Source organism: Rhamphochromis longiceps, linkage group LG16 (genome assembly GCF_057381845.1).
Source record: "Rhamphochromis longiceps isolate RC_006_pf linkage group LG16, R_longiceps_female_GT1.1, whole genome shotgun sequence".
NCBI lineage: Eukaryota > Metazoa > Chordata > Actinopteri > Cichliformes > Cichlidae > Rhamphochromis > Rhamphochromis longiceps.
In genome coordinates, this window is record NC_140572.1 from 16,996,775 (window position 1) to 17,118,670 (window position 121,896).

Sequence of the window (121,896 nt, forward strand, 5' to 3'; positions counted from 1 at the left end):
TTGTGATAAATATGTAAGGAATTTGCATGTACTTACCAAAATAACACCATCTTCTTGAATAAACAGTAACACATAAGGGGAAGAAAATCTGCCAGAAAAGGAAGACAAATAAAAAAAATAAACTTTAGAAAGACAAACAATTACCGTTTCCAAGCCATTAGTGCATTACTTCATGATACTCCCTTGTAACAAAACAAATCTTACTTGTGCCTCTGTGCAAACTACAGATGGCACGATACCACTTTTTTATGTCCGATACCGATATCATAAATTTGATTATCTGCCGATGCCGATATGAATCCGATATAGTGTATTTTATAATAAATAAAACTGTTTTTATAAATATTTTGCTGCATTTTGTATAAGTTCATACTCAGTTTTAAAAACAAAACATTAAAGCTATTCTGTTATACCTGTATGCAAAAAATACACTGCACCCAAAATATTTTATACTTCAGCAATACTGATCAACCTAAAAAACTTACACCATCCTCCTTATTCAGGTATTCTAAACAGTACATAGAAATATTAAACTAACTAATAGGACTGCCAACTCCCAGCAAAAATATTAGGAAACCACCCCGCACCCTTCGCCTGATAATGCTTAATTGATGTAATCTACTTTAATGCACAGAAATCAATTATTTTTCTATAATAATTTGATTCAACATTTTTCTTCAATACAGTTGCAGACAGCGCAGACAGCGTACCTTCCCAAAGGAAAAAGTGCTATATGTACTACTATTACTAGGGCATATATTAGACTTAATATTTACTACATACAATAATGGATCTCTATACATTTAACCAGATCACCACTTTGGTAGTAAGATTTAGAATAATTATTTATTAAAAGCTAGACATTTTAAATGAGAATAAGAAAGAAATTATGTCTTTGTGTCTCCCTTTCCCTGTTAATGCTCTACCTGGCCCCCTGGCAAAACTTTGCTAGATCCGCCCCTGCACAGTTACCAGATGTCAGCTACATAGAAAAGGATCCTGGTGTTATTTGTCTCTCATAAACAGTTCATAACTTCCCTTCAACTCATTCATGTGACCTAAAATGTAAACCTGTTTCTTCATTACCTGTTCAGCTCTAATGATTCAGTAAAAACTTCTCCTGGTTTCACCTTCATGTTTCCTTCTCACCACATATCCAAACTATCATGACCAGCAGCTATTACGGCTGTGGCTCCAGAAAACATAAGCGGATACTAGAAGTAATATTAAAAAAATTCTAGCAACAGCTTATCAAGCTTAAACGTGCTGCTGTTGTTTATCTGCCGTTTTCCTCTTTCTAGCGCAAACTGGGTGACTAACAAATGAGAGAGACTAGCGACAGAAAAGCCGATCACCTGATAATCGATCAGTTTCATGATTGAAGTAGCAACAGGAGAGGGAGGGGGGAGAATGAGGGAAGAAGTTTTAGCTGTTCAGCATGAAGACACCGAATAACTCCAGCTTTGTGTCTTTTTTCATTCTAGCTGAAGTATAAAACAAATCGCTTCCTTTCCCCCTCAATACAAAACTCCGACAGCCAGTCCAGCTGTGGCTCCATACATCGGTTGTTAAGCTCAACATGAAAATACTATGCAAACATAAAGAGATGAACTTACACACTTGCTTTACTTCTCTGTGTTAGTTTTCTCTGAGATTAAATGCAGCGGTTTGGAAGCACGTAGCGAGGCTTTAAATGCTAAACCAGACCGCTGACAGGTCTTGCACTCAACAGCTCTATCAAGTGAAGCAACTTCTTTTCTGAGTTAATTTCAGTTCTGACAAACATCACTCTCAGTGCCTTTTGATCTCACATTTTTGGCAACCACTGAGTTATTCTCCTCCACAGTTTACAACCATTATTTTTTTCTGCACAAAAGACGTTGTGCAATGCCAATCCTACTTATTTCCTACTGCACCCCTGACTGTGCAGGTGCGTTCAGAAGCCCCCTCCCCCGCCCGACTATTCCTTAATGCCAATGTTGTGGCGGGAGGGACGATTTCTCCACTTAAAACTGCAGGCGACTGTACAGTGAACTTTACAGCTAACTACAGAGAAATTGCCTCGTTCCATAATTTGTTAGTACAAAGTGTGCCACAAGAACTAAGCTAAAAACATATGACATTTTAACGCATCAATACAATTACTCTTTTAATAGAGCAGTAGCTAATAGAGCACATAGCTAGCTTAAGTCAAATTCATGACAAAGTTCAGAGGTGTACAACTACTTAGACTTCTTTCTCCATGTGCACACGTCTTAAAGAGTCAACATGCTTTGACTGAGGTAAAAAAATAAAACAAAAACGACCGTAAAAGGTTTACTTACCGAAGCTAGACCACCTTTATATGAAGTTGTGCGATTAACTTGAGCCCGCTTGCAGCACACAGAGAGTCCGCTTCTTCAGTCCGCGTGCAAAATGGTGGCCTGTCCTAACGCATGCGCAAAATGGCCCAGCAGGAGGCTATGAAAAACATACTTAAGCATTTTGAGCTACATTTAATTAACTAAAATTAATTGGATTAAAACGCAGGGAATGTATTCTGGAGTTACTCGAATTATATATGTAGACAGGAATTACTCATTTGAATTGAAAAGATATACCAAAATATAATATGCTATATTTAAAAGGAGACAATATCACTTCTTTCAGTGTAGGTTATATCATCTGAGTGCATCCGGCATGTGCGTTCCTGCCCCATGCTGTTATGTCACACGGCAAAATACAAGGAGGTGAGAATGGTATCGTGTTGAGTAATTTTTGTTGACACCTCTCGGAAACACGTAAAATTAAAGTTATATGAGAGGGGAAAGTGTTATATGATAAGAGACAGAAGTGCTTTCAGTTTACAGGCTAATAAGGATGTAGTTATCATCGCTGATGAAGCCTCCATTCCACTTGAATGAGAGCAGCATGCTCCCCAAGTCTTCTCAAACAGTGCTCCCTGGGTTTAACCCAGAGAAAAGAGAAAAGGTTAATGACACACACTGGGAAATCAACCTCTAAGCATCTCAGATAGCATGAGAGAAAGTGATAGTGAGGTATAGGTGGAAAAGAATTGGTAGAAATCGGCAGTGTGAGATGATAAGCTCCTGAGAGAGAGAGAAAATGAAGACATGAGAAGGCAGAAAGAGACAGTCACAGAAATATAAATGACTGACAAAACAGCTCCAAAACACAGGGTGTTGATTATCTCCTGTTCACATTAGAGCCCACACAGACCATTAGATGTGAGCCCAGCCTGAATCAATTTGAAAATTATCTATTCAAGAAAATCTTGAGTGGCAACCACACAGCACTCAGCCTTTAACCAACACAATGCAGGTTGTTTTCTGTCATCTTCGAGGGAGAAAGCGGGGAGGTGAGGATGTGTGAGAGGGCTGCAGCGTCTTGTTAGGATGGACGGACAGGTGGGAAGACTGGCAGAGATGGGGTCGGGAAATATTCCGAAAGGGTGTGGTGGTGGTGGTGGTGTTGTTTTAGAAACAACGTAGGAGAGAAGGAGAAAGGTCTGGAACAAGGGAGGGAGATGGAGGAAGAGTGAAGCAAGGCTGGCACTAATGACGGGTGCGCCCAGGGCCACACGAGTACAGCTGTCTCCCCTCCCAACTTCAGCGATGTCAGATCGGCATAATAAAAAACCCAGTGTGTGGGTCTGAGCTAGCAGCAACAGCTGGGTGGCTTAGTGTAAGAAAATAACAGCGAGCAAGGGAGAAAAGAACAGCGATAGCAAATCATCTATGTGTTGAACTTGTTGACTTTCTTGAACAATTCCCAGGCAAGCGTAGTTTAGAAAGGCGCTTCTTGTGAACACTTCATTGTTATTGGCAGCCTCTTCTTGGACAACCCTCTCTGCTTTGATTGGGCTTCCAAAGGATGATGTCAGAAAGTGTCCAGAGTGCTCTGAGTCACACATGCGAACACCCTACTCACCACCTCGTCTCTTTGTTTGTGCCCTTTGTGGCCTCGCGAAGAGGATGTTCTTATAAACACAACATGATGTCAGGCACGCTTCTCCATTCCTCGTGTCACACCCAGTCCCTTATCGCTGATGCCGTACGCCCAGGTCTTACAGGGCTTAACCCAGAACACAGGAAGCTCAAGGATCGCCTCTGCAGAACTTGATCCTTGCATATTATCTGCTCTTTTATTTGATGGACCAACATGTAGGAGGATATCTGCCTGTCTGACTCACTCCTTGTCTGTCTGACCACCCCCACCTTCTTGCCTGCCTGCAGTCTCATTGTGTCTCTCGCTGTCTATTTCTCCTCCTCTCTTGCTTGTGTTTGTCTTAATCATTGCTGGGGTGATGTGGGCCAGGCACAGCCACTGGATAATGTGATTAGAATGGGCTCAGGCGCAAAGTCTCTCCTCTTATCATTTCAGTCACCTGGGACTTAAGTCCCATTTGTTGTGTGGAAAAGAGCCCTACTAAAATCTTCAGACGTGTTACTTATGGTACGTGAGCTTCACGTTGTTGTTAGCCTTGTTTTCTAAATGTTTGTGGGTTCAGAGCAACGGCCAAAAGGGAATAAGGGAGTGGGCATGGGCTAGGCCTGCATGTCTGTTGCAGTTTAAAGTGCTCGTATGTGTGTGTGTACATACATATAAATCTGTGATTGCCTTGCGTCCGAGGATGCTGCGTGTGTTTTTCAGGCCACCAGAGGCTCCACAGATGAATGAACCATTGGATCAGGTAAGCCAGGCGTTATTCCCCCAGCATGTGCTGCCAACTGCAGCACATGCTGGGGGAATAACGTAGGGATTTTTTGATAGTGTGTCTACCAGGCCGAGAGAAAGTAAGGAGAGGAAGAGTGGCTCTTGTCAGAAAAAAAGATGAAAAGGGTTTAGATATGACAAGCGTGTCATTAATCGCAAGATTCTCCAGGCAGTATTTGTGTATCTACCTGCACTCAGTGGAAGGAACCAAAGGAATGGAATGGACTAGCCAAGGGAATAAGAGCGTGTGTGTGTGTGTGTGTGTGTGTGTGTTTAGTTCTGTGTTTCTGCTGCAGCTTCATTATTGCCCTATTCACTATTCCGTCTGTCGTTCCTGGCTCTGGCCGGGTACCATCACCTCCTCTGGGGGTACATGACAGGTACAGAGGGAGAGAAAGCACTCTGTATGAAGCAAATCTGTCACAGTGCTAACTAAAACATGTCATTGTGGTAGTGCTGTGTGTCTAGGTGCACTCATGTGCATGCCTGTACAATGTGGATAGCTGATTGGAATTCAGGTTGTTATATGGAAGGGTTTATTTCATAGCTTTAGAGAAGGAAGGAGCTTTCAAAGAGTCGGGACAGCCGGTGTGTCTGCAAAGTGGGGAAATCGGGGGAAAGATGGGGAGAGGAATCAAGGCACAGCTGAACTATGAAACACTGCGAAATGTGTTCACGTCTGTGAGTCTGTGTGTGTTCCTGTTCTCTAGGGAGCCAACTCCTCTCTCTGGACTTGACTGAGCCCACCTGAGTCTCTCTCCCACCCCTCCAGCTGTTTCTCTCCATACCCCCAAAATCTTCCCCCGTCATTCCCAATCTCTATCCTCCAAATTTACTAGTTCCCAGTCTGTATCAACAATTCCTGTGCCACTCAAGCAAGCTTTTTAACAGCACTCCTGCAGTGTTGTAAAGTTTGTTTGTTTTGTATTTTTTTATTTTTTTTTGCCTGACTGTGATTTGAATGGGATATTGATGTGATTTATGGATAACCATGCAGCAAAGTTAAAGTTGAGCTTCAGCATAGATATTTTATGACTGTTCTACTTTGCACCAATGACTCTTGCTCCATGTTTTCTACAGAAACAGCTCCAGCTTTTAGACTGCGCCACAAGCAGAGCAGTAAATTCCCATATAAGGCAGAAGGACCCTTTCTAACCTCCTTCCTCCACCTCCTCCACTCTCTTATACCCCTTCACTCCTTCAATGCATCTAGCTCATACTGTCTTTTCATTTTCACCCCCTTTTCCTGTGATCGTTTTCTACTGCTATTCGAACGCACACTCAAATGTCTTCTAGAGGGCTAGAACAATAGTTCTGTGTCGTATGGTTGTTTTGTTTCGAGTACCAACCACTTGTGATTTTTGCATCAGCCGTACATTGCAATAACTACCTGCCTGAGCATCTGCATTGCTGGATATTTTTTCCCCATAGGCTCTACAGTACAGCAGAAATTACACCAAAGCTGCAGATCAAGCCTCACAAATCCAATGGGAGGGATGAGGAGAGTGGGAAGCAGAGTGGGAGGTAGAGATGGATTGAAGGATGAAGATAGTGAAGACAGAGAGAGAGAGAAAACACAAATAGAGCTGATAAGACCTTCAGCAGAGGAAGTGTCATTCTGGGCCAATCCCCTGTGGACTCCCAGTATCCCTCTCTTCGCCTGCTGCAGGATGTGTCCTCGTGTGGGAATACACAAGGAATGTGGCCCCTTTTGTTTAGTGTGTGATAGGCTCCTGGTTGGCGGTCATTTGTGTGTCTTATGTGTGACAAGCTCCAGGCTTGGCAGAGGCTGATCAGAGCAACACTCCACAGTCCTTTCTGGGTAAGACCCTCCTAGGAAAACAATGACTGGTCCTTGTGGCTGCTATCTTTCAAAGCCCCTCCTTGGCTCATAGAGCACTTGCTCCCTGTGGGTTTTATTCATAAACTACGCATTAGACAAAGAGCTAAGAAGGCGTCTACATCAGTGGTTACCAGCATTTTATCTGTTACATGAACTCCAGTGTCCCATCGCTCCAGTTCCAAACATGTTTATTGGAAGTGATTTGGAACTAGTCTTTCAGAAACATTTCGGCAAACATTTTTATGCTAGTTACGTAAAAATAAAGTCGGAAAACTTAGTACAGCCCATGATTCAGTAGCTTGGAAAATCACATTAAGCAGCAATAACTTGCAGTGTCTCACATCATCGCGGAGGAATTTTGGACGACTCTTCTTTACAACATTGCGTCAGTTCATTGAGGGTTGCTAGCATTTGTTTACGCCCAGCCCTCTTAGGATCACATCACAACATTGTCAAATCAGTGACTGCACGGTGCACTGGTGCTGTGGCTGCAAAACAAGCTCAAGTCATCGCGACTCCACCACCGTGCTTGAGGAGTTTGTGCTGACATGCTGTTTTGTTTTCACAAAACATGGTGCTGTACATCATGGAAAAACATCTCCACTTTGATCTCATCTGCCCGAACATCGTACCAGAAGCCTTGTGGTTTGTTCAGATGCAACTTTGTAAACCTAAGTTGTACTGCCATGTTCTTTATTTCTAAGAGTAGAAATGTTCAAAAGCATTCCAAACAATTGTAATTGTACCATCATGAACTTTAACATTCAACATCAACTGAGGTTTCGAGAATCTCTGATAAAGCTTTGAGCACTGCACAAGGAAAGCATTTATATTCAACTATATTTATAGACCTTCACATTGCTAATAATCGATAAGGGGTATTGATTATAAGCATCTGGCTATGTCTTTCCCTTTTACTTTGTTTTTCAGTTCCATAAAACTGTATTTCATAACACACAGAGGCTTCCCCGAGGCTAATTAGTACACAGACCCATTTCTCCAATTTAAGCCAACATGTTGTAGAGTTGCTAACCTGTACCTGGTTGGTACTCAGTAATTTAAAATAAATGGGTTTAATCAAACCAGCTTAGTATACAAAAGAGATATCTCCAATTCATTCAATGTTCGCCTGCATTAAAAATGTTTCTCATTTCATTCACTACACTATAGCTAATTCAGAAATGCACACTAGGTTGAACGTTTCTTTGCAGGACCACAATTTCAGTGTGGATTGTTCACCCCACTGCAGAACTGTAGTTCTCTTCGCCCAAGGCGTTAACAAAAGAACAACTCCTGAAAGGTCTTTAAATAGATTCTCTAAAACTGTCGAAGCTTACCTTGGCCTTTTACGCAATAATACGTCTACACACAAAGACATTTGGGCTCCAGGCTACATCCTACACTCGGATTGCTAAAGGAACATGATTTCTTTATGAGAGCTTACTGGGCAAGAAAGAGATTCGGACATGAGTAGACAGAAAAAAAGAAGAAAAAAAAAGGCAAGGTGAGGTTTATTGAAGAATTCATGACAGTTTCTTTGCCTCTCGGTAGCCCTCGTGTTGACAGTCTTTTGTTAAAACACAGTGATGCACACATTATTGTAGAAGTCAAGACTCAGCACCTGAACGTGCTTTACATTAGATATCAAAAAGAAGCTTTTATCATAACTCTGAATAAAAGAAACAAAGGCCATCTTTGGCACAAAAAATGAACATGATGGGGAAAAAAATGCACCTTTTTTGTGTTTTTAAATTACCAATATTTGGTAACTGTTGGAGTTCTTGTCATAGTAAAAACCAAAAGATTGCAAACAGATGTCACTTCATTTTGATTGAATGAATTTGCTTTTGGAAAACAATCACATCTTTGGTTCGGTGACCTATTTCTAAGATTCACAAATTCTGTAGTTAAGCAAAACACAGGCAAAAAGAGGCAGGGGAGTGGTGAAGAATGGATGTTTAACAATTTGTTGTTTGATATGTTTTCCTTTCTTAACTATTTAGAAAATCCCTGCTGTAAAGATGTGGCCATTTCTCCATAAAGTATGAAACGTTTGGCCTGAATTTGAACAAAATCGCATCAATTACAAGACAAATTCCCACCCTGACCGAGACGATCGGGCTCGATTCGTCAGCCTTGCGTGGAACAGCTGCTGTGCTCTGGGTAAAGGATCCCTAACATCAACACACTGCATTGTCTGCCACAGAACATGCCCACATGTACTGACATTTAAAAATAAAAAGTGAAACAGACAAATGTGTCATCGCAACTTGTCACCAAGGACGGAAAGAGTGATAGACACTGTTAGTGGGTACTTTTTCCCCCTCCCTTTGATAGACATCACCTTGGTTTAAACGGAAGGGCGTTTTCTCAAAGTGAAGTCAAGCCCAAGACTGCTTTGCTTTCAATCAGAACCAGTGATGGTGAGTCAGACACAGGGGTGGGCTAAAACAAAACTGAAAAGGGAGCCAGGGACACTTGCTGAACTCATAAAACTGTCTGTCCTTACAGCCAGGCAGTTCACATCACAGTGTGTGTTTGTGTGTGCCTATATACTGTATATATTACCCTATATTAGGAGAGACTCCCTACCAGTGAATAGAACACTCAAGTGTCTTCAAGTTTTCTCCTTTACTGCTGCTCTGCTCACCTAAACACTTGAGTTTTAACGCAAACATGCTGACGTGTGACAACCAGCAAAGCAACTGCCACTGTGTGTTAGATCTACAGGACTAGCTACCTGCATTCAACTGTTACACACAAAACAAAAGAGAAAAAAAAATCGCATACAGACTTTTTTCTTCTCTGAGAGAACCATGTGATGTACATTCAGATCACTCCTCCACCTTGGTCTGTTGTTCGGCGCCCGGGGAGTGTGAACTCTGTCTCAGTGTCTGATCTTTGTGCTAAAAGAAGGCGACACCGCGGTCAGTCACACAGGAAACTGAAAAGGCAGACAACCACACATCCTGCCTGAGCTTTGGAAGAAACACTTCCTCCTTAAAAGTAGCAAGTGCAAGTACTAAAGCTCTCTCACGTGAAGGCAGTGAGGCGATGCCAAGAGATAAACATGATACTATATACGTATCCGCAGAAGTTTAAAGCCTAATATGGCAGATGTGTGCTCAGATGTCTCTGTAGGTGGGCGAGGTGGGGAACGACACATTTTCACCGTGATCTTTGGAGAGAAATTACATTCACAAAAATTTCAAGTCAATTAAACAGAAGTAACAAAGCAACATCAATAGCCTGAGGCTGCGCGTCCATCGCAGACACAAGTTTGAAGATATCAAAAACAACGCGATCTTCACTCCAAGATCAAAGACACTGGTAATGGCTATAAGTTGACCCTGAGGTCCAAAAGATTATTTGCCAATAGGCACCTTCTGTTCACTACTTTTGTAGTGTTGCTGAGAATGAAGGTAGTGCTCAAAGAACAAAAAAAACATTGCAGGAGCAGATCCGTTTCTCACTCTCACCAAAAAAATCTCAGAAGTGAAGGATGGTGTGCATCTTGATCTCACCTTCAAACTGGCAGTGAAATGGATGAGACGAACAGTGGCTCCAATGCACTATGGGAACGGTCTGTTTGCTAATACAGATGAAACTCTCCTCCCACTACGCTATTATCTTCTGACGAATGTCACATAGATATTTCCCTATACAGTCTGCGCGTCTCCACTTCAGACAAAACACATTTAGAAAGAAAAAAAAAATAGTGTACAGCTCTTGTACAGCATTACAACAATGCGGTGGAACTCAGCAGCTTTCCACAAAACAGTCTTCATTTGTTCATTTTGGTATCTGCCTGTGCGTCTGGCCCACAGCAGCCGGCACCCTGGTTGCCATCAGGGCTTTTTGGCTGCTGTTTTGGCTTTCCCGTTGGGCCCTGTTTTGATCTGGGTCATCTCTACATCTGTCAAGGCGTCAGGAGGAAGGCACGAGCGCATGCGTTCAATGGTTCTCTGGTAAGCTGCCCTCTCCTGCTCCAGAGAGCGAATCATGTGCTTCATTTTGCTCTCCCGAGAAAGGAAGTTCTCCATGCTCGTCTCCAGAGTCTGAATCTTTTGCCGCGCAGCCTGGAGGACACAAACATTGTATGTTAGAGCACACAGAGTACAATGTATAGACTAACATTTAAACAGGAGGTGAAACTAATACAGGTTACAAAATACAGTTACAAAATCTCAGAACTAAACTAAAAGTCTAAAAAGGAAGAATTTGTAACTTGTAGTCACACGATAGCACGTGACCTTTTTAAAAGTGCAAATCAAATATGATTTTATTTCTTACAGAATCACAAGCACTTGTTAAATGTTGTACGAGCAGATTTCCAACACCATAGGTGTGACTCAGACGAGACAGATGGGACAGTAAATAAATATTTCTTTAACGTGTATTTATATGAAGACCATCAGGTGTGACTTTACTGGTTCTACTTTAAACATTAGTGAAGCGATATCTGCAGAGCATGCAGCATTTAGTCCCTTTGTCTTACAAACACTGGTACTGTGTTTTTAACTTGTGTTTTAGTGCCATCTATAGGTAGTTTTAGGTACTACTACTGGCTTCAAAATTGTCTCCACACAGTGACACTGGGTTAAAATGTTTACCTCAATTATATCATAGTCACGTCAAAATTAAGTAACACCCGGCAGGGGAGTGGGTGGGGCTGGGGTCTCATAGAGGTTTGAACCTTCACTTCCTTACCTGAAGTTTTTCCAGCAGCTCCATATTTTGCTTCTTCAACTGCGCATTTGTCTTCTCCAGCTTGTCAAGCCGCTCAGAGTCATCAGGCAGTGGTCCAGATTCTAACATCTCATCTTGTAGAACGTGGTACTCCACTTCGTATGCTTGCAGCTGCTTTGAGATGTCCATCTCCATTACCTGGCCATCAACAGACAGATAGATGCCACTGAAAGACAGCTCGTTATCGTACAACACTCTGGTACCAAAACATTAAGGTCAATGGAAATGCACCTGCATGGAGTGTTCATCAACAAATAGCCACAAAAAGACCAAAGTGATCTTACAAACAGCTTCAAATCACGTGGGCACCTTTCTGAGGTAAAAGCATATTCTGAAGCTTTACTGACACAGGCCAAGAGACTGGTCATCGACCCCCTGGCAATCACAAGTCGCTAGGGAACAAAGTGCATTCTTCGACACCAACCATGAATTTCAGTTATTTAGTGGTTGATGGATGTTGTAAGGATTTGAGCTTTGAGCTTTCACTAGTATCAAATTTGGGCCAGGATGCACTTCCAAGTGTTACTGTTTGTTTAATAATCTGGCACTGTAAAAAAAAAAAAAAAAAAAAAAAAAAAAAGGGCAGTTTGTGTACCTTAGCAATGGTCTGCTCCATCTGTGTGTGGCTGAGGGCGGGGAGTGTCGTTTTCAGATAGTCCACAATGCTCTCAAAGCTGTCACACTCAACTATCTCCCCCTCATGGCTGCCCAGCAGACAGAGGGCCACTTTAAAAATCACCTCAGACCCCTCGACAAACACAAAATCTGAAAAACAGGCAATACATAAACCAGTAGTGATTTACGATGTTTTTCCTCGAGCTGTAGGGCTTAGCAGACAATTCAATTATCATATCCAATTTTGCATGTGAGCAAACAAACCATTAATCTAAAAAGAAAAAGTAAAAAAGATATGTATATACCAAAGATCCGGGACACAAAGCCGAGTGGGAATTGCGAGGCAAAGAGCGTGAGGAACCACGGCGCGGCGTAGAGGCTCGGGCAGATCTCGTGCTCCTCAAAGTGGTTGTACAGCTCACGGTGATAGTCGTGCAACAGCCTGGTGAGCTGGTACATCTGAATCTGCACACACACATAAACACAGAAGCAGGTCAAAACATGCTGCGTCAAACTGGTATGTCAGGACTTGTTAACAGAATGTCACAGAGCAATCCAGGAATCACAAGCTGGCAAGCCAACTTTTATCCAAACACAGAGCCCTTTAAGTATTATTATTTCATAGACTTGCTCAGACATGCGTCACGGCCAGACATTTGATGATCTGTGCTCTTTAACAGCACGTTAGTCAAAAGTACAACCAATAGAAAAAGGAAGCAGAAGTTAGCTCAGGCTAAAATTAGACAGTTATCAAGTTTTACAATTTCCTGACAGTTAAAAAGAAAGCAAGTAATACCTTTAGCTCCCTCAAACTGAGCCACTGTGCAGAGAAAACAGACGAAACTCCTCCTGACTTTAAAAACTTTGGATTAAAAGTGTAAACCCTGCAGGGAAGAGAGACCTGGCTCAGCAGTTACCTGAAGCGGATTAAATATTACCACGCCTGCTGATGCTGTAACTGCAGCGAGGTCAGATGATGTTTAACAGATACAGAGCAGGAGTGGTTTGACTAAGAGGTGGAGACACTTAACTGCTGTTTGCTCTTGGTAGCTAATAAAACCCACACAAGGGTTCATGCAGCAGTAAGTAACAGCTAAAAGTGAATGTTTACAGCATTATAGCAGTTATGCAGTAACAAGCATTTGTTACTGTATAACTGTTTCGAATAGATTGGAATTTGTTTAAACTGAACGCCACCTTTGGCAATGGACATTTGCATGTGTAATTGTGCACAGCATTGTCTTTAAGGTCAGCGGTGGCACTGGAGCTTAACATTTGCAAATATTCCTGCAATACATAATGAACACAAACACTGGACATTGTGACAGAATAAGTTGTTCATTCCACCCACTGACCTGCAGAGAGACCATGTCGGGTCTGTACTGCCGCCTTATGCCGAGGTCATACATGAGAAACTTCAGCATGTCAAAGGCCTGCTCTTCACCCATGTGGAGGAGCAGAACTCCAGCCACAAAGCTGATACCCTGGCAGTAGCCAACCTGTGCAGCACAAGAATTTTAAAAAAAATGTTTAAAAAGGGGGTTATTGCAAATTTCACAACAATCATTACAGTACAGGCCTTAAAGTGAGCCACTGTGGGGATTACAGTATGTACCTCTGTATCCAGCAGAGAGTAAGCTTTCAGGAGGTTGTAAAGGGAGAGCTGTCCAGCGCCAAGCTGGGCTGAGAAGTACTGGTGGGTGGGGAAGGTCCGGCCTAATCAGAGAGAGATAGTGAGAGTAAATGTGAGAAAAATAACCAGGAATTGTTGTTTTCTGGTTAACACATTAAACTACGAGCAACAATACTGAAGTGACAGCTCTGAAAACAGTCGCCTTTGCTGAAGGACCAGCTGAGGCCATCTTCAGATTTCCGGCCTTCCTCAACATATATAATCATAAACAGATACAGCGTGTGTCATGTGAAAAAGAAAGTTTCTCTGTGAATTCCTGTCGAAAACTAAGCATAACCTTACTGTTCCCATTGGAATTCAGAGGTTCTGTAGCAGCCAGAAGCTAATTAATATATATATCAGATGTTTATATCAGTTTGCTGGTCTGGAGCTTTCAGGTGTGTGTTAACACAATACCACAATCTTCCCAGGAGTGGACGTACCAGCAAATTCACCAAAAGGTCAGACTATATAATGTTCAAAGAAGCTGTAAAACACCTGAGAGCTTAATCTCAAATCTTACAGGCCTCAGTTAGCATGTTAAATGCTCGAGTTCATTACAATCAGAAAAAGAATGAAGTATTGCAGCTTGTTTTGAAAGGTTTCCCAGACTTCTGCAGTCCTTTGTCCTTTGGCCATAATGCACAGCACCACATTTGGCAAAAACCAAACACAGCATATCAGCACAATATGCTGTGAGGGGTGATGATTTGGGATCGTTTTTTAGCCACAGGACCTGGGCACCTTGCAGCCAAACAAAGTATTCTACAGTCAAATGTGAGGTCAAAACTGAGCCATGCAACAGGGCGATGATCACAAGCACACAGTCAAATCTAGATCTTACACCAGATTGTTCATAAACAAATGCCTGAAAACCCCAATGAAGTGAAGCAATGTTGCAAAGAAAAGTAGGCCAAAATACCTCCACCCTAATGTGAAAGACTGACAAACGTATACATGTTAAAGGAGAGTCTACAAACTGAATCATGGGGTGTACTTTCTTTTTCACATAGACACAGAAACCTTTCTACATGCATAGATTGTATCCGTATCTTCGATGAAATTCGTGGGTTTTTGTGGTCCTGTGCACACCTAAATCGACCAGAATGGCATGCTGCTGTGCGGTGAGCTGCTTGAGGAGGTCATGGTAGTGGGTATCCAGGGCTAGCTGACGTGGCGGGAGTCTGTGACGCAGCCGGTGCTGATGGGAAAGAAGCAACCAGACTTCCCCGCGTCTGCTCTTTGGAACTCCTGCACACAAAAAACCACAACAGAAATAAAAGAAACAATGTTAACTTACAATGTTTTTTGTCCTGTGGGGAGTTTCAGATTTATTTATAGCGCTGTTTACATGCCACTGGTGATACGGTTTTCTTTTTTTCTTTTTTTAGTGCCTCTCACCTTGGCAGAGGGCACGATACATTTCTTCCTTGTCTTGTGGGACCGTTGTTCTGCCCGGGGCTGTCAGTTTTCTCTCCCACAAAGCCTGTGCATCTTTGGAGCACTCGCTCACTTCTTGGTAGTTAAGCTTCATCTTGCGGATGTGCAGCTCATCTCGGCTCGCTGCAACAGAATGTATATGAATATATATATAAATATCAGTATAAAAAGCGACCGACTCATATTTAATACATTAAAGTCCATTAAAGACTCAGTTTTCAGAAAGAAACAAAAAATGAGACTAAAGGCCAACAACTTCGAAATAAGCCCCTATAACTTTGGATTTGTAGCAAAGAATAATGACAATTAAAAGATTTCATGTTCCAGAGAAAGCGTGGATACAAAGCATCGTGGCTTCAACCTTTAATCACTGGATAACATGGAAACCCTTTTCACATAAACGCAAGCCACAATGGGCATGGAGAAACTTACAACAGCATAATGGGAGCACAAAAAATAACAGAAATCATAAAGTATGATCACCATGCACGCAAAAAAAAAAGCTGAATCGAATGGTACAATAACCAGCCACCAGACGCATGCAAAAACATCTGCTTTTATTTTTATCCCAAATTCTCCTTTTATGTTGCTTACCTTCTATTAAACAGTTATTCACAGTTAGGTCCTCAGACCAGCATTGATGTCATAGTAGCAAACAAAGGGAAAGAGATGTGTTGGTGTTCAGAATATAAAAGCGACACATAGTACTTCTCCTGTCTGTCACTGGAAGCAACATATTTATTAGGTCCATGGTTTGATCTGGGCATTTACAAAATATTATGATCTTAGGTCTTTTCTTTAGCATTTTAAAGGGTAACTTCATTAATCATTCATTTATAATAAGATAGCTGTTCCCAATCGCCAAAAATAAAGCCCCAAAAGCCCCCAAAATAATCAGAATCAGAATCAGAATCAGAATACTTTATTGATCCCTGGGGGAAATTATTTTTTTGTTACAGTGCTCCATTTTAAACCAACATTAAGACAAGACAGACAATACGCTAACTAAGAATAGTACAATATATACATACATACATACATACATACATACATAAGTCACTTATAAATAAATATTTGGAAAAGAAACATGTGTAGTTGTAGCAGCAAACAGTGTGTTAAGTGGATGCGTTGTACAGGGAGATGGCCACAGGCAGGAATGATTTCCTGTGTCGTTCAGTGGTGCTTTTCGGTAATCTCAGTCTCTCACTGAACGAGCTCCTGTGACTGACCAACAAAATAACCCACTTGATGTCATTTTTTAGCCATTTGTTTCCTTGGGTTTGCAAAGCTGCATCTGGACAATCCACTGTAGCACTACTGGTGCTATTATTTCAGTCTTTTTATAAAGGAAAATTGCAAGACTTCATTGTAAGCTACACTACCGCTTCTACATAAGTTTGTCTATCTGAAAGTGCTGCAAAACCAAAACTAAATGTAGCTTTGCTCAAGTGTCCCAAAACCAGTATGGCGTTACCAGACTTCTGAAAATAAACAAAAAATGAAAGAGCTTAACGAGCTGCTAACCTCAGCTCCTTTATCTCTGTCCATGATCATAAAGCTTCAGTTGGGAATGACAAGACTTTAAAGATTGGAGTACGGGGTAAGGGTTGAGTGTAAAGTTTAGATGACAGGTGAAGTAAAGAGACAGGAGTTTAAATTATTACTGTAATAAATATCTTCCTAGCTTAATATAACTTAACAATGATATCCAAGCTTTCAAGTTATAGATACTAACAGTTACTGAGGGGAAAAAAATACTTATATACACTTTGAAGTCTTTTGCGGTAATATCAATATCAGTCATAGTACCAGGCTCCACTCAAGTTCACTATACTTTGTGTAGAATTAACTAGTTAGACTCACCTTCAAGTCTCTGATTCTCCTTCTCCATACGCAGCAGGAGGATCTGTTGGTGGATAGCTGTCCTCCAGAGAGCCCGGTAGTCAGCTGCCGTCCTCTTTGACTTCCTCTCTGACCCAGGGTCGCCTGCCTGGGGCAGCAGCTGACCCAAAGGGTCCAGAGATGAGGCACGAGGAGAGAGAGGCAACAGCTCCCTGTTTTCGGAGTCGTCTGAAACACAACATCCAACACATGGTAAATATAGAAAATATATTGTTAAGTCAAAACTTTTGGGACAATGAATGCTAGAAAATAAAGATGGGCTTTCTGCAGTGATAGTTCACAGATTGTTAGCACTCAGCTCTGCAGCTGCACACAGGCATTCAGACTGCTCTAGCTTCTGATCTGCTTTGGTTTTACAGTGTATTAACAGTCTCACTGCTCCCATCAATGCAGCAAAAAACACAGCAGGGAGCTCCAATAAACCCAGACCAATTTTAACTGAACAGAAGGACAAAAAAAAACAGAATCACTTCTTAGAGACAGATGTTTGACTGTCAACATTGGAGACAAAACTCAAGAAAGCAGTCAAAAAAATGAAACTGTTTTTTCTGGCTTCAGTCAGAAAATATTCTAACTATATATGACTAAATCAGTCGTAAATAAAAATCATGATACAATTTTGCAATGCTGCTTGGTCAAAAACCTTGTTAGAGACTTATTCATGGGGGAAAACAATGGTACAAAGCTACTTGTTCTCCCTTTTGCTTTTTTTCAACCCTCAGTCTTTGCATATAAGCCTGGAATTTAAAAATCTGTTTGAGGTACTGTCATTTCTTAGAAGAAGATTCGATCTGCCTTCTAGTAGATCTGTGGATTATACAAAGCTTTTACATTGTGTTTCTTGAACTCTTACAAGGATCGAGTTGCCAGACCTGTGCGCGGCATGGATGCAGATGGCTTGTTCATTGGCGATGCGACTCTAAGAAAGATCTTCTGTCTCCAGGAGACCCTGCGTGGGCTCAGAGGGAGACCCCCGCTGAACGAGTCACTGCTACAGCCAGACAGAGTCCTCTTCCTGCCTTCGCCATTGCTACGAGAGAAAACAGCAGCGTCAGTGACACCTGATAAACGAGTCAGGTGTCAGCTTACACAGACTCTCTTTTCAGCACACTTTTACAAATGCAGACACACAAACATAAGCACACATACACACAATGGTGGTAAAATAATACAAGCTCTCTGGACTGATAAAAAAATAGCCAAGATGAAACTTCAACATACTGCGCCAGCCACTAACTCCTTCCCAGTGTAAATGTTAATAAAGTAGCAAAGTCAGCATGTAAAAGAGAAACATCGGCCACAGCTGAGGTGCATGCACGTGTGTTCATCTGCTGAAAAAGAAGTTGGTTTAGTAAGTGGAAATGAAAAATCAGAACTGAAAAACTTCCCCACCTCGTAGCAAATGTTTTCCTTCCAACTCAGGAAATAAATGCCAGTAAAAGCTGACCGTGATGAACATTGTTGCAAGCTTGGCTGGTGCTGCTGAACTGAATACCGAACGTCCCATTTCTCATCCATGTCAACAGAGGTTTTCTACACAAGCGCACAATTACCAGCCTTGCAAGAGCAAAAGTGGGTTGTGAAAATTTAAGCAAATTTAAATTCAGTTCCTTTGAAAGTGCAGATTGCATTCTTTAGTCTGCACAAGAACAGAGCTTTTTCGCTTCTCGCTCAGTGTCGCTTAAACAGCTGGCGAGCTTGTTTAGCACACAAGAGCCCGTCGGATCACGTGGGCAGTGAAAAACAGGAAGTGACCTTGGATTGAAACAAATGGCACTGAGAAAACAATTGTTCTACACATATAACACTGTCTCTTTAACAGATTAAAACTCTTCCCCTGACCTACTACCTCTTGCTATGTTTTCATGCTCGCCAAGTCCCTAAGGGGCAAAGTTGTCATACAGTGCAATCAACAAAGCAAACTAGGCTGCGAGCACGTTGGAGTATTTAGATCAAGTGTCTCCAGTGCTGTGTCATTTAAACTTCTCATTCATCATCATTGTAAGCTGTGCTCAAAAACTTGCTCCTACTGCTGCACCATCAGGTATCAAACACACTATATTTGCTTATTTGTGAAGCTAACCATTAATAGCAACTGCTGAACATAAACGTATCAGGGAATCTTATTAGCATGACGAGTTAGAGTAGCAACTCTTGCACCAGTCAGGAAGGATGAAGGTTAAAGCTGTGAGACACAGTTATTAAAGCAAAAAGCTTGCAATGCACATGCAAATGCAACAAGGGAGGGATGCATCAGCATCCCCTGCTGAGAGAAGCAGGAAGAGGATGGCTCCAGCTGCATACATGGTGTGGAAAAAAATGAAAAAGAATTTTATCCTAAGACAAATTTGCTTTGGATATACAGAAAAAGAGATACAGGGCAATAAAGCTGGGTGTTAAAAAGGTGTTGACAGCCAATGGGAATACTGCTACTGCCAGCAAAGAACAGCCTGTCCCTCCCACCCATCTCATTCCTGATGAAGTCCCCGGTATGGGGTGCATTTCAGTCTAAGCAAGGGGGGTTGCCTGAGCACCCCCCTCTCACCTCTTGAGGCTCCCACTGTCTGGAAGGGAGTTCAGGGAACCCAGTGAGCCCTGGTAAAAGCTTTTCAGGAAAGTGGGAGCAGTGAAGGAGGAGGGGAGGCTGAAGGTGGAGGAGGAGGACTCGCTCTCTGAAACACTGCGTGTTCTTGAAACAGCCACGGGACTGGGCGGGCCAAACATGAAATGCCCACAAATAAAGAAAAACATTACACAAAACAAAGAGCTTTCGGTCCAAGCACAGAAATGAATAAGGGGAAAAAAAAACAAGTGGGGAGCTTATGAGGGATCAAAACAGTGACAGGAAACTTGTGATGCTATTGTTCGAGGACAGCGGGGCAGAAGGTGAAGAGATTATAGACTGATCAAAGTGCTGCAAATAGATTACAATGTCTGTGCACACACACTGTTGACGCGATTAAAAGAAAAGCAACCAGTTCTAATGATTAAGTTAGCATTAGCCATATCTTCAAACAAAACACAAAAGCTCAATCCAGCAAAGGCGGAAAGGGAGGGGATCTGTATAACTGCAAAAAGGAACAAATTATTAACTCCTGCAAATATCACCAAACAGACGCAGAACCCTTCTTTAAAACTGCAGAGGGTGATTAACTGTAAACTAGCTTATATTTACCTGCTTTGCAGCAACTCTGGGTTAACGGATTGCTGCCTGCGAAGCGGAGTCTGTTTGTTCTGTATTGGCAATTGGCCGTCGAAGGAGATGCGTTTTTTCACAGGTGGATGGCTGAAGGTGTGAGCGCGCCGACGAAACTGAAAGCCAGCTTCCGGGTCTTCGTCTGGGAAGGCAGGAGGGGAACCTGGGGGGGAGTGACCAGGAGATTCCTCATCCTGCTGAAGAGGACAGAATGTGTAAGGCGGGAAGCAGTCAGTCATATTTATGACTTCACTGTTTTCCAGTGATGCATATTTAATGACATTTTTTATGAATGGCTTAAATTTCTGAGGATCATACAATCAAACAAAAAGTCAGTGACAGAAGGCAAAAGTCAAAAAGTGAAAAATCAGTCCATGTTTCACTGGAAGTTAAACCACACGACACAGCTCACAGCCAAGTTAAACACTCAATCGCACACTCACCTATTCAACCCACAGCAAGCCTCAGTCCATGGTTCAACTTTATACTCCACGCTATCACTCCGTGCTGCCTCATGTCTGGTGGCACAACTCCCACATCTATTGTATTCTAATGGCCAGTGTCCTGTGACTCACAACATCACACACCATTGGAGGGGAGGACCTCGGTGACACGCAACTGTACACGAAAGCCCTCCTATCTCCTTCCATCATGCTTTTAGAGACCTCCCTATTTAAGATCAGGGTTAGGTCATGCTGCTGCTTTCAATGCGCTCTTTTTTTTTTTAAATGTAGCTGATGACATTAAAAAATTGAGGGCTACAGCTGATGACATTATAGACTGGAAAGAGGTCTGTTTGCAAATCACGCTAGACGATGATGTCATCTAACAACCTGATGCTGTTGTTAATTTTAGGAAAAACTGATGATAGAATTTTACTCAAATCAGAGACTTTTGCAGTAATCTCTCTTACGTCAGGGTCGAGAAGACAAATCCAGGCCACACGTGGCTCAGCAGATGCGTAACTGGACATCCTGAGTGGGATTTCCTTTTCACCAGCTCATCACATCCTGACAGAATCCCCACGAGACTACTTACTCATTTAATCCCAATCAAAGCAACTTTTTCCGGACTTTTTAAAGACATCTCAATGACAGAAACCTTTACTTGAACCTCATAAATTAAAATGATATATGTCACTCCATGATAAATGATCGCTTACATTTGTTAAAACCTGCAATAGCCAGTGTGGCTAATCATAGATAAAAGAAAGAGAAATAATAGCTTAATAAATTCCCAGACACTTGGAGCTGCCATTTGAAGACTGGTATTAATAATCGTCCTTACTTGGCGGTTAGTATTCTCAATAAATCTGATATGACAGTATTAACACATCCGGTGAAAAAAGTCACACATCTGCTACAAGGAGAGAGTATTTCATACTTTTGCGGCCTCAGTAAAACAAGTAACACTTCTTTTCTGTAGTTTTAACCCTTTAAAGTCTGTTTGCAGGTCTCCAGCAGGTTTGTGACTGTAGAGGCCGTTGTAATAATACCAAATTAAAATCATGATACAACGCCAAATATTGCCTTTCAAGCTTATTAGAATTGTACAGTCTCTGTTTTTGCCTTATATGCTGTACTTTCATTGTATGTTTCACTGAATCACTATGGTGATTTCCCATTTTCCTAAAAAAATATGAAAAATGAAGGACGGCTCGAGACATTTGCACAATATTCTACAGCATGTGCTTTATGATGTGTTATATAACAATACAGTGGTTCCTCGTTTATCACGGGAGTTGCGTTCTAAAAATAGCCTGTGATAAGTGAAATCCACAAAGTAGCCAACGTTATTTTTTTTACAATTATTATAGATGTTTTAAGGCTGTAAAACCCCTCACTACACACTTTATACACTTTTCTCAGACAGGCATGAACATTTTCACACTAATCTCTCTTGTTTAAACACTCTCCAAGTTCTAACCTTCGTAGAAAATTAAGTCCAGTATCATAGAATGAAACCAAAGTGCAAAATGTTTTGTCAACATATTTGTGTTTGTTGATCAGAAAACTTACAAACATACAGTGCAGCACTTCAGAGTCACACTGCTAGCGATTGAAGATTTATGTAAATTTGACAAGCTGGACGCATTCTGTACTGTACAGAAGACACGGCACGAGATTGATTGACAATGGTCTATAGCCAATCAGGATGCAGAACACAATGCACGGTAAAAAACAAAAAACAAACAAAACAAAAAAAACCATGCAAAAAATCCAGCATCCCTGTGCTGCATCGGCATTTTAGTTACAAATGCGTTTGCTGCATTTCAAAGAAACCTCTTTAATTAATTCTAAGTATAGAATTATAAAATAATTGCTACACCAGCCACAACTTTATGTTGGGTTTGGTTTAGCCTAACCTAGCCTTTAGATTGTAAATTGGGTGCCTGGCACTCAATTGGTTAATTTGCTTGTTTACTTGTTCATCGTAGCAGCGTACTGCTAAACCCATCATGACTGATGAGGAGTCAGAGGGACCATATCACGCTCTCACTCCACATTTTGCACAGCAGTAACCACAAGGGAGCCAACAACCTTAAACGGCTCACTAGCATCTCTGTACACACGTTCCCTCTTGTACTGTTCTGCCTTTTTGTCAGTGCAAGCTTGATCACAAAACTATGTGGGGAAAAACGCAGCACAAAATCGTTTCTCCTCATGCGAAGAGGACTGTTGGCAGATCCACCTACTGACACTGATGAAAGTGAAAGTATTCTTATCGACCTGCCCCTTTCCCGAGGACACAGTTGGAATATAGCATGCTTTTAGATGCCACGGGGTAAGAGTGAGAAGTCTCAGAGTCCCCCGACTGAAGCTCTGGGAATTCTCATGTTCATCCTCAAGGACACTTACTCTTTCAAAACTGCTCATGCTTCCCATGCTTCCCAAGCGGCCGCGCATTCGACTGGCGCCCTGGTGACAGAGATGATTGTACAAAAGTTATAAAAACACAAGTGGGTAAATTTAAAAAAATAAATGAATAAATTTTAAAAAAGTAAAAACACTCTTTTTTTTCTTTTACACAATTGTTTCTGACAAAAAGAAACAGCGATTAGATTAAGAGTGAAGCAGAAAGAAACAAAGGGAAAACGTTTCCTTGCTGCCTAACAGCATTATTGTTCAGCTAAGTCTAAGGCAGCAGAGTTCTCCTGGACGCCTCTGCTAAGGAATTATTCTGCTGTCTCACTGGCAGATATGGGTCAATCCAAATCCCTGTGATGACAGTGACACAGAAACAGAAACCTAGAAGACTAGTAAGAGGTAAACATCATGGCGGCTCTACTTTCTGTCCGTTGCGGAGACATAAAAGACAGGGATAAACTGGGGGAAATAAGTAAATGGTTATAATAATATAACGGCAGGAAATGGGGAAGATAAGGCAGTGGCAGAAAAGGAAACATGTTTAAAAAGACCCACCCTTGCAAAGATATTCTCCAGAGAGCTAGTGAGGGATGAACGCGCTTTATTCTTAAAAATGTCGAGCTTGAAGCGACTGCCGGTGGCTGTGCCATCTCCTGCTGCTGAGCTGTTTGCTGCATTCTGTTAGACAGCAAAAGAAAAAGATTTAATTAACAAGACTTCAATGAATTTAATTATAAACCAAAACAGGTTCACTGTACGAATACAGTTGCAGATCCTGTGATAAAGCCTGCAAGAAACAGCCAATAGCTGCTAACTGCTTTAAAAGAAGTGGTGCTGCTGCTGGAGACTGCGCTATGATTGATAATATTTAGCATGCAGATCGCTCAGGGTATATCATTCCAAAGCAATTATCCACAATCCTCTCATACTTTAAATGTCGTGTTTCCCCTCTCAGCAACTCACAGAACGTAAACAGCGGTTCATTGTAGGTCTCAGGGAGAGGGACATCTACATCTATACAAAGCAACAAGCTTTACATTTAAGACAGCAGCTAAGGAGTTCTTTTACCATCAATATTTCTACACAATCCCTTTATCAACACAAAGTCCAAAACAAAACCTTAGGATACGGTCTGAGAAATTCAAATTTTATGCCATTTCATGCAAGCGATTTTCAGAACCATCAGGGGTCTGAATTGACGTTTCTCAGATTTCATGTTAAGGACCACTAGAAACATTTTAAGGATCCAGCCTGTCTGTTTGTTTTTGCTTTTCAAAGTGAAATTTAGAGTAAAACCAACAAATCGATCGACAACTGTGATGTCGCCAAGTGTCGATTCTCTATTCAACAGAAACACCACTTTGCTGGAAATTATTTCTGGACCGTAAGCTTTCTCGTGCCCTTACCTTAGGGGCCTCTCCAATGTGGAGGTGGGACTTTTGTTTGGTTTCACAGAGCTGTCTCAGATGAAGAATCACAAGCTCATTCTCCTCCTGGTCTGACGCAGGCTTCAGTCTCTGCAGAAATGAATGCACAAACACTCAAGTGTGAATCAACAGCTGTAAGAAATAATATGTTTGTATCAAAGTGTCACCTCCATTGCCAGACCTGAACTCGCTCAAAAATCTCAGCTTGCTCATTGTCGGTCAGCTGGGAGAGATATTTCTGGATGGATAACTTTGCTCTAGGTGGGTAGAGACCTGGAAACAGAGAAGATGAAATAAGCTGTACTCTTTAACTTGCTTTAACTCAGAGAAAATTCAATATATTCATGAGTCAAAGCCAAGAGAAGTGCCAGATGTCTGATGCAGGTGACATGACCTACCTTCAATCCTCTCGCAGAGCTTGTGCAGGTCATGCATGGGGCAGGCTTCGCATAGCTGGATCTGAGTCTTGTTGCTTTGTAAGGCGGCTGCTGTACTGAAGGCCTGCTTCAGCGTCAGCATCACCTCGTCCACCTGACACGCACAGGCGAATGAACACACACACGCACAAAGAAAGAGATGTTTGCCACATGCACTTAAGAATTTCATTTTATTTACATAATTCCTGTGACTCACCAGGGATTCACTGGCACACTGGAAAATGTAGCACACGTACTGACTGGGACCAGACTCTGAGTGGTGCCGACAGATGAATCCAAAATGGTCAGTATGTTTGATACCCTGGGGATGGGAGCAAAAGACAAACTAGCCTCAGAGGCCTGGGATAGCTGTGGAACTTTATAGCACATCACCATAATGATGATTTAATTATATCATATTTAATTACTAAACAACCAACAAAGGTGAAAAGAAGTGTATTCTTACATTACTGACAAAGATCTGCCACTAAATTAAGGAATAAACACTAAAGGTCTGCTCTTGTGTAAAGATGAGCAAAGGCTCTCTGTGATTAGATTCCAGTTGCTAGGGCTGCAGCAGAGACACAAGAGAGACCTTTTCAGTAAACATTACAAGTAAATATACACCAACCTGACAGCACGATGAGATATCCTTGAAGTTCTTCTCCAGGACCACAGTTTTACTGTCAGGACTTATAAGGTTTACTTCAAAACGTCCAACCTATGAAACACGAGAGACCACGGTCACACAGAGTGAAGTAAAAACATGTAATAGATGCATGAAAAGTTCTCACAAAACAACACGGATGGGAGAGCATGTGTGTAAACACACTGGGATCTCCTGTGATGTTAAGCATTTTATGACTAGGACTATAATTATTCCGGGACCCGATTGGCAATAGAGATAAAAGACGCTCACGTGCGCTTTAAAATCAGGGTCAGCGAGTCTCCGCTAATGATTTTTCCTCATAATTGACTGCTACGTACAGTATCACATCGAGCGTTGTGCTCTAGTTTTTAAAATTAGCTTCATGACGAAACAGGCATGGTGCGTGAGGAATGGCAGCTGGCTCACAGTGCGGCGCACATGTTTCTCATGAAGCAGCGACCGTGTGTTATCACAGGAGCAGTGGTGAAGTCAGTTTTTTTTTTTTTTTTTTTATACCACAGGAGTTACGGCCTTATTAACTGGAACAGTTACACCAGGCCAAGCTGGTCTACACATTATAGCTGCCAGCCACGTGCACATAAAAATGATTTGCGGTGGTGTGAACCTCAGCAGTGAGAGTCTATGCAAAGGAGGCCTCCGTGACAAACAGCGCTGAGGCCAGCGACCATTTGGTTTTCTGGTGTAACAGATGGAATCAAGTTTTACAACACAAATTATGGTTTGGCATGAGGAGCTTAAAAAAATCCATCCATATTATTGAAAAGGGTATGTTTAGAGTGGAGTAAATCCAAAACAATGCAAAATAAGACACCCGGCCAGCCCAACTGTACACTGCGTGCACATACACGTAAGGTGGACATCCCTTTAAGCTCACTGCAAATTATTTATTAAGATATAAATGATGCCTTCAGGGCCCAGGTCAGTCACTTCTCTCCATACTAGACAAAGATTTTCATGTGAGAACACTGTTATTTTGAGAAGTGTTCTGCATCGAACCGAAGGAAAGAACTTGAACAGTCATTTGGACAAAGAGAAGAGAAGCGCTCTCACTGTGACACCAACACATTAGCAGCAGTACAGCACAGCCCTTTACTCCGTTCAACTTCTCCTACCTGAAAGAGCATAGTGCGGTTTTTGTCTGCATCCGAAGGCTGAACGTGATTTGGTGCGCTAGCGTGACGACGGCGTGTGGAAACCATGACGATGCCTTCTCCCGGCTTCCTCTGCAGACTCCCCACCATGCTGCTGCAGCGTGTCCGAAACTCCTGGGGCTCCTCGAATCCCGAGTCCTCCTGGATGGACTCGGGGAACGCTCCTCGTAGGTTGCTCTGACTGCCGCTGCTGAGAATACCTTTACCTGGATCAGACACATCAAACATGAACTCACACCTAAGTTTAGAAAATTACATCACTAGAACCTTTAGTCGCTATTGATCTAATGGATATACTCCAGTGCTGTTCTACCAAGTACACAGGATTACCCAGTTTGACTGAATCATTAAATTAACCTAGATTTTTCTACTGACCTCTTGTTTTTAGTAAATGGTTTACTTGCCTCCTGATGAACATAAAGTGATAATAACAGAGTTATTATAATTGTGTATTTTTTACTTAGTTTTTATTTTAATTTCATTTTCATCTTGTTTGTAATTCAGTTTAGTTTCACTTGATTTTCTTGGTTCAGCTTAGTTTTTGTTAGTTTCAGTTTTAGTTTTAGTCTTTTTAGGAAACTCAGCGACCGCATATATTACCATAAAAACACAGAAATTTTTGAAAGCATACATTTAGAGTTCCAATAAACACATCCATCAATGTCTCGGTTATAATCATGTTTTTACCAAACTAACAGATACTAAACCCAAGGATATTTCCTATAAATATTTTATCTTTATTACAGTTTTTTTAAGTCTAGTTCCTATTTTTGCTTGTATAGCCAGCAACTTGATAATTACATAAATGTGGATGGCTGCCACATTTTGTGAAAAGTAAGCGTGCAACTTGCTGTTTTCCATTTGGAACACTAGCCTGTCAACATAACAGCGAACACAGTGTAATACAAGGAGGTGCACAAACAGAATAATCCACACTGAGTCAAAGTGAGCACTGTAAACCAACCAATAGAAGAAACATTATAATCATTATTTGGCTGAAGCTAAATTATGCAAGCAAATGTTGTCATTTTGGGTGCAGAACAGACACGTCTGTAAAGTCGCTCTTTGTCTCCTTGTGTTTAAACTTGATTTTGAGTTGCAAATCAGCTTTTGTGTCCTTGCAAAACTGACAGTAGCAGCATTTACTTACAACAATGTGGGACATGTGAACCTGACCAGCCTTCAAGTTACTTGTTGCTGTGCACACACACATCATTTCAATAAAACTTTTCCTCATCATAAATTTGTTTGAAGCGTTCGTCCCCACCTGAGGTCACGTCCTCCCCTCCAGGACCTCTGGGGTCTTCCATAGTCTCATTCAGAGCAGAGGAGAGCGGGTCTCCTTCGCCTCCCATGAGAAACTCCACAGGGGGGCTCTCCGTGGATCCTCGTTGACCGTTGAGGAGTCGAACGCGTTTGCGCTCAATCTCGTGCTGGCGAAACTTGTCGATGCAATCATCGACGAGCGTGGATGGAGCCTTCTTGTATCCGACCGTCACCTGGGATTTTTGCAACACCAACAGCATTCATTGAAGCCCTTTTTTATCTTAAAAACACTCCATTCTAAAGCCATATGCACCGATTCCTACCTTGCCACAGTAAAGCACTTCAAACTTCTGGGAGTTGTAGAAGGCCTCGTCGGTTTCCTGTTTGGGTTTGGAATCTTCCTTAAGCGCTGTTTTGGACACTTGGCGAATGTTACTAATCACCTCAGGGACCTGTAAGCGAGGCAAGTGGAATGAAAGGATGTGATGAACAGGAAGACAGGAACAAAGAAAAACCATGACAAAAAGACTAAGGGAGGTCGAGGGGAACACCAGCTTCGCAGACATTGAAAGAGCACGAGTATAACATCACCCTAAAATCTAAGACAACGCAATTTCTAACTTTTCGTCAGGTTCTGTAAAATATGAACATGAATAATGCTTCATGTCATTCTCAAAATGACAAATAAAAACTAAGAAGAAGTAAGAAATTAACAGTAAAAAAATTACGTGGAATCATATCAATACTGTTGTTTTGGTTATGCATGTTAAGACATAAATAAAATAAAACCATATTTAGACTTGAAATTTAAATAACTTGAAAAGAGCAAAAGATTTGAACAAAAACTATAACAATAGACGGACCAAAAGCTACAGTGGTGTCAGAGGTAGGCGTGCAGCCATGGGGAACACCCACTCTCTACAGCAATGAACAGAAAACAGAAGGCTGGGGGAAACTCGAGACTTGAAGGTCGATAAGCCTATTGCTGCTACACTGTGGCACTTAAACATTAGCAGGCAGCTAGTGTGTTAGTGTCATCAAAGCTTGATAACAGCTTGCTTTGATAACAAGTCAAAGATTTAAAAATTAAAAAAAAACAGGCAAAAGACAAGACAAAAAAAAACCCACCATAATTTAGGCTTTGAATACTTTTACAATGGGGACCGAACAATAGCAGTGGAGTCAGAGAGCAATGAATCACCGCTGCACTAAAATTTTGGCAGCAAACAACTGACTGAAAGCCTCGACGCTAAAGCTCCCTAAAAGAAGCAGAGTGCCTGGAACTAATGCTGCAGCCAAGGTCAGCCAAATACTGTGTTTAAGACAACAGTGAGGGCTAGAACAAACAGCAGCTCCACAGACTGCACACATCAGATCAGATAAGAGCTGGATACAGGCGGTTGAACAAATATATTTCTAATGTGGACTGGAGAGGGAAGTTGTATAGCAAAGTACATGGCGCTTACTTCAGAGGTGTGACCAGAACAACAGAGCGCAGAGAGGGGAGGGCAGGCAAACAGGAAAAGAAAAGCTGTGAATGAACTCAAACATCCTGACAAAGCCCGTGTCTGATTTTTATAAAAGGCAATGAGATCAAATGCACGTCTGCTACTGGGGCTATTTTAAAGTCCCACTTTCTAAGCGCCTGCTTTCCCACCTCCCCCCTCAAGGCCTTGCGCTTTTCCTGGCTGGTGACAGAGCGTTGCCTTGAGATGAGGAAAAGTGGAAGTGGCTGGGGTGGGGGTGATGCTCAGTCCTAATCCCACACTCCAGAAACTGTGAATGATTTTCAAACTGTTGGCTGACTTATTTCCAGGATAAAATAATATCGCGGTGATCATTTTAAGCTTCAGAAACAAATATCTGCGCTCTCTGTAAACGCGGGTTGCGAATAAATGAAAACGTGCTGTAATAACTTACAAGGGATGAAAAATAAACCACACATGGGATCTTGATGGCTACATTTTGTGTGAAAGTGCATTCTTCATTGGAAAAGACAGTGTTGACACTACGAGGTCGAGGTAAGCAAAAGGTCTTGTTGGCTGAGAACTACAGCTGGCCACCACAACACTTTGTCACAAAGGGAGGGGGGAAAAAAGAGACAGATTTGTCTAAACATTAAAAGGAGCTGCTTTATTATACATGAGTAAGATGATGCCGAAGCGTGCGATCAATTATTCCTTATCTACCCAATACAGAGTCGGCAAAGGTGCTCGCCTCTTGAAGGGAGACATGCACAGACAGGCAGGCAGAAAAGCTGTTGAGGAACTAAAGGAAAGCCAGCGTCCTCTTCCCACTAAAGCGGTTCTTTAAACTAGCGTAACATTCAGTGATCATAGGCTGGCTTCATTAAACGATATAAGCGACGGCGGTTGTGAAGCAATGCTTCTCTATAAACACCAGTAGCAGAGCAGAGCTTTAGAGCTTAGGTGAAAACAAACACGGGAATAGTGCCCTCTGAGCTGCTAGAGTCCTGAGTACTCTCAGTGCATAGCTCCCATCATGTCCAAGCGCTCTTCAAAAGCCCCTAATAACATCAGATCTTACAGTAGATGGCACATTGCTCTGCTGCTATTATCGGCAGCAATAAGCCAGACCGCTGAGAAGTTGTGGAGTCTCACGTTCGGCCACAATATCTGTGATTAGGCCTAATTAGGCTCTTTTGGAGGTGCACAGGTTATCACTGTGTCAATAAAAAGATAAGAATGGAAACAGAAAGCAAGCGAGAGATGAAACGTAATACCCCACGTCAGACCAGAAGCAATCAAAGATCGCATGCTTTTAAGTTAAAAGCATGCGATGCAAGTTCTTAGAAAGTTGCCCAAATTGAATAGAAAGACGGAAAAAACAAACTGTAGCTTATTAACGTCATAACCATAAACTTCGATTTATGGAGTTGCTTTAAGGCCAAATATCCGTCTTTGTGTGGCTCTGGCTCTGCAAGGATTTGTTCTGATGCCACTTGACATTTAAAGTTTGACCTCACTGTAGCCTGTGCTTTTCCATGTGGCTGAGGACAAATGTAAGTTGAACAAAATTCATATTTGACCACAACAACAAGCAAGCAAACAAACAAAAATTCCTTATGATATCTTTACTGCCACAGTGACAAGATGTCACAACTGGAAATTGTAATGCGTCAGTAAAACGTCTATTTTTTTTTTTTTGCCAATACAAGTGTATATGTAAACATAGATCCTGGTAATTAAACAGCTATGGAGAGACTGTTTTTCACTTTGTTAGTGCTCTGATTTTACTGAAACTTAGGAGGGAACTCACAGCCATGTGCAAAAGAAACTTTTCATAGAGTTTTACGCAGCCCTGTGAAAAACTAAGTACACACTATCATTTTCGCAGCAACAACTTGAAGTAATAATTTTCTGTCTTGTATGACTTTATCAGTCTTTTGCATGACTGCAGAGGAATTTTGGCTTGCCATCTAAAACTTTGCTTCAGTTCAATGAGGTTTGCAGGCATTTATTTATGCACAGCTCTCTAAACATCCATGCCACAGAATTTCAATCAACCTGAGGTCTGGACTTTGGGTCATTGCAACACCTTTATTCTTGTTTTTCAGCTATTCTGTTATAGATTCGCTGCTGTGGTTGGGATCATTGTCTTGTTGCATGACCCAATTTTCAGCCAAGCTTTAGCTGTCAGACAGATGGCCTCACATTTCACTCCATAATACTTTGGTATAGAGAGGAGTTCATTGTGACTGCAAGGCGCCCAGGGCCTTTAGCTGCAAAGCGAGCCCAGATCATCACCCCTCCACCACCATGCGTGACAGTTGGTAAGAGGTGTCCATATTCTTCCAAATCAGCCATACTTGTTCAGTATTTTCTCTAATTACAGTCTCATATGTAGATCTTGGGTTTTTCTGCATTCTCTCTGAGCGTTGCATGGGGTGACCTTGGGGTGAGTTTGGTGGGGTCCCCACTGTGCACCTGGCTGCCTGTCCTGTCAAAACTCACTTTTTCACATGACTGTATTTGATCCGGTGACTTATCTGTCACACCAAATTACCAGACAAGCAGCTTGCTAATAATATACATTTTTATAAAGTTAATCCAAGAACTCAAGTATTCAAAGCTGCTTGCTATGCTTATCTGACATGTAACAACATATCAGTGACTGCAGACAGTTTCCCTTTCATTGTGAACTGTGCACAGAATATCATGATAACCGGTTACAAATATGTGGCCTCAGAAATCTGGTCACATTAACAGACAGACACTGGGCCACTTTTCCTTCTCTGGGCAACAGGTGCACGTAATATAAGAAAAAAAGCTTTTCAATTCCTGTCTTTGGCACAAAAGGGAAAGGCACTTGATATAATAGATGAAAAAACAAGCTCTGCACGGTTTGTAAAGCTGAATGGTAGACAATGACTTTTCCTATTTTAGTTTAACAGTGTGTGCCACTGTGACTGAAAATGAACATCACCCACAGCAGAGACAACAGGTTACCCAGTGAGTGATTCCACAGTGGTACTGTTCCAAGTCAGAGCAGAGGTTAAAAAAAAATGATGCAGGGGTCTGTGGTTTATGCTGTGCAGGCCTTGAGTGTGTGTTGCTGGCTTGATAATAGCACAGTGGTGTTGACTGGAGACTGTGCTGAATGTGTGCCTATCAGTCTCACAGACAAGTCAAGTAAACATCTCCCACTTCAACTGAAAAAAAAAAGTTTCACTTGTGTCCAAATCTTCCCTTTGATGCTTTAGCAAAATATTATCCATGGCATGTTAATGTTAGTCTTGTTAACCCTAACAGTGAACGCGTGAGGACCGAGGCTGCATTTCAAGTCCAGGAGGTCAAACCTGATTTTTAGCACGATGACATTTGAAACACATACATGAGAGATGTCACGTTTGTAGGCAAACTGCATATTCAGGGCTATTCCTTTACCGTTTTATTTCTTAAATCCAAAAGGATCTAATAAGTTGCAGTGCTCTTGAAGACATCAAGAGTGTCTTTTCATTATAACCTTTCTCATCATTTTGATAGATGCCAAATCTCCTTACACAAGGAAGGCCTGTCATTTCTACAACTAAAAAATAGATGTGAAACCATTCCTGCCAACCAAAAATAAAGCAATATTTTTTGTGTCTTCAAAGTCAGTTTGGAAAAAAGAGAAAACGCACAACGTGGTAGTAAGAATGCTCGCAATAAATGCTGTTTATGTATGGAAAATGGGACAAACAGACTGCTAGCAGTTGCCGCAACAGGGTGTTGTACATGGCAACAGAGTACTGGTAGAATTAGCCATGCATTCCACATGGTCCACCTTGCACACGTTGCTTGGGCTTGCTGGTTGCCAAACCAGTTCTCGTTGCGTAATAGTGATGAATGAGGTACGTCCAAGATACTTTTCTCACTGCTGCACACACATTCGGGCATTAGCAGAGAGGCCAGAGACCTCGAAAGTGTGCACGCCTTAAGCTTGCTGGCGCTTCTGCTCCTCAGTTTTCACTAACACACAAACATTGTGCTCAGCCCCCTGCACAGGAAACACGATACGGCACGGGCACACTTGAGATCAATGCAAAATGTGAGTATAACTAGATATGTGTTTGTGAACATTACTGGTGCACATTTCCTGAGTCAGTGGGAAAACAGGATTAGCATGAGTAGGGATGTTAGACTTCAGAATGGGTTGCATGGAATTAGGAATTGAGGTGGCACCAAGATTAAACTGCGTTTGTTTAAGAATCTTGTATAAATAACATTCTCTACCACCAAATCAGAGAAAAGATAACTCAGATAAACACTAGGGTAGGCTACTGAGTGCAGCAACTTCCTAAAAAAATATGCTATGAACTGCTTTTCAGAAAAGAGCAGAAAGGATTACTACCAATATATATTTAATCACAGACTCCCACGTTCCTGATTTCTGGCTGTTTATTTCAGTTATTACTCAAGAGTGTTATGCTGATCGGCAAGTGAATGTGCTGACTCAATATTGTATTCAGTTGTTGTCACACCACAGACACCAGACACATGTCAGATCTACAGCAGCCCCAAGAGCGCCGAGCGCTGCAACTTCAGGAAACACAGTCCCATCTTCTCCAGTCTGACACATGATGCTGCAAAAGGGATAAACCGACACAAAGACAGAAAATGCCACTCTATAATGGGAGCTTTCAGCTATCATTTTCCCTTCGTGGTGCAAAATTGGTGAAACCATATGTCTTTTCTTAAGCTCTGGTGCACTGAGCTTCAGGGCCACTGTACTTAAGATCAGGGAAAGGCCAGGGATAGATTAACTTTGACCAAAAAAACAACAACAACAACACAGTACTGGGTTTGTCATGCCCACCATCTAGTGGCCTAAATACTTAATCCCAAAACAAACACATTTTGACCAACGACTGATCAAATATTGTGCGAGGTTGAGATTAAATTATACAGCTTTCACCTTGGAGACATTTCACTTCAGGCTTAGTTGGACATCTCATTGTTTTTCAGTTTACAACTAATGACAGGATCAGTCCACCCTTAAAAAAATAGTTTGCCTCACCATGACATCATATTTAATTTAGTCACATATACTCAGGACGTTTGATTTGGATACTTGCTTCAGGTCTTCTTAGGTGTAAAAAAAATATTATTTAAAGCTTTTTTATAAGTGTGTTCCTAATGGATCACCGCGTTACTTTTTTTGGCCTGAGTTTTGGTCCATTCATGCTCATGGTATTGAAAACTGTGCTGTGCAGAGAGGAGCAGGCCTACCTGGTTGGGGTCGCAGGCCTTAAAGACGTGACAGGACATCTCGGACTCGGGGTTGTCGGGCTGGCCCCGCAGGAGATAGGCAAAATAGGTGAGGTCATTGCTGTTGTGAATGAAGCGAGATATGAGCTGTGCTTTGTGCTCGAATATGAACACTGAGGAGTTGTTGCTGGTGGTGGGGACACATCGGATGAAGGGGGGGCAGAGGACCAGATGAACTTCCCTGGGCTGGATCACAGGGCCGCAGTCGCCTTTCTCGCACCGCCTGCGGATCTCGGCCACCAGCCACGGCAGCATGGGTAGGGTGGTCCGCCTGTCCAGCAGGGACCAGCCGATGTAAGTGAGGGCGAACCTGTTGTCCGACTTCTCCTTCTCGTCGTGACTCTCCATGTTGACCCAGCAGACTTTTCGCCCGAAACTCGATGACAACAACACAGAGCAAATCCTACTTCCAAAAAAACAACAACCCCAAAACAAAAATAAAACACTATCAATATATCTTTCCCTCTTGCCACCGAGGCTAGCTGTAGTTGTGTTTAGTTTGCAACACTTTCCATGTCCACATCCATACACAAAGTTTACGCAGCGCTCAAACAAACCTCCAACATGTGCTCGCCCTTTCGATCAGCTGCAGCTCTCCATGATGTTCAGTTTTTCCCTCAAGGATTAAAAAAAAAAAGAACTTCGAGTGCTGTCTATTCGCTGTTTTACTCCCTGCTCCGCTCCACCGTTTGCTTAGGCGGAGAACCAAGCGCTAAACACCCCTGTACTATACTGTCCCAACCAAGATAGCTTGCCAAAAACGTGGCTTTGGTTGACTCCCGTGTAAACACAAGTCACCCAGAGAAATCTGATTTCTTTGACGCGTTGGACGTTGTCTCCGAATGCGCACGCAGGGCGGCGCATTTCCAACGTCCCGGTCCTGAAATCCTAGTGCACAAACGCTTCTTTGCCACCGTTGCGATTTCTCTCTGCAGATGAACAATAAAATACAGACACTGATGCTTGTTTATCGTCTTGCGGCGCAGTCTCCCGTCAGTGATCCTTCCTTCCACAACGCCTCGGAGGCGGAGCGGCTGCGCGCCTATGACGAACCGCCCATCCATCCCATGTGCTGGAGGAGTGGGCAGCGCAGAGCCGCTGTGCGAAACGTGACAGGACGAGGCTCCGCCTTTCTCCACAGTACATTAAGTTTTACCTGGAAATGTTCTTTCTTCGTGGCACCGTGAGATGTGTTTTCAGCCCCCCGTGGCACAAGTGCCCTTGGTTCCAGCTCCCGTTGGTTGTAATTCTACCTGCCAACCGCCTCCATCAGGTTGAACCAGGGGTTGTAAAAACAAGCCCTTTGCAAAATATTATGTTTCGATAACATGTGCAATTTTTTTTCTTGCTAAGCAAAGTGAGTCCCGGCTGTTCACAAGTAGGTTAATCTCAGTCCCACCACTACTCGACATTCATAATCATATGTGGTGCTTTATGCACGGAAAGACTTCCCCTCAACTTAACGCTATAATATCCAAGCAGTCCGCCTATCCCCAAAATAGTACCTTAGCCATATTTAAACTCACCAATGAAGCGGTAGCCAGGAGCTCTACAACCAAACAACCCCCGCGCTGATGGTGTGTACCTACTTTAAATGTAGATGCGTGCAGAATAGATACACAGCTGATCTCGGATCCTCACTGAATACCATTGTCAGTTGGTATAAAGTTAAAGTTGTACTTTAATTGGATTCGATTGCAAATAACATTCAGAATCCATAGACTGCAGTGCGTCACAGTTAAATTATCTTGAAATATCTTGAAATCTAAGGACTGCATAATCATTTTATAGTATCTTTGAAGGCCCAGGGATCAAACGTTACTTCTAAAACTACTACTTTACCATAAAAGCATACCAAAATGTAAGTTTTATTTCTTTTTTGTGAGTTCTTGAACCAGTTTGTAGGATTTCATTGTCTACTAATAAGAAGTGTGTAATGGCTCACTTGTAAAAGTTGAAATATTCATTCAAATAACAGTTAATTCTTAACTCCAATTATTACTTACTGCACCACTGCAATGGTGGGTGTTCATACTGACTGAAGCAGCAGTCTAAAATGCTTAATTATTCAAAATAGTTTTTTAAAAATGTAAAAGTTCTCACTCTCTACAAACGTTATCAGAAGCTGTTCGATTGTTTATGCCCACCCATCGGTCCACAAATAGCTGGTCCAGGCTTGGTAGTTGCTAGATATTTTAGTCTAGTGGTTCCCAAAGTAGGGGTCGAACTCCCTCCACAGGGTCACCTGAAGAATCTCATGGGTCATGAGATTATTAGGAGGGATGGAAGATGAAGCTGCTATGCACGTTCACAATTTTCAAGGTACACCTGTTCATCTGCTTGTTAATACAAATATCTAATCAAACAGACGGCAACAAAATAGGCACGTAGACATGGTCAAGATGGCCTGCTGAATTTCAAACTGAGCGTCGGAATGGAGGAAAACAGGGATTTAAGTGACTTTTACTGTGGCATGCTTGTTGGTGCCAGACAGGCTGGTCTGACTGGTCTTTCAGAAATTGCTGATATACAGGGATTTTCCAACACAACTGTTTCTAAGGTTTCCAGAGAATGATCTGAAACAGAGAAAACATCTAATGAGCAGCTGTTGTATTTGGGGGGGGGGGGGGACCAAGCTTGATAGGAAGGCAACAGTTACTTAAATAACAACTCATTACAACCCAGGTATGTAGAAGAAAAACTCTGAGCAGAAGACCACACCAGGTGCCACTCTTGTCAGCTAAGATCAGGAAACTGAGCCTACAATTCACATGGATTTCTGCTTTTACATTGAGATGGTGGGGTCAGAATTTGGGATAAACAACATGAAGGTATGGATTCATCCTACTTTGTATCACGGATTCAAGTTGGTGTTGCAATGATGTGGGTAATATTTTTTTGTATACTTGAGGCCCTTTATTACCAACTGAATATCATTTAAGCACCTTAACCAACCCGAGTATTGTACTGTAACCATGTCCATCCCTTTATGACAACAGTGTATGCCTCTTCTGATGGCTGATTCCAGCAAGATAACGTGACATGTCATTAAGTTCAAACCATCTCAAACTGGTTTCTTGAACATGTCAGTGGGTTCACTGCACTCAAATGGCCTCCACAAGTCACCAGATCACAATCTAATAAAGCACCCTTGGAATGTGGTGGACAGGAAGTTGGCCTCATGGATACACAGCTGGCAAATCTGCAGCAACTGTGTGATGCTAACATGGACCGAAATCACTAGGGAATATTTCCAGCACCTTGTTGAATCCATGCCATGAGGAATGGATTCAACATTCCTAAGGGAAAAGGTGGTCTAACCAGTGGTCTAACCAGTACTAAAAAGGTGTAACTAATAACCAGTAATGATGTGTTCATTTTAAGAGCATCTATTTGATCTTGATTTGCTATGGTTTGCATAAATTTACTTTTGTAAAATGTATTAAATTGTTGTCTTTTGCAGGCTTCCAAAAACAGGTAAAATATTAGTGAGAAAATTAACCACTGAATCTATTTTTAAAAGCCTTGGTTAAAGACATTATTTCCCTTTGAGCTGTAGAGTCAAAGTAAAGTAGTGGCAAAAATGTGTTATGGACTTCTAAGACAACCGCAACAATTAAAAAGTTGGACCACTTTACATCACATGCTCTACAAAAAGACAAATCAATATTACATGTAATATTATTTGAATATATATTAGTATGTAATTTGCTGTATAGTGCGCTACTACAGTCTCCTACCCCTGACAAAAATATAACAGATTAGGTCACTGTATTGTTTTCATTTCTGGGGTGGGGGGTAGTTTAGTGTAAACATACACACTCACAGGCAAACTGAAATTTATTACAGACTGAATCACATCACACACATTTGGCAACACATATATTAGTCAGATTTTGCTGGCTTAGCATTTTAAATATATAATGCATAACTCTAAGCTAACCCAAGGCTAGACATCCTAAAAGTATTATCAAGTGGGAGGTTGCGCAATCTGTGGAAAAATACAAGCACAAAACTGAGAGTTGGTGTTTTGAGACAACCAGCAAATAAACACTTATGTCAAAGTTTCTTCCGTTAGTTGCACATAAACCTGGTATAACTGTAACAAGCACTTAGGTGTGCTAACAATCATACAGTCTCCATAACAGCTGCCATCTCCTTGAACTGTTTGTAGAAGTTCTGCAGAAAGAAGAAGTAGGAGAGGGATAAAATATCATGAATAAATAACACCAACAACACTACATTCACATGAAAAAAAAAAAATACAAAACCTGGAACTGTGGGATGGTCATCTCAAAAGACCTCTGACAGATTTGTCCTGAAGGCTCAACAATCTTCAGCAGCAGACACACAAATGGGGAGTTGAGAGATCGACAGGTGTCTGAGCTCACTGCCATGCCAAGCTTCCACTGCATGTCCACCAACTAAGGCAAAACAAAGTTCCATCAGTTTTGAAAGAGAAGAGGAGAAAACGAGAAGTTATATGTTCAGGGGGGGCAGAATATATATACTTTATTTCATTAAACTTGGACAAACCTGACCGATGCTGAGCATGGCCTGGGCCTCTTGTTGAGTGTGGACTGACACACCATGTTCACTCCACAACTTATGCAAGACCTGAAGGGAAGCTTTGGTCCACTTGGTAGAGCCTTCTTCCAGCTTTGACACAAGTTCATCCCCAGAGATGTTGCTCTTTCCAGCTGACCTAGCAAAAAAAACCACTACTATCACAGCCTATAGTAGGACAACATCCTACTTTATGTATAATTTGGCCTTTTTAAGTGTGCTATGTAAGAAACAAATGTATGGAACATGGAAGGCACAGTTATCAAATTCAGAAACTACATACTTTATAAAAAATTTAAAAGAAATGTGGGGGAAAATACCGGAATGTTAGCAAGAGAAATCTGATCATGTCCTGCAGAGCTTCATGATCAAGCCTCACTTCAGCTCTCTGAAATCTCTGCCCACAAAAAAAACAAACAAAAAAAAAAACCCAGAAAAGGTCTCAAAAGAGGAATTTGGGAGGATAGGTTATTATAAGTCAAATGTATTCTAAAGAAAGGGTGACTCACATCAGAAATTTCAGCTGAATCTACTCCTCTCTTCTGCCCTTGAAGATAAGTCAGTACGTGCTGACACTGTGGAGATTATTGAAGATTAGCTATCAGAACTGCAGCATAGCCTCCACAGCTACACCACATCCTATGGTACTTGTGCACAGTGGTTGCTAATAGCCCTGAAATGAGCGCTATTTTGGTCAACAATAACATCCTCCAGTAGCGAGTTATAAAGGCAGTGTTTTGAAGTTGCACAACTGTTTAAGTTATCGGAGTTTCATAATACAGTCTGAGCCTGTGGCAGTGAAACTAATGAAACAGCCCCAAAACAATTTAAATAAAAGACTTATATTTACAAGTAGCTGTACGTGATGCTCAAGTAATGGGAAAGACCCAGAACGGAAATGGGGAGAGTTGCAGAAGGAGGGTTGTCTGCAGCTGTCACTGTAAATACTATTTAAGTCTACTCTGTTTTCCTAGCTGCCACTTTTTTCCACCCGTATAGTAACATACACAACCAAGGACAGATACACTCACCACATCTGCTAACAGATCTGGAGAAATCCTGCATATGTTGTCCACAACTTTGTTGACGCCTTGAATACAGAAGTGAAACAATTTATTTATCACAAGGTTTTCCATACTTCTTTTTAATGCAGTCACAGGCATCATGGGAGTCTAATGATAGTACTTGTGTCTTCTTAATGCTTTTTGTGTTCTTTCTTCCCCAAGAGCAGGCAATCACAACTGCAATAGCATGATGATATAAATTATGTAACCCGGAAATAAATATAGTAAATAAGATAGTATATAGTATAGGCCTTACCTGAAGAACCTTGCATAGTGATTTGTCAAATAACAGTGGGTAAACAAGGATAAAAAAATAATAATAATACATGTAATAACTAATACAAGAGGGCAAGGTTCATTTAGCTTTTAAAACATCTTATTTTGGCTTTATTATTGAGCTGTAAACATTTGTGTATTTCTGCATGTATGTTAAAGTAGCATTCATTAAAAAGGGGTTAAGGGCTTTTAAGCATTAGGAGTCAGATGCTGGAGTCAAATATAAGTGGGGGAAAGACAGCGACAGGAAGTCTCTGTGGTTACAACGGTGTTAAGTTAATGCTATGCAGTGGCTAAATTAGCACATATTTCCTGGGTGAAAGCCTAATCTATTCTTCTTAATTGCCATTTAAACAACATTCTACTGAAGTGGAGTAATGCGAACCCACCATATGACTCCTCTGCTGCTGGCATCCTCTCTGTCAGGCTCTGGGTTTGACCACGGTATTAGCGCAGCCAAATTAGCGACTTTCTCGCTAAATTTGACCACCGAACAGATTGCCTTGGAAATTTCAGAAAACGTTTAACGTAATTATTGTATTATTTACAAAAAATAGTAGTTATGAATAAATCGGCTTCTTAGATCAACTAACCATCTATTCTACGTCAATTCTGTTCATTAATGCTCCTTCCTTAAAAAAAAAAAAAAAAAAGTCTTCTTCTTTGGTTTTATTAGCTTATAGAAAATCACTGTAAACGGTGTATAGCGCCATCTGCTGTAGCAGATATTTATTGTTCTAGTCTTTTGCAGAGTCAGCCGGAGAGGTGGCTCATTGACTCTAAATGGTCAGGATTTTATTTGGGGAAATGACCAATCAATATTATTTCTAGTCCTCAATCACTGATTTCAAGAGAACTAGATAAGTGGTAAAAAAAAAAAAATCTGTCAAAGTGGCTGGTCTAATTTAAAGCTCTGCTAGGTTAAATCTCTGATTTATCGTCAATATAGTTGTATATCTGCGACAGATTTCTGTCCTCCTCTCCCCCCCTGCACAATAGCCTATTAAAAACATGTTTGCTCATTTTTTTAACTGAACACCCTAATAAATATCCAGTTGTCTTCAGTACTATTCTACTGAAGTTTATCCATTAAGAATTCATTCATTCATTTGAGTACAAAAGTTAAAATGAACTTATTTCAATGAACTCATGAGAAAAGTCTTTGAAGTTTTGAACAGCTATGCACAATTCTACCACATCTGAAATTCAATATTTGGTATAATCACTTCTGTTACATGCATTTTCTTGTCATTTCTTAAAGTAGTCTGTAGGAATAGTTCTTTAGGCTTTGCATGTTGCCAAGGTGTACCTACACTGCTTCAATAATGTTGAGGTCTGGGCGCTACAGGGGCTAGTCTATGACTGATAGTGGTATTTGTATGTTTTTCTATCCAGGTACACTTTTACTGCAATGGCAGTGTATTCAGGATCATGGTCATGCAAAACAATTAAGCTGGTGGCAGTCAGATGCTTTCCAGAGTGTAATGTAAAATCTGATGGTACTTTTCTGTGTTCATAATTTCATCGATTTTGACAATATTCCCATCACCAGTTGATGAAAGGCAGGCCCAAACTATAATGTTTTAACCTCACAGTGTGGGTATTGATGCCTCTCTCTTGACCTCATCCATACATAACGACAAAGATTTGAACACAGCAGTTCAAATTTGGATTCATCACCTTATAAGACCTGTTGCCACTCTGTGCCGTTCTTGTGTAGTTTGGTATCCCTCTGTCTTTTCTCTCTGATTCTCTTTCTTATAAATTGTTTTTGACAGCCACTCTTTCTCTGAGATCATTTCTCATGAGGGATCTGCAAAGAGTAGATGGATCAACTGAAGGGCCAAATGCATCTCCCAGGTCCTATGTCAAGTCTTCTCTGGATTTTTTTTCCTATTTATTAAGGACATGACTTTCAGATATTGTTCATCTGGTGGTGGATAGAATAGTGCTTTATTGTCATTGTGTATGTACAACAACAACAAATGAATCTGTTTAAGTGGCTTAACAAACCATCACTCCTCTGAAAATGGTCAGTGTACAAGGACTGGACTGAAAATAATTCATAAAGCAGCCCATGTCCAAAAAAAGCCTGGAGAACTATGGCTCAAAAGCACTTAAAAATTACACCAAAGTCTGGCTCATTGGAAGCAAAATATGAAAAAGTAAGTGGTGGCTCAAGGCTTTTTTGCAGAGTATTGTATTTCTTAGTACAATATCAATAAATCAAACTAAAGGGTTGAAAGCTTCAACAAACCGAAGTCTTACACACTCACCAGTTTAATCATGATGTCTTGATGACTTGCTGCCTAGGTCTCTGATTTATTGATCCCCTTAAGTTCAATAAGCCTCTTCAGCACTCTCGAGGTTGATGAACAGCTGTTTTGAATCCCTGCCAAATAGTTCAGATGAGGGACTAGGAGAAAGTATAGGGTCAGAGAAAAACAAAAATACATCATCAGACCACTAAGCTTATAACACACAGTCATTACCATGTAATTACAGTCAGTTAAACACTTTAGCAAAAGATTACTGAATAAAATACTACTAATAAAAACAATAATACAACAATAATATACATTAATAAAAACTTACTACCTACTTAAAAAAAATCTAGAAATACATCCAACAAACAATTGTTTTCCTCACATGATGGTTTCAGTTTTGGCATAATTCACAAAAAATAAGACGATGAAGGTATACCACCAAAGTGTTATGAATCAATATTGAAAGGTATGTTATGAAACCTTGTTGACTAACTATAACCACATAAAGAAAAATATTTTTGTTCTTTCTGTTTTGTTGTCGTTTTCTTTAGCGATTGAATTTATGGCCAACAACGCCCCCTACTGGTAAAAATAACACTTAGATTAATAATTTAAAAATGAAATAATTTAATTGAGTGTGGTTCTTGTTGTTCATTATTTTTATTAATATTATTATGGTGGTTAGATCATTAAGAAAAACAATGACCAGTGTCATATTATGTCAGTTAGATGGTATATCGGGGAATATACTTAAACATCGTCCATCCCTGAGCGCAAAAATGCCTTTATCTAAGCTCCGCCCATAGCCCTGGAATAGTCCACCGAGGCTGAAGATGGTGGGATTACCATACTTTAATGTTCATTTTGTGTATACAGAATCATATTTAAACGATTTATAATAAACATGTTAATGCATCCATATATGTCGCATGCCTTATCGAGTCTTTTGGGCATTTTCTTTGGGTAGTTATGGTTTATTGATAAAGTCAAGTCACCCCCGCGGATCACACAACGTGCGCCCTCCAGACGCGGAAGCGAATCGCAGCTGTCAAACAGATTTGATTGTAAATCGGACTCAGTCAGCACTACTCTAACGGGAAAACATCACTTAGCTGTGCTTCACAATGGATTCCCCACGTTGGCTGCCTCTTGAGTCAAATCCAGAAGTATGTTTTCCTGGTTTCCTTCAGAACATGTTGTTTTATCGAAGTTATTCATTCTCAAACATGTGAGAGGCAGCTAACTTGAAGCTATCAGAGAGAACAAAAGCTAAAGCCGTTGTCGCCGCTTTGCTAACCCAACAACATTTTCATTAACGTTTTCCATTTGTGTCTTCTCATTTCAGGTCATGACTAAAGTAAGTGTTTTCTTTTTATATTTTCCGTAAAACACGATAGAGTAGTCAAAGCAAATAACCAAACCGGTTCGGAGAGATGCAAGGCCTACTCAGCAGCGGTGTTGCACCTAATGTTATTGTTAAAAGGTTCATATTACATAATATGATGTAATAATGTCATGTAAACAGACTGACAGGAAACAAGAGTGAAGAAATCTGATAAATTTAAAGTTTTGTCAACTTGCCCTGCTTCTAATTTTAAGACGTTCAGTCATTTTCCTCATACTTTTCATCCAACTTTCCAGCTGTTTCAGTCTGCAGATAGTGCGGTGTGTTTGATGTCATTCGCAGGACGCACACTAGATGATTACGTTACACTTTATTGCACAGGTTCCTACAGCTAAGAGTATTATGTAACATAAATTAAATGGTGTTTTATTGATACAGATTAATTAATGTCGTTCAAGTGTGTAACTACTCAAAAGTGGGCGTGAATATGAAAATAAATCAAATTTTGGGCGCATAGACGCAGATGATATAGTAATGGATTACCGGTTTGTAGTCGAGATTTTGAGTGAACTCTGATATTGTAGGATACTGTAGTTTGTTTGTTTGTTTGGGGGGGGTAACCAAAAAACTATTTTTAAATTGTTCTTAACACTTGTTTAATACAAACATCAAACAGAATCGCAACTGCATCCTCCAAGCACGAATCATCATCCTTCTAAATAATTTTTCACCAAATATTAAACATTATACACTTCATGAAGGCAACTCTTTTTTTTATTTATCACTTTTTTAGTTTTTTGCTGATAGACTGACTGTTTTAGCTGCAGAAGGTGTCATTTAGCAATTGAGTGTTTGGTTGAAATAAATAATGAAGGAAATTTGTATTTTCTCCACAAAGTGTCAAAAATACTTTCCTGAAAACGGTGTTACTGTAAAAAGTGCTTCTTATTATGTTGCTATTCTATTAACAGTTTTAGTTTTCAAGTTTAAATTCCTGACATACAATGGCATAATGTTTAATTCTATACCAGTTAAATTACATTGAATTGTCAAAAGTCGAATGTTACAGAAACATATCCTTTTAGGTAGAAATCTAATTTTCAGATGGTAATTAGGAGCCAGCTATTGTATTTATTTTAGATTTAAAATGTCTAAGTTTATTTTGATCTGCATGAATTTGCACTCCGCTTGTGTGTAGTTTGTTAGCTGTCTGGGTATGAAGCCAACCTGGCAGTTTGGGGATGTGTATGGATTGGATCCGGAGCTTCTCAGCATGGTACCAAGACCAGTGTGTGCGGTGCTACTCCTCTTTCCAGTGACAGAGAAGGTACCTGTTATAAGTCACGTATTTTCATTATCCATATGTCAACTTTACATCTGGTTAGGAAACACTGTTAAACTGATTTTCTCTCATCTGTCATGTCTGTCTAGTATGAGGCATTTAAACAAGAAGAGGAGGAGAAGCTCAAAGATCAGCCTCAGGTTTCTCCAGACATCTACTTCATTAAGCAAACTATTGGAAACGCTTGTGGAACAATAGGATTAATTCACGCTGTGGCAAACAACCAGGCACATCTGGAATTTGGTGAGTTTTCATTATATTTTTTTATTGAGGTTACTTTAATGATCATTTAGCTTTATTTAGACAGTTTTTTTTTTTCTGTAGCCATCTATCTTGTTTGGTTTTTGATGAACTAATGTGCAAGACCCTATGCGTGTATATCAGTGAAGTTGGTGTTGCTAGGTGCCTGTTACATGCATAAGAGCGGCAGAATATTAGAAACACCATCAACACTATCCAGCGTGCCCAAATAATAAACCAAATGACCTTGGTGCAAAACCTATAACAACTTATACACCTGTATGTCAGTGTCAAAATCCATTCAGCAGCTACTTATTAGGTATCTTGCTAGTGCCAGATTGGATCCATTTTGCCTTTGGAAATGACTTAATTCTTTATAGCACAGATTCAAAAAGTTGCTGGAAACATTCCTCAGCTATTTTGATCCACGTTGATGTGATGGCATCAAACAGTTGCTGCACATTTGTCAATGGTATGTCCATTAAACCAGTCTCCTGTTCTAAATGTTCACTATCGGATTGAGACCTGGTGACTGTGATGTCACTGTCATTGATGTCATTTGAGTACAGTTAATTCATTGACATGTTTGATGATTTGAGCCTCGTGACACGGTCTGTTATCCTGCTGAAAGCAGCAATCAGAAGATGGGCACATTGTAGTCATTAAGGGATGGGCATGGTTAGCAACAATACTCAGGTAGCTGTGGTGTTTAAATGATACATAGTTGGTACAAAGGGGCCCAAAGAGTGCCAAGGTTATATCACCCACACCATTACATCACCAGCTTGGATGGATCCATTCTCTTATGTTGTTTACAACAAATTCTGACCTTACCATGTGATCTCTGTAAACCCTAGAGATGTTTTTCTTTGAAAATCCTAATAGATCAGCAGTCTGTGAAAACCTCAACAGCAGCCATGTCACATTTGTTCTGATGCGTTGTTTGAACTTCAGCAGGTTGTCCTGACCATGGCCCTGTGCTTCGTACGTCGCTTACTACATCCAAGATCAAATGAAACATCCAAGACCAAATCATCGCGCTAACTCTGAGCTCGCTATTCCGGTTCCCCGAACACACCTGTTGTTGACGATTAGTATAGCTGGATGAAGTAATGTGAGATCACTGGGTGGCCCAACAGGGGCTACGCATCGATAGTAGAAACATTGATCGGCAACCCTTTGATTGGTCGGCGAAAATGTCGAAGGAGCGCGCTCGGTATTTTTCGGCAGCAGAGCAAGAACTCTTGAGTGAGGGATTTCAGGAGTTTCAGAGTTTAATTAAAACGCAAGGGAACACTGCAAAGGCTGCAAAAGCAAGGAGAGAGGGCTGGCAGAAAGTTGCTGACAAATCAAACTCGTAAGTAATTCAATAATAACAATAATAATGGAGTGGATTTATATAGCGCTTTTCAAGGCACCCAAAGCGCTTTACAATGCCACTATTCATTCACTCTCACATTCACACACTGGTGGAGGCAGCTACGGTTGTAGCCACAGCTGCCCTGGGGCAGACTGACAGAAGCCAGGCTGCCATATTGCGCCATCGGCCCCTCTGGCCAACACCAGTAGGCGGTAGGGTAGATTTATCATATCACACCATATTATCCAATATTATATTACATTATATTATAATATGTTATATTATATCCCCTTTCACATTAGAGCCACAACAGGACCCACTAGAACATGGGAACAAGTAAAAGTGAAATATAAGAATATGCTACAGAATGGTAATATTTATCACTTATATTGCTTGTCGTCTCTTGGAAAGAGACCCTGGAATACTCTGTTTGTTTGTTCATAACAGCAACCAAGAAAAGGGCAGAGCAAAAAAAAAGACAGGTGGTGGTCCTGCACCCCCTCGTCAACAAGTTGGTTAAGTAAATAATACCCTCACGGGAAAATCGATATCTCTCTATGAGCACACTGTCGCGCTGAGCTAAAGGATCCTGTCTGTCCCGCAATATACGCTGAATTCTGAGGACTCTCCTTATCAATCTTGCACCTTCCGCAATGGGTGGCTCGCGTAAACGGACAGGATATGACTGCGACAGACTTCCCAAATCCACCTTCGCTTTTATAGCCGTGGTCTCTCATCTTGATTACACGAAGTAATTTACAATTACTACTCTGAAATATGAATTACATCTGTAATAATCACATACATGTAATAGAATGTTAATAGTACATTTCCCTTTTTTAGGGAATGACCTGTATGTATCTGTGTGACATCAATAAAAGGATCAAGTGCTGCATTATCTTTGGTTACAGTGATGTTATTTATTTATGGTGAAACAGTGGTGGAATATCGCTGTTGCTTTCGTATGAATGACGCGGGCATACCTGCGTGGCCGCGATCTAATCCTGTTTACATAAAGTAAACCTGCTCCCCAGCAGGTTTACGCTTACGGCTCTGTTGCTATGACAGCAAGTCCCGGATGGGCTTCGGGGAACCGAACGATCCAGGATCACGCGAAATCGTCAACAATCTAATCCAGCTAACTCACTTAGCGCGGTACGAAGCACAGGCCCCATGTCTGATGCACTGAGTTGCTGCTTAAATATTTGTGTTAATGAGCAATTGAACAGCCGTGCGTATCAGAGTGGTTGTTGAGTTTATGGGCATGTTGAAGTTGACTTCTCTCATTATCTCATTTCACTCCATTATACAGGTGTACCTAATAAAGACGTCACTGAGTATAAATCTAATTTTGTGTTTGCTTTAAGTCAGTTTTTTTAGGTTCTATTAAGTGTTTTTCTTTCTTTCAGAACCTGATTCTCCTCTTAAGAAATTTCTTGAACAAACATCTAAAATGACCCCGGAGGAAAGGGCAACCTTCCTGGAAAAAGACGAGGTTGGAAAAGTATCTTTATTAAGAACAGGGTGACAAAGTTTTCATCACGTGTGAAGGACAGTACTAAGAATTGTGTAACCAACTTGTCACAAGAGGGCATTGTCATACTTGTGCTTGCTACCGCTTTTGCAATGTAATAGTACAAAGTCATAAAAAATTATTTCACAAACCAGGAAAAAGGAAACCATAACAAGATCAATGCAAAAATGTGCATCATTCAAATGACCCTGAAATATACAACAGAGGAAACATTCAGCCTGTTTTCCTGTTTTCTCTTCCAGAGTATACGTGTTACACATGAATCCAGTGCGCAGGAAGGACAGACTGAGGTGTCTTTTTGATTTTTAACTCTGTTATCTCAAGTTTTTTTTTGCATGCTTTGTGTTGAACTTAATGCACTTTAACATTTGCTTCTTGTCTGTTGTAGGCCCCAAGTTTAGACGAGAAAGTGAATCTGCATTTTATAGCTTTTGTGAATGTTGGAGGGCACTTATATGAACTGGGTGAGTTAGCCGCAAAGCAAAAGTGCGCTTATAGAAAATATTTGGTAGAATTTGTCACATTGTTGATGGTCATTACAATCATTACAACATTTAGTACTAGAAGACTGGAAGCACATTTTTGTTAAACCTACATGATTAACTTTTTCTTCCAATACCTAGATGGCCGTAAGCCTTTCCCTATTGCCCATGGAAAAACCTCAGAGGATACTTTCCTTGAGGTGAGACAACCAAATAAAACTGAGATGGTCTTAATAATACTGCCATAAGCTTGCCTACATTCAATCATTGTCTTCCTTTTTCTAGGATGCTATAGAGGTTTGCAAAGTCTTTATGGCTCGCGACCCTCAGGAGGTTCGTTTCACCATCATTGCCCTCTCCAAAGATTCATACTGAGGAAACTACTCTGTTTTTCTCTGACCCTAGAAAACAAAGACAACATTACTGCCAAACATTCTGAAGTGCTGACTTTATTTAATTTTTCTTTCAAAATGCTATAGCAAGTCGATGTGTGAAGAAAATAAAATGTCAGGGATATCCTTGTAAAGTAATTTCCCCTTGTGTTCTACATAGTTGTTAAATTAATTCTAAAGCAAACAGAGTGCTGCTTGTCAATAAAGGTATTTCTCACTGAGATCTGAATTTTCCAGCTCGCCTCTGCTGACATCTCTAAATGTCATACAGGTATTAGCTGTATGGTCTCGACATTGCACTACGGTTTGTTTACTTAATTTTTGGCCTTTTAGTGAAGAAGGAAATGTTAAAAATTTCTACATCACTGAGGAAAGTTAACTTTTTTTACTCAGACTTCAATGACACATACTGTATGTAGTGATTTGTTTTAAATGAGATGTCTAATCACATGCTCAACACAAGCTGAAGAAACACATTTGCAAGCTATTTCATTCATAGCTTTGAGGGGGGGAAATAGGCCTAATGTTGTTGGATGCAGTAATAATGTTGAAGTGAGGCTCACTAAACACGCAGACTATACAGCTGGAAATCTGTGTGGAAGATGCCTAGATTTTTGTAATAAGAAATATGTCAAATAAATGAAAAATTTATTAAGCTCTTCTTTTGTGGATACTTTTTCCTGTTGCAAAACCATTAGCTTTTTACCTTCATCCTGAAAAAAGGAGTTTTTACAGGACTCCATAAAGTCCATTGAAAAGCAAAGTAACCACTTAAAACTTCCATAGGGGTCATAGCAGCCAGGTGCTGCTAATCAAATGCACTTATTCATTTATTATTAGAAAGAGTGAGTGTCTTTATAAATGCAGAAGTTTTGGCAGTTTGCTGGTCTGGAGAATTTAGGTATGTGTTAACACAATACCACAATCTTCCCAGAAGTGGACATCCCAGCAAATTCACCTCAAGGTTAGGCTGTGCAATGCTTAGAGAAAATGCAATAAACCCCCTATATGTTTAACTGTGACAGTATGATTAAAAAAAGACTGAACAAATATTGGTTGCTTGAAAGGGTTTCCAGGAGATAAGGATGTCTCATATCTCTAAAATGAGCATGGCAGAATGATTTACACCTGAACAAAACACAAGACTTGGAACAGTGTTTTTTGGACATATGAGACCAAAATAACCCGATATTTCTTGAAAACCAAACAGCACATCAGCAGATGCCTCATACAAACTGTCAGCACGGTGATGGAGGACTTGTTTTGCTATAGGACCTGGTATTTTCCAAGTCATTGAATTGACCATGAAATTTCTTTTATACCAAATATTCTACATGGTTGTAAAGGAGAGTGGGGAAAACTCCAATGAATTATACAGAAACTGATCACATCAAATTATTGCTACTAAAGGTGGTTCTACAAGCTACTGACTCATGCTTCATTTTTCACAGAACTGCAGATAATGTTGTAGCACATAGCCTCTTCCCTACAAGTTCCAAAAACAAAAAAGCCCAGTTGATTGAAATGTAATCAGTAAGTTGTTCTAAAAGTTGCAAACCAAATCCCACTCATTTTAATGGATCGGCATGCTGTTGTTTCGCAATGAAGTTTGAAACCCTCGAGTAAAGCATGTGCTCAGGTCTTGGAATACCCCTTAATCACCGCTTGGCGGTGGTGCAGGAAAAGAACGTTATTTTAAAGGTAGCGCCGAACTCCTGCAATTACATAAGTTTTATCCATAGACTCAAAGGTTTTTTTTCCCGCAACATTTTTGTGTTTGGAGACCAGACGTCAACCGACCTCACATTTTCTTTCAGGATATTTGTAGTCCGACAGAATTTAATGGCTTACCTCAGTATACACTTACACTAACGTGCATCTGGCCCAAACCAGGAGTCCAAATACCTTTCTTGGGGGGGCTAACAGCGAATTCAACCGTGTGTTTCAACTGGAATCCGCTCAAGGACCTGTGGGTGGTCCCCGGACCCGGGTTTGGAGACACTCCCGCTGCAGACTCTAACTCATGCAGCTCTAAAACTTGAGGTGAAAAACTGTCTTTCGTGTGAGTGCTGCAAGAGGTGAGCTCAGCGCGTCTTCAAACACTCAATCGCTGAGTAAAAAAGGTGGAGTGTGTAAACCCGCTGCCAAAAGGACACAAAGCACAGGTGTGTCGGATGAAAGAAAAGGTAAGCAGTCGCAAGATGATGCACACTGTTACACCTTGCATTCATTTACGAATGAGCAGGTGGGAAAGAACAATAGGAGGCATATTTGATGAATGACTGAGAGTTCACCTGTGTGCACTTTTATGTAGGTTGATCGAGTTTGCTTGCTTCAGCTGGCTCACATTTATGTGGACCTTTTATATGCGGGCTGCTAGGACTTTACCCGCCGGTGAAGCTCGGATAATAAGTTCTTATGATGGAGTGGCGTGAGCAGTCTTCAGTCAGCTGCGAGGAAGCCTACTCGGAGGCGCAGAGATGGATTGAGGTGAGTAAAAACACACACACACACACACACACACACACACACACACACACACACACACACATATATATATATATATATATATATATATATATATTTCAGAACTTTCTTTACTTCTTTTCTTTGCTGTCCTCAGTAGAATTAACAGGTAAGGCAGTCTATAAGTAAAAGTTAAGGACTGTCAGTTGCTAGTGAAAAAGATCTGTTATTTGTATATCTTTTTAATTTTATAGTTATGTTTTTGGCAGAGTTTGACCTTCCAATACATACATGCTTGAGAAATTCTTTATGACTGTGAACTGCTTTAACCGCCAGCACCCAAGTTCCAAATGATAATAGCCCTGACTCAAAGATCCATACAGGCATGTGTCACCTTTTGACCTCACGTCTCAAGTTACCCAGCCATCAATCTTCTCTTTTGAAAGATGAATCACACAATTCTTAGCACTTATCTCTTTTCTCTTCACAGAACAGGTAGGTGGGTCTGACCCCAGTCATCACTGTTGCTGGCTGATACTTCTGATGTCAGATCTTGCCTAGACCTGTTTTTTTTTTTTTCTTTCATTTACCTTTGCCTTCGAGGCTTCAGTTGCTGCAGGTAGAGAGGAAAACCCAAAAGAGCAATTAGGAAAATCTTCTATGACTGATCCAAGCTATTATGTAACTGTGGATTAACTCCGATTCATAACAAATGACTGAGATTTTGGGTTTATGGTGCTTATACAAAATTACATGTTAGCAATGAATCCAAGCATTCGTATTTTGTGCTGCATATTATGATTATGACCAATTCTGAAAGTGAGCAATATACAATAGAGGTTTTGACAAGAGGGTTCTTTTCTGAAGCTGAAAAAGTGTTTTACAGTAATTTCCCCCTCTCTTGTGGTAGCCTTCAAATTTTAAAATAGCTGCCAACAGAAAAAAAAACTCCAGCTGTTCCATTTCATTCCTAAAATGTCATATTCTCTAAAGTTTCCACTCCAACTCGCGCCAGACTGGCGCTTTTTTTCCCTATTCTCATAACAAGCGGGTGAAATTATGTGTCCTCATCTTGCAAATTCTCTTCCCAGCAGGGCTGCATGAAACTGCTGCATGGCCCTAACTAAACAAATATTGTTCTTATTTCATGAGGGTGAATCTGAATGCTTTCAATGTGACATCAGTGTCTCTCACACTTGCACACTGGCCCATTGTAGTGGCTTTGCTCATGGAGTGAGGTGGGGGCATGATGGTCTGCAGGGAGGGACTTTAGGGAGGGTGAGCAGAAAGCTGAACAAATGGGTGAAGGCAATGGGGGTAATATTTTTGAAAGAATAAGACTAAGAACTATTCTGCAATACAAGAACAATCAGCTACTTAGTACCATCAGAGAGGAAAGGTTTCTCTTCAAAGAGATCCCCCCCTCACTTCTTGGATTCAGCCACTGAATGATTAACAAGCTGCTTGGCTTCACAGCACTTTAAACAGAGGCATGTGTGCGTGGCGAGGTTGGTGGTGTTGTTAAAAACTAGACTAAATGGTCTGGAGCCTGTCACATGGACACATTCCTGCATTAGCTTCCATGGCTGTGAACATAGCCCCCTCGAAGCTGGCAGGCTGTCAGCGCAGGGCGATGCGTCCTACAACCACAGGGCCCAGTGGAATAATGGAGGTCCTCTTTAATTAAATAGAAAGGCTTCAAGTGTGATTGGTGGGACAATTGAGAAGAAGTGGCTGTGTTTATATTTACAGGTCAGAAGATCATGTATATGGCTGGTCCGACAATAAACAATCCGCTATGAATAATAACTTGGCAATTAGTAATATAATAAAATCATTAAGTCTTAGATCTGTGTTTCACTAACGGTGCCGAAGCAAGCAAAGATGTCAGACACATGGCAGCATCTTTTCCGCCACCTCTTTTGTTTACGTTGTCATTAATAAGACTGAATTTTTCAAAGAGCCTGCTCTCAGAACAGTTCTAGGTGGGGTTTCCCAGTAGCTATTGGTCCATGTGAAGCTCATGTTAACATCGCACTCTTTATTCTGTATAACATTTCAACTCTCAATGCTGTGTGTTTGTGTGTGTGTGTGGTTAGTATAAAAAATGCTGCATTGTGTTTCTCAAAAAAACAAAGTGGAACAAAGCAAAAGGTCAAAGGTAACATAATACTGCAGATATTGTGAAGTTTTGTTACTTATCTGGTTACAGTTGTGTAATACTGAACCAAAACTAAGCCCTTTATAGTTTCTTGTCCCATCTACCATAGTAACATGTGTAAGCAATGTAACTTAATTCTACTTTTCTGGAGATTTTCCACATGCACTCACTGGCCACTTTGTTAGGTACACCTGTTCAACTGCTTGTTAGTTCAAACCTCTAATCAGCCACATGGCAGCAACTTAGTGCATTGTTTTTCTTGCAGATATGATAAGCATCAGAATGGGGGAGGAAGGTGATTTAAGTGACTTTGAGTGTGGCATGGTTGCTGGTGCCAGAAGGGCTGGAATATTTTAGAAAATGATAATAAACTGGGATCTTCCTGCACAACCATCTCTAGGGTTACAGAGAATGGTCCAAAAGAAAGAAAGGATCCAGGAAGAGGCAGGAGGATATGGCAAGACCGCTTCAAGCTGATAGGAAGCCAACAGGAACTCAAATAGCCAGTTGTTACAACCAGGCGACGCAGAAGTGCACGACACATAGAGCCTTTAAACACACGAGCTGCAACAGCAGCAGATCACACCAGGTGCCACTTCTCTCATTGAAGAACAGAAAGCTGAAGCTACAGTTTACACAGACTCACCAAAATTGGAAGACAAGTGAAGACTGGAAAACCGTTGCCTGGTCTGATGATTCTCAACTTCCTCAGCAACATTTAGTTTGGAGGATCAGAATTTGTTGTAAACAATATGAAAACATAACCCTGCCTCATATCAACAGTTCAAGCTGGTGATGGTGTTAGTATACTGGGAAGCTCATCTTGTAACCGGAAGGTTGCCGGTTCGATCCAAAGCTCTGTCTGTCTCAGTCATTGTGTCCTTGGGCAAGACACTTTACCTACCGCCTACTGGTGATGGCCAGAGGGGCCGATGGCGCAATATGGCAGCCTCGCTTCTGTCAGTCTGCCCCAGGGCAGCTGTGGCTACAACCGTAGCTTGCCTCCACCAGTGTGTGAATGCGAGAGTGAATGAATAGTGGAATTGTAAAGCGCATTGAGGGTCTCGAAAAGCGCTATATAAAAATGCAATCCATTATTATTTTCTTGTCACACCTTGGGCCTTTAGTACCAACTGTGGCCTGCAACCACATTGCAGCAGTTCTGAAGCCAAAGAGGTTCAACCAAGAATTAGCAAGGTGTACCTAGCAGCGTCTGGTGAGTGTAGGAGGGATTTGATTGTTATTTACCTTTTAATCACCTGTTTATTTTCTGTAAATGTTTTTGTTAAGTGCAGCAAAAGTTTGAAAAATCTCTCTTATAGTAGAGCAAGTTGTCCAAGTTGAGGTCATTGGGGTGTGGGTTTTGTTAGCCAGCTAAATATAATATTGCAAAATGTTACAATTATAAATGCAATGGATAAAAAAGGACACATTTTTGGAAAAGAAGTATCTATTCAAATACTTTCCTCAATTATTTCATACAAAGACTGATTTGGAAAGAATTTCACAATTAACAAATCCAGAAAGGAATATTATTAGATATGCTTTTATTCCATGTGGGGTTTGAGACATTTTGCAGCCATCCACATAAAATAAGTAAAATAAGAAGGTTATGAAATGCTATCTGATACCAGCTAATCCACACAACATGCTACGACAGATTTTCCTTGACTTTTTGTGTGCAAACTTTTCCTTATATAAGTGTTATGTAGGGTCATTACCTTTTCTACAAATTTTTTTTTTTTCAATGTTGCCAAGTTTGAATGAATCCCCCCTCCCCGTGACCTATGCTGCTGTGTTGTTTTTCATACCAAAAGCTGTGTTGATTAGTCACTTCGCTGTAGCCTCACTCGGGGTTTTGACTGTTTTGACAGAAACCAATTAGAAACGAGGCCGCATGCTTTCAGACGTACTCATGTGAGACCAGCCCTCAAACAAGACAACATTCCCTTGCAGTTACATGTTGATGTACTCCTATTATTCCAGGATGCTGATGGTGTTATTACTAAGTGCTTCCACAGTAGTGTCTTTCCCTTGAGTCCAAACCTTGAAATATTTGGATATGGTCCCAGTTTCCCTCTGATGACCCATACCTCAATGTGCTGCAGAAGAAACAAAGAATTTCAGGAACAATTAGTGGCCAGAGGGGCTGCATCCGCACAAACCTTGAATACAGAGTTGCCTCAGTGCCCTGCATGAATAAACAATAACTGCGGTCATGGATGCAGAGTCTCTGAATATTTGGCCTCTACCACAGATAATGGTTCACTCCAATAATAATAATGAATTTCACAGGACCCTTCCACAGCCCAGAGTAAACTTTGGTCACATTTTGGTGGAAGCTGGAAGGTGAAGGTGGGTGCGCATGAAGGCAAGCTGTTTTTGAAATGCCTGCTCCGGCTTAAACCTCCCTGTTAAATCAGAGCGGCAGTATGTTGGTGCAGATTAGAGTTTTCATCCCACATGGCAGGTTGGACAGGAGAGGGAGGGCACAGCAGGACTGGATCTAAGTGCAGTTAATACCTCTAATGATGACTGTAGAGGATAGAATTATGCCAATGCTTCCAGCTTTGTGTTAATTCCAGGTCGGCTCCCATTTTTAGCCTTGAAGTTATTATTGGAATCATTTTGTTGGTTGATTAGCCGATAGAACTCTGAAAAGAACGTTTAATGAAAAATAAATAAAGGGACACTTTTAGGAAAGACCCAAATTAGATGGAATCATACTTCCGATAATGTTCCCACATGTAGTGTTTGTTTGTTTGCATGCATGCAAATCCCAGCTGTGTGTATAGAACAGTAGGGGTCAGGATTTCATATGCCAACTGCAGCAGCTGGCTGACTGCTCTCTGTCTGCTGCAGGGGTTGTTTGCTCTCCGTGTGATTTTGTGTTTGTGTCTACATGTCTGTAGCTTTGCATATCTGCGTGCTGGTTTCGTGTTCTCAGTGTCTGGTTCTGATTGTATTTTGGTCAATGAAAGAGGAGCAGGCCAAGATCTCAGTGTATTATGTAAACAAAACATGTATTTCCCAAACAGCAGCACAATCACATATGCAGAATGGCTTCCTCCTACTAGTGTGAGAACCTTAATCTTTATTCATCTATTACACCATGGTCTAATACTTTTGGAATGATGGGTATTTGAGGCTTTGGGCATCTCAGCTTACCTAGGGTGTGTTTTGGGGTGTAGCACAATCTGTTGGCAAGGAATAATAGTGGCATCCAGCCAGTCTCTATAATTGTTTCTGTTTCTCCTGTCATCCTAAAAATGTTTGCCTGTACTTAACTATAGTAGTAATTGTCCCAGCTTTTGTTCCTTTCTGTGGGACAAAGGAAGTCAGACAAAAGGCTTGGAACAAGGAACATCTGATCAATCAGTCAGCGAGACTCGTCCAACGTGTTTTTGCTTTCTGTGAGAGTGCGTGCATTTATGTTTTGGCTCATGCCAGCTGCACCCACCAGTATTATTCTTGTAGTTCAATGTGTCAGCTCACCCTCCCTCTTGGTGATTTAAGTTACAGTAATGTGCAAAGGTCTTGAATCAGCCTCCGTTTCTTTATATTTTGCTGGAAAAATGTAAATAGCTGTAGCAATTTATCAAAGCACGTCCAAACATACATGGAAATACCGTATATAAGGCAAAAACAGACTTGGTTTAATTCTATTTTACAATTTGGCTTCTTGAACTTTGGCCTTCCATTGAAACCAGTTCTGATGAGGATTCAGTGAAAAGTAGATGGATCATCTGAAGGGTCAGATGTGTTTCTCAGGTTATTTTAGAAAGCCTGGAAACTATTGCTCAAGACCTCTTAAAAAAAGTGTTTTACAGTGTGCATGCTCCCACAGTAAAAAAAAAAAAAATACTATGAGGTTGCCATTGTAGTCATAACCTCTGCCAGAGAGGATAGCACTGCTTTTTGTTTCAACTCTTCAGGGATTGCTTAAAAACTGAGCACAATGTGTGGGAACGTTAGGCCACTGGCAAAGAAACACTTAATTTAAAAAGTCCTTTCTGCTTTGGAAAATAGAGGAGGATATTTTTGTCCAGTTGTTTTTACTTGTCCTGCAGTGCACTTACCACATTGCAAAAGTTCTATGAATACATGTATAATTGTCTAATGTGTTTTGATGTACATGCAAATTAAAAAAAAAAAAAATTCCACAATCCTGATACCAGAAAGGTTGGGATGCTGTGCAAAAAGTAAATAGAAACAGAAACCTTACAATGGTAAACTGCATACTACATCTATTACAGCAGTATGGCTTCATAGTAGAAGAGTCCAGGTGCTGCACTGGCCTGCCTACAGTGCAGACGTTTCACCAACTGAAAACATTTAGAGCACCAGATCCAGGAAGATCCAGGGCTCTTGAACGGCTAGAATCCTGTGTCAGACAATAATGGGACAACATTCCTCTCCCAAAAGTTCAGCATCTGGTTTCCTCGGTTCCCAGATGTTTACAGACTGTTGATAAAAGAAAAGCGGATGCTACATAGTGGTAAACGTGGCCCTGTCCTAACTTTTTTTTAAGACATGTTGCTGCCATTCAATTTAAAATGAGTTAGTATTTCTCTTAAAATGGTACATCTCCGTTAAAAATATTTGACATGTTGTTGTGAATAAAATGTGATTTTATTAAAATGGCATTCATTGCATTCTGTTTTTATTTACATTTTACACAGCAAATAAACCATGTGGAATTGGGGTTATAACATATTGACTGTAAAGGATTGTGCAGAGCTGCTCTGCTTTCAAAGATAACTGGATACAGGAGCCGGATACAATCACAGGTACTGACTGGTGTGTTAGTCTGACAAACTTAGACTGGTTAGTAACATAAAAAAGCTATTATTGGAAGTTCAGAATGCATTAATGAAAAGCTACAACAAGCAGATACAAAATATAATTAGTGTTATGTTTAAAATCAAGGATGCAAATGTGCATGAGTTTAAATGCATAAGGCTGCACGACATGCGTGCGGTGTGTTTGTCTGCGTAATGGCTCTTGGTGTTCCTGCAGCGGTGGTTTTAGATCATGGGAAAGGCATGAGGCTATAACAAAGTGCTGTGTTCCTCCCGTACTCCAGATGCTGCCATAGCTTTGTGGTTCAGGCAGTCTGACTCCAGCACAGTTTTAGCACAGCTCTCCGGTTTACCAGCAGCTTTTGGCATTAAAGTGAGAAGACATGAGGTACTTGTGAGCTCCTGAGGAATACCTGAAGAACTGTGCACGGCTCTCTCCCCGCAGAGACAGCGTAGGAACTCGAGAGGAAATACCTCTGACTTCCTCTGCTACTGTTCTCAACATCCTACCTTTCTTCTCCAGGCTCTCCACCCTATTTCACACATATAACACCACACCCCCCCTCACCTCCCGCCTCCTCTCCTCATCCAACCCTGATTGCTCTGTTATGTTTTTTTGTTTTTGTTTTTTTTGTATCACTTTTTTTCCTCTTTTTTTTCCCCCAGGCAGTAACGAAGAAAAAATTTGGGAGCAAGGACTTCCGATCTGCGCTGGAGAATGGCGTTCTTCTGTGTGAGTAAGTACTCTGCTTTTCCCAGGCACCTCTCGTAAGCCACTCATTCATAAGGAATCCCTCCGCTCTCCTTCAGGTCTGCGCACCGACGTAAGTGTTACTGATGTTTCCCAGGCAGACCCCCTGCTGGGTCACTGTTTGTTTGTTAGTCACATGAAGTGAGCCTGTGTTTTGAGACAGCACAATAGTGACTCTATTATGTAGTTATTTGATGTTTTCTTTGTCAGCTCTTTCCCCTGTGGTCTTGTTTGAGAATATGAAATGTGATCTATTTCAATAGGAGCTGTGTTGTGTGTTTGACAGATGTTACAGATCTGTGGATCGGGCAGAGCGCCATCGTTACTTTAATGAGAGCTGTGTGAGAAGCTGTGTAGTGAATGGAAAGAGCTCCAGCTGAAACCGCACTGGAGAATCAGGGCACCCCGCTTTCTCATTAGCATGGGTACATCGACGGGTACATACATTTTTGATGAGTTGGAGGAACAAATTTATCTGTCCGGGACTGGCTTGTGTGTTCATTCACTAACTGCTCTTCTTAGAGTTGTGGGTTTGTGGCTTTTTCTCAGATTAGGGCTCTGTGTGTGAGGGCTAGCCTCATGTCCCTTCATGTGTCTGCTTGTGGGCAGCACTGCTAAATGGGCACATCACTGATGTGATTTGCTCGGATCAGCAGGAAGCCGTAATTACCAGCAGGCCATGCAGAATCTTCCACACTCTATTGGCATTGGTTCAGAGAAGAAGCCGTTCATTCTGCTGATTTGATCCTGACTCGTCTGTTTGCCTGATGTCAGAGAACTACACGGACACTCTCACTCACGGGCTGTCTGTGTTTTCTCAACACAAGGAAGAGGAAGACAGATTAAAATCGCTTTCACCTAGCAACGCTGCCTCCCTTCCCATTGTGTTTTGGTTATCGGAGTTTCTCGCTTGGAAAAGAATGTTTTGCGTGGATCGCAGACATGTTTATATCCTACTTCACTTAAAGTGTGTGTTATCTCGTAACGTTCCATTGTTTCATGCTAAATGAGTAATGTGAACCCAAATGGCCCTTTGCATTCTTTCTTTACATCTATTGTGAGCCCATGCTAAGCCTTATACCAGTCCATCCGCTCCCAGCCCGCAGAGTAAACAAATTATTTTGCCTCATGTTGAGCTTTTAATGTGTTATTTTTCTTTAATCAAGCAGTGGGGGTTGTAGTCACACCTTTTTATTGCTTTGGATTACATTTTATAGGGATTTTTATTAATCAGTCATGCAGAATAATAAAACCAACTGCACAGTATTGCATAGTTTCATGCTTACCCCCACATGGATTATCTGTGGGTGTCTCTTACTCTCTGGCACTGGGATGTTTGCTAATAATTCAAATGAACAGTCAGCTTGGAAGTTTGGAGATCTGGTAAACACCCTTTGCTCTTGGTAGAGGTTCTCAGCAGTTTGTGCAGCATGGTTATAACAGAGCTGGGGGAGACCACTTCCTTTGAGGAGTGCACCTGTCAAAGTAACATCCATATAAATTGCAAGGTTTTCTAGCTGAAAACTGAATTTAAGCTAGATGCTCAGTATTCCTCAGTTGACCTGTCAGTCATGTTAATGTAGCTCCCTGGTATATAAAGCATATGATCTTTATATTAAGTAGTAATGAATATAGGATTTAGTTGCAGTCTGCAGTCCTTGTACTTTGAGTATATTTGATTGCAAAATATTCTATAATTTAAACCGTGAAAGGAAGACTTTTTAAACGGGAAGCATGACTTGTAAATACCTCTAACAGAATAATTTTACTGTGTGGTAGTTCTTTTTTTTCCGACCAGATCTCTGAGGCACAATAAACTATGGTCATCTTATGAAGCCTTTAGTCCAGTTGGTCAAGCTGTTTGTTTTTTTTCTGCCTTGGGTGTTTGGTTAACACCAGAAATCCACCATCTATCTTACTTACTGTTTTCTGAGGCTGATTCAAGGTTTGTTTGGGGTTGTTTCAGTGTTGGAGGGTATATTTTAGGAGCAGTGTGCCTGGTGTGTTTACATCACGGTTGCAGCAGTGGCGATTTGCTAAACTGAAGCCAGGTGGCTACCATTAAACAAAGTCGTAAACACACAACACTAAGACTTTGCAACACATTTTATTCGTTCCCTCGCACTTAAAGCAGGCTAGCCAATAACCAACTCCTTTCACTCACCGTCTCCCTTCCCCTCGTCCTCTCCCTCTCTTTTGCTCACAGACTGATTAACAAGATCAAGCCTGGTGTTGTCAAGAGGGTTAACAGACTGCCTACTCCTATTGCTGGACTGGTAAGTTTTTCCCCCTTATTGTTTAGTCTCAATCTTATTGTATTTAAAAGCTGTACTCAGACATATCCTTTAAATACAATAAGAGCTCATTTTTATTTTGATCATAGTTTTGTCTCTCGTTATTGCATTTTTTGGGGGGGGATAATTTCTATTGTAGAAATAGTAGTGGGTGTCTTAGATTGGGTGGAGCAGTGTGAGGTGTAGCAGGCAGCAGCAGAGTTTTTGCTCAGTGACTTGTCGCTCCACGTATCCTTCCACGCTATTAAGTTCAATGAACGTGAAGCTGGTTGAAATGCCGCCGGTTCATTTGGTTGCATCATAAATACGGGGACGGCCGTGCTGAAGGCTGTGTTCAATCAAAACCATTACAGACAAAAGGTCTTTGTGTTGGCATGATGATTACAGTTTTGATTGAGTGATAGAATGTTAGACGGGGCCAGATTTGGGGTTTAAAACCAAGCGGCAACCTGCAGAGCAGAAAAACTGAACGCTGAAGTTCAAGAAGCTCCTTTAACGGCCATGTGACGCTGGCTCCAAGAGTCAGTCAATCCCCACAAACCCTCAAGTTTAAAGTTGCAACAGAAATAAACATGTCTTTAGAGTGGTGCAAAAACATCTGTTGTCTCTATGGCTAATTTCGTCCCTCGTGACGACACGACAGAGGATACATTTTTAGAAAACTCATCTGTTTCAGTTGCATTAAGCTGTAAATTCAATCTTTGCATCAAATTTAGTATTAAGGAGAAATATGGACGTCCCTTAAAAACCAAATTGACATTAGCATTAAGTATTGGCGTTTTGTCCAGATATACCTGCACTATAAAGTAGGATTTGGGCTTATCCAGGTGATTTCAAGGTTCAAAATAGATCATAGGTGTCAAACTCTGGCCCGCGGGCCAGATTTGGCCCACGGGCCAGATTTGGCCCGCAGCCTAATTACATTTGGCCCACGAATTACTATTACTATTAGAGCGGGCCTACTGGTATTATACAGCTAATATATATATTATTTAGTATTAAGCTTTGCTTGTTCCATATTCAGTTTTTCAGCAAAACGTGTTTTAGTCCATAAGAAAAGATTCATTCTTATATCTGGAGGAATAAATATATTTCAATAAATATTAATGTTAGCCCGCGACTTTGTTCCAGTTTTGAATTTTGGCCCACTGTGTATTTGAGTTTGACACCCCTGAAATAGATTGTTAGTAGAATGAAGATGACTGACCTCTTACCGGGGTGCACCAACATCGCAAGTTATCCTTCGGGCCTTACCTGCTCTGCAGCAGGTTATGTTCGAGATCAGAGATCAGCAGGTATAAAATCTCCACCTACTGACCAAAATGACATCACCATTCCTGGAAGAAAGCTCGGAAAGAAGTGTGATCACTTAGCTTCATTGCTGATCTTACGGTAAGTGAGGCCAGATCATGGAAAGATATCCTGGGTTTGTTTAACTTGCTTTGTAGTACAGGGCCCAGGTCCATTTTCAAAGACAAAAACAGTAAGCCAGTGGCTTGTGTCTTTGGTTATACCAATCTTTGGTACAGTCTATGCTAAATACCTGTTTTTGAATCAGTCGGCCTGGTACTGTTGTCACATTTCAGCTGAGATCTTTTGGGCCTGGCTGGTTTAGCTAACATGGATGTTTTGGGAGCGTCTGCAAACAACTTCTAGGGTAGGTTTAAAAACCTACCTTAAACCCATCCCTCAGCATCTCTCTGTTGTGGGAGTAATTGGGACCAGCTGTCTAGTGGAATTATAGAGAATCCCAACCCTAGCTGAAGCAGAGGGAGTTCATGTGTGTCTATGGGCTCTGCTGACAAGACAGTGACAAGTTAGCAGTGAAATAAGCAGTCTGTAAACAACAAACATGCGCCATCATATAGGCATTTTGACGTAAATCAAATTTCCTGCCAGTTTGTTTTGGACTACTACTGACAGAGCTGGCCGGGCACCTGCTGAGGTAATAAGTTTCTCCTCCATCTGAAGCATTTGTGTGGTATTTCCGAGACCTGGACATAAACCTGAAACCACCTGATCATAAATTCTCTCGCAAATGTGAAGGCTTCTGGTTGGCTCGAGGCTATCAGTGACTGCCAACCACATGGAGAAAAGTGGAAAGTTCTCCAGACGAACATTACTCAGTCTCACTGATGCGAGAATATATTTCCTCTCCAAGTACTCTCACTTTTTCCCCCTATCTCGCGTCTCTTTTAATAGCAATAAGTGTGGTCTTTGGTGGTGTTGTTGTTGTTGGTGGTGGTGGAGGGAGGTGGTTTTTTTAGTTGGAAGTTTGCTATTTTCTGAACATTTCTGTGTTTGCCCATTCATCTTCTGTTACACAACTTAGAAATATAGATCTGGAAGAAAAGCCAGAAGCAGTGGACAAAGAGCAAGAGTAACACTATTTTTCTTTTGTTTCTTTTTTCATTTTGCAGAGTAGATACAGCATGATTTGAATCATTTTGTTCCTTGCAAACGTGCCTCATTACCACTCAAATATGAGTATTTTCAACTTTTAGACTTATAAGTGGGGTTTGAGATTTGCTATCTGTGGGATTGTCAGTACTCTAAATCAATACCAGCCTCAAGTTTGGGCAGAGCAAAAAAGACCAAAGAAGGAACGAAGGAGAGAGAGAAAAACAGTAAATCTCCAGTTTTGCAGAATATTTAGCAACATTGGCTCCAGTCTCTGGCCTATTCTTTGCTTTCACTTGTGTCCAGGGGAATGTTTCTCATGTCAGCAAACTCCTCTGACTGTTGCTGAGTGAGATGTGGGTTTGGGCCATGGAAGCCCGGTTCAAGCCTGGTTCTGCTTTTACCAGTGCTTAGCAGGAAGGCGGCAGTTGTGTGGTTGGGCAGCGAACTGCACGAATGTGGGCCTGGATCTGAGGCCCACTGGGGCAAAGCCAGAGGGAGGGAGTTAAGGATGACTCCATCTGCCCACTAAAGTGCAGACCATAAATACACCGTAATTGGCATGTCAGTGGCTGCTCCAGCACACACCAACTCCTTGGTGAGTTGAGGTAGTTGGGGGAGGATGGAGAGGATAAACAGTTTCAGTGGCCTTTAGGGTGTCTTTACTCATCTAAATGTGTAATTGTCTGTGCAATGAACGGTATTTGACCATGTTTTGTTACTGTGTTTGCGTTGTATGCGTGCATGTTATGACTGGATCCGACTTTTGAGACGTGTGGGCCCTTTATTGAGCCCGTTTGAGGAGAGACGGTATTTCAAGTATTCAATCTCCTCTTGGTTTATTGTCACAGGTTTTGAAACTGTGTAGCCTGATATTTTAATCATAACTTTCCTTGTTCTTTAAAGCACTGGAAGGGGTCAGTTGAGGGGAATTATTGTAGACAAAGAGAGCAGTGAAAGAAATGGCGTGGCCATAATGTGACCAGAAGAGATGAAGAAGCTTTCCGTTTCTTGGAGCGAAGTGCTTAAATCAGGATCCTCGAGTTTGCATGAGAGGATTAGAGGCTGCTGGATGGGTACAGCATATTTAGCAGGATTATATGCAGGCACAAGTCAGCATAAAATTCCTTCAACATCATTATCTCTGCATGTTCTGGGACTGATCTATTGGGGGGGCGGGGGCTTTTAGTTTGTTCATAATGCTCTTTGTAGTTAATTAACATACCAAAAGATATAGAACTAGAATTTTATTTGCCTTAATCCCATTTTCTGGGATTGAGTGGGATATATGTTATGAGATCTGCACGTTAACAGTTTAGCATATAAAGTACTGAATAACATTACCAGTTAACTTATTATAACAAATATAGTCACTATTTAGATAATGGACACAGATTACAAACTCAGTTCCTTCTATAGTTAGTTTTGGATGCCACTTTAGTTAATTAAGGCTAAGTAAAGGGATCATGCTAACAGACTCAGTTATCGCTGAATAATTTCTCTAAAGAGATTTTACATATGAATATGTTCATATATGGAACAAAATTGTTGTTTGCACAAATATTCTGGTTTCCATCTGTAGTCTGTTCGTAGGCTTAGTTTTATTGTCCAGTCACTTTTTAGGAGGCTTTGGATGGGCTGATGGGTTACCAGGTTGTATGATGAATAAAGCTGTGTTTCATAATTCATGCCACTGCAGATATTTGCTGCATTTGAAAAAACACCATGATACTTCTCAAACTTTAACCGAATTAGACATTTTCCTGGGAAACAAATAAAATATTAACAATTCCTCACTTCACTGTTGAAAACATGATCTGGGCTGTGTTACACTTCCTTTAAACCATATTTATTGTCTTGTCTTTAAACATAATTTGTAATGCAAGTTTTTAAAATTCCAATCTAACATTCAGAGTGCCTGTACTTGAAAGCTGTCTTGTTGTTTGCCTCACCCTAGTGAGGCAAATTAAAGCAGCTAAAAGTATGCTTTGTTTTTTCTGAAAGGTACATGTTGTACCAATCAGTAACACAAAATGACATGACATTCAACAAGGCCTGTGCATTTTTTTTCTTCTTGAAAACAGACATTGCTGCAGAGTTTTCAAAAAATAGTTTTTGGCCCTATGAGTGGTCCAAGGCAAGCGCCATCTGATTGCATTATATTCAACAGAAAGACGACATCACAATAGCTTAAATCTCAAGTAGTGATCAACTCACACTTAATCAATGTAGATGGAAGATAAAAAGCACCAAAGGCCCTATCTGTCCCTTTAAGCAGCCAGAATCAGTGTTATCTCCTGAGTTACTCAGTCGTATTCGTCACGATATCTCAGTCTGGGAGATTGTGCTATTCTGTACCTCTTGCATACAGTAGGTGAAGTGCTGATGTATGACTTGTAATGGTTGTAGCCTATAAAGCCCATCAAAGTACTGCAGAGGGACAGGCAAAACTGTTAGCTCACATCCACTGGGAGGCGAACTCTCTTCCTCCATTTGCTAATAAGCATGTTTGCCATTTAAATATAGAACTAGCTACCCCTTAATTATTTCAGCCCATGTTGAAACCATGTATGATTACATGAAAGCCCTCATAAGCAGTGCTGTCCCAATGGGAAGTGCAGCCTTACAAACAGGACAGTTGGGATTACAACTGGAAAAGTCACGAGACCGGAAAAGAATGGTGCTTGTGTGGTTGATTTGCTTGAAATGTCTGAGTTGTGTGTATATGTTTGGAGCAAAATGTATTTTTGCTTTCCTGCATCATGCCCACACACCTGTCCAAATCGTGTACGTACACGCAAACCGTAAAGTGATTGACACAATGTACGGGGGAAACAAAAAAAAAAGCAGTCCTTCCACTCCCATGTCCTCTGAAGAATCGCTTCAGGGAAATATTTATCCGTTTCTGTCACCCGACTTAAGGTTTCATAGCAACCTAATGTCTCAAAAATACACCACCACCCCACAGATTCCACAGGTATTCTCGAATAAAGGGCTTGGCACAGAGGGGAGGGGACAGTTTCAGGGTGTGAGAAAAGAGTGCAACAGGCAGCGTGCTGCCGCGTGCGTCACTTTTGCTCTCCAGCTCCTGGCTGGGTGGGACTTGTGCAAACCTCTGATGTCATTCTTCCTGGTTTGGCTGTTTTCCCTACCCTAACGCAACCCACAGGTGGCTCTGCTGCTGTCACTCAGCTCTTGTCAGGCTGCCTCCTCCCCCCACCCACTGCATGTGTGTTTGTGTCCTGCCATGGGTCACTTCTTATTTGCTACGCACATGCTCCTCCCAATCCACTTCTGCTCTGTGACATGAACTTTGGAAGCAATCACTTGTAGGTTGTGTCCCTGCCACTGAATTCCTGAGTGATTATTCTTTGCCTCTAAAGGTGGACAGACCTCATCCCTGCTTTGTTCTTTACCCAGGACAACCTTAACGTCTTCCTCAAGGCCTGCGGGAAGCTTGGACTAAAGGAAGCGCAGCTCTTTCACCCCGGAGATCTTCAAGACTTGTCCTCAAGAGTCACAGTCAAGTAAGTTTTAAGCTTTCAGAGCATTGGCACAAACACTTTGATGCCTGTACTCATCATTCACAGACCTGTGATGCAATCATGCAAGAGACAAAAGCCGAGACCCACTCGTGTTTTTGCTTCTTCCTTGATTGAATCAACTTAATCTCCCACAGAGAGGCTGAATGATTCATTGTAGCTTTCACAGATACTGTAAGGGACATGGGTTCTCATGTGAGCCACGATTCAAGCTGCTGTTAAAAAAAGGTCAACTCTATTTTCAGTACATATTTTCTCCTGCTGTTATACACCTGCCGAGGTACATGAGTTTCTTTAAAGTGTGGGAGATCCAACTGTTGATAAAAAAAAAAAAAACACAGTAGTAAGAATGTGTAATCTGATTGTAAAGTATCAGGTCAAATTAATTTCCATTCAATACAAATGTCATGATTCCGGTTGCAAAATCCTAGTCGTGACAGTAACTGAGCACTTACTGGTGCAGGGTATAGATTTTAAAGACTCGTCGTTGCGATTGTTAATTAAAGAGAAGCCTCGCGCATTATCAGTACCCTGCTGCTGTGTTTATTAGTTTTTTCACACAGTTGCTTTTGTGTCAGTTGAATGCCCCGCCAGAGAAGCGCGCGGTATGTTGAACAACCTGTTCATCTTTCGCACAGGTGTGCCTTCAGGGGGAAGCGAAGCAGGGCTCGGCGTACTGTCCATCCTCTGTGGCACCCTCTCTGTGCTGCGCAAGCATTTAAAAAAAGTGCTTTAACAGCAATACCTGCAGGTCGTTAAGCTTGACGCGGATAAGCCCTTATTAGCAAATACATCACTTTGGGTGACAAAATAATCCATGGTGAAGGTGTAAAAATGCAGCATGTATATTCAGAGGGGCTTCACCTCTTTGTGTTTCACTTAATGTAAACACAAAGTAGCCCTTAATTTGGGGTGTTCCTTCGAGATGTTGCATTTTTCCCATAATTCACCTAAGCGGTTTTTCGCCACCGCTGACAGCTATTGTCGAAACCACGTAAATCAAAAAGGCATACATGCAGACAGGTGTACTGTAAAGTGGTATATGGGCTTTAAACAAACAAATCTGCCTACCTTTTATGAAGACACACCCTCACCTCTACACCAGAGAACAAGCTGCCTTAAGATATCTTTGCCTGTCACTCTCATAAAGATAATTCTGTGATACGTCTTACACCATGCTCTCAGTCACTTCCTTCATTACATAACTTTTCCCATGATGCTAGTGGTAAATTTCGTGCGACAGTAACAAGCTGGAGAAACGATACTCATGCAGTGATAGCTGACTAAAAGTCACTCTAGCATATTAGCAGCTGACTCTGTCACGCAGACATATAATAAAAAGTATACTTCTTAGAGTATACTTGAGCTCAGCTCTTTGCCGCCTTGTCCATCTGCGTGCTGGGGTTTTGTAAGACTGTTCTCGCTATCCTATTTTTAGCATCTGGGGTCACTTTGAGAAGCAGGACTGATTGGAATGGTATCAGGACACCAGTAAAGGAGCTTTTTATAGTTTGCAGCCTCCCCTTGCTTGTGGTCTTCATAGTACACCTGCGTGTGTTTGTGTTTGTATATATTCAGTTACACATTCTTGAGTGCACGAGTCATTCCTGCTCTTAAATTCAGCAGGTTTTAATTATGCCCAGAATTCTTTTTATGCAAGAAGGAATAAAATTTGGCCTGCTGGGTAAAAATTTCGCTTGCAGCATTTCTGACTTACAAAGAGAGAGAGCGCGCACCAGCAGTAACATGAGGATATCTTCCCAAACAAGGCTGCATACAAGCAGCCAATGGTTTTATGGTGCTGGTGCTTATCAGAGGCTAAGCAAATGAGGCACTGAGAGCTCACACACACACACAGAGCGAGGGAGAGAAAGTTGTCTCTATCAGCTGTCTTTACCCCTGGTGTTTGTCCAACCTCCACTCCCTTAAACCCAGTCTGACAGGTGCTTCGCTCAGCTTCACTGTTTTTTGCTGTTCAGCAGCAATTAGGTTGTTATTCTGTCTCTTGGTTGCTCTGTGTTGCTTTCACTTGCAGATAAACCGGACGTTTATTTTTAAATTTTTTTGCCATTTAGATTTAAACTTTCCCATTTTGCATTAGTTACCTGAAATGTTTTGCAGCAGAAAGATGAAGCAGAATGAACTGACTGATATATAAAACGAAACTGAAATGACAAATCGAGTTTTCTATTTGTTAGCAGACCAAGAAATTCTCTGCAACGTGTTTTTGCTGATCAGTCGTCTAGGCTGAAATGTCCTCGCCATCCAGTTTGACAAATAGATGTAAGGTGCTTAAAATACAGTTATTAACAAGGCACAGTGACAGTTTGCATGACGCCGCACACAAGGAAGGCTTTATTTAATTCGTGCCCGCCCGCATTACGATCACCATAAAAACATATTGGATGTTTGGCCTGACCTTTGAGCTTTGCAATTGTAGTACTGGTTCTAGCACGTTCAGTGCTGTATTGCATTGTGTTATGAAACCTTTTTTATGATAATGACTTTTATCAGTCACAAACACAATGTCAAAAAGTGTTAATAGGCATCACAAACTGTTGTGATACAGATACTGAAAGATAAGAGGGGACAGTGTCCTGCCTCGTATCGTCCACGTGTTAAACCGAAGCCAAGTTACTGTTTCTTAAGCACGTAGTACCAGACTGAATCTGATTCATGATCGCAAACTGTGATTCACATCTATTTATGACCAGCTATCAACTGTCCACAGGATGAGGCTGAGGATTAATCATTCCCTCCAAAAGCGCACTATTCAAAATTAGCTACATCCTGTGGACTATTAGATCCGATATAGAAATTCAGCAGCATTGCTACGACGCGGTTGTGTACATGTCCCAAACATAACCAGCAGAAAATAACTTGCTTCAAATATATAAGCTTGGCTTAGAGGGGTTTTTTTCACTCAAAAGTTAGGATTTTTTAAAATAAGAAAAAAGTTGTTTGTTGATTTTTGTTTAAATTGAACTTAAAATGAAAATTTATTTAAATCCGTTTTATAAGGCCCTAAGGATTTAGAGATTGTTCAATGAGTTTCAGCCCGTCCATAAACCATAGTTTATAGCCTTTGCTAGCCTACATGTATTTAAGTGCTTTCTGAATGCACAACGTTTATAGTGGAATTTGCAAATTGCTCTCGCTGTTGTGATCGCTTTGCTCTGTGACTTCCAGTAACTGACAGAACAAGTCCCCCACAGAGAGGGGTCCAAAGTCTCATTTGTTTTCCACTGTTTGATTAAGCAAATTATTGACTGCTCTGCAACCCAAAAAAAGAGAGAAAACAACTGCACAAGATTGACAGGTGCATTGTCCTCTGAGGAATGTTAATAGCTTCTTCTAAATAATCAATAAGCATTGTGACCTCTGTGTGTATTTTCTTATGCAATGGCATAAGAAACCACATATTTGAAGGAAAGTGTTGTTTCCCAGAGAAATGTGTACAGATTACATAGCTTGTTATCAGAATTTCTTCACCACCAGTGTGTATTGTACCCCATTCTGTGTGTACTGTGGTAGTACTTTGAAGCTCACTGTGAAAATCTGAATGTTTGGAACTCGGGGCAAAGGAGTCAGACGCAGTGCCCGGTGTGTTGTTGTTTCGGGTGTGGTTCAGCGAGCTGGAACTGCACCTTCTGGTTCCATAGTATAATATATGGCAATGCCATCACTGTTTGGGATTGGGAAACCAAACGAGCGATGATGCTGAGAGGCCAATAAAGTTTCTACACCACTGACACAGCCCTGGCTGTAAAAGGGCAACACAAGGGTTATATTTGTGCCCTGTAGTTAACTTGGAGAGAGAAATACCAGCCTCACCCTGTTTCCTCGCTCACAAAGGCTGCAGTGTGCCTGATAAGTACGACACAATGATGTCTGACACTGTTTCACCCACAGCTGATTCCTCTATTTTAACTCTCCTTGTGTCTGTCTTTTTTTCTTTTTTGGGGGGGTACTGCTGGGGATTGTCTGGGTCTGTATTTAAATCTCAAAGAACATAGATGAATGCTGTTACATGTGGATTTATGGATTGCGGCTGAGCAAGTAATCTTCATTGCAGAGGTATGCTCTCTGATTGCGCTTTCACACCCACTAATTTAGCTTTGGTGTTTGGTTTGAGAGGTCGAGCTGGTTTGATGTCGTTATTGGCTGTAAACAGACTGATACTAGAGACAGATACAGGTTGGAATACATTTATCTGTAGATTTTATTATTATCTACTTAGTCTATCGTTCTGCCTCTGTTATAACACAGGGAAGTGATTGAATTAGATAATTTCCTTTGCTCTCTCTTAGAAAGTTATTTGTGTAACATTTGAATATTTGTGTTTCTTCAGTTTATCTGACTTCTTTCTGCCCTTTTGTCTCCTTTTTCTCAATTTTGGCAGCATTTACTATTCGACTCCTTTAGGTCAAATTAAAGTAGCTGATAGTAATAGCTGAAACTGTGCCATGTAAATAAAAACATCTTGTTGGGGAAAAACTAATTTTGATTTGGTTGTAGAGGTAGAGGCTTGTGTTTATCTTTCCAATGGCTGTGTAGTAGACGTTGCTGACTTGCCTACGTGTTGTCTTGGGTACTTGTGTGCGGCGCAAGTTTAAAGAACGCCGTCTGAAGTGATGAGGGATTGGTCGTTACGTGTTCTTTGCCTTGGCCAAAAGTGTGGTGGTGCAAAAGTCTGTGTAAACATGTAGCAAATAACACTTGTGAATGATAAGACTGTCTTATAATTTTGTCAAGCTTGATGGTTTCCTGTCAGAGCTTTGTTTGCTCACTGTATAGCATGTATAGTTTTTCATAGGACCATAAACCAATCCTATATGACTTCCTGAATAACCTCTTTTTACCTCTTTTGACACACAAGAAGACACTTGCATATATTTTAGCAGCCACGATACATATAAAAAAAGAAGCATAAAACACAAATGTTTGTTTTTTTCCCCCCCTTGAAACCTAATAAATCACAATAAACTGATTATACTACTTTAGAGTATCTTTTTCCTAGCTTGTACTTTCTGTTTAGAACTGGTGTGCATCAGACTCCAGCAGTGTCTGTGCTCAATCATATGAGTACTCAGCTGATTCTAACAAGCTACAGCAAAGTCCCGAGGCTCCAGAGAACTAGAAATAGCCCCATTTTATCTTCTCTGCTCGTGTATAAATGGGCATTACGAGAAATGCTGGTAGTTTTGGTATACAACGCCCACTTTTTTGGACCTGGCTGCCGCTGCTATAATCTTAGACTTTGTGCCCATGTTCCAAGCCACACAAGGGCATTTTTTTTATCCATCTCTTTTACTGGGGCCATAAATATTTCTCAGTGTTCCAAACTGGTAAATGTCCATTTCAGTTTGCAGTGTTGGCAAATCAGCATTTTGGAAACCCCTGGTGTGAGATGACGCTTGCTAGTGGGAAAGTTGATCAGCTTCCCATCCAGCTGTTTGTGGTGAAAGAAGTGTTAGAACCTTTAGATAGGTAAAAGTACCGGCGGCAGTGGAAAAATACTCGAGCAGAAGTACAGAAGCATTGTCAGCAACATACTGTTTATCATAATAAATACAGAGTTTTACACCATATGCCATTCCTGACATAAACTAGGGAGTGTGAGGAGTATACCAGCTTGTGACTTCAGGAAACTTTCTCCTCCTAGTCTTGCTCATATGCATGTAAGGCAAGTGGGTTAACTACTGCACTAGCCACAAGCTACAACTCAAGAAGGTAAAGCACGTCATCTACTAATCAGATCATCAGTGGTTTAATTGCTGACACGTGGGAACACTGAAGTGATCCCTATCCATAAACTGGAGTGTGAGTGGGTGCATGAATGTTAGACAAAGTGCATAAAGGGGATTTTTTTTCCTTTCCACTGTTGCCAAATGCTTGCTCATAGGCATCGTGTAATTGTGAGAGTTTCTTTCTAATATTATAGAGTCTAATATTCTAATATTCTAGTCTTTACCTTACAATATAAAGGCGACTATTGATGAGAATTGGTGCTATATAAGTAAAACTGAATTGAATGGAATTAAATAGCCGTTAAATAAAAAGGTGTTTGTAGAGCACAAGCGGAGCTACTTCTTCCACATGCAGTGTGGTACTATAGTTCATGGGTCTCTTTCAGAGGAAGAAATTGAAAGTTTATGATGATGAACTTGACAGAAAGTGGGTTTTTTTTTTTTTTTAGTAATTTCATAAGTTACTGGGTATGTACTCTTGAACAGTTCATTCAATATATCTGATTCCATGAAAAGGGGGAGGTCACTCAGATGAATATGCAACATCTGACATTGGCTTGTTTGGAAACTACCTGTTTAAGTCCTACATGGTGCTTTTGTTGTAAAAAAAATGTTTTCAATGTAAAATCTTAAGAATAACCAAATATATTAAATACATTCAGAGTACAATAATAAAAAGTACAGTATTTTCTCTCAGTATCTCTGTACTCTGCAGTGTACTTCAGAACAGCATTTACATGTTTATTTTTAGCGCTTATTTCTCTACTGAGCAATTCAGTTGTTCCTTTCTGTCCTTTGGCCTGAAAAATATGGATTCAAATATCCGTCCTTGCTTTGTTTCCTTTATCTGAACCCAGCAAACCCATAGAAGCCTAAACATTTCTGGTTTTAGGTACTGATGTACAGCATCATCATTGTCTTGGCAGGTTTATTGGTTACATTGCATGCATGGAAAAAGTCTCGCTGTAACCCAAGTTCTCATTGTTAGACAGAGGTGTGTTTGCCTGTGGTATTACAAAGATGCAGAAATGTGCAACGTGAACAGGAGATGTAAAGCAGACTGTAAATCTTCTCGTGAAATCATTATGGTTACTGTTTATGATGCATTTCTGTTTGCCAACATCTCAAGACAGACATTAAGGTCATGATAGGTGACAAGTACACAGACTACCAAGGGTAATAGACTGCAGCTTGAGACTGTGAGTTTTGTTTGGTTTCACAGGAGCTTCCAGTTTCCTGGGAAAGTTGGCTTACTGACACAGTTTGACTCTGAATCCCCAGAAATATGAGTGAAATATTAAACAGAGCCTTGTTTGGTGATAAATTAGCAGCTGCTGGGCTTATCTTTATTCCACATCGTGACCAAGAACCCATTTATGTCCCTAAAGTTTAACTAAATGATAGCGCAATTGCTCAGATGTTGCGATTAGCTTGAAATTAGGTGCTCAGATGTGACACGGATTGTTAAGCCTCAACATTTTACTTCATGGCTTTTCCCCCCACAAATATGTGTTTGTTTTTCTCACCGCCTTTTGTGTGAGAGCGAGGCTGGCAATAGTCTGGATTGTGCTCTCAGTTTCCAGCTCTTTCACTACCCGACACATAAACTCAACAACGATGCTCTGTGTTTTTTTTGTTTTGTTTTGTTTTTTACTTTCATCTTCTCTCATACACATGAACCTTCTGTTTTTCTCCCAGGGATCAAGAGACCAGCAGGAGGCTGAAAAATGTGAGTGTTTTTTTTTATTTTTTTTTTTTTATATATTTTATTCATTTTCAGATATTTTACAACTGGCTTATAGAATCCCATAATAGTTTGTCATTATAAATATTTATTCCAATGCAAAGATAATGCCACATAGAGCTTTATTGCTCATATTTTTGGAAGGTTAGACAAAGGAGGAAGAAACTGAGAGACTCGCGTGATAATGCTTCACAGATTCACAATTTGAATGTATTGATTAGACATTTAAAGTCTTAACTCCACAGGTCACAAGAATGCCATAACCTCCTACACTTAACCTCCTTTAATGAGGGTCATGCAAGGAGATAGGTAAACCTCTCCTCCTTATTTTATTTAGGTGCAATGCCGAAAAACAGCTACTGCAATTTATTTGCATCTACAGAATAAATTGAGGAAAAAAATGACAAATGATCACCTCATAACTTTAAAATTTTAAATTCATTAAGAATGTATACATGTTCACTAGAGGATGTTTGCCCCTTTTTATGTAAAAAAAAAAAAAGTCAACACCAACCGTGATAACTTTCTGACATAAAAAACCAAAGCGCTGACACGCCACTTTAAACGGTATCATGTGTAATGGGGTTATAGCTTTGTTGGTTTACTGTTTGCCTTAGTGCACCAGTCTCCTGTCCAGCATATAAATGCACAGCCAAACAACAACAGAGTATTCTGGATGAGCCTGGAAATTAGAGCATGGCTCTAGGTGATCTGACCCTCATCAAAGCAGGGCTGCAACTATCATAACAATCGACTGCTTTAGCACTGCACAGCACATTGATCCCTGACATTTGTACAGGTAAAGCTGTAGTGATAACCTGATGTATAGATATAGGTTTCTCATAAAAATAATGAAGGTATAATCTCTTTTGTTTTCTCTTTCCAGGTATTGATCACCATTTACTGGTTAGGTAGAAGAGCTCAGTGTGACTGCTTCTATGATGGACCTTACTTGAACTTCAAGGCATTTGAGGGTTTATTGGGCACAGCACTATACAAGGTAAATTCCCAGAAGTGTGTTCTCTCTATCTCATTCATGAAACACGAGCTGAATTTCCTTGTGGACAGCAGAAATGGCAGGACTAGAAATCCTCTTCTATAGCCGCTGTCTTGTTACTGTATCCTCCCTGGTATGAAGACTATGAGGCAGAAGAATGACAGCAATAGGCCGAGGGGGACGCAGTGTGCTAGCCACGAAAACCAAAGCTACGTAGAGTCATAAAAGACCCGATCCCTTGACTCAACTATTTTAATGTTGTTTACAACATGCTGTTCGCATAGTTTTGCAAGTGAAAATAGCCACGTCTTTTCTTGAAGAAGCCTCGTTTTCGCCCGTGCCTGTGCCAGTGTTGAATTTGGCGCTTTGCTTTCACATAGATTTATAGGTTGGTGTGCAAGACCTCTCCACCGATTTTCAGTAATAGCAGTGGGATGCAGCGTATTTTGTACGTTTAGCCACGATAATCCAAGTTCAGTGGCGCAGGGTTAGGCTGAGTTTGCTTTGCGGACTCGCATTGTCTGGTAGGATTTGGCAGATTACAGATGTGAAAATCATTTTCTCTTTAAAGTGGTTGACAAGTTTTTGCTCGTCTGGGGCTTGCTTATGCGTTTATGTGCGATGACATTCTTTTCACGCAGTAAACACAGTCGTCGAGGGCGTGCGAATCGTGACACTGTTTATTTTGACAAAGATGGGAGAGAAGAGAAAACAGTGAAGTTATCCCATTTAAATGGCACTCCTTTATATATGGTATGGAAGCGTATGCTTATAGTAACTTTGTCTGCGAGAATGAGAGGCCAGACAAAACAGACCACTCACTCTCTACCTGGGAGATCTCACCACACACAGTGGAGATAAATATTGTAATTGGCACCCTATTATCTGAATGTTTTTGTGTGTGTGTGAAAGGCTCTGCAGGATTCTTCCAGTCAGAAAAGCAGCAACGTCCGAGACAGCGGTTTTGGAGACAATTGGTACTCTGAGCGAGAGGAGCTCTCCCATCTGAGAGGAGGAGGAGGAGGTGGTGGTGGTAGACACAGGAGGGACGACTCCCTGGACAGCTTGGATTCGTTGGGTTCCCGACCCCACAGCATCTCATCTGACACCACTCTTAAAGGCAGCAGCGAGGGTAGGAGACATCATTTCATTTCCATCCACATCTTGGTGACAAATTTCGTCTTTCTTTTTATCTTCCTAAAGCTGATTATTTGTCAGGACACAGCGTGACATTAGAGAGTGGTTCTCACGCTTTTCGCTTGTTTGTTCTCAAATTGTCTCTCTGCTTGAATATTTATAATCCAGCTCATCTGTGTAGAAACTCAAATATTTGTGAACAGGGAAGACACACTGCCTCAGAACCACAGAGTTGACACCCATTTGTGAAAACAAATGCCTATTGCCACCTAGTGGTATGCTTTTGAAAGTGAATACCAACATGTGATGATATTGACTTAAAGAAGGGGAAACTGCTGGCAGATGATCTCAGAGCAGTTCCTCCATGCACAGTGGAGGTCAGTGAGACATTCCACAGCCGTCCACACCGGCCTGTAAATGAGGAGGCCTCTGTCCCCACACCCTGCACCCCTCTGTTACTCATCCAAAGTCACGCCAAAACACACAATATACTCCTCTCGCTCTTTTCTCTGTTCTCCCACTTTCTTCCCTAATCCTTACACCTGTTTTTCCTCTTTCATGGTCCAGGTTGTTGTAGCGATACCGAGGCAGACTCTGTCTTCAAGATGACCGAGAACAAGGACAATCTCAGCTACCGCCGGTCGGCAGTCGTCGCACCGAAAACCACCACGCAGTTTAACCAGTTCCTGCCCACTAAAGACAAAGCTTCTGGCTACGTGCCTGCTCCACTAAGGAAGAAACGGGCCGAACGTAATGAGGACAACCGGCGCAGCTGGGCCAGCAGCAGTTTCGCAGAGGATGAAAGCTCTCTCACCAGGTAGCACAACAATCCATGCACATTGTTCTGTTTGAAGGTGCTCTTTCTCATCTGAGCTGTTTTTTATTCCTCTTACCTTTTGGTTATTATAACAAAAGATATCTTGACTCCATGTTCGTGCTTCAAAGGCTTGAAGTTTACTCGGTAGCTCTTTGTTTCTCCTTTCTCATCGCTGTGTTGTCTATGAATGGCCGACGGTGTTGTCTCTCATTTTTGTTGTGGAATGACTGCCTTGGTGAAATAAGGCTGTCCCCTGGCTGCTACGGAGACAGTCAAGTATCCCAGAGTGCCTTCTCTGACGCGCATCTCCAGTGGGCCCGCGAGTATGAAAGTGGCAGTGACTCGGACACAGACCGACCGGACCCCGATCTCGTTCTGGATGACCTGGCCAGTAGGCGCTTCCACAGCCCCTCCCCTGCTCCTCCCACCAACTTCGCCTTACCCATCAGTCCTCAGGTTGGGGGACGGGTGGCTGGAGGCAGGGGGGACACCTTGCCCAAGGTCACTATAACTCCCACTGTTGTCCCTCAACAAAACGTGGCCTGCCTCAGGTCAGAGAACATGAAGCAACGGCGTGACTTTGATGTGCCTGCTTGATAAAAGCAAACAAGAATGCTTTTCTTACCCTCAGTTTGCATGGTTAGTTGTAACCATGAGCAGTGGCTTTTTGTCATAGTGTGCTGCCTCTAACAATTTTGCAGTCTTCAGTTTGGTGCTTTTGTTCAAAGAGCTTTGCGTTTTTAAAGATTTAGCATGCCCTCATTTGCTTCTTTTCAGCTTGGAGGAGTGATTTGAGTTGGCAGGACAAGTCCACAAATCAATTTTTGCCTCCCAGCTTGACGTTGAGCTTGCATTGGTTTGATATTCCTTGCGTCATTTCATTTGCGGTTGTTGTGATGGACAAATATATATATCCTTTTTTTTTTTTTTTTTTTTTTTTTTTTTTTTTGGTGTGACCTGTGTGCCAAAAAATAAGGTTTTGACACTTGTGGTTGGCTGTCTCTCTTGAGCAGCAGCAGCATCAGCAGAGGGGAAATGCAACCCCCCCGGCACGGTTCAGTGAGGGTGGACCACCGCCGAGGCGTGTCCACTGACAGCTTGTTCAGGGAGGTATATGACGACTCTGAGGATGAGGATGATGAGGTGGGCTATGCTGACCCTGTCCAAGATGATCTCTATGCCCGTAAGATGGGTATCAAACCTCTGCCTACAAGTAGTGTATCTTATGACAAGTTCTTACCCAAATTCTGGACACCAGAAGAAGACATTCACATTCAGAAGATCAAACTGGGCTCTCAGAGGAGACCCTGGTACAAGAAGATACAAGGCTTCAGGTGTGTGAGGGCATACATTTATACTCATATATACACAATCCTTTCTTTCTTCCTATCTATAGCTTGATTTTGCTGACCTTAAATAACTGCATGCCAATCTAACCTTTCAGATTAGAAATCTGTGATTCTGTGGTTCACTGTTTTCCAGATTCCAGCCTATATTTCCTTTAACTTTTCCTACCGTTGTTTCTTCTCTAATTTCATCCACCTTTTGTCTTCCTCTGTCCTTTCTTCTTTCGTCGGCTGTAGCCATAAGAAGTCAGGCTCTTCATCAGATGACTCAGACTGTGACATCAGCCCCTGGCTCTCCTCCGCCCCCTCTCCCTCTGGCCCATCTCCCTCTCATACCCGCACACACGAGGCTTCAGCTCACACCACCCTTGTTGTGGGGAAAAGGTCGATACAGCTGCATGATTGTGATGATGCTGGAATATTTTAAAGCATCCAGATTTTTATAAGAAAATATAACTGACTCCTGTTGGGGCTCTGTTTCTGACGAGCTCCTGGAAAATAATACTAATGATAAAATGTATCCTCAGGCGACGGGAGCAGCCCTAACATGCTTTATAATGTAGTTTGCTTCCTTTGACCTTAGTGGAAATAGGCTGTGTCAATATTAATCTATTTATATTACAGCCTATTCAAGCCTACACTTTTTCCTTTTTCTTTTTTCCTTTTTTTTTTTTTGTAGAAAGCAGCATTGCAGTTTGATTTCCTAACAGTGTGACTGTAAAATCCACATTTGATCAACTTCTGTTTGAATCAAATGTCACCACTGTGGCTGCTTGTTGTATCTTTTCCTCCTTTTTTTGCTCTTTGATCTGGTTCACACGCATGCACTCACCACCTCTCTGTCCTTTTCTCTCCTTCTGCCTACTCTGCAGTCCTCATGTTCAACCACACACTCCTCCACAGCATCCCAAGTCCCCTCTCTTAGAGACCCCCCCACTGGTGTTTGCCCCTGTGGACCCCACCTCAGGTCCCAGACTGGTGAAAGGGGAGAAGTGGATGCTCCTGGGGCGCCAAGACCCCCGGGAGCCCCCGGACCCCATTGATTATGAAAGTATTTGCCCGGACTTGGAGAATGATGACATGTTTGCCAGGCGAACCCTTGCCTTCCAGTCCAACACAAACTTGGCTAAACTGAAGACTCTGCTGACTTGCAGACATCGCCGCTGCACCTCTGAGCCGCAGCTCAACATTGTCACCCAGAAACCCGTTCGTGGAGGCGCCGAGGAAACTGAGTTCCCAGACATTGAGCAGGACGATGTGGTGTTTCGTAGGGAGAAAACCCAGCAGGCACAGCAACAGCGACCACTCTCAGGAGCACCTGACAACTATGCCCCGATGCCCATCCCAGAGCCTTGGGCACTGCCTCCTGACCTCAAGTCCAGACTCCTCTGCCCCCCATGTCCCCTGACTCATAAAGCAGCAATACCGAACCTGAATGAAGTTGATAAGGAGACCCGTCCTGAAACGGATGACATGCTAATTCGAAAGTTCAGAATCTGTTCTGATCAGAGCCAGAGCTCCGCTTCATCAGCCAGTCAGAAAACCCCTTCAGTGCCTTCTTCCTGTAGCAAAGAGGACCTGCAGAAGTGGCAGGCAATCAGGGAAGCTAGTCAGTTAAGACATAAGAAAAGGCTTTTGGTGGAAAGGCTAGCTGCTCTGAAGCTGTAAAGGAAAAAAAAGATTGACGTAAGAGTGGCTGTAGACTTTTTTCCTGCATGTTTGTCTTGTTGTTTCTGTGCCATTTCAGACTTTCAGTAATTTTTGTTTGATACTGAATTGTTCTGTTCTGGCTGAGATTTGATTTAAAGTCCTTCACAGTCAGCGAGGCGAGTTTTACACAGTTAAATGCTTGTTTCTTGATCAGACATGGGTATTTCAAAGTAAGAGTGAAGAAAATGTGGTGAAATTAACCACAACAGCAGCTTAGAACTTGTTCTAAATGTTTGTTGTTCCCTCAGAGTTGAGTGCTTGATGTGGTCAATTTTACTTCTCAAACTCATGGCGTGTAAAGACTGAGACATTACCTGCACAATAAACCAACCAAGATTGTGTATTTTGAGTTGTGATGCATTGATTTTTTTAAAAACCATAATGATTTGGTGTATCATTTGCGAAACAGCCCTGAAAAGAAATCTGCCTTTCATCTTTTCTTATCTGACAGTTTACCTACATATGGGAATTAAAACATTCATGCTTAATAAAAGGAAAAAGCAACTTGTGAGTAACTGCGCTGATTCTTTTTTTAAACCCGCGAGTGCTCAAGCAGAGTAGAAAAGTGCAATATGGGAATTTAAAGTCCAACCTGACCTGAGCATAGTGTTGCTTTTACTCAGCACAAGGAACTTTATACAGGTCCGTGAAACTCAGAGAGCAGCAGAAAGGGTGGAAAGGTTGAATGCTGAGAAGTATCCAAACATAACATCCCCAACACTCTAACTGCACCAGTCCAACAAATTAAATATAGTCGTGTCTGTTGCGCCAACAAGAAGCACTATAGAAATTCCTCACAGCTCTGAAAGACGATGTGACTCATGCCCATAGTAACTTGAACACAAATCTTCACTGTACTGTTTGCACATGAGCGGACACACAAAAGCACACACACAGCAACCGTTTAACCTGAATTAAGCCCATTTGGATGGATGGATTTGGGGTCTGCAGAAAGCAGCCTTGTTTAGGGAAAGGTACACGTCTACACGCTTCCTCAGCCTAGTGTAACTTTAATCCTCTTGATATTAACAACAAAAACAAGCAGAGTCATGTCCTAGCTGGCCCTCTATACATTTGAAGCCCTCTTAGCTGTGAACGAGCTGGTGTGTAATAGCTTCTAATTGGTCTCAAGCTCTTGACCAAAGCACTCACTGACTCACTGTCAAACTGCAGTCGGTATAAATGTGACTTTGTTGTCTGTGGCTTTTTTTTCTGGTTTCCTAGAGAGCGCCAAGAGGGTACAGACGGGTGAGTTTCTAAAAACAAAACAAAAAAAGTGGCACGTTTGCATTTGCTCTGCCCTCTTATGGTCGCACGCTGCTGCCTCCTGCTTTTTGTGCTGCTGTTCTCACTCTCTAGCTGCTAAACGCTGACACACAACATTGACTGTTTCACGGCTCAGAGCCAAGTTCAGGGTGAGGTGAGGGGAGGTGGGCTTTGCTCCACAAAGCTCTTTTGACACAGCTTACATATAATAGTAGTGGGTCCATGCCTAAACTGCAGTGTGTCCCAGTGAGAGTTATGACACACTGTATGTAAAACTTTACAGGTAGGTGAAGTTATTTAAGTTATTTCTCCATAAGGTGGGGCTTTAAAGACTTTTGCATGATGGGAAAGACTGTTACTAACCTGAGCTTATATCACCCTCAAGGTTTGGTGGTCAGCTGGTGTGCTGGGTTTGAATACTAACAAGTTACTGCAGATACCAAAAATATTAATGGCAGGTACCCAGTGGAACTGCAGTGTCTTCGTTATGTGTTTGTATTTACAGCTTATTTAACAGGATGGAAATACACAGGACTGTGCATGCATATCTGGAGTGGATTTCCACCTGTCAGCTAAACTTCTGATGCCTTTTGATCTTTGAAAAAAAAAAAAAGTCTGCTTGATCTGCTTTTTTCCCCCCGCAGGAGTAAATCAACAAGTGATGTGCACGTCGACCCCGCGGTCATCCGGCAGGTTCGCTACGAAGAGCTGCAGAAGTATCGTGAGAAGGTTAAACAGAGCGAGGATAAGTGGCAGGATGTGAGTACAATGTGCACTGATATTTGAGGATATCTGTCAGCTGCCCACTCTTCTTGCTATATGATTCAAGACATGCCTGCTTGGGCAGAAAGAAGTTTGGTTGCAGTGCAGATGAGGCGAAAGATGAGTCACACAGATCTGTGAGATCCATATGTGCTACTAGGCGAACAGGGGAGCAGGTGCTTTGGTGTGTTGGATAGCTGCAGGGTGGAAAAAAGAACAGTTTGGATTGAAATTGTAGGTGTTCAGATGTTAACTAGAGCAGCACTGCCCTCTGGCCATGGATCTGCATCATTAAAAATTGTCGCAAGAATCACTACATGCACGAAAAAAGTAGAAATAATGTGAAATGAAGGAATGATGTAAGGAAGACTTAGTCGATTAACTCTGAAATTAACTCTCAAGTTACAGTGAAAATGGAAAGTAAGCTCCAAATGGCAGTGCTGCAGTAAATTTAAACACTGCTGATCCATTGTGCATGTTCATTCTTAGCAATAAAAAGTTAATAGTAATAAAAAGTTATACACATATACACTACAGGACTGGGCTAGTGTGGTGTCATAGCAAAATAATGGAGTCTTAAAGCAGCATTTGGGTCACACAGCCCCCAATACACAGGGGAAGTGAGCCGGGAGGAGCCTAAAGCACACAAATAGAACACCTTCAAATGGAGCCCTTTCTCTTTTTTCACATCTTTTTCTCCCTCCTTCTCAACTTCACTGTCCTCAGTTGTACACTTAGCTCTGCGCACACAATCAGTCTGCTTTATCTGCAGTACTTATAAATTGACTTTTTGAGATATGTTGCATGAGGTGATGAGGGCTTCTTCTTTGCACTGCAGGCCCTGAGCGACTGGAAGAGCCGACGTCGCAGTGTCAACTCTGATATAGTAAAGAAGAAGGAGGAAAGGGAGAAGATAGAGCAGATTACTTACGGCGGTGAGAAAAGGTCTAAGACCTTCAAGGAGATGCAAGAGGAGAGGTGAGGAAAAACACACAGGTCCAACAGACTTACTGCTGTAGTTGTTTTTCTGCTTTTAATTTCTGGTGATTCTGGTTTTCCTCAAAAAGGAACACTCACTACATTTATTCCTCTTTTAAACCCTTTCACCATCAGAGGGGAACCATTTGCTAAGGTAACCACATGAAAAAGTGTCTGTAATTAAGAGAGACTATGTGATTATTTGGGCAAGAGTGAATGAGGAGACCGTAATTGTGCACTGATTCACTGTGAAGGTGTTATTCAATCATGGCTTAGAACGTGCCGGTCATTTTATTTAAGTGCACATCGTTCTTGCCCTCTTATTTCTGCCCGTGCTCCGCTTTCTGCTGTCCTCGTTAACACTCCATGCCCCCACATTCATCGTTAACTTTATTCATCTAGTCCAATTTGTACCTATTTGCCTCTCATGTCCTCCCACCTTCTCTTCGTCTGTTCGCTCCACAGAGAAGGTAAAAGAAAGAGCAGCGTTGGCAGCCGTCTTGGATCTCTCTCTTTTTTAGACGACGACGACGACAACGTATTTGAAAAACCCGTCATTGCCCCACGTACCCGAGCTCTTCCTAGCCGAAGCTACACAATTGACACTTCCCAATTTTCCTATGAACCCCCCAAGCCCTCTGTGAATGACAAAGAACCTCCCATCGCTTCCCCAGCTACCGGCAGGGCTGCTTCCCCTCCCACTTCACTTGAAGTCGTGGACAGTCCCGCACTAAGCAGCTCCATCACGAACACCATCACTCCAAACAACTACAGCTCATTCAACCGCTCCCCGTCTCCAGAAGCTGTACCTTTGCAGAGGAGTACAGACTCAGAGCGCGCCAGCACAGCCAAGAAGCAGGAGGCCCCAACTGTTGTCTCCTCTTCTAGCTCCCTACCAAAGGTGCCTGAGCCAAGCCCTGCATTGTCTGGCACACAGACTGAGGTGAAGCCCCTCTCTTCTGGTCCTTTGCACACACAAGCACAGCCCAGCTCAATGGAACCCAAGCCTCCCGCGGTGTCTCGGGTTTCTTCCTCCCTGCCCAAGACCTACCAGAGATCGGATAGCGCACGTCTAACTTCAGTTGTCACACCAAGGCCCTTTGGGAGCCAGCCCTCACGCATCACATCTCTTCCCCGAGGCTTTACCGTGAGTACTAGATAGTTTTACAAGTAAACTACCAGCACAGCACAAGAACATCAAGAGGGAAGGATGTGTTTGTTTGGAAGTAAGAAATGTTTGGCAGGTAATTTGTTTTCACTACATCAGTATTGCCCAGGAGTCATATCTGATTACAGTGTGAATAATGGATGAAGCTGGTGGTTTTATTATGCTAACTCCACTACCAGAGCTGCTATTTTCAGACTATTCCACATTCATTACTAGTTACTCGTCAGGAAACTGTTTAACACATGTTTTAAAAAATAGCTGGTAACATAATTACCAGCTTGTTTAGAGTAAATTCTATCATTTTCTAATCAGCAGCCCTTTGCTGTTAAAGTTCATTTTACACTTTGTTGTAATTGAGCCTTAACGGCTGTGTTCTTTGCCACTCTACATGCAGCCCGCACAGACAGACGACTCACACAAGCGCGTCAATGGCAACGTCGATGTTTCTAAGAAGTCATCAGTGCCGAGTCGGTACCATCAGTTCATGACCTCTGAGGACGAAGCTCAGTCTAGCTCAGCACACAGCAGTGAAGAGGAGGAGGAAGAGGCGACTACGGGGAATAGCGTCAACTCTGCTCAGAGCGTCACACCTGTACCTCCACAGGTCAAGAGTGAACCTCCTGCTCCAGCCAAAGAAACCAGCCAGGTACTCGAATCTCCTCCTGCTGACAAAGCAGTAAAGCTTTTTTTGTTTTCTGTTGGTTACAATGAAAAAAACTGAACACGTTTCTTTTAGTGAATTTTTTAAATTTTCAGCATTATTAGTGTATCTTTAGCTTTGTGGTAAGTAGTCAGTAAAACTTAATGCATGAGCTCATTAGGAGTAGTGTAGTAGCTAAAGTATAGTAACAGGTTGGCATTTATTCAACAGCCATAAATGACTAATGGAAGGCTTCCCTGCCAAAGCAGGCCAACCCTGACAAGCATCTCCAGAGCAAATGGAAGTCAGCCCACATTTGTACTCTTAAAGTTCACCTCTACTCACCTATGTCGTCTGGTTTCTAGGAGAACTACTGTGAGATGCGGATCAGCCTGAACCAGAAGCCCAACAGCAGCAGAGATTTCGGTTTCCAGGCAGCCTGGGACTCAACAGGAGCTTGTGTCACATCTATCCAGCCAGGTAGCACTTCACAGGAATACTTTTTTTAAGGATTTGTATTACATAAGTAATATGTTTTTTTTCCACCATCCAACATAATGTGTGAAAGTCAGCCAAACTGACAGCATTCGCAGTAAATAGGCCCCGAAGAAAATAGATCAGACACACAATGCAAGTTTTTCACTCTCACTAGAACTGACTGATCTGTTCACAGATACAGTACAGTGGTAATATTGACAACCAGCGCTCCGCTCTGTTACAGTTATCTGTCAGCCTCGGTCGGTTAGTTGTCAGCAGGTTTTTGAGTCCATTGCAGTGGCGATGCCTGACTCACTGTATGTAGGGCAGCTTCTATCTGGGTCAGATCTGCTGGGTCTGAGCCTCTCCTTCTACTGAGATTCCCCACCTGCACATCACAGCATGCCAAATAAATTAGTAAAGTAATACAAACAGCCCAAAGCAATACACGAATATAGCCTTGTCATACCTGCTTACAGCTTATTTCACTGTATCTGCAGACTCTGTATGGCGTAGCGCTTGATCTTTCATTTTATTCTTATTACCGCTTACACTTGTAAATGTGCCAGTGTTAGCATGCTGACACTGGCATGCTGATAAAGTAAGACGTTTATTAAAAAAATGCAGTTCAAACACTCCATAAAACACTTTTAACTAAAATTTGACATTATGATCTTCATGAAGCTGGAATGTGTCTCCAGGACTTCTACTGAAAATACAGGCATGTTTTATATGGCGTGAAGAGTAAGTATGACTCTGTAGCTTTTATCTGTTAGACAAAATAGATAGTGTGTACCTACATTTACATGTTACATGTTAACTGGGAAGAATAATGCTCATATAACATTGAATTGTTTAACTGTGAGCTTTTTTTGTAGGGGGATAAAACAGGTGGGATGAAATCTTGTCTTCCAAAAGTCAGTTTTAGTGACATTACATTCCCAGTTTTATATAAGAAACACAAGTGGGAATTATGATGGTCAAAACAAGTGTGGAATCAAGTAAAATTTCAGCTTATGACTCTGACCTGTGCCCACTGTAGGCAGCCCGGCTGAGATGTGCCAGCTTCAGACTGGAGACAAGGTGCTGACGGTGAACGGGCACAAGGTGGCAGACATGAGCTACACCGAGTGGAAGTCCCACATGGATGAGGCTCTACAGGAGGGCAGTCTGGTCATGGATATAAGGCGTCATGGGCAGAACAGTGAGTAGTCTGAACCCTGCCTGTTTTTGCTTGCGTGACAGCCAGAGAAGGAAAGTGAAAAGTTTTTGAGGGCTGCATTCCCGGACTGGGAGCACTGCTTATGCTGCTTGGGTTGCTAAACAGTTTTGACACTCTAAATTGGTCTGTAGCCTGTTGTGAATTCATCCATAAATGAGCTCATGACAGGCTAAATGATGAAGGACTTGTGAGTTATCTTTGCTCATCTGGTGAAGAAAGACTGTTATTGTTTTGATTTCTGTGGGATTTTTTTTGTTTAATTGCTTCCCTCTTCCCCCCTTATGTAGTTATTTCTTCTTTCTGCTCGCTATTCCACCCCAGTGTTTTTCCTTCTAGAGAACTAACCCAGCTCAGATCTACAGGCCTATAAGTGTGTGGTGTTTTCAGTGTTACTGTTACAGGTTTACTTTATTTTGGACTATCAGTGTCACATTAGTTCACACAGTATTGCTAACTTTAACTAACTCACAATATTAGTTAATTACAGGTGTCCAGTGCTTGTGAGCCTATTAGAAACGGTGTTTGGGTTAATGGGGGCTTTAATGGGCTGCATGGCTGGGGAAGGGGGTTACTCTGTCTCCCCCTGCTGCACTCTATAATAACAACATAACAGCGCGCTTATCCCCTTGCTTTATAGCTTTCTTTATGCAGACGTTGTATATGTTCACATATATAGAAGCCTGGCAACAAGAAAAAAACCAAAAAAACCCGCACAAAACACATGGCTTATGTGCAAACACATCATATTTTTATGCTGTTACATTGTCTGCGCGCAGACTGGGACAGAGTTCAACCTTCCCTGCCATTTAAAAGCCATAAGACCATCAATCTGACCAGTACGGATCATCCAATGCTTGTAGGTTCCCAAGAAAAAAGCACAATCAGCTCCAGCCTGGATTTTACTTCAAACACTCCAGCAGAAACGCTGACGTTCAAAGAGACCCCGGCTCATCCCGTTAGCGTAAGTGACTCAGAATCACCTTGACTGACTCAGACTTGATTAGCCTTTATTTCTGTATTGTTCCCCAGCCTGGTGGCTTTTTAATGAGTGTGCACCCCACGATGTCTCCCTGCAGGAAGTGGCTTCAAACGGAGTTAATGGAGGTTTCCGAGAGGAGCCGGTGACCATGAGGAAAAAAGGTAAAGAGCAGAGCGCACAGTCAGAAAGGTTATGAAATTGATCTTGATTATTTCTGGACTGAATACAAAAATACATCAGTAGGAGTTGCTGGTTTGACTTTGTCTTGTTTTTCACGTTACTTTGTACAGCTCCAAAAGAGTTGACATGCTGTGTAAAATGTGAAAAAACACACTGGAATGAGTTGCTAGTCTCATAAAACCGTATTTTATTCACAGTACAACACAGGAAGTATATCAAATGTTTTAACTGAGAAAATATCCCATTTTAAGAAAAAAGATAGTAGATCTTAAATTTGATGATAACAACACATCTCAGAAGTTTGGAGGGGGAAATGTAAGTGGTACAAAAGAAACAACTTGAGGAAAATTTTTAAGCTAACCCGATTTTACAGCAACAGATTAGTGACCTGACAGGGTATGGAAAGAGGATCTTAGAGAGGCAGAGCTTCTCGGCAGTAAAGATGAAAAACTGTCTACAAATTGTGGAACGATTTCATGTAAGTTTGTTTAAAATGGACTGATGCAAAGTGGAAAACTTTCCCCTGGTCAGGCAAATCGAACTTTGAAATTCCTGTTGGAAAACATGGATGCTGTGTCGTTGAGTTTAAAGAGAAGAAGGACCACGTGGCTTGGTATCAGCGCTCAGTTCTGATGGTGTGGGAGTGGATTATTGCTTATGGAACTGGTAGCTTGTACATCTGCCAAAAAGTATATCCAGGTTTTAGAGCAACAGCTTAAGAGTCAGACAATGGATTTTTCAGGGAAAGCCTTGCATAATTCTACAAAAAAGATGCTAACCCACATATTTGCAGCTAGTACAACAGTGTGGTTTTATAGTAGAAGAGTCCGGCCCTCAGCTGGCCTGCAGTTCAGACCTTTCACCACTGAAGACATTTGGAGCATCATGAAAATGAAAAACACAACAACAAAAAGACCCAGGACTGTTGAGCAGCTAGAGAAGTCCAACAACCTGTCTCCTCAGTTCCCAAATATTTATATGGCCATGTCCTGACTTTTTAAGATGTGTTGCTTCCATCATACTCAAAATGAGCCTTTTTTAAAAGTGTCAATTTTCTTAGTTTAAACATTTTGATATGTTTTCCATTATGAATGCATTCTGTCTTTATTTACATTTTACATAGTGTCCCAACTTTTTTGGTTGTAATAGACTTTATCAGAATGACATGATCAGTATGTGCTGTTAGGTCAGGTTTAACTTATTTCTAATGTTTTTGTTGCATTCTGTTTTCCATCTCTCATGTAGAGTCAGAACCCATATCTTTGAAAAACTTAAAGCGGAGGTCAGAGTTCTTTGAACAAGGTAAAAAAAACAAAAAAACAAGGAAGGTTGAGCGAAGAGATGTAGGACAGTTCTTCGTATTTATTATGCTTTCTGTGTAACCTGGTGGCTGGATTCTCTATGCTTTTGTCTCTCTGAATTCCTCAGATTATTCGAGGACTTTTTGCATGTTTTCGTATCAATGGCAGCCTCGTGACTTTGATTTTTCGATGGCTCTGTTGTCTCATGTTCTCTCGTCTGGTGCCAGAGCTTAACCTTTATGCTGTGCCCCCTCCCTCCTTCAGGTGGCTCAGGGTCCAGTGTCAGTGCGCTGGTCTACCTCTGTGGTAAACAGGGCTGTGTGTGCATTGACCTCCTCACATTCACTTGGTACAGCCCGGGACCCTGACATGCTGCTCAAACCCAGAAAGATTGATGTTATTTTTAAGGAGGTTCTACTCAAAGACCTCCTGCAGATGAAATAAAAATAATCTGTGACATGACGCATTTCCCCTTAAGTTTGACAGCATTTCAGACACGGTTCCAGCACACCAACCACAAACACAAACCTTTGAATCCTGCTGTGCTTTGTGGTATTTTGGGATGGTGTCCAGGCTTAACACATGGTTACACTTTTCACTTTGCTGCAAGTTAAAAGCACTCTTGGCATGCATATTTCGAAGCATCTGTTGGCCTTTGAGACAGACCCCTCTCTGCTTGTGTGCATGCTGCTGGTTTCTTTGTGTTTCTTTTTTCTGGTTTGATCTTTTTTGTCATCACAATCAGTTTATTGGTTTTCCCATTCAGAACTATTGGGCCTGCATCCAATCCAAATGTTAACAAGTGGGTGAGCTTGAATTGAGAGAATCAATAAGCCTTAGTGGGTGAATGTTGACCGTTGCTGCTGGGGGGCTTTTTCTGAAAACGTCAATTGTCATTTGCTTTGATTGACTGCTACCTGACTAAAAGATCAAGTTGAAACTTAAATAAGCCCGTCAACTTGGCGCTGTTGTGTTACATGTCTTGAGGGCTCGCTTGTGTATTTTTACATTATGTTTCACTGCTCTGCCTGTGCCTGCCTGGAGATATCGACTGAATGATTGTCTTTCTTGTTCTAGGAGGAGGATCAGAGCCTGCAGTGCCAGATGTGAGTAGTGTCAGTGCATAAAGGCTGGTTTTTGTCTCTTATGTTTGCTCTTCTAGTATGACAACATCTTTGAAAGCAGATACTGCAGTAATTACAAAGCCCAGAGCCGCTGTTAAGCCTCTCACATTGACTGCATTTGTAGTTCACTTTAGAGCCAGGTTCACACATCTTTTTCAGTCTTTTAGCATTTTAGTGACTCAACAGTGATTATAGGGAACCTTTTTTAGTGTAGCTTTGAAACCAGATAAGAAAATACAATAAATAAAGTACAGACGGTGCAGTGCAAGTGCATATTTGCAGTTTCATCTCACCTTCAGGAGCATGTAGAAATGTTGTGAAACAAGAGCAGATAAGTACTGGGTGTTTAAGAGATTATTATTTAAGTATCATCACATCTATATGGCACAAGCAGGCGGACTTCAAAGCAACAAAGTTCAGCGATAGTTTTGTACAACTGCGAGGTAAATTTGCTATGTGTGGTTTCCTTTTTTGCCTTCAGATACCGGTTCCCGTAATCACTCCCTCCAGTCGCTGGTCTTTTGACCCAGAAGAGGAGCGGAAAAGACAAGAGAAGTGGCAGAAGGAACAAGAGCGCCTCCTACAGGTATGTGAAGGTGTACTCTTGTATATTTAGTAATGTTGAGTTCAAGCACACAACACTGTCAGTTTATTTCTTCAGACTACAACAGCCTAGATCCCCCATAAAGATGACATTTGAAAACCTCCCCTTTACCCTTATTGATGAGTTTTTGCACCTCAGTATGTATCAAAAAAGACTAGTATGTACAGGCAGAAATCACTGTCATTAACTTCTGATTCACAGCCAGTCATTTTGGTCTGGAAGCCAGCCTGACATATCAAAGAAATCACTAATTTCGTAAAAGAGAAAGCAGGGTTACTCCTAGTAGGCGTCCAAAGGTGTAAAAGAGAAACGAATAAGAAAATTTCCCTCACACAGAGCAGTAAAGCATGGGTTACTGCATGAGGTGCAGCAGGAGGTGGAGGAGGAGTTGATGATAAGATTCTCATTGAGAGTGACCAGGAGGGACAGGATTAGAAGTGAGAGGGACAGCTGAGGCTGAGCGGTTTGGTGACAAAATTAGAGCGGCAAGGCTGAGATGATTTGGACATGTGCAGAGGAGGGATAGTGGATATATTGGGCAAAAGATGTTGAATATAGAGCTGCTAGGCAGGAAAGGAAAAAAAGAAGAGGAAGGACACAGAAGTTTTATGGATGCAATGAAGGAGGACATGCAGGTTGGTGTGACAGAGGAGGATGGAGGAGCATGAGCTGCTGTAGCAAACTTTAAAGGGAGCAACTGAAAGAAGATAATGATTTCATATCTTTCTTATCTTGCACTGTGAGAAACAGCACTGCAGTGAAAGTGTTTTTTTTCTTACAGTCTACTCAAATGCACCCCCTAATGGCTAAGGGCTAATTTCAGGACCTCACAGGCACTGATATGTACCTTTTTGATGCCACTCCATTTCTTAATCTGAATAAATAATATTAAAAACATATAAAGTAAGCCAATAAACACCTGCATCATTACATGAAGGTACAAAACTGTCCCCAGATGTTTAAAACTGGCTTCCATAAGGTAAAACCCCCCGTCAGAGGTTACAACCCAAGTGACAAACTATCATGTGTCCACAACACATTACGAGTTGAACTACACTCACTGTAATTACAGATGGGGTGGGGATATCCACTTATCCAGTTGAGGGTTAGTGGGGGGGGGGAAGAAACCTTAATTTAAAAAGACAATTAGAAGTTACTGACATGCTAGGAAATCCTCAATTACGTCTGCTCTTAACAGGCTCAGAACAGAAGGAGACAGCACTCGAGCTTCTAAGTGTGCGCCGAGTATCCAACTTTAGTGTAGGAGAATCATGTCAAAACATTTTTCTGGGGGCCTATTTCTGGATGGAGATCAAAGGTGGTTATGCAGAGTGCCGTTGCAGCCGGGAAGGATTTTTAATGCTGGCAGGCTTGTTCCCTGTTGGTTAAGCAGCCTGATTTCATGATCTTCCAGCAGGACTTCCTGCTCTGGGCAGGTTTCCCTAGAATGTGTAGAATAGTTAGATAGCACGTAAGTGAGCTGAGAAATCATCTGAACAATATAACAGCCACAATACCTAATTATTCTGTTTTAAAATTACATATGGAATCTATAATGAATAGAAGTTTCATGTGTTGTTTTAGAAAGAGCTTTGTATGTCTGACTGGATTAAATGAGATGACCTTTGACCTCACCTTCTTTTTTTTTTTTTTTTTTTAGGAGAAATATAAGCGTGATCAGGAAAAGCTGCAGGAAGAGTGGCTCAAGGCTCAGCAGGCAATTTCTACAAGCACGGTCCCCAAACAGGTAACAAAAGTGTTTTGTTTTGTATTAATTATGAGCTGATAAATCAGCTGGAGAGTATTTAATGGTGGCAGTAAGTTGTGACTCATGGCACTAATTTATCTAAATGTATCCAAAGAGCTTTGATCTAAAATTGCTATAATTATGCATGGAGTATGTGGGCACGCTCTCTTGTATGTGACCCTTTAGAAATGGAAATGGAGAGCAGAGCAGTGTCTAGTCATGTGAATGCTCACATAGTACATATATTTACTGCAGTGGCTGAAATCTTTCCAACTAATAGGTTTGCAACAAAAACTCCCCTCTACAATATAATTTCTAAAACCTCGCCACCTCGGGGGATGTGAGGAGTTTCTCCATCGTTGTCGCAGTTCCTCCTGGATGCTAATTAAGATTAAATTACTTGGTGCTCAAAAAGCTTCCTCTTCTCGTCCCTTTTCGTCTCTTGTCTCTGGTAGCTTGGGAGCCTGGAGGTGAACAACCACAGCAACAGCAGCACCGGCCCACACTCACCACTATCTCCCGTCAACCAGCCCACATCTCTACTGTGGGAAGAAGAAGAGCGAAAGAGGAAGGAGGAGCAGGAGCGCCAAAGGCAGGCAGAGGAGAAGAGGAAGAGGGAAGAGGAGGAGCGAGAACTGCTGCGTCTCCAGGAGCAGAGGATGAGGAAGGAAAGGCAGGAGCAGGAGGAAAGGAAGAGAAGGGAGGATGAGAGGAGGTTGCTGGAGGCAGAAGAGCTGCAGCGCAGAGAGAAGGAGAGAGCCTTTGAGCAGCAGCAGCAGTGGTCAGTAGAGCCACTCCTAATCCTGTGCTGCCCTGAATACTCAAACTCACATGTCTTTTGTATTCCTTGACTCACCATCATGCTGATAATAACACATTTAACCAGCTTTACTGTCTGTGCATTAACATGTGCAACTAATGTGTTTGCATGTGCTTTATCCCTCCTTTGTGTGGTACTCATCATCCCACCTCTCTGCACACAATGCCTTTCACCAAAGGGCCACTAGCTCCCACGGCTTTCCTTATGCCCAGCCTTCACTCACCTATGCAGACAGGTTAGTACGAGAGAGCGAGAGCAGCTGGACCTCTTCCTGTTTATAACCTGTTAACCATGCTTTCTCTGCAACATGCTTTTGACATCATTGCTCTACAATAACTGCAGTTTGATGTGTTGAATACTTAGTTGACTATCCTTATTTAGCATGCATGAGATGCATACACACATAATTAATTAAGACAGATTATATTGGATTGGATTTAACAACAGTCTGTGGAACTCATGAGCGTAACCCCCCATTATAATTTGGTATAAGCTATACCAAATTATAATGAAACATGCCTATAAATATACAAATAGAATAAACATACAATAAAGTATGTACATATTTATGCAGTTTTATATGCACAAAACAAATGCTTCTTCTTACAACAACAATATAGTTTGATTAGAAACCTTTACAAAGTAGATTATTTACAGTTGTCATTATTGGGTAATTAGCCCCAAATCATTTTCAGCTCTAGATTTTTACATTGTTAGACCAGCAAACATTTTGTCCTTTCCGAAACAGTACGGAAAGATGATATGGAGAAAGTAATCAAACCGCTACATTTATAACAAAATTAAATCCATAAAATTAGAAGAGGTTCAGTCCTTTTAAATGATTGACAGACTTTTAGTGGCTAGTGTTGTGTGATCCTTCTGAGGCCTTTATTTAAAAAAAGAAAATGGGTGCCTTTGAGAGTTTATCTTCAAATTAACCAAACAGTTAAAATATTTTAAAGAAAATATTTACAACTGGTGCTCGTATTAAACTTGTATCAGAGATATGAGAGGAAAAAAACTTTGCTGTGCAGAAAGGAAATTGGTACAAAATTCACAGTTTCCCAGTGAACAGCTAAATGTTGCACTGCAGAGACAAATCAAAGGCAGAGTTGTGTAGCCACAGTCATATTAGAGTGGTTGAAGATAATGTGAGGGCATATGTCCCTAAAACTGAAGCTGAACCTGAGTGGGGACATTCAAACAGGATAGTGATCCTAAGAACAAATGTAAATCCACCAGGATTCTTACCAAGGATGGAATAAACTAGGCATTAAGGACCAGGAATAAAAACAAGCACAGATTTGACCTCGTGGGGGATTTGAAGTCAAGCAGTGCATGCAACAAAATCAAACATCTAGCAACTAAAGAAAGAATCTATATAATCTGTAATCTGTGAACTCATTTGTTAAATCATTTGCAATGTGTCTGTTCTGCTTCTCATAAAGCGAGAACTGTAATCCTGCATTCCTGAACGCCCACACAAATGGAACCATTTAATTATTTATACTGTATTTATTATTATAGGATTTGTGGGAAGCGGGAAAGAAGGTCAAAGGGGATACAAGGTAGAGGGGAGGCAGAGAGTGCAGGAGTCGGAGGGAAAAAGGAAAAATACACAAAGTTTTAAGATGAATGCTACATTACCAGCTGACATGCTGTGACACTTATCGCCTTCTATATTATACCATCTGACATATAACTATGATCCATACAAAAAGACATGAATTCCCTCACACTTGTACACAAAAGTGAAACATCTGCTAGAACTGAAAAGTAGTGTTGTTCATGTATGTTTTGAATGTTGTTCGACAGGACAAAATCCAAATCATCCCCTCAGCTCGACGAAGAGGACAGACCTCAGAGAAAAGGTCAGCCTTCTTAATTCATTAGGGGCTTTGTGTGTGTGTGTTGTGGTGGTTGTGGAGGTGGGAGAGGGTGTTTTAAATGACTCCACGTACACATTTTGTTGCACAGATGTATACCTGTGTGGGTTGTACCCTGCTGTCGGTGTGCATGTACCCCCGGGGGGCATGGCTCAGCGGCTGCTGGAAGAGCAGCTGAAGAAGGCACATGACAGAGTTTACCAAAGTCAGAAGGCTGCATCTGAGCTGGAGCTGGAGCGCAGGAACATCCTCCATGCCATGAGATACAGAGAGCCGGAGAGAGGTGGATTTTAGCCCCCTAAAGCGCCGTTTCTCGTCGTTTTAATGTGAAACTCCCGTTACGATCAGCCGATCAGTCAATCGAGACATTTCGTTAACTCTAACTCTAAACCTACAGATGTTTGATTTGCAGCTGACCAGACAAATGACGAACCAATCAGCCATGTGGCCAGAAAATGACATGCAGCAAAAGCAATTTAACTTATTGATTACAGCATGTTTTCTTTCAGATCAATGACTTTTTCATCCATAATTTAGTCATATCTTGTCTCATCAAGCCAGACTGTGGAAAACAGATACTTATATCATCCTCATCTAATTCTGTCTGCCCCACGACTATTCATTTTGTTCCTCCGCCGATCACCAGTCATGATTTTTTTTTTTTTCCATCGATAATGTTTCCTCTGTCTGTCCTCCCACCTGGCAGTGACCTCAAGCGGAGCCGCTGAGAAGAAGGACCAGCAGCCTGCATCTCAGGCTGAGCTGGAGCGGCAGCAGATCCTCAATGAGATGAAAAAGAAGACGTCATTGCTGACGGACAACAGCTGGATCCGCCAGCGTTCTCCCGACACTTCCACCAACAAGGAGAGGGACCTGCCACCTATGCGCAGGTACAGTAATACCTCATTAACACTTAGACCCCCGGAGAGCAGTCATTTTGGTTTTCTACCTTAGACCCCCGCGGAGTCATCATTTTGCGTTTCTACCTTTAAAAGCCGGAGAGCAGTCAGTCAAATGCTGGAGTCATTCATATGTATATTGGGTCGTTACCTAGGAATTCTGGAGGGAGGGGAGTGGGGGTGAGTGATTGAGGGGGTGGGGGAGCTGCTAAAAGCTGTGCACTTCCTTTTGTGTTTCATCTTGATGCATTCTCAATCATCCAGGGAAACAAATCTCCAAAAGTCACCAACTTGGAGTGTTTCAGTTTGCCATCTTGGGGAGAAATCAACACACATGGGTGTATGTCCTTTGTTGCTGACATTTATTGATAAAAACAGTACAAAAAACCAACCATTTGTACACATATTTACAAATAATTCAACATTGTCAGCAATCACTCACAATCCTGGCACTGCCATGGTACCTGTAGTCTGCATTTACCACATGTGTACCTGTAGCAGTGAACACATCGCACAGTGGCCTGATTTATCTTGCATTTGTGTTTGACCTGACACGTGGCTCTTTTTCCAGGGCTCGGTGTGGAGGGTTCTGCCCGAAGCAACTGATCTTTTCTTGCCTTCTTCGCAGCTACATGAGAGTGAGCCAACTCTGTTGCAAGCGCCACCAGGAAGTCCACCCGTCTTTCCTTCGTCCCGGTGCATGCTTGATACAGCACATGTGCATTCAGTGCTGCCATGTCAATCATGTTATAAAACACGGCGACTGGCCAGCGCCGTGTTCCTTTGCGGACAGTGTACTCCAGAACCATCTGGTCAATCACATCCACGCCACACTTTGTTTTGTTGTAAAGGGTGACAGTGTTTGGTGAACCACGCTGTGCATGCTGCTAAGAATATAGACTGTCTTCTTCCGTTTGGCCGCATACGCCGTCAGCGTGGCAGCAGAGGTTGAAAACACCTAAGAAATAAGATAAATTGTTATTTTCATAGCCCTTTTACACACAATGAAACACATAAACATAGAACCACAAAAGACCTGCAACATACCTGAGTGGTGAATTCATTGCGATCTGTTGCGATCTGCAGCAAACTTGTCAGTCTTTGCTCGATCACAGCGGGTGGACTTGTCATCAAAGCGTAGGTGTTGCATGATGTTTTGGAAGCGGTTTCGTGCCATAGTTCCAATTATCTGTGGGTTTCCCAGGTTTGCTGACCAGCAGTCATTTACCGATGGAAGCCTGCAAACCCCCCGCAAGATCACAATTGCAATAAATGCCATTAGTTCAGGGAGGTCCATGAACCAATGAACATGCTCCGTTTGCTGTGCATGTTGAATAGTCCATTCTTGAATGCTACGAAGCATGTCAAGAGTGACGAAACACAGGAAGCTCTGAAGGCGACTCGAGATACTTCTCCTGGCCTTAGCCGTTGGCTCTCCATCTGCAGCGTACGCTTCTATTGGGGTGAAAGGGAGACAGGTCCCCACCTGTTCTTCACGCCACACTGTGCCATCTTTCGCTGTCTCAGTCCCCAAACAAGGTCTCTTTTTCGGTGGAGAAGCAGTCTCCTCATCTGCAGTGTGAACAAATTCAAATTGTGAGCAAAATGGGAAGGTCAAACAAAATCACAAATGCATGCATAGATACTAATTATAATTCCAGTATCTCCTCCTCTGTATCAGAATAATGTCTGAAATATCTTACTTACTAACTACATCCACTTACTTGTTTGAAATGAAAAAGGAAATAACATGAAATGAAACTAACCGGAAGACTGATCAGACAGCTCTGAGTCCGAATCCGGCTGAACTGCTAGGTCTTCTCCATCCGAGTCACAAGGGTCGACTTCCGTCAGGATCATTTCCAAGGCCTGCTGAGTGGTGAGTCTTCTCTGCATTTTCTTTCCTTGGAGAGGAGGTCCGTACACCAGAGGCAGTGCCAGGATTGTGAGTGATTGCTGACAATGTTGAATTATTTGTAAATATGTGTACAAATGGTTGGTTTTTTGTACTGTTTTTATCAATAAATGTCAGCAACAAAGGACCTACACCCATGTGTGTTGATTTCTCCCCAAGATGGCAAACTGAAACACTCCAAGTTGGTGACTTTTGGAGATTTGTTTCCCTGGATGATTGAGAATGCATCAAGATGAAACACAAAAGGAAGCTCACCGCTTTTAGCAGCTCCCCCACCCCCTCAATCACTCACCCCCACTCCCCTCCCTCCAGAATTCCTAGGTAACGACCCAATATACTTATGAATGACTAGCCAATTTAGCTTCCACTTCCACCATTTGACTGCTCTCGGGTTTTATAGGTAGAAAGGTAGAAGCCTGGGGATGCTAGTGTTAACTTTGGTGCGATGGTGGCGGTTGGCTCTTTTCTGTTACTACTGTCCTGTTTTTTTGAGTTGGGTGTAAAAGTTAAGTTGTCAGTCAGAAGGTTCGACTGCTTTTTCTAACTGGCTAACATGGGGTGTGGCTTGGGTTGGCTTTGCAGAGGCGATTCTCTTGACAACTTGGACACCTCATACAACTCCTGGCGTTCGTCATCGAAACCCCGAAGCGGTTCTTTTGCCCAAAACTACTTTCGGCCTCACTCTGCCCTTTCTGGCAGCACATCCTTTTATAGTGGGGGGCCGCGGGCTCAGCGGTATGGTTCCACTTCCACTCTGCCTTCTTCCTATTCCATGGGCTCACTCCGAAGTGGGGCAGGATCCCATTTGGTCCCTTGGTCCAGGCAGTCGCCTTCCCCTTCACCTTCACCCTCTTCTCCTTCACCCATCAACTCTCCAGAACCCACGGCTGAGGCAGACGCTCCTCAGCAGCACAGCAGGTAAAACCAGAAATGAAGCTTTGCTTAATGCTGCCTCTAACAACTCACTGGTACATCTGGGTTGCGGTATTTAAGGCGTTGCTACTCAGCCGTGCAAAAGTGGTGGCAAAGGGTATTTCTCTTTTTCCTTTATGTCACTCCTTTTATGATGTAATGTTTCTTTTGATGTGCTTTTTTATAGATCACACAGTAGCATAATTCACTTTAACTTATGTGTGGAATACAGCAGATGCTAGTTTAAGTTTAGCCATGTTTTTGTGGATTACACGAAAGTTTGTCAGTGATCATGTCCAAACACCTGAGAGACAAAGAAAGTCCAAAGGTTGCCTGAAGGTTATCTTAAAGAAGCTTGTTCACTTCCTAACACCCGAGTTTCCCAACCTTTATGAAAATTCACAAGTGTTTCCCTCGTGTCATTTTTGTTGCCATAAACAGTATTTTGCGTGTGACACTAAATGACACTGTTTTAATGAGCCTTTGTCATTTCAGCAGTGCTGTTTCAACAGGTTAACATTTGCCAGCTTGCCAAAGTGTCCGTCTGTCTAACCCTGGTTTGAACCAGTGTTGGCGTGTGTTTTGTATGTGTGTATGTGCATATATGTGTGCATTCATACATGTGTCATGTATGTGTGCTTGGCTCTGAAATGACAGCTGTGCGTTCTGTAATTCAGGTCAGTGAGTGGAAAGAAAATCTGTACGTTCTGTGAAACCCCGCTGGGAAAGGGAGCAGCCATGATCATCGAGTCCCTTGGGCTCTGTTATCATTTGGGTTGCTTTAAGGTGAGAGCTGGACTCCGGTCAGCCGCGGAGCACATCGGCCGCCGATCCTCAAAAACTAACTTGATCGCCTCAGGCTCTTTAGTTTGTTTTACTAACCTGGTGAATCCTGGTGAATGTCAATCCCCTGATCCCTTTATTGAGAAAAAGAAACTAAATCCTGCAAGATCAACTATTCCCTTTGCTTTTTTTTTTTTATCAGCAGTCTAATCTAGTTGTTGTTGTTTCTTCTGGGAGCTGCGGTGACCTTTATCTGAAAGTTAATCCACTGTGTCAGCCTTCATCTCTTGATTCTCATCCTTCTCCTTTAATACACAGAATCACGGTCTAGATTTGTCTGTCCTCATCACTCCTCCTTTGGTCACGTTTACTGATTCATTCCTCAATTCTTCTCCTTCCCAAACTTCCTCAGTGCATCGACTGTAAGTCTGACCTTGGAGGATCAGAAGCCGGGGCTGAAGTCAGAATACGAAACAAGCAGCTCTACTGTAACTCCTGCTACATGCGAGTCAAAAGTGAGTACTTTCTCGAGCTGATCATCAGTGGGTGGTGTTGTTCTCGCCTTCCTCCCATAATCGGTCGCTTTTTTCCCCTCTTCTTTTAGCTGGTCAACCAACATCTATGTGACGTGACTGTACTCCAGCAGATTGATGAAGAGACTACTTCCGACAACAACCCTTGAATTTTAAAGTGAACATTGAAGCCATTGCAATTAACCGGGACACTTGGTTGGGACGTATCGCTGTTTATGATTCTGTTAAAACCCCAGGCGATACCTTGATGAGAATCATATTTGTTTTTACAGTGTGTGATTAAGGGAGGGACGCTTGCAAAGTAGTTATCAGCTTTTGTGTTTATATCCTATTAAGCAGCACAATTGTACAGAGTGTAAGGGTTCTGCATGCGCCGGAGTTTTTAAACGTTTTAGCCACAAAACTAGTCGAGCTATTAACTGTCTACCAGATTCCAGATGAAAGTCCTTTTTGTTTCTAAACTTTGCTTAGATACTGAGAGAAAATCCTGCAGGATCATCCTCCTCATTTTCACGCTTCTTTTCCCACCAACTATTGTGTTATAAAAATCTGTGTCAGCCAAGGTATTGGTATCATGTCTATGTGCCTTGTTATTTGTAATTAAGATTACTAAAATACTGCAAAATGTCATTTGCATTTGTCTCAAGTTTTCAGTGATGGAGTATTGCACACATAAGCAGGTTTCTATGTAAAGAATATGCGTCACACTGATTAGGCAAACATAACAATGTAAATAAAAATAACTAAATGCTCCCCACGTGTTACGTCGTTCTTTTTTTTTTTTTTTTTTTTTTTTTGTTCTCCATCTGTTAAATTGCATAATACTGTGTAATGATATTCCTGGGTACAGTGGGATGCAAGGACTCTTCTGCCTCTATAATCAGAAATCATTATACTCATCTTTCTCTGTCTGTCCCTCTCATTTTCTGTTTCGCTGTAGCTCCACGGTCATAATGAAAGGAATTTCAATGAGCTTTTGTGCTAAGGTTCAGAGGACCTGCCTGCTCTGTGTTCTCCAAAGCCAATTTGTCATGCATATTTTATTCAGTGCATGCATTACATTTGATTATACTTTGATTGTCTATTTTCTCAATGTATTCTGTCATTTTATCTCTACTGCATAAATATACAAGGAATATTCATACAAGAAGGAGCTTCCAAATGTATTTAATCTGCAGGGGAAGAAATTGTCCTCACCCACCCTACACCCCGCCCGCGACCAAATGGAAATAAGCCCAATTCAAGCAATATACTGTATGGAAATAAGCTGGACTGAGCATAAATTGGCTCTGTCTTCTTGAGGTGAAGCACAAACAGCCCCCGGAGGTGCACATCTCAAATTCTTAGATTCCCTTTTTAGATTTTTCTTGGCGCTCTTCTGGGAGAGAGATTTTAATCCTAATGCTTAGAAAACAAACACAGCCTGAATGGCGCCGAGTGCCTGAGAAATCTGAAACCCTGAATAATATGTATCCCCGTCTTTTTCCTCCAAAGCAACAGCCACAACCTGTGGTTTGGGAAGGTTTTGACATGGAGAATCATATAACTGTGTGTGTGCGTGTGTTTGTGTGCACGCACTGAGGCTCACAAATAAAAGGAACGCTTGACTGCTCAGAAAAAATGAGGTCTGTAAAGAGACGGAAAGGCCTCTTCTACCTTCCTTTAAAAAGCTATTCCTAACTACAGGAATGGCTTTTTTCAGGATTTTTCAGGATTTCTAGGGAAGAACATGTGATGAATTTTTTTTCTCTCTCTCTTTTGTTTTCTTTTCCAGCCTTGGTGTCACAACGGGAGAGATTTAGTCATTCTTTCTGATTGGGTGCAATTTGCCCCCTTCAGTACCTGAAGGGGGCACTGTGCTATAAGAGTTTTCACCAAGAAGGACTAAATTCTCTTTCATCTGCAGCTGCTGTTGCTTGCACTGCTGAGTATGATATCCAGAATCAGAGAGGAAGTGATGCTGCCACAATCATTTAAAAGCAGAACTCTATTTGCAATGTGCTTTAAATTTTGGAGCTTCATTTCTAAATAAATGACCCTCAATGTTTTGGTTGACGCTGTGTAAAGACAGCTTTGGCGAGCAGCACCTGTTGCAATTTGCCATTTTAAAGCAAAATGCTTTTCGCACATTTTAGAGAAGCCATCAAGCACTAATTCACCTGCAGCTTGAACTGATGCTATAATTAGTCACGTAATTGCAGACACTGTCTCACCAGACCATGGCTTGCAGGCACCATGTGTAAAGAGCAAAGTGCTGTCACGCTTTCAATTAACCACAGGGATTAAAGAAAATGCACTTCAGGTAAATCTATAAGTTCCCAGCACATCAGTATGGACCCGTGAGGCTGCTCCTCATTCATAATAGCACGGCTTTTTAAGAAGCAGTGGAGAATCTTTAAGCAGAAAAGGTGTAGCAATTTAGTAAATCAGTAAAAAGTCAACAGCGTTTATGCAGGCTGTGATTACGTTATGATTACAGCTCTGCGGGCTACATAAATGATGACTGTGCTGGATTGGTTTAATTGCAGCACATGTCTGTGGTGGTGGAAATGATTAGAAAATGTTACTAGATTAAACTGAATGTGGTGCATGTAACTCTCATTCATAGTAAGTATCTGTAAAGGCCACAGCAGCCGTTGAGACGTGTATAGGTTTCATCCATATACAGTCATCCAAAAAAAGAAATGCATTCTTTTTTCAGTCCTGAGGTTTTATAAATCATCTGGTTTTTATCATGGCCTAACATCACTTAACTACAACGTCAGATGAACAATTACACATACATGATGAAATTATTTATTTAACACAAATGAAACCTAACTGCAGAAGCAGCGTGTGGAAATACTAAGTGCACCCTGTGATTCAGTAGCTTGCCTTTAGCAGCAATAATTTGATTGTTTACTGTATGACTCCGTCTCTCACATGTTGTGGAGGAATTTTGTCCCAGTCTTCTTTAAAACATTGCATCAGTTCATGGAGGTTCAGGAGCAGTTGTTCATTGAGCATTGGCAGTGACCCATTGAAACATCTGGATTCTTATCTTTTTCAGACATTCAGCTGTAGATTTGCTGCTGCGCTGGAGATCACTGTCCTGAAGTAGCTCTGCACATTATGATCAAACATCTTCACTTCTTGTCTGTCATACATCCAAAGACAGAAGTCTGGTTGTTTTGTTCAGACACAATTTTACCAGGCCTAACCCGTGTTGCCATGTTCTTTTTGGAAAGAAGAAGCTTTCTCCTGGTAGTCCTTCCAAACCAGCCATATTTGTTCAGCTTTAATCTAATTGCACTATCATGAATTGTAACAGTCTGAAATGCATCTCTTGGGTTTTTTGCAGTTTCTTTGAGCATTGCATGGTCTCACCATGGGGTGAATTTGCTGGGACCTCCACTCCTGGGAAGATTGGCAGCTATTTTAAATATTTTCCAATTGTAAAAAGTCTTCCACACTGCAGAAAGATGAACATCATATTTGTTTAGAAATGGCCTTTTAAACCTTCCCATATTGATGCACACAACAGTTTCTTCTGTAAGATCAATGCTGATGCACACCTGAATGCTTCAGACCAGCAAACTATCAAAACTCCTACTATAATAGAGACACTCACACTCGCTGCTGATCAGTTAATCAACGTACCCTCTTAAACCAGGTGGAGGCAGTAAGGATCTACTTAGTTTTTCACATTGATTCTGCAATTTGGTGTAATTTTGCTAATATTTTATGCCCTGATTTGTAGAAGCTTAGAATTTAAAATGGGTGTACTTTCTTTTCCCCAAGTGTACAGTACATGTACACATTATATTCACACATGGCGTTTCCCATTTTTTAATGGGTTTCCAATTACCTTATCTTTCAGTCATTGGACTATTACGAGTGTGTAAAATTGGTACTTTAGCATACACAGTCTGGGAAAGCATGACCAGGTTCAGTAGTTGCAGCCTTGTTAATGTCACCTGCAGTAACTGTGTTAAATAAAAATCTATTGAAGGAGTAACAAACCATACCAGCACTTCCTCTGTTCATTATGCAAAGCACAGCTGGCTGTTTTGTTGACTGACAACAGCTTATCACCTCGCTTCTGCAGACATGAAGTCATTTTTTCAACTAGATCCCTACTCGTCTTCATTGCTCTAATCCCTGACTCACAAAGGGCAATGTTGATTCAAAAGCGACTCAGCTTTATAGGCAAAGGTCTTTTTTCCCTCTCCCCCACCTTTTTATTCAATAAGACAAGATTCCCATGGATGTCTAAAGTAGTGTGAGGTAAATATGACACATTGCCCAGAGCAGGTTAGTTTTCTTTATATGATGAACATGACTCACTGTGAGCAGTGCTCTCCCACTCGTATTTAAGGTTTCACAAAGAAGAACGTTTTTCTTCTTTTATTAAAGAGCAGTATCTTTGCTAGGAAAAAGACTACCGACTGAAAAACGTAATTATCCAAGACATGAAAACAATAAAAAGCAAAGTATTTCTTCTCATCTTCCAATCAGGACCACGAACATCCGTGATTTCGCTCGATGTCCTTAAAGAACACTGATTGATTTTTGTTTCCTCTGGATAGTGGATGAGAAAGGAAAGCTACCACTGGTGACAAGATGCATTTGAATTGCTTTTCCAGTTGGCAGGGAAAAGAAAAGGAGTGCAGAAAGTGTTACACGTCTCTAAAATGATAAGACTACATGGTCACAGCTGGGGCACCCTGATATGCTTGAGACCGCAATATGCCGGAGGTGACAAGGGACCAAGTTTTCTGTCCTCATATTAATTCATCGTGCCTCTGCCTTAAATCTGAGCGTGAGTTGGAATACAGATTTTCAGTTAAGCATTTTCTACTCTTTATGTGGTGTTTTTGTGTGTATGTTTTGAGCAGCAGAAGAAGAACGGAGGAGCACAGTCATTTGCCAAGACTGAATTTGATCAAATCCACATGCGAGGGGTTATGCTCTACTCACATTTTCTATTTGGAGTCTGCCGGATGCTGCTGCACTATTCATCAAAGTAGCACTACCTCTCGGTCTGCTGTATATGCTCAAGAATTGTCCTGACAGGAGGACAGATGTATGCAGCAGTACATGTGAGTGCATGTCACCTTTCCATAAATTGCCAAGTCTCTGTTCCCTTCGCTTTGTGCTTACTTGTCGCCCAGGATTGAAGTTAATTAGGATTTTAGCAGAAGAAAACTTAAAAGAAAGGATAGCACTCTCTCAGAGCTGCCCTTTTATTTGATGTCAGGAGATTCATTTTCACGTTTGGACTGCACACACTGCTACAGAGGCAGACAGTGTTGCACAGAGATTGTGTTTGCACTGTCCACCCACAGCATCCAGCCCACTGCTACTCTAGCTGAGGCAAAAATGTCTTTTACCACCTAAAGGTCATTACCATTTTGCCTGTTTACACCAGGTACATTTGAAATATCATAAGCGACACAACCTGTAAACATCACCCCTTTTCACCTTCACGCCACTTCTATTCTCCATACCTACAGATACAAAATACTTTTTTTTTACAGTTCTGAAAAGACCTGCTGATAAAATAGATGGATAAATGGATGGATAGAGAAAGTGTCAGTTCCTCAAATGGCAAGTTGAGGGTGGATCTCAAAAGTGACAGAATCCTTATTGAGGTTTAGCAGTCATGTGACTACTACCATATTGGCTCAAAATGTTACAAGGGAAAAATGTGTATTCTCCAACCAAATGGTGAGCGATTGGCAAAGGCTGATGGCAGAAATCAATTTGCGAATGCCCCAATCAAACAGGCCTAGAGACAGTCAGCAAGCGTCATCCCTCACTAGGAAAAGATGTGCATTCCCTGATTGGTGGGCAATAACCTCTATGTGATTGCTTCGGTTGCTAGCAGATTGCCATGGTTTGCATGGAACATGCTGACTTGTCTGTTGGCCTTCAAAGCAAAAGCTATGTTTTCAATAAATTGTCGGTTACAGCGCTGAGGCAGAGCTTTTACTTTGAAGGTGAATGTTTTCAGTTTTCAGCCTGCATCTGACTTTTTCAACTTTTACTACCGTTGACATTATCCTGCAGCTTTTAGCAAGCTTAGTTTAGAAGCTGCGTTCAGCCTATAATTTTGTTGGCCCAAGCAAGTCTACAATGAAATAACATAGAATGAAATAACTGTAGGCAGACGCTGTTTGAGTTCTTCAGTTGTTGCACAAACTATCAGAGTGGAAAGTTACACTTAATGACTTTGTTTAGGTCCAATTTAAGTCATACTACAGATGTAAGTCAAACGTATAGTATTCTTATTAAGATGTGGTTAAAGTGATAGTGAGGCAATATATGCTTATATTGGGCAATGGTTGAAATTTCATATTAGGTCGAAATGAGAGTAGTTTTTATTATATTATATTATATTATATTATATTATATTATATTATATTATATTATATTATATCAAACAGTTATGGCAGTGTGATTCTGCACAGGCCGGAGGGAGTTGAGTAGAGAGTGTTAGTGGATGTGCATGGTTTCTGCTCATTCACAGCTGGCAATGCCAGCATCCACTTTTGTTCCTCTCTCTCTTTCTCTGAATAGCCATATGGGCAACTCAATAATCCTCTGGATAACCCGAAGCCAACCTTAGGCTGAAACAGCCTGATTAAAGCCACACTGACAAGAAAACATTTGCAGTCTTTGCTTTAAATGATCGTGTAACACACACGAGTGAATCATGACTGTATATGTAATATTTTGCTGTTGTAGACTGCAGTTTCAGTGATTTTAAAAACACAAAAGAAAAGCAGGTGAATGTCTGAATTGGTTTGAACAGCCTCACTCTAATCCTTGCTTTTATTTGGCTTTAAATAGGATCCTTTTGTGGAACTCCAACTACTCTAGACAGATCAGTCTGTTGTGTAGATTATGCAACTCTATGTTGAGCTTGGTATAACAGACAATTTGGCTCCATGGTTTTAACCACCCAGATGCAGGAGGTCATGTTACAGAGGACTGATTACCAAAACCTCCTTATGTAAAATAAAAAGCTGAATAAAGATGCATAGACAGGATTTGGATTATTTCTTTAAGTCACAATATTTCAAATGTCACTATAAAAATTATGTAAAATGAATTATTAACATATATTTGTTTGTTTATTCATTTGCTGTCATAGCACCATCCTGTGCTGTAGAGGCAGCTGTTTACAGTGAAAAGTACCAACAACCCCCCCCTGCACACTACCTTCTTATCACCAAACAACTGACAGGCGCTGTTGGGTGACACAGTGCAGCATTTAGCATCTAAACAGTCAGATGTTTCCTGACCAAGAATGGAGCTAGAGGAGCAGAACTGCTTTACATTCATCACTCTCCGGGAACAAGACTCCAGAAAAGATGCTAATTATGCTCTGCAGCTGTGCCATGGATAAATAAACAATTGTTTGCAAACTAAATTTAAAGCACGGTAATTTCCATCTTGTGCACACAGTTATTTTCAGCTCTCCCAAAGGCGCCATTCTCTCATAGTAGAAAGTAGAAAGAACAGTCACCTTGAAGCTACTGACAATGTGATTTTGCGCTATATAAATTGAATTGAACTGAAAATTATTTGTTTAGTACCAAAGCACAACAACAGTTGCCTCTAGGCACTTTATATTATATTTATATATATATAGCCTATTTAGACCCGCTTGTGAACCCATGCCTGCAGCTGTGCTCGATGAAAGGTAATCCAGCAGGATGTGTAACTTTGGTTTGCTTTTAAAGCAGGTCAGTCCACATTTCTCCCTTCTTCCGCTCTATAAAGCTCTCCAACAGGAAGAATATAGTTTGGTCAAGTAGCTCCATGTCAGAATCTAAATGCAGCAGGGGGGTTTCAGGTTTCGAGTTAGTGCGGAACATTTCTTTGAATGTGTGCAAAGACTAGACTGGTGACACACCAGTTTGAAGCATATTTTTAACAGCACATCTTTTCAGAGCTGCACACTTCCACAAAACAACACTTTCAGTGCCTGACTGTGACTCTGCTGCCTGACGTGGATGAGCTGTCTGTGTACGCTTTTAGACACCAATATAAATTTGGCTTATCTACGCTACACTAGGATGCAGCACGCTGTGTCCTGTTCTGCCTTTGGTTGATGTCAGCCTCGTGTTCTCTCCTCTCAGACATTAGTAGCACCTATAGATGTTCTCAGAGTGTATATTATGTCTAAAGATGTGTCATCTTTCTGTTTTCTTGCCCTGTCAAAACAGTTTTTTCTCGCGGTTGTGCTGCGTGTCCTGTAAAAGAATCTAACTTTATCTTTACTGCGTGTTTAGTCATAAAGACCCACTGAGACAGGCTTATGTGCCATGGAGCCACAGTTGTTGAATTTAGGAAAGCTATCACTGTCTGTGTAGATAAAAGCAAAGGTTCTTTCTCATCCATGGTTTAATTCTCCACTAGAAGTTTAGTCTCTTGACTTGACTGAATATACCTGTTGTTGCTCTGACTTTGAAGAAACGCAGGACTGTTGGGTGAATAGATTCCTGAAAAAGAAGCAGGCTAATCGAAATGGGACTTTATTGTTACCGCTGCAGCAAGCGGGAAATATTTCATCTGAAAAGCACCACTAGAACGTGAAGCTGTCAGTCCTGTCTTTTGTTTGTGGCCCATTCAGCATCATTATCTCCCTTGCACTGCTGTAATTACTGTATGGTGAATAGCTTTCCAGAACTCATCATTTCCTGCACTGTAAGCTTCTTGTTTTGTTCAGGCTACAGCAGAGGAGCAGAGCTATTGTCAGTATATTGATATTAACAATTTTCATGATGGCAACACAGGAGGAGGGTTTGCGCATATGCTCTGTGTACACAAAGAAAGAAAATGGACATCGAGGAGAAATTGGAGGATGAAATAGCGCCGAGAGTCTCTGAAACATCAAAGAATTGACCTCAGCTGTGCTCTTTGTGAAGAAGAAACCACAGAGGAGCACGATAGCGTGGGGCCTGATGCAGGCATTAACGCTTGATTTGTATGAAAGAACTCCTCTAATTTCTTTACAGTCAGACTTTCAGTAATTTAATTTAGACTTAAAGGTTGCAAATGGGTTAGTTCAACTTTCTAGGCCTTATGTCCCGAAGTCCCAAGCGTACGGGTCGTTGATACGCCAGCTGCTATCTTCTTCATACTTGACTGCAGACCCGCGGGGAATGAGGCTGAAGCTGCGGCGGGAACAGGACGCCCCTTAGGGATTCCTCCAGAGCCGTGGCTCCTAAATCACTGTTTGACAATTTGTTTGTGTTGGATGAACACTCATCATTCATATTCACATTCTGAAGGCTGTCTGTAAAGATAGGAAATTAAATTCCAATAACGTTCTTTCTCATATCCTTAGATGTTCAGCATAACTACAAAACCTGTGTCATTGCTCCAGTGCACACAAGGCTAAATGAAAGACTTTCCACCTTGGGGGGCAAAGGTAAATCCTGTGCTGTCTTGTGTATTTTATTAGCCGCTCTCACAATTATCTCAATTAAATTCTGACTTTGCATATGAAAACTATACTCCCTGAAGATCATGCTGACATGATTAAATACTGGCGCAGACTTTAATTAATGTAAATATCCCTCTGCTAGGCTCCCTCGGTATGCCTTTTTCTCTGATTGACTACACCACAAATTCCACAGTTGGAAAACAAAGTTTGTGTACTCAGGAAGAGGAGGTTGTATCCTCCTCTTCCTTTATTGTCTGTTTGCAGTTTAGCCATTACCTCTGTTCATCATTAAACCCTGTGAGTGCTCCGGAGTCATACACAAAGCAAAGAGAAAAGCTGAGCTTATTAGAGTGTTTGGCTTGTTAACTTGCTAATGGCCTGGGTGTTTGCTCTAGGTTATCATGAAAACTTCACTTATGTCCATTTATCTCTAAACTCAATTTCATGCTCTCCTGAGCTGATACTTTATGTCCTCAGGAGGAGGAGATATGAGGGTTTGAGCGGAGTGGATCATCCTTGTGCCACGCATGCTACATGTGGATGTAGTGTTTGTAGAAAAACACTTTCAGGAACGACCAAGAAAAGGTAAAGTCTTCAGACCCACAAGAGTGCCGCTGCGTTGCTGAGACTTTTTTTTTTTTAGTTCTTCTACTTGTGTTCTTAATAGTGAGAACTATTTAAAAATGGGAACAACTCAAAGGTATTACAAAGTATTATGATTGTTGCATCCATCCATCCATCCATCCATCCATCCATCCATCGATCCATCCATCCATCCATCCTGCTGTCTTAGAGGCAGGGTACACCCAGGACATTGCAGGATTGTTGTATTTATTAATAATTACTGCAGTGATTATGATAACTACATATGCAATATACTGTATATTATTATGTTATTATGAATTTCCTCTTACTTAGTGGACTGGATGATATGCTTTCCTGCTCATCAGTGTGTATGTACTCTTTAAGACGTCAACCCTCAACACATCATTATAGCCCCCATAGCCTCCTTGTAGTTGCTATGGTTTCCATAGATGAATTGTTTCGGCCTTTGAAGGGCCTTTGATTTTCCATCTATAGTACTATATACAGTTTTCTTTTCTACCTGTGAGATCTCAGCTGTGTGGCAGTCAGCAAGTAGCAACAAAACATCTTCCAGCTACAAGTGAATTCTCTTCCTGTGATATTAGTTTCTGTAGTTCGACAGTCCTGCAGCTCCGTTCATATCATTTTGGAGAATAATCCCTTTACCTAATTAACAACAGCCACGAAGGCGGGCAATTTTTGATAAACAGCCGCTTCTCATTGTGATGCCAGCCACTTGAGGATGTTACACTGAGCATTTTTCTCCAAACTACTGATTGATTTCCAAGGCTTTGGCTCTTTACGGCTTCACATGAATCATACAGGCTATTTCGAGCTCTCGGATCTCAAAGGGAGTGGACATAATTTGAGTTATATATCCATCAAGCACACTTCATTTGTATTTTAAAACACTAAAAGCCTAAACACTTATTTGTAAAAAGCATGAATTTGTCTTCTTTAGTTTAAAGGGATTTGGGTTGCTTTAAAGGATTTAAACAATTAGCCTGGCTAAGCCCTGCCCAAATCGGCATCAATAAAGATAATAAATATACATGCTGTTTCGTGGTAAATCCATAATAAAATATGGTGTAAAAGCATCGATTTATGGATTTATGGAGTGGTTATGTGCTGGACTGCTTCTTAGTTGTTTCTTAGTTAGTGAAAACATCTTGAAGCCTTGACTTGAGCATTTTGCGCGTCACCATTTTGGTGTTTTGAAATTGGAAATGACAGGTGAGAGGTAGATCAGAATTTATGCTCGTGATGTAGGCTGCAAAGCATTCCCTGCATGACTGGCTTTTAGACTGACAAAACAAACTCATCAGAGAAATGTGAGGTCATGTATCAAATGAGTTGAAGGGTTCTTTTCTTACAGACTTCCATATAGTCTGAGACAAGAGGAGTAGCTTTTTGAGTAGAGTAGTGATTTAAGGCACTTAAATCACCACCAATATCGGATTTTTAAGACCAACATTTGTCTAACATTTTTCTTTAGTCTTAGCGCAAAGTTAAAGCGGGCTGCATCCTCACACTAAACTTCTGTGCTATGAGTGGAATGAGTCTTCTTGTCGAGCTCCCAAAAAGAAGGGATTTCCCAAAAATGTTTAACAATTTTATTATATGTTTAAAACTTAAGTGATGTGATTTTAATGATATTAAAAGTAGACCCACATAACCTTTTCTTTATTAAAATGTGTGGATGCTTTGAAGCAGAGACCGAAAACGCTGTTTGTTTGTTGTAGCTCCTCGTTTTTTGTGCTCATTAATCCTCCCGTGCCCTTTAGTAATCTCCACCAACCAGCCTGATTTCCTAACTGAGAAGTGGCAGCTGTTGACCTCTTCTGTAGAGACAGATTTAACTCTAACTGATTTGAGCAGGTTGATTTATTATACTTTTTTCCAATTGTAGATCTTGCCAAAAAAAAAAAAATATCAGCTTATTCACCAGCTGGATCGCAGCTGCTGTAGGCTGTATTTCCTACAAAACACCACCCTCTGTCTTCCTGACAAACCCTCTTCAATCTAATATGTAATCAATACCACTAATTTGCTGTCCCATCAGGCTTCATCCTGTCTACTGAATGCGTTGCACCGGGTCAATGGCTACCCAGGTGGGGGAGAGATTAGCCAGCTAAGCGAACAGGATGAAGCAGAAGATTCACCCTGGGTGAAGTTGGTTGCTTACTTCAGTTCTGTAACGGCTGGTGGGAGGCTGATGGGAAAACCTGCTATCCTTGGAGATCAGGGCACAGCTGGGTCGTGAGGGTGCAAACACACCTGCTTTCTGGTAAGAGTGAAAAAGAAGGAACAGCACAGAACAGATAAATAGGCAGTTTTTAAGCCGGCAGATGTTGTTGTTGTTTTATTAGTTTTTCTTGTCTCTTGCATCAATAAAATTTCATCTGTTGAAATCATGTGTAAAGTAGGCAAATCAATATACAGTATTCAATATGTACCAACCTGTTATAAGGCGATGATGAGAGTGTCAATTACTTTACTCATTTCCTGGCATTACCATTAGGCCATTACATAATTTCTTTATTATATAATTGTTCTTGTTCATTAATGGCGTTACGGGAGAGGGAGCCAAGTACCAGTCAGCTGTGATTATACCTGTAACTCTAATAAGCATAAATAGCCCGTCATAAGCCAATGAAAAGGTCGGCTACAAAGCACACCATATCACATAGCACGTTGCTGACAATCATGTCGCTGCACCAAGATTTAGTCGTGGATGAGTCACTGAATTTCAGCCCACCTCTGCATTTCAGCATCATATCTTATACTTATCACCTCACACTTCCTAATCCATATTTCATTGCAGACTGTATGAAGGATTAAGTCTTTCTCCAGTTGAAACAATTCCTTGTTAGAAGAAGAAGAAGACAAGAAGGATTTTTCCTATCTGTTACACAAAGGTTTTTGCACTAGAAATTTGCTGAGTTTCAGAAGATCCCTTTGAAATTCTCTTCCCACTTCATAAGAGGAAAAACCTGGCTGTGAATGTAGCTGCTTTGCTAACAAAATGTGGCTGGTAGAAATCTTTTCAGATGTTCCACGTCAGCAATATGAGCTGAATGTGGTCGACTAAAGAAGAAAAACGGGAAATGAGACAATATGATTGCCTACAACACTCTGAGAGTATTGGAGTAGGAAACCGAGGCCGGTAATTAGGTCTCTGTAAATTCAATTGACTTCCTCACCGATTCGAGCAAGCATTTATTGTGAGGGTTGAACTGTGGTTCAGTCTGTTACAAGTAGATATTCATTTAAGTCAAATCGCCAGCTGTCTCCTTGAATTGAACTGATAAGTTACGCATATTTAAACTCGAGCTTCATACACATACCCCACAGCCGGGCTCTCATTCCCAGGATCCCACCGCCAAGCATGCAACAACAAAGGAGGCTGACCAGTGAGGGCTCAACATCAAAGCAGTTTGGGCTTGGTGCACCCCGCTCCTGCAGCACAAATACAGCGAATCATGCATACAGAGGAAATTCAGTGGATATCATAACTTGATGAAAGTGTACACAAAAAATGATCACATGGAAACACTTTCACGTGTTTCACTGTTTAGCCAATCACACAACCACACACTGACAGAAGTGATTAAAATTTTGTTTGTCACACTCAGAGCTTCAAAAAGAAACATAACAAGAAAACTAGATGCCACCCTGGCATCATGTGACCTTTACACCTCCTGAAAAATCTTCCTCAGCGGTGGTGTTGCTTAAATGTCAGCTGCCTCAGCGCGATCCTTGTTTCAGAGTGAAAAAGAAATGCACTGAGTGCAACTCCTCAGGCCACCTGTCCTACTGCCGTCATCAGCCACAATATGATGCCTCGTTGTACGGCAAAATATTTACAGCTTGGCTGCGTCTTCAACAGTCACTTACACAGTATCATGTTGAACCGCAGTTCTAGTTAATCACTGCGCTGAGCAAAGTAAACAAGCGCATTAATAATTAAAAGAATTTAGCATGGCAGTAGGCGCCCCAGCCTTTAGATAAAGAGTGAAATCCAAGCTGGCAACGTTTTCTCAGTGCTCTTAAATCTTTTTCCTTCCCACCATCTCATCTAATCCGGCACTTGGGTTTGATCCAGTTGAAATGATGAAGGAGACGCTGCCTTATCGCACTCAACCCCCTAAACCCACTTCCATTTCTACTAAGGTATTTTTCTTTGCAGCAATCTCATGTAAGATACCCTACCTGCTCCCACTTTAAACACAGAGGAGAGATTAAAGTTGTGACACTACATCTTCGACTGCTGGTGTAATACAGCGTTGCATTAGTGTTTACTACTGCAGGGTTCAGATCAATGATTATGACAGCACTTTATCATAGTCAGGCAGTTCACTGGTTTTCCCAGCAGCTCTTCGAGTGTCTGACTGAGCCAAGCGTCTTTCCGGGTGCGCTGTGGGAGATCCAACTGAGGGACTGTTGCAAAGAGGAGAAAATACAGTTTTTGAGTCAATACAAAAGTGGCTTTTTGATTGCGGCCTGCTGAGCTCAGTGTGATAATGGCCAAGATTGACACACAATTAAAAGTTTCTCTGTGAGAGTTGGGTCAGTGCCGTAAGAATAATGAGCGCCATGATGTCTCCTGGGTGACTCATAAAACAGTCTGAAATCTTGACTAGCCTTGAATTCTTACAGTAAAAGTGGAACTTTCAATTTAATTATGCTTGAAATATAGTGACTTTCATTAGGTGTAATTACCATCAGTATGGAAAAGGCTCATATCTAAGGAAAAGGCTCATATCAGTGTTATTTAGTGTCCTCTATTACAAAAAATCAAGGGTCCCTTTTTTCTTCATCTATTTATTATTGAACATTTACAGAGAATACAACTTTTAGGTGACGAATGAAACATCACATTTTTGTCATAAACCTGGAAGCCCACTAAACTAAAGGGCTTTGTTCATATGGCAACAACTTTTCAATACTTTCTGCAAATCTCCTGTTCCACCACATCCCAAAGGTGTTCGACTACATTATGAGCTGGTGACTGTGGAGCTATCGGAGTACAGTGAACTTATTGTCATGTTCAAGAAACCAGTTTGAGAGGATTTTAGCTTTCTGGCATGGTGTTTTATCCTCCTAGAATCAGGAATCAGATGATGGGTACACGGTGAACGAATGATGCTTAAGGGTCCTTAAGTGTGCAAGAAAAAAAATCCCATGATTTTTTTCTTACACCCCATGATATAAAAGCAGGATGGATCCATGCTTTCAAGTTGTTTACAGCAAGTTCTGATCCAACCACCTGGATCAATAATCAGAAATCAAGACTCATCAAACCACACAACATTTTTCCAATCTTGTATTGTCCAATTTAGGTGAGCCTATGAGAACTGTAGTTTCCTGTACTTAAGTGGCAGGAGTGGCATGTGGTGTGGTCTTCTGCTGCTGTAGCCCATCTACCACAAGCTTTGACGTGTTGCTTGGCCACAGATGCTCTTCTGCATAACGAGTGGTTATTATAGTTGCTGTTGCCGTCTTGATACTCGTGTCTGACTATTCTCCCCTGACCTCTAACACCAACAGGGTATTTTGACCCAGAAACCTGCATATTTTCTTTTTTTCAGACTATTCCCTCTAAACCCCGCAGATGGTTGTGTGGGAGAATCCCAATAGATCAGCAGTTTCTCAAATACACAGACCAGCCCATCTGACTCCAACTAACCTAAAATATTCCATCTTTGACATACCACCAAATAAAAATAAATAAAATCAAAAAGTCTTACAGGATCAATTATCATTTTCAATGCTAGAGTCCACACATGTAGAAAAATGTGCACTTGCCACACATCGATGAAATCTGTTCACAGTGAACACACAGAAAGATTTGAGAATTTTCCATTTCATTATGCGCTCGTTTCAAATGCATCTTTTTTTTTCTTTAATATTGTGATACTGATACAGCATCTCTCCTTAATTACTGCACTTAGTGGATGGAAATATTGCATAGCCTATCCAATCACAGTGTTAATTTACAGGCATTCGCAAGTCGGTTGTGTCTCTCACTTTGCTTTATCCCTCAACCAATGAGTTTGAAGGTTGTGAGAAGAGAGAGAGAGATTTACTGAATCTTCATATAGGAACTGATGTACATGCCCACATGCCTTTGAAGGATTGTGGCAGCAGTTACATTCCTTTTTTTTTAAATAAAATCTCTGGTGTGATGTTTTTCTAACATTAAAATAACTCCATTGATGCTTGCCAGAACAGACATTCTAAGCTTTGCCTCAAGGAAGAAGCAGAACATTTGATTGGGAATTTCTGTCAAACAGAGATGCATCTCTGTGCATGTCTACCAAACAGCGCTGGTAACGTTAAACAGTTTTTACGGTCGTGTCTCTGCTTAAGCGAAACTTTGCTAAATTTTAAGCACCAACATTTCATCAGCATCCTCAGCAACAGATGCAAAGTCATGTATATGTTAACCAGTATCTGCATGTATGAATGCACTTGAAAATTCGAGGTTGTCTCAGGAAAAGGAGCCTAGGTCGACCTAGTTATCTAATCAAGCTGTAACCTGTAAACAAGTTCTGCAGAAGAGGCAGACATCTGTCAGAAAAGAGTCAAGCAGATGTTGGATTTTTTTTTTCACCACTTTCTAAGGAAGTATTTCTATAGCACTCCACTCTCCATCACCACTTAACTGTGCTTGGTTCTGAACATGGAAGCAGTCACTGCTGTGATCACATATATAACACCACAGACTTTCAGCACAGCTCATAGTGTAGTTCTGCAACGCTGAAAACAATCCCCCTGTGTTAATCTACTATCTACTGGCTGCCTGTCAGAGTGTAACTCCTCAAAGAGAACTGTTTTTATTTATTTTTTAAATTTTGTTTTTAATATATAAATTAATAGGAATCCACCCAGAAGAAAGATAATCCACCTGTACTGTATCCCTGCTGCCTGGTATTGATTTTCTGTGTGTTACATAATATCTTTAGGGGCTTCCATCAACTCCTCCGATGTTTATTCTCCCGCTACAAATAGAGGATTGTCAGACAGCCAGTGTGCAGATGAGCAACACAACACAGCTCAAAGCAAGCGGGATGAAATCACCTGTGAAATGTGTGTACAGAATGTCTTTTTTTTGTTTTTTTCCCCATCAGTTCTTGCTTTGAATCTGATATGACAGATACAGACGTGTATTCCTTTTTATCTGAACACCGCAGCTGTCTCAGTGTTTGTATCAGCTTCTGAAAGTGCTGTTGTGATTTGTAGCCCTGAGACTCATATCCTTTAACGTTTCTTCATTTTCGTCTATTGTTGTTTGCAATAACAAGCAACAACGGGAGATTTTTGTTCTCAGTCTTGACTAGTGTGAATTCCAGATAATGTTACAGGGAGTTGGAGGAAATAAATTGATGCAATTTTCTTTGTTTAGCTGCGCAACGTTCTTCTGCATGTTATATATTTTAAATAGAAAAGAGAGAAGAGAATAGATGAGAAAGCAAAGGCAAAGAAAAACACCTACGGCAAAAAATGTGCATTTTTCCAGCAGCTTTGAATTCACTCATGAACGTGTGGTTTGAATACAGAAACTCAGTAATTTAAGTAGTTTTAGGCTGCTGATCACTGCGGGTTTTTGTTTGTAAGTGAATCATAGCTGAAAGTTCAGTTTTTCAGCTTTAAAAAAGGAAAAAAAATAAATAAATAAATAATATCCTCAACTTATTTTTGCCATATTGCTGCACTCTATGGTCTTTTCAGACCGCAAATAATCAGTCTGCATCAGTTGGCTTCTGCAGGAAATTCTATCTTCGGTCTTCTGCCCCACAGAAATGTGCAAACTCAAACAAAACATAGAAAAGGTCTGGTCTTAATCACGTAATAATAACGTGCTCCTTTTCCATGAAAACCAAACTCGTTTTTGAAAGTCAGTTATGCTTTGAAAAGCATTAGCAAGACTTTGGCAGCATCACAACTAAAATATTTGGACATGGCTCCAAACTTTCTGCATTAACCACCCTACAGAACATCAGAGGGTTCATGCATTTTTATCTTTGCACCAGTTTGTTAAAAAATACTTTGAACAAATGCGTTGTAGTATTCAACGGCGAGAGCCCCACATGGATGAAGTGACGAGCTTCTTTGTTCTTCAACTGCTGCAATGCAAAGCCCTTTTTCACTACAAGCCTCATTCACACAGTGCACAATTATTCTGACCAAGAACAACAAATTGACGTCAGTGTTATTAACACATGACATCAAAAGTCTCTTAAAAATTAAACTAGCTTACATGGGGCTGGGAATGGGGTCTAAAATTACCAATCAATCAATCAATCAATCAATCAACCAATCAATCTCATAGGAAACATGTTCACCAGCCTGCTTAATACTTACTTGTTAACTTGTTAACCATTTTTGTAACCAAAATTTACACTCTCTCGTCAGTGTAAATTTTGACAATGCTTTGCTATTTAACCTACTAATAGCAGTATGCTAGCACTATTAAAGGGCACAGATTAAGGTGTTTTAGCTTATGTACTTGACACCAAAAACAAAGCTTAAGGACAATTTATATCCAGAGCCATTCCTCAGCACTCCAGGAAGTTAGAGCTGAACAGGTTATGTCCCATTTTTTATGCTAAGCTACATTAGCTAGCTAGCGGTACTGACTGAGTAGCTGCAAGACTGACGCTAATTTTCATTTTGAGTGAGCCACTTACGTGACTTCATAGTAGAGTGCAGTTCTCAGTGAATGCTGTTTCACAAGCTAACTTTAATGGCTAAAGGGTAGACTGTAAATGAAACACAGGATGCTGTGGTTTCTGTAGAGGCTTGTAATTTAAGTTATTGCTGCCACAGAATCACCCAAATGTCTAAGTAGACTAAAACTATTGTTCAAATGGATTTGAAACTAACAGTAAAAGGCTCAGTGTAGTCAGTGAAAAATCTGTGAAAGAAGTTGTTGCCTTTTCCTCGGTAAGACCACGATGCAACAACATACACATAGAGCTGTTGCTTGACTTCTTCCATAATGCCACTTGTGAATGTGATTTACACCTCTTTCCTTCCATTTCTGTCCATCGTGGCTATTTCTAAGCTCAGACATAAGCACTGACTTGATACTTTGGCTTTTTTTATTTATGCCTCTGCACCCTGTAATTCTGTCTCCTGTACACAAAATTGCTTCCTCTCAAAACCAAGCCAGATGTGGAAAACGTGAAACTAGACCAACGACTCCAAAAGCCTGTCCTCCGAGTTCATGCGGATACCACATTCGTGCAGACGTAACCGCATCATTGGGGATTCTACCCTGATACAGTTAGGAAAGAGAAAAAACTGTGTAAACATGCATTATTTGAAATTTCTATACATCAAAAAATACAAAATATAAACAGAGAGTTGAAAATATAAAAATATATAGTATATCATGCTTCACTGTGCAAAAAAACAAAAAAACAAAAAATGTCTGGTGATTTAATATTTCAATGTTGAACTTCCGCTTTTGAATTTGGTGTAGTTTGATTAAAAAGATTAACTCAAGGTCTACAAGCTAGCTTTTTCTAAAGCATTCAATGATCCTGATAGAAGTGAGTAATGTGTCTTTATTATTATTGAGGTTTTATTTTGAAATATAAAAAGCTTCTACAACTGAGCAGACACCTTACTTGCTTAAAGGTGCATATAGATTAAGATTTCAGCACTCTTGCAAGTGTATTGTGTGCTTTTCTGTGCAACATGACTGCAAGATGGTAACAGCTAATGAATCGTCGACTATGAGATGTGGCTGCAATTCCTCCACTGTGTCTCCTGCTGCACTCTCCTGAGTGGAGATATGATAACACCAGAAACATAATCATTCAAGCAAGCGTTTGGGTCTTTCAGGTCAACATTTTTTATTACTATTATTTCTTTGCATCATAAACATTTTGTTTGGCCTATTAACCTCCATGTATTTATTTGGATCTGTTCCAGTGTTGCACTGATCGGATCATTTCAAGAGACGATAGGTAGGTAGGTAGGTAGGTAGGTAGGTAGGTAGGTAGGTAGGTAGGTAGGTAGATAGATAGATAGATAGATAGATAGATAGATAGATAGATAGATAGATAGATAGATAGATAGATAGATTTTTGAACAAGTAAATAAAAATAAAATTCAAAACAAAATACATTGATGAGGATGGTATGATTGGAGTAAAATGTAGATGATATATATTCTGTA

The 121,896-nt window shown here is 41.3% G+C and overlaps 5 protein-coding genes across 18 annotated transcripts in view; 2 read left to right on the forward strand and 3 right to left on the reverse strand.

The window, feature by feature from the left end:
* LOC146650857 (uncharacterized) overlaps positions 1-2,407 on the reverse strand; it is a 5,021-nt gene extending 2,614 nt beyond the window's left edge. Inside the window, exons 1-2 of the mRNA XM_085385380.1 lie at positions 2,325-2,407; positions 37-88 (exon numbers count right to left, since the gene is read on the reverse strand). The gene's annotated coding sequence lies outside the window, so the exon portion shown is untranslated. The remainder of the gene's footprint in view (positions 1-36; positions 89-2,324) is intronic.
* Positions 2,408-8,052: 5,645 nt separating this feature from the next.
* tbc1d4 (TBC1 domain family, member 4) lies at positions 8,053-35,774 on the reverse strand. 3 transcript variants are annotated; one of them, XM_085383937.1, is made up of 24 exons: positions 35,258-35,773; positions 34,662-35,103; positions 28,254-28,382; positions 27,932-28,163; positions 26,626-26,870; positions 25,475-25,564; positions 25,061-25,165; positions 24,826-24,958; positions 24,609-24,700; positions 24,407-24,517; positions 23,556-23,678; positions 22,992-23,051; positions 20,113-20,330; positions 19,483-19,644; positions 17,810-17,967; positions 16,899-17,105; positions 14,997-15,158; positions 14,688-14,846; positions 13,539-13,639; positions 13,279-13,422; positions 12,229-12,388; positions 11,904-12,073; positions 11,270-11,446; positions 8,053-10,638 (listed from the first exon to the last, which is right to left on the reverse strand). In XM_085383937.1, exons 2-24 carry the CDS (start codon positions 35,046-35,048, stop codon positions 10,408-10,410), a joined length of 3,756 nt encoding a protein of 1,251 aa, XP_085240063.1. In that variant the 5' UTR covers positions 35,049-35,103; positions 35,258-35,773; the 3' UTR covers positions 8,053-10,407. The 3 variants fall into 3 exon arrangements, with proteins under 3 accessions (XP_085240063.1, XP_085240064.1, XP_085240065.1); XM_085383938.1 differs by having other exon boundaries at positions 20,113-20,327; positions 34,662-35,774; XM_085383939.1 differs by lacking the exon at positions 19,483-19,644 and having other exon boundaries at positions 34,662-35,770.
* Positions 35,775-38,522: 2,748 nt separating this feature from the next.
* commd6 (COMM domain containing 6) lies at positions 38,523-41,250 on the reverse strand. Its single transcript, XM_085384334.1, has 7 exons — positions 40,996-41,250; positions 40,298-40,356; positions 39,776-39,841; positions 39,587-39,663; positions 39,237-39,405; positions 38,972-39,124; positions 38,523-38,879 (listed from the first exon to the last, which is right to left on the reverse strand). The coding sequence occupies exons 1-7, from the start codon at positions 41,018-41,020 to the stop codon at positions 38,829-38,831; spliced, it is 600 nt and encodes a 199-aa protein (XP_085240460.1). The 5' UTR covers positions 41,021-41,250; the 3' UTR covers positions 38,523-38,828.
* A 2,653-nt stretch (positions 41,251-43,903) lies between these two features.
* On the forward strand, positions 43,904-50,223 carry uchl3 (ubiquitin carboxyl-terminal esterase L3 (ubiquitin thiolesterase)). 2 transcript variants are annotated; one of them, XM_085385184.1, is made up of 9 exons: positions 43,904-44,039; positions 44,219-44,230; positions 45,417-45,545; positions 45,650-45,803; positions 48,570-48,655; positions 48,937-48,984; positions 49,083-49,158; positions 49,318-49,376; positions 49,462-50,223. In XM_085385184.1, the coding sequence occupies exons 1-9, from the start codon at positions 43,998-44,000 to the stop codon at positions 49,549-49,551; spliced, it is 696 nt and encodes a 231-aa protein (XP_085241310.1). In that variant the 5' UTR covers positions 43,904-43,997; the 3' UTR covers positions 49,552-50,223. The 2 variants fall into 2 exon arrangements, with proteins under 2 accessions (XP_085241310.1, XP_085241311.1); XM_085385185.1 differs by lacking the exon at positions 44,219-44,230.
* A 1,038-nt stretch (positions 50,224-51,261) lies between these two features.
* Positions 51,262-102,434, forward strand: lmo7a (LIM domain 7a). 11 transcript variants are annotated; one of them, XM_085385577.1, is made up of 32 exons: positions 51,606-51,754; positions 51,883-52,058; positions 59,664-59,734; positions 61,955-62,024; positions 67,863-67,969; positions 75,433-75,463; positions 76,365-76,478; positions 77,388-77,607; positions 78,180-78,429; positions 82,710-82,733; positions 83,396-83,510; positions 84,352-84,491; positions 84,957-85,638; positions 86,054-86,305; positions 86,665-86,779; positions 87,819-87,980; positions 88,775-88,959; positions 89,075-89,138; positions 90,403-90,459; positions 90,723-90,764; positions 91,536-91,564; positions 92,064-92,168; positions 93,847-93,933; positions 94,389-94,714; positions 94,932-94,988; positions 96,569-96,623; positions 96,763-96,922; positions 97,346-97,529; positions 100,036-100,371; positions 101,043-101,151; positions 101,561-101,663; positions 101,753-102,434. In XM_085385577.1, exons 2-32 carry the CDS (start codon positions 51,987-51,989, stop codon positions 101,773-101,775), a joined length of 4,347 nt encoding a protein of 1,448 aa, XP_085241703.1. In that variant the 5' UTR covers positions 51,606-51,754; positions 51,883-51,986; the 3' UTR covers positions 101,776-102,434. The 11 variants fall into 11 exon arrangements, with proteins under 11 accessions (XP_085241702.1, XP_085241703.1, XP_085241701.1 ...); XM_085385567.1 differs by lacking the exon at positions 96,763-96,922 and having other exon boundaries at positions 51,608-51,754; positions 96,569-96,624; XM_085385572.1 differs by lacking the exon at positions 96,763-96,922 and having other exon boundaries at positions 51,609-51,754; positions 88,859-88,959; positions 96,569-96,624.
* Positions 102,435-121,896: the final 19,462 nt, after the last annotated feature.

Coding starts and splice junctions, on each gene's coding strand:
- tbc1d4 (XM_085383937.1), bottom strand. CDS start 35,048: ATGGAGAGTCACGACGAGAAGGAGAAGTCGGACAACAGGTTCGCCCTC. Junction 23,052..23,555: donor TGGAGAATATCTTTGCAAGG/GTGGGTCTTTTT, acceptor CTCTGTCACCAG/GGCGCCAGTCGAATGCGCGG. Junction 13,423..13,538: donor ACTCTCTGCTGGATACAGAG/GTACATACTGTA, acceptor TGTGCTGCACAG/GTTGGCTACTGCCAGGGTAT.
- commd6 (XM_085384334.1), bottom strand. CDS start 41,020: ATGCCAGCAGCAGAGGAGTCATATG. Junction 39,664..39,775: donor ATTCAGCTGAAATTTCTGAT/GTGAGTCACCCT, acceptor TTTTGTGGGCAG/AGATTTCAGAGAGCTGAAGT. Junction 39,125..39,236: donor CCATGCTCAGCATCGGTCAG/GTTTGTCCAAGT, acceptor GTTTTGCCTTAG/TTGGTGGACATGCAGTGGAA.
- uchl3 (XM_085385184.1), top strand. CDS start 43,998: ATGGATTCCCCACGTTGGCTGCCTCTTGAGTCAAATCCAGAA. Junction 48,656..48,936: donor CCTTCCTGGAAAAAGACGAG/GTTGGAAAAGTA, acceptor TTTCTCTTCCAG/AGTATACGTGTTACACATGA. Junction 49,159..49,317: donor AGGGCACTTATATGAACTGG/GTGAGTTAGCCG, acceptor TCCAATACCTAG/ATGGCCGTAAGCCTTTCCCT.
- lmo7a (XM_085385577.1), top strand. CDS start 51,987: ATGATGGAGTGGCGTGAGCAGTCTTCAGTCAGCTGCGAGGAAGCCTAC. Junction 77,608..78,179: donor TCTTAAAGGCAGCAGCGAGG/GTAGGAGACATC, acceptor TTCATGGTCCAG/GTTGTTGTAGCGATACCGAG. Junction 88,960..89,074: donor CCCCGGCTCATCCCGTTAGC/GTAAGTGACTCA, acceptor GTCTCCCTGCAG/GAAGTGGCTTCAAACGGAGT.